The sequence below is a fragment of the Physella acuta genome, unplaced genomic scaffold (genome assembly GCF_028476545.2).
Source record: "Physella acuta isolate Inbredline_101_S28 unplaced genomic scaffold, ASM2847654v3 ptg001449l, whole genome shotgun sequence".
NCBI classification, from domain to species: domain Eukaryota; kingdom Metazoa; phylum Mollusca; class Gastropoda; family Physidae; genus Physella; species Physella acuta.
The window spans coordinates 35,365-157,802 of NW_026732964.1; the positions used below are offsets into that span (position 1 = coordinate 35,365).

At 33.4% G+C, this 122,438-nt stretch overlaps 10 protein-coding genes and 1 long non-coding RNA gene across 13 annotated transcripts; 6 read left to right on the plus strand and 5 right to left on the minus strand.

Annotated features, from left to right (window-relative positions):
• Positions 1-8,837: 8,837 nt before the first annotated feature.
• Positions 8,838-15,131, plus strand: LOC131927940 (angiopoietin-related protein 7-like). The gene is made up of 5 exons (XM_059283822.1): positions 8,838-8,945; positions 9,469-10,196; positions 13,856-13,975; positions 14,204-14,323; positions 14,760-15,131. The coding sequence occupies exons 1-5, from the start codon at positions 8,891-8,893 to the stop codon at positions 15,129-15,131; spliced, it is 1,395 nt and encodes a 464-aa protein (XP_059139805.1). The 5' UTR covers positions 8,838-8,890.
• Positions 15,132-22,177: 7,046 nt separating this feature from the next.
• On the plus strand, positions 22,178-28,668 carry LOC131927938 (angiopoietin-related protein 7-like). Its single transcript, XM_059283821.1, has 5 exons — positions 22,178-22,270; positions 24,297-25,015; positions 26,911-27,030; positions 27,273-27,392; positions 27,725-28,668. The coding sequence occupies exons 1-5, from the start codon at positions 22,216-22,218 to the stop codon at positions 28,091-28,093; spliced, it is 1,383 nt and encodes a 460-aa protein (XP_059139804.1). The 5' UTR covers positions 22,178-22,215; the 3' UTR covers positions 28,094-28,668.
• Positions 28,669-48,249: 19,581 nt separating this feature from the next.
• LOC131927941 (uncharacterized) lies at positions 48,250-49,314 on the minus strand. Its single transcript, XM_059283823.1, has one exon. It carries the CDS (start codon positions 49,312-49,314, stop codon positions 48,250-48,252), a length of 1,065 nt encoding a protein of 354 aa, XP_059139806.1.
• A 1,717-nt stretch (positions 49,315-51,031) lies between these two features.
• LOC131927942 (uncharacterized) lies at positions 51,032-52,045 on the plus strand. Its single transcript, XM_059283824.1, has one exon. It carries the CDS (start codon positions 51,032-51,034, stop codon positions 52,043-52,045), a length of 1,014 nt encoding a protein of 337 aa, XP_059139807.1.
• A 13,689-nt stretch (positions 52,046-65,734) lies between these two features.
• On the minus strand, positions 65,735-70,029 carry LOC131927936 (zinc finger protein 62 homolog). 2 transcript variants are annotated; one of them, XM_059283818.1, is made up of 2 exons: positions 69,983-70,029; positions 65,735-68,305 (listed from the first exon to the last, which is right to left on the minus strand). In XM_059283818.1, the coding sequence occupies exon 2, from the start codon at positions 68,283-68,285 to the stop codon at positions 66,837-66,839; it is 1,449 nt and encodes a 482-aa protein (XP_059139801.1). In that variant the 5' UTR covers positions 68,286-68,305; positions 69,983-70,029; the 3' UTR covers positions 65,735-66,836. The 2 variants fall into 2 exon arrangements, with proteins under 2 accessions (XP_059139801.1, XP_059139800.1); XM_059283817.1 differs by lacking the exon at positions 69,983-70,029 and adding an exon at positions 68,464-68,758.
• Positions 70,030-70,098: 69 nt separating this feature from the next.
• On the plus strand, positions 70,099-85,787 carry LOC131927945 (zinc finger protein 345). Its single transcript, XM_059283828.1, has 2 exons — positions 70,099-70,237; positions 82,775-85,787. The coding sequence occupies exon 2, from the start codon at positions 82,808-82,810 to the stop codon at positions 85,022-85,024; it is 2,217 nt and encodes a 738-aa protein (XP_059139811.1). The 5' UTR covers positions 70,099-70,237; positions 82,775-82,807; the 3' UTR covers positions 85,025-85,787.
• LOC131927946 (uncharacterized) lies at positions 71,375-73,708 on the minus strand. Its single transcript, XR_009383720.1, has 3 exons — positions 73,058-73,708; positions 72,761-72,869; positions 71,375-71,742 (listed from the first exon to the last, which is right to left on the minus strand). It is a non-coding gene; the product is annotated as an uncharacterized LOC131927946 (long non-coding RNA).
• A 280-nt stretch (positions 85,788-86,067) lies between the features above and the next one.
• Positions 86,068-95,210, minus strand: LOC131927943 (zinc finger protein 544-like). Its single transcript, XM_059283826.1, has 5 exons — positions 94,742-95,210; positions 94,031-94,207; positions 93,725-93,775; positions 93,398-93,472; positions 86,068-86,333 (listed from the first exon to the last, which is right to left on the minus strand). The coding sequence occupies exons 1-5, from the start codon at positions 95,208-95,210 to the stop codon at positions 86,068-86,070; spliced, it is 1,038 nt and encodes a 345-aa protein (XP_059139809.1).
• A 6,364-nt stretch (positions 95,211-101,574) lies between these two features.
• On the minus strand, positions 101,575-109,246 carry LOC131927937 (zinc finger protein 92). 2 transcript variants are annotated; one of them, XM_059283820.1, is made up of 2 exons: positions 109,192-109,246; positions 101,575-102,717 (listed from the first exon to the last, which is right to left on the minus strand). In XM_059283820.1, exon 2 carries the CDS (start codon positions 102,671-102,673, stop codon positions 101,582-101,584), a length of 1,092 nt encoding a protein of 363 aa, XP_059139803.1. In that variant the 5' UTR covers positions 102,674-102,717; positions 109,192-109,246; the 3' UTR covers positions 101,575-101,581. The 2 variants fall into 2 exon arrangements, with proteins under 2 accessions (XP_059139803.1, XP_059139802.1); XM_059283819.1 differs by lacking the exon at positions 109,192-109,246 and adding an exon at positions 104,182-104,262.
• On the plus strand, positions 109,080-111,041 carry LOC131927944 (zinc finger protein 84-like). The gene is made up of 2 exons (XM_059283827.1): positions 109,080-109,569; positions 110,230-111,041. Exons 1-2 carry the CDS (start codon positions 109,080-109,082, stop codon positions 111,039-111,041), a joined length of 1,302 nt encoding a protein of 433 aa, XP_059139810.1.
• A 1,421-nt stretch (positions 111,042-112,462) lies between these two features.
• LOC131927947 (uncharacterized) lies at positions 112,463-120,745 on the plus strand. Its single transcript, XM_059283830.1, has 8 exons — positions 112,463-112,551; positions 114,014-114,112; positions 115,766-115,889; positions 116,756-116,866; positions 117,506-117,909; positions 118,937-119,041; positions 119,882-119,906; positions 120,255-120,745. Exons 2-8 carry the CDS (start codon positions 114,014-114,016, stop codon positions 120,683-120,685), a joined length of 1,299 nt encoding a protein of 432 aa, XP_059139813.1. The 5' UTR covers positions 112,463-112,551; the 3' UTR covers positions 120,686-120,745.
• Positions 120,746-122,438: the final 1,693 nt, after the last annotated feature.

Consider the following 122,438-nt stretch of genomic DNA (forward strand, 5'->3'; position numbering starts at 1 on the left):
TGCCATATAGGGCAGCAGGCGTTTCAAAGTTGGCAGGCTCCTGCCTTGGGGCAATTGAACACGTGGACCAGTGCCCGTTGGCGCAAAGTCTACGATTAGGGGGTCAAAACTGACCTCGACTGACCGGCGCCTAATATGAGCTATATATCGAAAAAACATTTTCCAAACAACCCCCCTTGATATTTTGTGAGGTCGTAGAATAATGCCTAGGGGTGTCATAAAAAACTCGACATATCTGGGAAAACTTCTTAAAACCTCTTACAGAAAAATATGTATATACTATACACTATTATATTCTAAATGCGGTAGTATTTATAGAGTTGTCTTCTCCTTCTTCATTCATAATTATATTGCTATAATAACTAAATGAGTTGCTATCCCGAGCTATAGAGCTGCATCTGCCCGGCTGTTTGAACTCGTGTTTATTTGGGTTTGGTTTACCAAAAACAAGCTTTACCGACTCGACCACGCCATACCCTATTTTGTAAGTTCTAAATTGTCTTATTACCTTGTAGGCATACTTGTCAAAGATTTTTACTTGTTTTTTTTAAATTACAACAGAGCTTTGAATTAATTTTAGTTTATTTTATTTTGATATTACATTGTATTTGAATAGTTTTTTGGTTATTTTTTTTAAATTTTGATAATACCCTTTATTTGTAGTTGTTTTTTTTATTTTATCTTTATTTTGATATTACCTTGTATTTGTCGTAGTGCGTTAAAATGCGCACTTCTATCTTCCTTCCTGGCCAGAATTCATTATCTTTTAGCACATAATGTTCTAAGTAAAAATACATGTGTTCCCGTTTGCTGGTGAGCTGGATTATCTGCCTGCGTAGGTCAAAATAGATATTCAATTCTGTATTCCTGATACAGACTGTAGTGTCACACAGGTCGATAATAAACCTAAAAATGAAAATTAAACCGTGTATATCATGGGTTGCTGACGCGTGATTTCAGTACAGGACCCTTCTGAACATAATGGTATAGGTTTGACGATAGTATGTTTGACCATAGAGGTGGTTTGACCTTGTGTAGTTCGACCTCAGCGGGGTACACAAAGGCTTAGTCTAAAGAGGGTTTGACTATGTGTAGTTTTGAATAACATAATACAATTCATATAAAATGTATATTACGTTTAATTTGAGATGCTGTTAGTATAAATTAACTTGAACTAAAATGTCAATAACAGCTATTTTAGTCCCTATATCAAGGATGGTGCTGAACCTAACATAATTATTAGTATATTCGAACACAAATACTGCGACATTTTAAAAGTTTCGCAAATTTATAATAACTAGGTAAATGGCCCGATGACGGAGAAATACAACGAGCGATAGGTTGAAGGTGTTCTCTTTTTCTCTTAACCAAAAAGAAAATAACCACAACTTCAAATTTAAATGGAAACGAAAAGTTCATTAAAGACAGAATTTTATCCAGAATAGGCATTTTAACCGGATTCAGAAATTTGAATCGAAATAAAATACCTAATAACCTAAACTCAATCCTGATACAAACGATTAATTTATAATACTTTTCGGTATTTTTTTAAATTTTTGCAGAGTAACATTCACTACTAAAATTAGACAAATAAATTAGGCGTTTAATCTTTTTGTTATTATTATCAATAACGTCATTATTATTGTGTATCGTTTTCAGCATTCGATTCTTCACTCTACTTTTTTTACTCATCAATCCTTGACATCTTTCTATTTTTTGTATTGGTGCTAAATGTAGACATTTTCACAATGCTTTATTTGGTAACCCTGACCTACACGTAGCAAATTGATACTAAGTAAAGTCCTAGTCATACCCCTAAACTTTGCAACTAAGCTCAAAATTGATAAAAGTCGAATTCAGAGTTTCTTTCAGGCAACTCTTTCTAGGGATGTAGAGTGTGGCTGAGCCCAGGGAAGAACGTCTACCGCCCTTCGAACGAAATAGAATGCATATAGGATATATAGTTGTACCATTGTCTGCCATCCTCCCCCGGAAAAGTACACAATAATAATGACGTCATTGATAGAGAGACAACTGATGCCTCGAGTTCGGACCTCTGGGCAGATGAGGGTCGGCAGCTTTGGTACAGTCGAATTCACAAATTATGAACTACTGAAAAGTAGAAAATAAAACAACTAAATAGCGGCGTATGATACTTAAATAAATAAATAAACTGCTGCCTTGTAGTTTGTTCTTGGATGGACAATGGCTACGGAAGCAAATTCGAAAAGAAAAGCAGGCAGAAATCGGAGTCTATATGGCTAATATCAAGTTGAAACGTATACTTAATGGTGTAAGAGCGAATCTCTTCCAACACTAAAAATCAAGAACGCAGAGGAAGAAAAAAGAAACGCTTAATATATTTGTCTAATCTTTAAATATGTCTGCTTGCAGAGTTTCTTTATGACACCTATGTTCAAACAACCTATTGTCAAAGCACCTATTTTCACAGCACTTATGTTTATATACTGTCACAGACTGTATTATTGGGTATGTTTATTATATTGTGTTTTAATAAAGTTGCATGAATGTAGAGTACCTGGCTAACGGAAGGACTGTCTGAGCTACTCGTCATGTATTTTTCCATTCTTTTGTGAGATCGCTCATTGACGTAAGGGGAGAGAAAGTTGTGTATAAAAGGTGGAGCGCAAGGTGAACGAGGAGTGCTTGTCTGTGACTGTGTAGTAAGATGTAAGATGTCACTACGTCAGTTTGTTCTAGACTATAATGTAATAGTCATTTTTCTAATGTGGAATACTATTATTATTTCTCTTGGATCTATGTAAATAAAGTTTGAAGTTACGAAGCACTGTTGATCGTATTCTTGGATGAACTAACCCACAATAACAACAGTATCATCCTATCAACAATATTCCTGTTGTTACAAAAACCTATTGTCAACGCCCGTTTGTTAAAAGCACCTATGTTCAAAGCACAGTGGTCAAACCACGTTTGGTAAAAACACCTATAGCCGTAGAACATGCGATCATAGTTCTGCGCACCCACTGTCTAATAATTTAAGGACATTATAAAAATGAAAAATTAATCGTTTAACCGTGAAAATAGACAGTTATTGTATGGACTTATCTTTTAAGTTGGCAAAAGCAGCGAAATAGTTCATTTTGTATTCGGATATTCTATGAGATAAAAACTTACTCTGATGGATTCTCTGGAATTTCTGCTTCGATTATTATCTCTTTTCCGTCGTATATCGGATGACGTATTTCACCAACATATGGTATTGGATACTGCAGTAAAAAGACACAATTTGATTTCTTTAATTCGATAACAACAACTGAAAAATTGTGCCCTTTTTCAAATTATAGAAATTATTTTAAAAATAAACAAGTTCAGAAGTACAGTATTATTTATATAAAAATAACCGGGAGTGATCTCCCCAAAACTTTCTCGAATATTCTTATAAAACTTGGAATATAGACATGATTTTTAATTACTTAAACTTTTAAAAATAGAATAGAATCTCATAGAAAAAAGAATTGCGCACCAAGCGAACGCCAAAACAAAATGTGCATAATAGTGTGCAACATTATTAGTACTTTATAAATTTACATGCGTTTTTTTTAGAAATAGGAAATAGCGTAAATTAGTACTTCCGGTCAACGGAAATTACTCACAATTAGACAGAATGTAGAGAATTATATCTTTTACTTACATGTGAAATTTCATTATCTATCCTAAATAGTACTCAAGTTATAGGCTTTTGAAAAATTCAAAGTAGAAAACGTACCACTTCCGGTTGTCGGAAATCGCTCAAAAGTTGATACGGATCTACTATTTGATAAAATACTTATGTATGAAATTTCATCAACCTAGCTTTAACGGTACTCAAGTTATCGTGCTTACATACAGACAGACAGACACAGACACAGACACAGACACACACACAGAGAGAGATATACGGACAAGATTGCAAAATGTTTTTCCGTATCAGTGAGGTGTAAAACGAAAAAGTAAAAAACATGATTGAAGCTATTCTACAGTTTTCGTAAGCGCTGACCATTTTACTTCTTCACTTTGCCGAGGTGGCAGCAACAAATGAACTCTATTTTAATTTTCAAACAAACCGGCAGGTTAAAAGAGGAAATCGAAATTGCTTTTTTTTTCTGTTCTTAATTTTGATGTAAGCTGGGGAGGGGGGGGGGGGGTGAGGATTTCTCTAACACAATTAAGTATTAAGTGTCAAAATGGCATGCGTGATACATCCCGTTGAAATCAAAACCTATCATGGGAAGAAACCCTGTTTCTAGCTGCGGACAGTAACCTTTCTAGGGAAGAAAACTCTAAAAAATTAAAAAAAAACACTACCTTGCAGAATTATTTAGTTAAACTAAGATTATTGATGCCCAAACAAAACAAAAAAATCACAAAGGCTGAAGTCGTAATCAACATGCCATATGGCGCATATGTTTACGCGTAATTCGTTGTTATGTTAGATACAAAAAAGCCATTACATTTTTTAACGAATTCTGAAGAAATATGTTAAAATTTAACTTATGAGTATCGTAAAATATAATGGACCACGCGCACACTTCTCTCTCTCTCTCTGTCTGTCCGCAAAAAGTTTTCGCCGGACATCACATCAGAAACTGCAGCGATATATGAAGAACTTTATACGGACTTTTGTTGAAAATAATATGTTAGATGTTTTAAATGTATAACCACAATTTTATTTAAAGAAGAAAAATAAAAAATAAAGGCGTATTCGAATGTAGAAAAACAATTTTAATCATGCAACCGGAAAAGTGTTTAAACTTAGGACAAGAACGCATTTAACAATGACGTCGCTTATTGTTTACACTAAAAAAAAAGAGCACGAAACTGATGACGTCATCTTCCGAGTCTAGAATAAAAAGAAATGAACTATTTCATTCAAATATTATTTAGATCTACGTACGCTATAAAATTTATAAAATACAATTTTGCTCGGGCTAATCTTTAAAAAAAATTCTATTAGGATTCTAAATCTAGATATTCTAGATCTAGATATTCTAGATCTAGATCTAGATTATCTAGATCTACGGAAAAACTAGACTTACACAGATGTAGACCCTACCTAGAATCTATTCAATTAATACATTTCTATACTAAAGTATTTCAGGCCTTAATTACTTTATTGAAATCTATGCAATTTGCTAATCTCTATAATATATAAAGCAAAGTTGTCAGGTGCCCGATATGGCAATTCCCGGCGCCGCAGGCACTTCAAAATTTGGCAGGATCTTGCCTTGGGGCGACAGAACACGGGGGCCGGTCGGCCGAAAAGTCTACGATGAGGGGGTCAAAACTGACCTCGACTGACCGGCGCCTTATAGGAGCTATAAATCGAAAAAAAATGTCCACGTAGGAACCTCTTCATAACTCCTGAGGTCGTAGACCGACCCTCGGGCGAATTAATTAAGCATTCAAATTCTCAATGTTTTCGAATGCCTAAGCGAAGCTGGGCAGCATGCCTAGTTGTATTAAATTTTACTACATAAAAAATAACTGATGACGAAAAAATAGGTAGATACTGACTCGTGATGTTCCGACAATGTTTCGGTTAGGACTCTGAAATATACTGCCCTCTCCGTCAATCAATGTCCTGTACCAGAAGCAATTCACATGCACGAGCAAATAGCAAAATAGTTGCAGAACATTCAGCATTGTAGGAGAGTTTATTGGATCTAAATTTATGAAACATCAATAAATAATTTAGTATTTTTAATTTCAAAGTAATAAAAAAATAAATTCCCATTTCAGATTTTCAAAATGACAAAACGATGGTAATAGGGCTGGTAAGTAGGCCACCAACCATTTCGCGGCTCAATAAAACCTGCATGAGCCAAAGAACTGGTTGGTGACCTACTACCAGTCCTATTACACAAGCATTTAACAGATTTAAATTCGTCTTTGTCGCAAAGTTGAATAAAAGCATGGTGTGGTGATGTAATGTGTATGAAAGGTGAATACGTGGAACGGATCACTGCGTGACACCCTCATGGTTTGTAACAGTTACTGGACAATAAGTGTAAAACAATGAAATTGAACATGATTGCTACATTATTATAACATTATATCTAAATTTATAAAAAAATAAATGCTTAATTTATTATTTAAAATTTCAAAGTAATAAGAACGTTTTATTCTTTAGATATTTTAGTAAAAGCATTGATCGCTTACATTGTTATATTTCTTTTTATATCACAATGTTTTAATATACATATATATATGGTCTGTTAAGAAAGGCTGATGTCTGGTATGGTAACACGGGTGTGTTGAGAGAGTCTGGTATCTTGGATGGTAAGATTGGTCAGTTGAGAGATTGGTCTTTTGTATATTACGACTGGTCTGCTGAGAGAGACTGGTCTCTTGTATGATATGAATAGTCTGTTGAGAGAGGCTGGTCTGTTGAGAGGGGCTGGTCTGTTGAGAGAGGCTGGTCTGTTGAGAGAGGCTGGTCTGTTGAGAGAGGCTGGTCTGTTGAGAGAGGCTGGTCTGTTGAGAGAGGCTGGTCTGTTGAGAGAGGCTGGTCTGTTAAGTGGTAAGACGGTTGTGTTGAGAGAGGCTGGTCTGTTGAGAGAGGCTGGTCTGTTGAGAGAGGCTGGTCTGTTAAGTGGTAAGGCGGTTGTGTTGAGAGAGGCTGGTCTGTTGAGAGAGGCTGGTCTGTTGAGAGAGGCTGGTCTGTTAAGTGGTAAGGCGGTTGTGTTGAGAGAGGCTGGTCTGTTGAGAGAGGCTGGTCTGTTGAGAGAGGCTGGTCTGTTGAGATAGGCTGGTCTGTTAAGTGGTAAGACGGTTGTGTTGAGAGAGGCTGGTCTGTTGAGAGAGGCTGGTCTGTTGAGAGAGGCTGGTCTGTTGAGAGAGGCTGGTCTGTTAAGTGGTAAGACGGTTGTGTTGAGAGAGGCGGGTCTGTTGAGAGAGGCTGGTATGTCGAGAGAGGCTTATCTGTTGAGAGAGGCTGGTATGTTGAGAGAGGCTGATCTGTTGAGAGAGTCTGGTCTGTTGAGAGAGGCTGGTCTGTTAAGTGGTAAGACGGTTGTGTTGAGAGAGGCTGGTATGTCGAGAGAGGCTTATCTGTTGAGAGAGGCTGGTATGTTGAGAGAGGCTGGTATGTTGAGAGAGGCTGGTATGTTGAGGGAGGCTGGTCTGTTATGTGGTAAGACTGGTCTGTTGTGAGAGGCTGGTATGTTGAGAGAGGCTGGTTTATTGAGAGAGGCTGGTCTGTTGAGAGAGGTTGGTATGTTGAGAGGTTAGTCTATTGAGAGAGGCTAGTCTGTTGAGAGAGGCTGGTCTGTTAAGTGGTAAGACGGTTGTGTTTAGAGAGGTTGGTCTGTTGAGAGAGGCTGGTCTGTTGAGAGAGGTTGGTATGTCAAGAGAAGCTTGTCTGTTGAGAGAGGCTGGTCTGTCGAGGGAGGCTGGTCTGTTAAATGGTAGGACGGTTGTGTTGAGAGAGGCTGGTCTGTTGAGAGAGGCTGGTATATTGAGAGAGGCTGGTCTGTTGAGAGAGGCTTATCTATTGAGAGAGGCTGGTATGTTGAGAGAGGCTGGTTTATTGAGAGAGGCTGGTATGTTGAGAGAGGTTAGTTTATTGAGAGAGGCTGGTCTGTTGAGAGAGGCTGGTCTGTAAAGTGGTAAGACGGTTGTGTTTAGAGAGGCTGGTCTGTTGAGAGAGGCTGATCTGTTGAGACAGGCTGGTCTGTTGAGAGAGGCTGGTCTGTCGAGAGGGGTTGGTATGTCAAGAGAGGCTGGTCTGTTGAGAGAGGCTGATCTGTTGAAAGAGGATGTTGTCTGTTGAAAAAGTTATCATAAAATCATTTACTAAAGACAACTAATTATGTACATGTACGCCGAACAGTTTGTAACCTACCATAAAAAAACATGTCTTAACACTTAGATAAACCCTCAATCTAAAGCTAGTAGTGAATTAAATATAATTAAATTTATTGCACAATCTTGTGGAAATATTATTCGAATAATATTGTTTTGATTAATATTTAGATTCTCGAATGAAGATCTAGTTTCAAGTTTGGTTATTGAAAATCTGCAAATAAGCTATATTAAACAAATACTATTTGTTTATTATTCTTTAAAATGATAAAATGTAATAGAATAGCTGAACATAATTAATCAAATATCCTTACCTATAAATACTATGACTTCTGTGCTGTAAAATTTTGTGATTGCGGCGTGCTACTGCGTTCCCGATCAAAAGTGCACTGACAAATATAGCGATATTCGTTTTGTGCCGATATTTTTAGCGCTAGAAATAATAGGCGGTTTGTTCAAATTATTATATCTTGATAATCATTCTACAGATTTCTCTAATATTTTCAGGCATCATGGGGAATCATACTGGCTTTTGATTTATGTAAAGAAAAGAAAATCGAATTTTTTTGAGATAGACGGTTTGCGACCGAGAACATTGATATATATATATATATATATATATATATATATATATATATATATATATATATATATATTTATTTATTTATAAGTAAAATTATATGTGTGTGTGTGCCTCCATATACACATAAATAAGTGCATGTAGAATATATATATATATATATATATATATATATATATATATATATATATATATATTCTACATGCACTTATTTATGTGTATATGGAGGCACACACACACATATAATTTTACTTATAAATAAATAAATATATATATATATATATATATATATATATATATATATATATATATATATATATATATATATATATATATATATATATGCGTGTATGTGTGTGCCTCTATATAAACATGATAGGTGCATTTAGTATATATTTTTGTTTGTTAGTTTAAACGCTGAACAGCAGATGTATAAAAAGAAGCACAAAGTGTCTGAAAAGTAAGCAAAAGTAGCTATTGTTGAAAATGTTGTTAGTTACTATTTTGCTCCTTTCTGTTTTTATGCTGAATGAAGCTGAAGGTGGGTATAGTCTATTCGTCTGACATTAGAAATACAAGTTTTTAATCAGAATTTGTTACGTATAAAACTGTCGTTAATGCATATTTCAAAGTATTCATAGAATGAATTTTTGAATCTATTATATAAAACTCAAATGGACTTTTTTTAAAAGTTGATTAGTGTTCCTCTCTCATCGTTTCCTCTCGAGATAAGGGTTTCACGCGGTAAGAGCAGGCTTATAACCCCAAAAGTCTTGAGTTCAAATTTGTGTGTAAGTCAGTAGAATGACCTTGAGACAGACCCGGCATCGACGAATACTTAACTCACGTCAAGCATAGTGCTGGTTACACTTTCCCTTTATATGCCTAGGTCACGGAAAGGGGTGCATTTTCCTTCACTTGCCCCGTCAGGTTGAAAATGGATTTTTTTTTTATAAAACAACCCTAGATAACAACATCCTTAATAAACACACGTAGGTTTAATAAGTTATTCGCGTGTTTAATTTTAAATCGTCGTCATTTTAGAATTTAATCTTTAAATTTAGGTTTGAATCTTGAGATCCAGATCCCTTCAGACGATGCTGTATTTTGTGCTAAACTGCAGTGTTCGGAGAAAATCACAGAAAACACAGATGTGTCATCTTTTGTCAACATCTCGGTTTACAAAGTCGATGATCGAGAGGGAACAGTTCTGCTTGCATCCGTTCCGGATATGAGTCACACGTTATCGAACGTGAAGGTGTCTCGAATTTTAACTTCAACGGATGGAGAGCTGATTTTATTCTTCAATGAAGAGCAGGAATGTCAGACGAAAGTGTTTGTCTGTGAGATGTACTACACTAACAATGAAGGCGAGGTAGAAATGAAACAAAAAGTTGAAAATAATCCTAGAAAGATCACTAGCAAAGAATCAACAGCTGCTGTGCTGAGAAGAGAAACCGACCCATTTTCCGAACTAAATTTGGTATTAAGAGTTGGAAGTAAGCCTCCTACGTCTGAAGTAAAACTTCAACTTGGTTTAACCAGATCTAACCTAAATTATTCAGCTGATATGAAAATACAATTTCAAGGTTCAGATAATCTTGCCGTGCCAGACGAAGTAAATAAACCCTTGATCAATCTTCAAAACTCGTTCAACGAAATTATGAAAAAATACCAGGTTCTTGAAGACAAATTGAATAAATATATAGGTGATTTAAGTGAAAAGAAAACTATAAAGATGGCGTTGGTTGATGCTTATTTCGACGTTTTAGACAGTGAAGCAATAATAAAGGTAACTTATTCATTAGATTCATTTTTATTTTGAGCTACATGTTTAAAGCTGCAGACCCATTCAAAATTTAGTTTTAAAATCACACAACACAATGAATGTTGTAAATACACTGATACTACCAATCACATCCATAATTAATACTAATAGTTTCGCTGTCTGTGTATCTATCTGTGTATGTATCTGACAAGAACGCTCTAGAGAAAACACAAGCAATTTAAAAACTTTCACAGTGAGACGGAAACGAAATATGACGTCATATTGAGCATGTAGTAGAAAATAATCTCAAGCCGGAGAGTGCACACAGTAATATGACGTCATTGATTCTCGAGTAAACATTGAATAAAAAGGCAATTTTGTCTAATCTAAGTGGGTTGCGTGAAGAGTTTCATTCATACAATTCTTCGGGTAGGGGCGAAGCCCTACCCTCGAGAAACAACGTCTAAGCCGCCCCCCACCCCCCACCCCAACTAAAAAGACATTTCTTCATCGATACTTTATAATAAAAATGACCGCCTAATTAATGTGTCTAATCTAAAAAGTGGTTTGCTTGCAGTTTCTTTCGTGCCATTCTTCGGGTAGTGGCTAAGCGCGACACCAGTGTTTCTTTCAGACTTTTTCCTCCCCATCCATGTTCTTACTTTAGTTTGTATGATCTACAAATGCGACCAGTGTTTCTTTCAGATTTTTTCCTCCCCAGAGAAGGGTGGGGGTACTTGAAATTTTCGCGGTCGGGGTTAGAATTTTCTGGGAGGGGGGCGGACAGAGGAAAAAATATATATAATTATATTTTGTTGAATGGGACGGTAGACATGTTTTGGGGTGTGTGTGTGTGGGGGGGGGGGGGGAGGCGGAGCCCCCTCCTCACAAGTAGAGTTGCCTAAAAGAAACTCTAAATGCGGCTTTTGTCATGAATGAGATTAGGTGCATGGTTTAGGGATATGCCTATGACTATATTTTTTATAAATTAAAGTACCGATTCTGGATAAAAATCCGTTTTCAATGTCATTTTTCGTTTCCGGTTAAATTGTATTAACGTGGTGATTTTAGTTTTGGTTTTAGTTTAGAGAAAATAGACAGCACTATCAACCTAGCGCCCGTTGTATCCTTCCTCAACGGGCCATTTTTCTCGTAATTTATAATGACGAATCAAAATCGCGTTGCAAAACACTAGGCAAATACAAACAACAACAAAAAACAAAAAACAACAATAATAATAAAACAAATATACAAATCCATTATGGCGACAAGCTTTTAAATGCTCTGAAAATAATAAAATAAAACTAATTTGCTTTCTTTAATAAATGGTAAAATATCTCATGAGCGACCAAAGCTTTTATTTATTTTTATTTTTGTGCGCAAACACAAAGTAATTATAATAAAACAATTACATTTAGTCAAAGTTCGTGATAATGAGTTTTGTTATGCTACCATGTGCATGTAGTCACTCTCTGTTAAGTCTAAAATTGGTCATTTTAAGAATGTTTTTTTGCAATTTTCTGGTCCTCGGTTTTCAGTGACGCATTTTTCCGGTCAATGTTTTCTATATTTGACTTTTTCCAAGTTATTTACCATTGGTTAAAGTTTTCCATCACGGCTTAACCCATATTCTGCTAGCGTCCCACTTATGGGACGCTTGGTAAAAAAATTGCTAAAATTTATTAAATACTAGTTAAAACACAAATTATGTTTCATTGTATTTGAAAATGGCTAAACTATTGAATTTGTGTGTGTTTTTTGAAAAAAATTAATTTAGAAAAATGTTATAGTGCCGGATTTGCAGGACTTGTCAAAATGGCGGAAAAAAGAAAACATGCGCACAGGATAATGCATATCTTCTAAAATATTAACATTTTAAGTGCAAAATACATTTGAAACTTGTAGCAGTACCATATTTCTATATGATAAAAATTTAAAAATAACAATTTTTTTTTACTACTTCGTTATATCAAGTGTACAACAAGCATCCCATAAGTGGGACGCTAGCAACGAATGGCCCCATGTAGATTGTTACACAAACGTCACATTTATTGGACACTAGCGAGAAACAAAGATGCAAATGTTTATGTTAAATGGTTATTTATGGTGAAACAATTGTTGACTTTGTTAACTGCTGAATTTGGGGTGTTAAGTAGTATGTATAGATATTTAATTATGACCTTGACCTATATTTATGCAGATTGTTACACAAACGTCACATTTATTGGACACTAGCGTGAAACACAGATGCAAATATTTATGTTAAATGGTTATTTATGGTGAAACAATTGTTGACTTCGTTAACTGTTGACTTTGGGGTGTTAAGTAGTATTTATAGATATTTAATTATGACTTTGAGCTATATTTTCTTATATATTATTGTATTAGAAAATTGCAAATATTGAAAAAATTACATTTTATTTTTAAGTTTTCAGAATTACACTTACTGAAGTATTTAATACCATTGAATACAAACTAATTTAGTATTGCTGTAAATTTACTAGTGCGTGATATTAAAATTATAACAAACCAGAATAATAACAATTGCCACGATTTAGGTGAAATGATTCAGTCATGGGGGTTGGTTAACTCTCTTCATATAAGAGGGCTTAAGCTACATATAGCAGAAATGTGAATTAGCTGTGTACAGTTGTCATGCCCCAATAATATCCCCCTCCAAAGGTTACCGATACCAGCTTTACTTTGTTAACTTTTTAAGGAGATTCCTTGTGTTAGATTGGGAGCTGTTCACATAGTGAGGTGCATACATGGATGAGAGCCATGAACACTCAATACAAGTCCCCAGAGACGGATCCGTGCCCTAGAAATAAGATGTCTGATGTCCTAATGTACGCCTGTGGGGGGGGGGGGGGGATAGCGAGGGTAACAAAAGAGAAGATGGCTGGATGACATCTGAGACTGGACCGGAACATCTTTTGCAAATTCACTAAGGGCAGAGTTTCTTTCAGGCATCATTTCGGAGGAGGGGGGGGGGCTCTGCCCCCAGAAGAAAATGGAATTTATATACAAAACATACTTTTACCAATGTCCACCCTTCCCCTGAAATTTAAGTCCCCACCCCTGAAAATTTCAAGTACGCCCCCCAAAAAAATCAATTATTTATATTTAATTATATTACAGTTTCGATGAATAATAACAATATTTGTGATCATGTGTGTATAATTAGATGTACTAGTCACAGCTTTACTTATTTCGAAGTGTTGTTCACTTTGATGGATGCTAGATTGAAAGAAAACTAGACTTTTGAACATAATTTCTGCATTTTAGACCATGGTATGGCTAACCCAATTGATCATTATCAGTATTTTTAGCTGTCCTAAACAATTAAATCATTGGTCTAACAATACAAAATCAGTACACAGCTTAATTTTCGCGTGATTAGCCATATTTCGTGAAAAATGATTTTATTTTTCAAAAAATGTACATGGGGCCGTTCGTTGCTAGCGTCCCATTTATGGGACGTTTTTTAAAAAATCGATATTTAAAAAAGTATTGATTTTAAAAAAAAATCCATAGTCATTCCTTCATTCAGTGCCCAAAAGCTAAACCATATCAAAAAATTATAAAAATTTTAGACCTTGGGATAATATGGGTTAATCCTCGAGTTATTTTTATTATCTACATAAGCGTAATTACATTAATATCAAAACATGTGTCTGTAGATTCAGTGCTCAAAGGACGATGACCCAAGTTTACCTGAACGTTTGGAGTTTACCTTAACAAAACACAAGCAGGCTTTGTGCGACACGAAGACAGAAGGAGGGGGATGGATTTTAATTCAGGTTTTTAATTTTTTTAAAAATATTTATTGTTTATCCTCATGCTTTCTGAAAGTACTTTTCTAAACTGTAAAATAAATTAAATTAAATTGCGCCCACGCTTTATTCAAGTAATGCCAGTTTTCATTTATTTTAATATGCTTAGGTGTGCTTTATGTATTAGTGTTTGTGTATGACTCTGTGTATATCTTTTTTTTTAAAGTTAGCTTCTTCATAAAATTTTATCCACAGAGACGTATAAGAGGTACAGAAAATTTTCAACGTACATGGAATGAATACAAAAATGGATTTGGTGAATTGTCTGAAGATTTTTGGTTAGGAAATGATTGGCTTTCAAAGTTAACACTGATGGTAAGAAGAATATTTGCCCTCAAACTAGTCTTTATTTAATAAAAAAATTATTTTCAAAGTGCATCATACATCTTTATACTTTAATCTTATTCTACAATTTATAAATTAGACTATAATACTCTGTATGAGAGTACATGTTTTACCATGCTTATAATTGATTGAATAAATAGCTATTGAACTATTTTAAACTACATCCAGCTAACAATGTGCACATGGAAATTTATTGAATTTGTCTTCTCTATTTTAATGTAACACTTTTTTGCTGAGCAGCTTCAAAAATAAATATATATTTTACTGCAGCCTTTCTGAATAAACATTATAATAACAATTCTCTAAGATTATTTTATAGTAGATTTTATTAATAAAACTAAAATTCGTATATACTATTTATAATTATAAATATTTTATTAAAATGTGAATCTATTTTTTACGACAGGGCTATAATGTTTTAAGGTTCGACATGACATATCAAGGAATCAGCTACTTTGCTGAATACAGGAATCTCAAAGTTGAAAATGAAGAAAATTTTTACCGGATAAGTTTCTCCACATACAGGGGCAATGCGAGCGATCAATTCCATCACCATAACGATATGAAGTTTACAACAAAAGATAAAGATAACGATGAAGAAAGTAAACACAATTGTTCAGATGAGCGTAAAGGTGGTTGGTGGTATAAAGCCTGTCAATGGGTCAACGTGAATGCACTGTGGAGAAGTGAAGGTGAATTTACAGGCGTCTATTGGGAGACAGTTACCCCAAACGAAGGTTCTTTAGATACTATCGAGATCAAAATTCGTGCAGAATGAGTGAATACAAACATATTTTTCATGCATACTTGATATTAGTATTTGTATGTAATTACATTAAAACCTGTGAACTAGTAATATTATTATCAGCATATAATTTGAAAAGGAAAATAAAACAAAATAAAAAAGGTCTACATTTATTAATGATGGTGTAAACGATTCTTTGTTTTTATACTAAATATTTTTTTAAATTATTCAATGTGTATTTTGTCTTTTTTTAATTTCTTTATCACAGTTCTTTATTTCACAATTACTATTCAGAATACAAAAATGTATAATGAAATAGTTTGTAAATTGTTACGCTTAATAAATTACACGCTGGCTTTAAATACCATGTCCTCATCCCTTAATACACTAGTAATTTCTTGCTCAAATTCATGAACATGTTTAGAGCTTTAATCGAAAGCTTTTCAATATTAATATTTTGTGTATTCAAATCACTGCATCAATGATTTGCCCTTTTACGGCGGCTTGTCCATGAACAGCTATAAGATAGGAAAGAATAAAAATTAAGCTATTGTTAAGCTAAAATAAAACTAAACATATGTATTTAAATATCGGCTACACGTTATTTCTCGTATGCAAAAGTATGTATGTGTATATGTTTATATAATTTATATGGCACCCCGTCAAAGAGCGCACGACAAAAGAGCGCTGACATAAGAGCGCAAACTAAAGATCGAAAAACCATATTTAATAAAAACAGGAACAAAAACATTAACTCAGATGAGAGAGCATCGTTTGATGGTAAATATTTACTGTTTCATTAAAAAACTAATTGTTCAGTTTCTTTAACTAAAAAACTGATATAATCAACGTGAAGTCCAATTACTCAAAACGCAATCTAATAACACATACAAAGATTTTAAATGTTAGGCCTAAAGTGAGAATAAAAACTGAAATGAAATGTAAGAAAATGAAAATATATTTTCTCCACACACCTAACCTCAGCACATCGGTTGTTACTGCCGTGTGGATTTACGCTCTTCACCTCAAGACGGAAACCTAAAACTAAATTTTGCCTTATAGTGGATTACGTCTTTTATCAATCACATATTTTATACAATGTTCAGTAGATAAGTAAAATTTAATTTAATTTGGCGACCCCTAAAGTCGGCGCCCGGGGACATATGTCCCCCCCCCCCCCCCGCCCCCCCCCCCTCATCCCCCTCGCTACGCTACTGCAGTGTCACTTATCGTCACACAAAGAAACAGACCCCACATTCAAAAATGTTTTTTATCTTTTAAAAACACCGAAAACACTGATTTCGGCTTATCCCTTCATATACTGACGTCACATGTGACCTACTCAACTCTACTTCACCTGCCCAGTGTCCCGCCAAGTCTCAGACAACATGTTGTTATCGTTTAAAAAACGATTCCAGTCGAGCATGTCTTTGACCACACTATCCCTTCATATGCTTAGGACAAAGAAACAGATGAACTCTACTTAACCTGCCCTTTATCCCGCCATGTTCAGATAGGCAACTTTATCATTCACAGCTAAAAAATAAAATAAAAACTGAAAAAAAATTATTATCGACGTATTGGTCTAGAACCTGTTCCACCCGCATGAGAGCCGATTACACTAACAACTTAGCTATTTACTCGTGACGTCACAAGTGAATTTTTATACTATAGTTTAATACTTTGAGTCTCCTTATGCAACTTGATTTACTCGCATAGATCTAGATCTAAGTCTAGTAGTAGTAACTTTCAAATTAAATTTTATCTTAAATTAGCCAAACAAAGATTTATATAAAATAAAGAAGGTCAGAAATTATCTAGATAGCATTATCTAGATCTAGATTCTTCGACTCGTTTGTTTAAGTCTAGAATACTCTAGAATGTAGTATTTGCGTAACTCTTGCTAGATCTAGATCTAGATCTAGAATCTAGAAATTCTAGATCTAGAATCAAGATAGATAAATCACAAAGATTTATATCAAGTATTTAAGGACTAAAAATGTATTACGATTATAATATGGATTGTATTTTTTAAATTTAATCTTTGGTATGTATTTAATTAATCTTTTGTTTGACCTAGATTCTAGATCTAGATCTATAAATAACTTTCTTGGCCACATGATATTTTTAGATCTATAAATAACTTTCGTGCACAGAGTGTAGAGCTAGAGAAATTTATTGTAAAACTAAATGAAAAAGACAGTTGAAAATTTATATAAGTGTTGGAACGTAATAAAAACAGCAAACGGACATATTGTTAAAGTTATGGCCGACAGAAAATTAGATTTAGAACGCGTTAAACTTTTGAATGGGTCTATGATGGAGGCCGCCATTTTATTGTACTAAAATGTAAACTAAAAAAAAATGTGACGTCGCGGTTCCGTCGAGTCTAGTGGTTGTTCAAATCTTTTTTTTTAAAAATGTGGTTAATCTATCTATGAATAAATCAATAAATTAATTAACGTCTTTAACTAAATGTGTGATTAACAGTCTGTCTGCAATCAAAAATTGTTCTCTATCTACATACTATTTTACAGCCCCCCATATGGAGCAGTTTCCTTACAGTAAGAAATCAGACAAACAAATAAATATTCAAACATGTAAACAAAGTTGAGTTTTAGTATATATATATATATATATATATATATATATATATATATATATATATATATATATATATATATATATATATATATATATATATATATATAATGTAAACAAAGCCTGCGCTTGGATCACAAACACCGGGACACGGGTTTACCTACACTACCGCCGCGTGAAAACCTTATGTATACATTAATCACTCATCGAAATAATCAGGTTGCACACACTACGGTGACCACCCATGTATCAGGGACGTAGAGGGGAGCTCTCAGGAGCACACACCCCCCCGTCGATTACACTACCGCATAGTCGCCACGTACGGCCCCTGGCTCCCTAAAACTAACTGGCGCCATCGTGCCAAATAGCATCCTGTTAACCATGATGCAGATTGCGTCATTCGCCAAAGTGACACAAATGAACATGTTTTTTTTCTTTAGCACGTAACAAAATTATTTGACGTGTTTTAAACATCAGTGTGACTGATGCAATATTTTAGCGTTACTAATGGTCGATTATTAGAAGCTCGTTCTGAATTTCTGATTGTATTGTCTAAAAATAGATGGTAATTGCATTATTCGCAAAGTGACGAAACTGTTCGGATTTTTTTACGAACAAAAAGAAACATCCAAGTTAATAATCTAACCTTGGTTAATTTTTCTGATTATCGAAATAAAAACGTATTACATGGCCTTCAGCGGCCCAACTGAGCCTTTGGAGATGGAAACTGAATATTTTTTTTGCAGCCAAATCGCATCCTACCAGGGTGCCGGCGGACACTCCTGATTCAATTTAGTGAGCGTTTGTAACTCCCCATCCTATTCATTGTCTATCACACTGTTTAGGCCAAATAACATCCTGCCGGGGGGGCCGCCTATGCAAAATTAAATCCCCCCTCCCACCACCAATCACCCCCCCCCCCACCCTCCAACCCCAGAAAACTTATCGGGAATATTCATCAACTCCCTAAAGTGTTATGGCACTCGGATAAACTGTGTCGAAACGCAATCGTCTTTTATGTGTATATACCGTACTTATAGAAAAATCGCACACTCCCGCGGCGCCGCCCTTGCGAAATGAAAAAAAATATTTTTGCAGAACCTTTCCAGAAATTGTTCTAATCAACTCCCCAAATTCTCATGGCTATCGGATGAAGGGTGTAAAACCAAGATCGACTTTTATTTTTATATACCGTACATAGAGAAAAATTGCACCATCCCGTGGCGCCGCCCTTGCGAAATTAAATATGAACTTTTTTAAAGAACCTTTCCCCATAGTGTTCTAATGAACTCCCCAAACTTTGATGGCAATCAGATGAGCTCCATGAAACCACAATGGACTTTTATTTTTATATACCGTATATAGAGAAAATCGCACCATCCTGTGGCGCCGCCCTTGCGAAATTAAAAATGACTTTTTACGGAACCTTTCCTTGAATTGCTCTAATCAACTCCCCAAAGTTTGACGGCGATTGGATTAGCAGTGTGAATCTGCAATCGACTCTTATTTTGTATATTCCGTATTTATCAAAAAAAAAAAAAAAAAAAAAATCGCGCCCTTGGGGTGTCACAAAAAACTCGGCATATCTGGGTAAACTTCGTAAACGGGTCAAAACTGACTAGTTGTATTTCCCTATAATCTTTGTATTTTTTGGGAAAAACAGAGGGTAATTTCAACGCGGATTTTAGGGTACTTAAACTCAGTATATCTGGCTAATTTTTTGCATGCTCCTAGGTAAATGGCTTGACCTTTAGGGAAAACTGTCGGTTTGACTCAAAGCCCTCGACGAGGGCTAAAACATGACCGCGAGTGACAATCTCCTTATTTGAGCTATATAACGAAAAAAATTCTTGCAAAACGACCCCCCCCCCCTTGATATTTTGTGAGGTGGTAGGAGAACACCTAGGGATGTAAGAAAAAACTCGCGATGTCCGGGAAAAATCTGGAAATGGGTCAAAACTGACCAGTCGTTTCCCAATATAATCTTTGTATTTTATTGGAAAAAACATGGTAATTTTAACATAAATTTTAGGATACTTAACCTCTATTTATCTTCCCATATTTTTGCATGCACCTTTATAGATGACTAGGCCGTATGGATAAACTGTTGGTCAGACTCAAAGCACTCGATGAGGGCTAAAAAGTGACCGCGAGTGAAATTCTCATTATATAAGATATCTATAAATAAATTGAGGAACGATTTCCCTAATATTTTGTGAGGTCGTAGACCGACCCCGGACGATAACAAAAAACATTATTCCCGTTGAAAAAAAAAACCTTAGCGTCGTTAGATTAGTCCAGATGATGTATTTTTTTTATAATTAATTGTTTGTAAAAAAAAAAAAGTAAACACAGACATAGGTTTACTTCATTCGTTCAATTTTCAAGGGCGGTAACCTTTTATAAAATAATTATTTTCAAACAATTGAATAATATTTCAAACACAAACAGAAAATGACGAAGTATAGCATTTGTTTCAGTAAAAATTAAGTTGTTAATTAAGGTACGTATCTTAATTAAGTTAAGTAATTTGAAAAGTCAATGTAAAATAAATTATGAGATATACTGTTCATGGAACCTCTGTAGCTCTAATTCTATTTTATTCATACATTTCGAATTTTCCAATATTTTCTCTGAAAATGGACTTTAATCAACAAAGAACAACAATCACATTTTCTCTAAAATTAGCATTACTGTTTAAATTTAAGCACTTCACACCTCAGCCGTCACTAAATAATTAAGTATTCAAATTCTCAAATATTTTCGAAAACCTAAGCGAAGCTAGGCAGTATGCCTAGTATTTATATATGTGTGTGGTAGTCTTTGTGTTTCTAAAATATTGTTACATTATTGTCAATTTTTACTTTTGGTTATTTCGTTCACAAATTACTCCGTTTTCTCTTGAATTTTAAGCATTTGTGTACCTTTGCTGAGAAAATATTCAAATATTTGATTATACAATAATATATTCACTTGAAAAATAAACTATTACAGCACATTAACACTATACTTACCATTCGAGCAATTTACAATCATCAAAATCAGCATAAAAGCAATTTTTGACCACATTCTAAAAATGTTTTGGTCTTGCTTATATATTTGAACCTGACTTATATAAGTGTGTATGCACTTCTCAAAAATTAATTATATTGCTCTACTCAGACTATATTGCTTTTTACCAATCCTATTATTAATGAAATAAATGAACAGAATTATAAAAACTAAAGATTTATTACTGACATAAATTATTTTAAAATCCTAGTTTATTTACAGCTAACATAATTTGTTAGTTCCTGTTTACAAGTAGAATTAACTTAGAGAAAAATACAAGTGTCTTTTGTTTTCAATTTTGTCCTATGCTGATCCACTGATAAGCTACTTAACTAAACACGACCAAGACGTTTTTTGTGTTGATGAGTAATATTGGAATAGACAACTGTTAAGAAAAATAAATTAATAATCAAGCTTCCGGCAACACCTTCCTGCTTCCAAATGATTCATTATCCTCATACTAAACAAAATTACTCACTCTGTTGAATAGAGTGATAGAAGGTGGGGTGGGGCGGGGGGGGGGCTGACCGGGAAGAAAGTCAACCGCACCCTCGAACAAAATATAATTTTAGTAGAAAATATAAAGATAAAGAAAATATATTCTTTTACCATTGTACGCCCACCAATCCCCCCCCCCTCGGGAAAAGTTTATTATGCCCTTCCCCTTACCACTGAAAATTGTAAGTGCCCCCCCCCCACCAACGACAGAAAGAAATTTGAAAGAACTTTATTCGCGTCACATTTGTAGATTATACCATCTAAAGGTAGACACAACATCTAAAATATATAATCTAAACCAGTTTTCTACTTTTAGCCGTTAAACCTCAATGATGCAGATAGAGTTTCTTTCAAACTTTTTTTCTCCGGAGGGGGAGACATTTGAAATAAAATAACCCTATTTCGTTTGGGGAGGGGGGGAGTAGGGAGATGAAAGAAACTGTAAATGCAGATCACTTTCAAGATTAGACAAATATTACACACACACATATATATATATATATATATATATATATATATATATATATATATATATACTACATGCACTTATTTATGTTCATATGTAGGCAAACACACACACGTACTTTCACCTGTATATATATATATATATATATATATATATATATATATATATATATATATATATATATATATATATATATATATATATATATATATATATATATAAGTGAAAGTGTATGTGTGTGTGTGTGTTTATGTGTGTGTGCCTCCATATAAACATAATAAGTACATTTAGTATATATTTTTGTTTGTTTACACAAACGCTTAACAGCGAAATAAAAACCCGCTTTATCTTCCACTAACGGAAAAGAATATTTTGAATCCGTGTAATCTATTCCCGCACCAGATAAAACTAATTATGTAGCAATAACGCCCCTTTTTTGCAGATGCATAAAAAGCAGCACAAAGCGTCTGAAAAGTAAGCAAAAAATACTTATTGTTGAAAATGTTGTTAGTAACTACTTTGCTCCTTTCTGTTTTTATGCTGAATGAAGCTGAAGGTAGGTATAGTCTATTCGTCTGACAGTAGAACTATAAGTTTTTAATCAGAATTTTTTACGTATAAAATTTTCGTTAATACATATTTCAAAGTATGCATAGAATGAATGTTTAAATCTATTATATAAAACTCAAATGGACCTTTTAAAAAAGTTTACTAGTGTTCCTCTCTCATCGGCTCCCCTCGAGTAAAGGGGTTCAGGCGGTAAGAGCAGGTTTACATTAAACTTCTAACAGGAAATATTAAAACACCGTTTGCACTTTATCATTTCTCAGATTTTAGCACAACTTAATTTTAACACATCAATTAAGTTTTATAGGTGCTTAAGCGTGGGGTAGACGGCAGCATGATGTAGGGTAGATAATCCTAATCACCTAAAGTATTATTATTTAAAAAGGATGGGGGGATACATTGCTAGTTTGATCTGGAAACTTTACTTTTGCTTGGTTTGGTTCGTCTCTGAATAAAATTCTCGTATTGCCTGTTTCTTCGCCTTACCTGCTGTAGACTTCACAATGCCCTGGGTCATTGTTTAGGTGCCAGCTCTTGGGGTGAATTTTTTATCTGCATCTTTGACGTGCATACTGTGTGTATACCTTCGCAGTAGGAGCATTTGTAGGCGATGGCTTTAGGGTGGTTGTTTGCGAAGTGATCTGGCATGTCTACTGGCATACTGTCTTTGCAGATTCTGCAGTTTAAAATATCGCTGTGTGCTTAGTCTACGTTTTGTGCTTTTGTTTCCCTTAATGAGAGGTCGACTATTGCGCAGCGGTTTAGGTGTGGCTTGTTAAATGGTAATCCGGGTGGGGTCTTGATTGCTTGTATAACTTTTTCTTTGTTAGCTGCAGGTGAGTAGGTTGTTGCTGGCTTACATAGATTATCTTTATTTTTTCTGTATGTGAGCTGGTAGTTTTAATTCTAAGTTTGCTTGCTTAGTTCTGTGTAGAGTAGATATTTCTATCCGATGTGTTGATGTATTATGGGTTGTCATTGTAGTTGGCGAATTTACGGTGTTAGTTCCTGTTTACGGTGTTCCTGTTGATATGACTGTGGGTTCTTTTTTGACTATTGTTTTAAGCGCTTTACTAAAAGTAGGTGGGACTCATCTCATGGTTCCGATGACTTTGTCTTTCCTGTTGTATGGAGAATTCAAGTGTATAGGTCTCATGTTGTTTCGTGGTGTTGTCTAGATCTGCTACATTGAAGACGTCGGACGTGAAATACCAGGTATCTTCAGCATCAAAATCTGGTGCGGGGTAATTAGACTGCGTAATATGTGACCAGGAAAGTTTTGCTGGCAATTTGTTAGACGACTACAAATAAGATGGGATATTATAGTCCTTTTCTAAGTTGAATCAGGCTTGTCTATCAATTATATACTAAATTATCCAAAACCAAAAAAAAAATTAGCATTTATGTGTGTAAGAATTTCGTTTTACATTAAAAATTGTAGAAAAAAATAATTAATGTAATATAATTATTGAGCTATACTATTAGCGAATATCAAAACGAGACTCTGTAGTTATAATTACCTTGTGAGTAATAAGTCTGCTAATATTCTATCAGCGTTTTTAAAAATGAAAGTAGTTTTTACTTAAGCAGACCAAATAACATCTAATTCGCATTAAATGTATCCTTCAAATTATAAAATGTTTTTTTTTCAAAACTTAAGAATACACGTAAAGCATTGTTAAATGTTTGAAATTGTTGTTATACTAATTGTAAAAGTTATAACCCCAAAAAGTCGGATGTTAGCCAGTAGAAAGGTCGTGAGACAGACCCGGCTTTGATATTGTACTTAACTTAGGTTAAGCATAGTGCTGACTACACTTTCCCTTCATATGCCAAGGTCACGGAAACAAGTGCATTTTCCTTCATTGCCCCATGTATCGTCAGGTTGAAAATGGAACTTTTAAAAAAAGAACCCTATATAACCACATCTTTAATTGACACACGTAGGTTTAATAAGTTGTTCGCGTGTTCAATTTTAAATCGTCGTCATTTTAGAATTTAATCTTTAAATTTAGGTTTGAATCTTGAGATCCAGATCCCTTCAGACGATGCTATATTTTGTGCTAAACTGCAGTGTTCGGAGAAAATCACAGGAAACACAGATGTAACAAAATTGGTCAACATCTCGGTTTATAAAGTCGATGATCTAGAGGGAACAGTTCTGCTGGCATCCGTTCCGGATATGAGTCACACGTTATCAAGCGTGAAGGTGTCTCGAATTTTAACTTCAACTGTTGGAGAGCTGATTTTATTCTTCAATGTAGAGCAGGAATGTCAGACGAAAGTGTTTGTCTGTGAGATGTACTACATTAACAAGAAAGGCGAGGTAGAAATGAAACAAAAAGTTGAAAATAATCCCAGAAAGATCACTAACAAAGAATCAACAGCTGCTGTGCTGAGAAGAGAAACCGACCCGTTTTCCGAACTAAATTTGTTATTAAGAGTTGGAAGTAAGCCGCCTACGTCTGAAGTAAACCTTCAACTTGGTTTAACCAGATCTAACCTAAATTATTCAGCTGATATGAAAATGCAGTTTCAAGGTTCTGAGAATCTTGCCTTACCCAACGAAGAAAATAAAGATTTGGTCAATCTTCAAAACCTTTCCAACGAAATTAGGAAAAAATACAAGTTTCTTGAAGACAAATTGAATAAATATAAAGCTGAAAAGAAAATTATAAAGACGGCGCTGGTTGATGCTTATTACGACGCTGTAGACAGTGAGGCAATAATAAAGGTAATTTATAAATTTTTTAAATTTTATTTTGATCTGTATGCGTGTGATGACGCACGTTTAGGTTACAGAGGTCAAGTAGAAGATAGCAGAAACACTGCATAGCGTAGTTAGGTAAACCAATAGAATAACAGGAGATGGCCGGTCATATGAGACTGTCAGGTGGTCAGTGAAGCGTGGGTCAGCAGTCGGTGATAGGTAGCGGTAGAGAACGGTAATACGTAGTTAGGGAGCAGTTAGAGATAGGTAGCGCTAGGGGAAAGATGTAGAGAGTTAGAGGTAGATAATGTGTTAGGGATGGTCATAGGAGCGTGTAGTTAGATAGTGTTAGTAGATGTGTATATGTTAGGATGTAGTTAGGGTAGGAGACAATGTCATGTGTAAATAAAGAACTACATTTTATTGAATTGGACCTTTTGGGTTAATTCCACACTGTACCAGGCGCACGTAAGAAAAGGCGACTCACGTAGAGAGTATATGTATATAGAATACAAACTTTCTTTAATACTACACATCATTTGGTAGATCAGCGGCTTTCATACAATCACCACCCTCACAACTGGGTGTTTCTTCTACAAACCTCACCCTCACATATAGTAAAGAGGAGTATTGTGACGTTAGTTTAAAAATCACACAACTCCGTTCATATTGTGACCATACGGACACAAGTGAGGCACTCATACGTGTCCATTACCAGTAGCAACAAGTTACATACGTGTAGCATATAGTTATAACTCAAAGAGCTAAGTATTAAAATTTAAAAAAATGGCCAAACATTTCATACCGTTGCCATGCTGATGGTGGCCATCTTGAATTTTATTTACCCTTTCAAATGGGTAGGCTCCGGATTTTTTAAAAAATTAATACAAGAGAACCAACAATTTTTTTTTTCTCTAAAGCTTTTTAAAGGTACATTCGCATATGTGTTTCTATTTTTAAAAATTGGTGGGAAAATCTTGGTTACTAATACCAACGGCGGTCATCTTGAAAACAAAAAGCTCTTCGTAGCATTTCCACCATTGATAAAATTGTATATTTTAGCCCAATAAACAATAAATTCAGAATTTTCTATCTAATTTCGGGGTTCTCAGCTAAAAAGTTAAAATATAGATATACAAACTATTTTATTATGAATTTTCAAATTGTGGATCAGTTAAAAACACTAGATTTAATGCCGCACAATTCTTCAAAATGTTGTGTTTTATCTGTTTTATTGGTATAATACTTATCGGTATAGAGAAAATTTTAATTTTAATTATAATAGTAATTAAGAGAGTTATTTTAATATTAAAGTGGTTTTGAAAAATTCAAAGATAGCCGCTATCACCATGGCAACGGTAAGATATTTTCGGCTATTTTTAATTTTTAGACTAACTCTTTGGTATATATGGAATAGATGATAACGTTAGGTTTATAAATAAGAATTTAGGCTAACTGCGTATTCATCACCCGCTCATGCCCTTAATTTCTATAATATTGAAAGTGATTCCCTCCAACACAATGAAGTATTACATTTCCGATTGTTATGCGTCGATTTCAGTCTGCTTGTCTTTTTGGATTTCGTGAAAATGTCGTGAAAATGTGTTTTATAATGCTACAATGTGCATTTAGTATATCTGTTAAGTCCATAAAGTATGCTCGACTTGAGAACGTGAAAATTCACTTGCGTACGTATCTGTGCAAAGTTTTCCTTTGCGCCGTTTTCCGTTGCGCAACTTTCCGGTCATCGTTTGCTTTTTTTGTCTTTTTCCAACAATATCTTTATAAGTTATTTACAATAAGCTACACTTTTCCATCACTGCTCATTCCTCGCTTAAAGAGATTTTTTTTTCCAAAGTGGTTTATACGTTATCTACATTAAAGTTATTGCATTAATATCAAAACGTGTTTTTTTGTAGCTTCAGTGTTCTAAGGACGATGACCCAAGTTTACCTGAGCGTTTGAAGTTTATGCTAACAAAACACAAGCAGGCTTTGTGCGACACGAAGACAGAAGGAGGGGGATGGATTCTAATTCAGGTTTCTGATTATTATTTTTCCCCATACTTTATAAAAATGCTTATCTACACAGTAAATTAAATTTTATAAAAGTAAATTTGGCCCACGATTTAATCAAGTATTGACAGTTTGTATTCATTTTTTAGTGATTTGAGTTTTTCAGTGTGTTTTTATTTAGGTACACTTAAAATTATTAGTGATTGTGCATGATTGTGTGTGTATCTTATTTAAAAATTAGCGTCTTTTTTTAAATTTATCCACAGAGACGTATAAAAGGAACAGAAAGTTTTCAAAGAACCTGGAATGAATACAAAAATGGATTTGGTGAATTATCAGGAGATTTTTGGTTAGGAAATTATTGGCTTTGGAAATTAACGTTCATGGTAAGAAGTATATTACGTGCAATCAAAGTATTCTTTATTTATTATAATAATTATTTCCAATTTGCATTGTACAGCTTAATACTTTTACCTTATTCTCTAATTTATAAATTAGACGATAATACTCCGTATGGGGGTACCTATTATTTTGTTTTACCTTATTTATCTTATTGCTTTAAGCAATAATTATTTCACTGTTTTAAACTAATGCCAGCTAACAATTTACTAATATTATTTTATATTAGATTTTATAAGTAAACACAAATAAATCTAACTATCTCATATACTTTTAATACAAAATCAATTAATTTTTGTATTGATATTTTTAATTTCAGGGCTATAATGTTTTGAGGTTCGACATGACGTACCAAGGGATCAGCTACTTTGCTGAATACATGAATCTCAAAGTTGAAAATGAAGAAAATTTCTACCGGATAAGTTTCTCCACATACAGGGGCAATGCGAGCGATCAATTCTATTACCATAACGGTATGAAGTTTACAACAAAAGATAAAGATAATGATGAAGCAGAAAAGAATTGTTCACATTATCGCAAAGGTGGTTGGTGGTATAAAGCCTGTCAGAATGTCAATGTAAATGCTCTGTGGAGAAGTGAAGGCGAATTCACAGGTGTTTTTTGGGAGACGGTTACCCCAGACCATGGTTCGTTGGATACCATCGAGATCAAAATTCGTGTAGAATAAGTGAATACAAAATATATATTTAATGTATACTTTGTATTCTTATTTTTATGTAATTAATTTAAAACCTGTAAACTAGTAATATTATTTTCTGCATATAACTTGAAAAGGAAATGAAAATAAAATAAAACTGTTTACATTTGTTAGTGATGGTGTAATCGATATGGTCGTTGTTTTTAATACTAAATATATTTTTAATATTCAATGTGTATTTTGTCTAATTTTAATTTCTTTATCACAGTTCTTTATTTCACAATTAATATTCAGAATACAAAAGTGTATTATGTAAATTGTTAAGCTTAATAAATTACACGCTGGCTTTAAATACCAGGTCCTCATCCACTATAATACAATGGCAATTTCTTGCTTAAATTAATGAACATGTTTAGAACTTTAATCGACAGTTTTTCAATATTAATAGTTCGTGTATTCAAATCACTGCATCAATGATTTGCCCTTTTACGGCGGCTTGTCCATGAACAGCTATAAGATTTGGAAAGAATAAAAATTAAGCTAATTGTTAAGCTAAAATAAAACTAAACGTATGTATTTAAATATCGGCTACGCGTAATTTCTCGTATGCAAAAGTATGTATGTATATGTATATATAATTTATTTGGCACCCCGTCAAAAGAGCGCACGACAAAAGAGCGCCGACATAAGAGCGCCGACATAAGAGCGCAAACTAAAGATCGAAAAACCATATGTAATAAACAGGAACAAGAAAATTATCTCAGATCAGACGGCATCGTTTGATGTTAACTCTTTATTGTTTCATTAAAAAACTAATTGTTCAGTTTCTTTAACTAAAAAACTGGTATAATCAACGTGAAGTCCAATTATTTAAAACGCAATGTAATAACACATACAAAGATTTTAAATGTTTGGCCTAAAGTGAGAATGCAAACTGAAATGAAATGTAACAAAATGAAAATATATTTCAAATTAATAAAACGTTTCTTTATAGTTGCATTTATAATGCTAAGTTGTGGGTTATAGGCCTACCTCGTATAGTAGTCCATCATTGAATCATTAGCATAGGTTGTAGCAATCCCCTCCAATCTTCGGTTCAGCTGAACATATGTGTTCTTTGAAACTTTTGGTTGATACAGAGGCGTAGCGACCTTTCCCGGCGCCCGAGGACAAACTTTCAATTTGGCGCCTCCCTCAGGGGCAAATTTACAATGTGCACCCCCCCCCCCCCTCCAGCTTTCGATTTGCACCCCCCATCAACTTTTCGATTTGCACCCCCCTCCTCAAACTGCAAAAATGCAGCTAATATAACATTTTAATTGGTTTTACAACCCATTTGGCGCCCCCTGCCCCCCATCTCTACGCCTCTGGGTTGATTATCTAGATGAGGTTCCATTTCGATTTCGATGTGATCTTGTTCCAGACGAAACTGGTTGATCAATTTATAAACGGAAGGATGGTAGCAATCTATCGTTTGTTGGAATGCGCGATGCCATGCCTCTACAGAGTTGTTTGTACGGGGTAGATTTTCAGAGACACGATTATGGACATTCCAAATAGCAACAGTGAAGCTCGGGTCACCTCGACGGTTTCTCCTTCGCCTAACTATGTAAGTATCATCCCGAAGATGACAGAACAACATCGTTCAGCATTTTCATCCGTCCTCGGCAGCCATCTTTCTTGCAGCATCTCAAAGTCGTACTTCCATCAGCATTTGCTCTGTCCTGTCTATATCTGTAGCCTTCGACCATATAATAACCTTCCCTTTCTGTGATTCGATCTTCTCCATGTTACTTGGGTTAGAAATATTTTCAAACTGCATTCATAACATATTAAACATAATATATAAAGAAACGCATGTCGTTTTATCGTACCGCCGATTGTTTAATTAAAACAAGTGTTAACCATGTCATATTCGTTTAGCGTACAACATGTGTTTTTTTAATTGGCTGCGCTCTTATGTCGGCGCTCTTTTGTCTGCGCTCTTATGTCGGCGCTCTTATGTCGGCGCTATTATGTCTTGCGCTCTTTTGACGGGTCACCAATTTATATAAATGATATATATATATAATATAAAGTATATATATATATATATATATATATATATATATATATATATATATATATATATATATATATATATATATATATATATATATATATATATATAACTTTAGTACAATATTGTACCAATCATCCGATCGCCATAGAATCATAATTATGATGTTTCTGGTTGAAAAAAAAATTAAATATTAAATTTAGCGCCTGATTGGATGGTTGTCCTGCTCTGTGTATTACAATCAGCCAGAAAGTCCTATGATCCGGAGCGCCCCATTAGCACCATGGAACCTACATTCATTTCAATGACTGCCCTACACTTCAGATACAGTAGGCTACTACAATCGATGAATAGGCCGGCCCTCTTTATCTCATAGCATAACCAGTGGATTACTAAAGCGACCTCTCTATGCCCCTGAAAACAGGGAGTGTGCCGACAGTTCATCTTTTCCAGTGATATGGGCAATCAAGGGATATTGTGATCAGCACTATGTCCAGCCGCCTTTGTGTAGCCTAACTCGCGTGAGTCCTGCAACCATAGCAGCTGAATGGAATCTGGTGCTACTTACAGACTCGAGACTTACCGGATAGACATCAAAAGCCTTGCAATTTAAACAAGATATTTAATAATACTACTTAAATTGACGGTAAAACAGAAGTCAAATAATTTAAGTTTTTCAGATTTTGTAACAAACTGATAATTATCACATTACTAAAATTTCGGTGATATAATTAAAATAATGAAGTAATGCAACTGTAGAAATAATACTAGAGTACAAGAATAATGATAGTTACGCCCATTGTGTTCAGTAAATTGCAAACATAAATTTCGTCTTAAAAACAAAAGAGGCTTTAGAACTGTTTGTATGACTGTTCCTTATTTTAAAAAAATATATTATGCAATTAACTTGTGATTTAAATCAACATTATAAATTTTTCGAATCGAAAAAGGTTGCTAAACGGCGTCTTAAGATAAGATTATTATTATTTTTTTATTATAAAATAAAGATTCTTATTGTGTAGTTATGTTACAAATAAATGACTTTGGGCTATTGATAAACATAGAGTAAATAGCCTAATAACGATACGTACACATACTCAACACATACAAACGTATTTTGCTGTTGTTTTTTATTTTCTAGTTCACAGAGGTTAAAGAGCAATGGAATCGCGCAAAAAAAAAAATCAAAATCGAGATTTTTCAAATCTCCAGGTTTTACAACTTCTAAAAAAAAACCTCAAGAATTTCATGTCGGACTTTTTAAAGTAGCAAATTATTTTAAGAACTTTTCTCCTCTAAGTGTTTTCTGGAAAATACGCAGTTTCGTCACAAACATATTCGTTTTTTAATTCCGAATTCAATTCAAGTGTTATTCCACACCTATTTATATTGATAATATACTCACATTAAGGGAAGATCACTTCCATTTTATTTTGTTTTAAATACGGTAAGCCTTTTCTTTAACATCAACAACCCTCAAACTCACAAAATGTAGACTAACAAATCAATAAAAAAATATATTAAATGTGCAAAACATTATTTTATTTTGTTCAATCTATAAATCTTAAATAATTGTACAGGAATATTGAAAATTTTGTATGAAAATGAAAACATTTGCAAGATATTTCAATTTAGTAAAATGTTTTCATGTAAAAGTAAAAATAAATGGTAGATTTTATCTTGAATTTTGCATAACAACGGCAAACCAAATCCTTTCGTCATCTTTCTTAGAATGTTAATATTTTGTATTTTTATAATGGATCGACGGTAAATTAAATTGGCAAGTTATGGTTTTTATTTGGGTGGTTAACGTTATGTTTTAATCTCGACCATCAAGTTTTTAGTTAATCGTAATTTTACAAACGAATCTATTTTCTAATACATTTATTCGCAGTGAACTTCTTTTAACCTTGCGACAAACGCTAATGTATTTACATAAGAAGCTAAATAGTTGTGAATGAAGAAAATAAAAATTCAATTTCATAAAATAAAGAGCTGCCTATTTTTTAAGAATAAAGTGTATGACGAGTAAAATTAAAGCAATTGAAAAAAGTCTTTTTTGATTTTTCTAAGGGAATATGATGTAATTAGGACAATTATCTATTTTAACGAATAACAGCCCCTTCTTTTCGGTTCATACTTAAATAATTTAGTCAATTTATCTGCAATGTATACGATAAAATTCGGTTTATTTTCCAAAAAATTGCAAAAATTCAACTGCTTAGTTATAAACTCAGCTTGTAATAAATAGGTTACCCGTATATACCATTTTAATTAGAAATTGCAAAGCAGACTTTTTTATAAGAAATGTTTCCTTAGAACGGTGATGATCGCAGATCGTTTTTTTTTTTTACTTCTCCCTATAGCTGTTTTGACTGAATACAATAGGGGAGTTGTAAAAATATAAAAAAGTGCTCTCAGCCATATGCTTTTTTGTGACTTTTTTTTTTTGTTACTGACGTTAACTTTTATATCAACATATTATATTCATACTATTAAACTTACAAAATCTTATCTAACAAAGGAGTCGCTACTTTTAAATGTAGAAACCATTACGTTAAACTTGATATATATAGTTATATATGTCAAAACATACATTAATATTTTAAAGAGAGCATTAACAATTTTATGTATACATATTAAATAACGATTGCAAGATAATTAACCTTAGAAAATTGCTTCTATGTAAAAGAAAGAACAAATGGTGGATTATCTCCGTTATGTTTGCTAAACAGCCACAAAGTAAATCGATTTCTCATCTCACTTAGAGCTTTAATATTTTATTTATTTAGAAATGTATCGTCCGCAAGCTAAAAAGATAAGTTGCTCTCTTTAGTCTTAATGTTCAAAATGTTGATTCTAGACCTTCATGTTGTTTTTCAAAACGTAATTTTACGAGTGAATCGATTATCCAATACATGTTTTCACAATGAGCTTCCTTTAACCTTACCGCTGATGCTAGTGTTTACATAAAGTAGCTAAACAATTGTGATTGAAGAATTTAAAAAATCAATTTCATAAAATAAAGGACTATCTGTTTGGAAGAATAATGTAACAGTGTATGCTGGGTAAAATTAAAGCAATTGAATGATAACTTCTTGTGTTTTCCCGAAGCTAAATCTACTGCAGATTAGAAAAGTAAGCAACTCAGTGAATAATAACCGAGATTTAAACGATTGTGCTAGAACATTAGTCTATTTAACTACAACGTATCATTAGGTTTATTTCCAAAAATTTTTTGTCGAATTCTGCTTGTAAAACATTGATTATTATTGGATACCATTGGAATTAATAAATCCGTCCAAAACGTCTAATTTTTATTCAACTGTGTTGAACTTCGATCGTAATTTGCTTTTCTCCTATGAATGCTACGCAAACTGCTAAGGTAAAGGTAAAATTATGTCCCTTCATAACAGAAAACGAATTTGCCTGAATACAATATTGGAGTTTTAAAAATATAAAATGTTAAGAAAGGACTGGCGAATAGTCAGAAAATGCAGGGGAATAACTAAAGTCAAGTTAATAGGCTAAGAATAAGACTGAATTTTCTTTATTGATCATGGGTTTTTTACACGTTTGGATACTTTGTCCATTTTCGTATAAAGAAAATAATAACTTTAATGAGAAAAATAAAATGTATGTGTTTAAAATACCATTTTTATGACCCTATTAATCAAAAAATAATTATTTTATCCCAAATCTCTCTAGTTCTCTTCTAAAACTTTTATATATGTCATCATATTGTGATTGGCATAAATTGAAAGCTGGATTTCCCGTGTATTTGATAAGTGTATTTTCAATCATCTTGGAAACACCCGAAGCTTTCAATTGACTTTACAAATTACACAGATTTATTATTTTCGTGAACTAATTTCGGTTACTTTTTGCTATTTTTCTCGGTTTGCCGTTTTATAACACTAAAAAGCCTACTACTTTTTATTTATTAAACAATGACTACCATATTTTCAGAGATTGTTATTCATTCAAAAAATAAAACATTTGTCACGAGGTAATTGTGAACGCTTCATAAGAAAAGTTTAGGGTAACTATTATTCAAATTTTGAAACTTTTGCATACTAAAAAGGGTTCGATTTTTCAGACCTTGTAGAATTTAGACCAGTAGCTCTTTCAAAAAGCTGTAAAAACATTTTATTACATAATAAAATATAAGCAGTTTAAATTTGATTGCTATAAATGCATGAATACAAACAAAAATTAAAGTTTTTAAAAGTACCGAAAATATTAAAATGGCGGAGGTTTTTTTGGGGTTTCCATGACAACCAATATTGTTTTCAACCTTTTTTCTCTGTTTAATATTTATTTTCATGCACCAAACATGGTAAATATATTTAAAACGCTTTAGATCTTAAATTGTAGAAAATAGAAATAAACGGAGCTTATCCCCTTAAAATAGAAGTACAAATTTGCAAATGATGAAATTTTCATAGGTTTTTTTTTTAAACGCCTGAACAAAAACGCAAGGAAAGTAAATTTCCATTTTAAAAATTAGTGATCCATCAGACTGATAAAAAAAGTGTTCATATGTTTCTTGATCCCGGCATCTGAATGGATTTTGCGGTCGTTACCATGCCCAGCATTGTGTACGTTTTCTAAGGTGTGTCAGGTACTCATGAGAGCTGGGTGGTCTCAGGGACTTTACGTGTTTGTTTTACCTTAACATGTATGTAAATAAGTTTACGTACTTATGAATCGATTTTTTAAAATATATAATTGATTGTTAAATAATTGCAATTAATTACGTTGCCTTAAGTTCATAATTGTTGTTATTAATATCTATCAAACGTCATACATATTAATTATTATTAATGTATGCATTTCAGTATGCAGTTCAATATGTCTACTGAGATGACCGTAAATTTGACCCGGCATTCAAATGTCCAACCGTTATTTCAAGTCAGCGAGACTGTCAAGAGTATCATTGTGTTCGTGTCTTATGTCGTTGGCTGTACGTTTGTCAGCGTTTTCGGTACTATCTGTGGATGTATCAACGTCGCCGTGTTCTTAAAGCAGGTAAGCTAGATCTTAGAAGATGTTTTAAATGATACATGGGACCGTGTGATTGAGTTGTAGACAGGTCGGCTGCTAGCCTAAGGGTCTCTAGTTTGAATAACTGCCCGTATTCGTTTCTGTAAGATGTCCCTGGTTTGGAAATTAACTATTATAGGAGGGGATCCTTAGGGTACACAGGGGGGTGAATGACAAGTAAATATCACCATCATCATCATCTTTTCAAATACACATGGGACAGATAAATAGAAAAAACTATTCAGATAATGTGGTCAGCACTATCTCCAGCCGCTTCAGTGTTCTGAATTTGATTCAGGTACTTAATAAAGCTGGGTAGACTCGGAAGTTCTACAGATTCCAGCCCTGGATCTGAACTCGAGACTTTTGGACTAGCTGTCAAAAATCTAACCCGACAAAGCCGTCCATTGAAGTAAAGTTCTCTATAACAAACATTAATTTATAAATAATACTATTGCAGTCGGTTTAATTTAGAACTGTGTGATTATTAAACCCGTATAAACTGAGCAAAGAAATGGTTTTCTCTTGTTGTGTTTTGTTTATCTCTTACACGCCCAGTAAGTCAAACAGAAAGGCCAGGTCGGATATAATGTGATAGAAGTTCCCCAACAATCCGGTAAAGAAATACATCACGCTGTCAAAGTTAACAATCACGTAAATGAATGCTATCGGCAAGGCCGTCGTTATGAAAACTAAGTTTATAATGATCAGCATTTTAATCAACCTTACATCTCTGAGCAATGTGTTATCCGTTTGTTTGGTAGCGAGGTTATTTTGTCTCCATTTAGACATGACACGCAGATGATGGCTGATGATAACGGTGCATGCGATATCGACTAAACAGGTTAACCCTATACTGAGCACATGAATTTTTAAAGTTCGGAACTTTAATGTAATCACAAATTTTATAATCGACATATTGATAGATGCAATTAAGATTTTTCATGAAGATAGGGATCCTAAATACATTACTTAACTACTCTTCCCATCTTTATATTTCCAGCCTCTAACTTAAGATTAAAGTATAGTCTAATTTAGATCTCTCTGTTTTTTTTGGGTTTTTTAAATAAATAAGAAATCCCTTAATTCACAGGCAGTTTTTAAAAAAAACAATTTTAAATGACTAGAAAACATGGTTAGGGTTTATGTTCACAGATTAGTTTATTTCTTTAAAACATTCATTTTCATGCTCCTGCTAGAGTTTTTAGATAAATGAAAAATAAATTAATTGTTTTCGTTTTTGCTAAGATTAAAAGTTAAGTATATATATATATATATATATATATATATATATATATATATATATATATATATATATATATATATATATATATATATATATATATATTATGCTTTTGTTCTAAGAAGTAACTTAAGTAAAAATTTCACATTGTCACTCCTTGTCTGATTTAACAAAACTTTAAATATATATGTATTCTCTAGTAATCCTGCTTGGATACAAATAAGACTGTAAAGATTTCATTTTATCGTACTTTGTAGGGCTTCAAAGAGACAGTAAACATCAGCTTCTTCGCAATGTCCATAGCTGACGTTCTTTCGTTAATTCCAGTCACATGGTCGGTTGCCTTCTCTACGAACTCCTACGTGCCTTGGTACAATCCTTGGAACCATTGGCAGCTGCCTTTTACTTTCTCCAGTATGTTTTTTAGCATTATATAATTATTAGAATCTTTAATATATTTAAATGTTATTTTTTTATTTAATAATGTATAACAAGTTTAGAAATGTATAGGTAAAAAGTAAAGTTCCTTTTCCAAACCTTACGTTCTATAGGGCAAGTGAAGTAGAGTTCACTTGTTTCTGTGACCTCGACATATGAAGAGATAGTGTGGTCAGCACTATGCCCAGCCGCCCTTACTTCCGCTAACGTAAGTTAGGTACCCATCAGAGTTGGGTGGACTCAGGGAAGGTCTACCGAATTCGAACTCGAGACTTACGGGTTAGCAGTTCAGCTCACTATCTATGAATAGATAGTATAGTTAGCACAATGCCCAGCAGACTTTACATTCGCAAAAATGAGTTAGTTACCCATCGCAGCTGGTTGGGCTCAGAGACGTTCTGCTGACTTGAACCCGGTTTCGAGCTCGAGGCTTTTGAGTAAAAAGCCTAGCTCTTCTAGAAACCTAGAATTTAAGGTTTGTTTTTGGTTGCTTTTTTTTAATTGTGTGTGTGTGTTTTTTTAGGTTTTCCTAGCCAAGTTTTTTCGCGAATTTCGCACACTATCAAAGTGTTGATCAACGTTGAGCGATGCATCTGTATCGTGATGCCCCTCAAGGTAAAGAACTACTTCACCATTAGATCCACCACCGTCACCATCGTCTTCATATACCTCTGCTACATTCTCGAGATGCCGTTCTTTTATTACTGTGAAGATATCGGCTACAGGTTTTATAAACCCTGGAACGCGTCTTTTTTGGATGTTATGTTTATAGAGAATTGCTACCACGATAAGAACAATGGTACGGTGATTCATGTGCTCAGTATAGGGTTAACCTGTTTAGTCGATATCGCATGCACCGTTATCATCAGCCATCATCTGCGTGTCATGTCTAAATGGAGACAAAATAACCTCGCTACCAAACCAACGGATAACACATTGCTGAGAGATGTAAGGTTGATTAAAATGCTGATTATTATAAACTTAGTTTTTATAACGACGGCCTTGCCGATAGCATTCATTTACGTGATTGTCAACTTTGACAGCGTGATGTATTTCTTTACCGGATTGTTGGGGAACTTGTATCACATTATATCCGACCTGGCCTTTCTGTTTGACTTACTGGGAGTGTCAGTGAATATTTTCATCTACTACAACATGAGCGTAAAGTACAAGGCGGCCTTCGTCGATTTAATGTGCAAGAAAACAAGGGGAGGTAACATCAAGACGATGATATCCAACATCCAGGGGCAAATGTATTGAATTTTATCAGATGAGATCACTATGCTGAGTTTAGTAATACTTCGTTGTGTAAGAAACTCGGTTAAATAATGAAAAGTTTAATTACACCTCTAGCATTATTCATTTTTCAGCAGGAAAGACCACGATGTTGGAGTTCTTTGTTAAATACATAACACGGTTAAATGATCTTAAGTTGTATAACGCCGATTAAAATATCATGAAATTCATAGAGGTTTGACTATGTTGGCCACTTTGCCTTTTGTGTGTAAACATAAGTATATGATAAATACTATTAAATACTAAGCACAACCATATGCTTTTTTGTTACTTTTGTTTTGGTTTACTGACGTTAAGTTGTACATGAACATATTATACTCATGCTATTAAACTTAGAAAATCTGATCTAACAAAGAAGTCGCTACTTTTAAATGTAGAATCCATTACGTTAAACTTACTATATATAGTTATATATCTCAAAACATACATTAATATTTTAAAGAGAACATTAACAATTTTCTGTATAAATTTTAAATAACGGTTGCAAGATAATTAACCTTAGAAAATTGCTTCTATGTAAAAGAAAGAACAAATGGTGGATTATCACTTTAATGTTTGCTAAACAGCCACAAAGTAAATCGATTTCTCATCTCACTTAGAGATGTATTTAGAAAAGTATCGTCGTCAAGCTAAAAAGTCTTTAGTCGTTAACGTTTAATATTTTTAATCTACACCATCAAGTTTTATTTCAAAACGTAATTTTACGACTGAATCGATTATCCAGTCCATGTTTTCACAGTGAGCTTCCTTTAACATTGCTGCTGAAGCTAGTGTTTACATAAAGTATCTAAACAATTGTGAATGGGGAATTTAAAAAATCAATTTCATACAATAAAGGGCTTTCTGTTTAGAAGAATAAGGTAACTGTGTATGCCGAGCAGAATTAAAGCAAATTGAATGATAACTTCTTTTGTTTTCCCGAAGTTAAATCTACAGCAGATTAGAAACGTAAGCAACTCAGTGAATAATAACTGAGATTTGAACGCTTGTGCTAGAAAATTAGTCTATTTAACTGCAACGTATACAATACCTTATCATTAGGTTTATTTCCAAACTTATTGCCAAAAACAGTTTATTTAACTTACAAGTATGAATTCTGCTTGTAAAACATTGATTACTATTGTATACTCCTGGAATTATTAATCCGTCCAAAACTTTTAATTTTTTTTCAACTGTGTTGAACTTCGATCGTAATTTGCTTTTCTCTTATGAATGCTACGCAGACTTCTTAAGTAAAGGTAAAATACTGTCCCTTCATAACAGAAAACGAATTTGCTTGAATACAATAATGGAGTTATAAAAATATAAAATGTTAAGAAAGGACTGGCGAATAGTCAGAAAATACAGGGGAATAACTAAAGTCAAGATAATAGGCTAGGAATAAGTGTGAATTTCATTTATTAATCATGATTTTTCGTCATGGTGGGTTTCTTGCACTTTTGGATACTTTGTCCATTTTCGTATTAAGAAAATAATAACTTAAATGAGAAAAATAAAATGTATGTGTTTAAAATACCATTTTTATGACTCTATTAATTAAAAAAAATATTTATTTTATCCCAATCTCACTAGCTCTCTACGAAACGTTTTATATAGGTCTTCATATTGTGTTTGGCATCATTTGAAAGCTGGATTTCTCATTTATTTGATAATTGTATTTTCAATCATCTTGAAAACATACTGAACTTCCAATCGGCTTTACAAATTACACATATATGTTATTTTCGTGACCTAATTTCAGTTTCTTTTTGCTGTTTTTCTCAGTTTGCCGTTTGTTAACACTAAAAAGCCTACTACTTTTTTATTTATTAAACGATGCCCCCTTCCCCCCTCCCATATGCTCAGTGATTGTTATTCATGCAAAAATAAAACGTTTGTCACGGGGTAATTATGTTGGCTTCATAGAAAAAAGTTTAGGGTAACTATCATTCAAATTTTAAACATTTAGCAAACTATAAAGGGTACGATATTTCAGACCTTGTAGAATTTAGACCAGTAGCTCTATTAAAATGTTGTCGTAACAAAAATAGTAATATATAATTAAATATAAGCAGTTTAAATTGTATTGCTATCAGGGCATAAATTTAAAAAAATCCTTAGCGTTTTTAAAAGTACCGAAAAATTAAAAATGGCGGAGGTTTTTTTCGGGTTTCCATGAAAACTAATATTGTTTTCAATCTTTTTTTTTTTTTGGTGCTTATTACTTATTTTCATGCACCAAACATGGTAAAATTATTTAAAACGCTTTAGATCTTAAATTGTAAAAAAATAGAAATAAACGAAGTAAACATTTGCATATGATGAGATATTTATAGGCGTTATTGTTTTATTTAAACAAAAAAATAGGAAAGTAAATTTCCATTTTAAGAATTAGCGATCCAAGGTACTGATAAAAAAGTGTTCATATGTTTCTTGATCCCGGCATCTGAAAGGATTTTGTTGTCGTTACCATGCTCAGCATGGTTTACGTTTTCTAAGGTGTATTAGGTACTTATGAGAGCTGGGTGGTCTTAGGGACTTTGCGTGTTTGTTTTACCTTAACAAGTATGTAAATAAGTTTACGTACTTTAGAATCGATTTTTACTTTCTCGTATATACGAAGTATAGAGAAAGTATTGTAATCGTGCAAAAAAAAAAATCCAGATTTTTACAGATCTCGACGTTTTACACCTCACTGATACGGAAAAACATAATTTTGCAATCTTGTCCGTATGTCTGTGTGTGTGTGTCTGTGTGTCTGTGTGTCTGTGTGTCTGTGTGTCCGTGTGTAAACACGATAACTTGAGTACCGTTACAGCTAGGTTGATGAAATTTCACATATAAGTATTATATCAAAGTCGTAGATCCGTATCAACTTTTGAGCGATTTCCGATAACCGGAAGTGGTACTTTTCCTACTTTGAATTTTTCAAAAGCCTATAACTTGAGTACTATTTCAGATAGATAAATGAAATTTCACATGTAAGTAAAAGATCTAATTCTCTACCTTCTGTTAAATTTTGAGTAATTTCCGTTGACTGGAAGTAGTAATTTACGCTACTTCCGATTTCTCAAAAAACTAATGTAAATTTTAAAAGTACTAATAATATTGCGCACTATTATGCGCTTTTTTATTGGGCGTTCACTTGGTGTGCAATTAATTTGTCTACGAGATTTTATTCTATTTTTAAAACTTTAAGTATTTATAATGGATTAAAAATCATGTCTATAGCCCGAGTTCCCATCCCCTGTTATTTTATATAAGAATATTCGAGAAAGTTTAGGGGAGATCACTCCCGGTTTATTTAAATACATAAATGATTGTTTAATAATTGCAACTACGTTGCCTTCAGTACATAATTGTTGTAATTAATATCTAACAAACGTCATACATATTAATTATTATTAATTTATGTATTTCAGTATGCAGCTCAATATGTCTACTGAGATGACCGTAAATTTGACCCGGCATCCAAATGTCCAACCGTTATTTCAAGTCAGCGAGACTGTCAAGGAGGTCATTGTGTTCGTGTCTTATATCGTTGGATGTACGTTTGTCAGCGTGTTCGGTACTATCTGTGGATGTATCAACATCGCCGTGTTCTTAAAGCAGGTAAACAGTTCTTAGAAGATGTCTTAATAGATACATGGGCGAGGCCGCGATACCTTTAATTCGCCATCCCAAGTGGGGGGCAAAAATGTGTAACTGCCATTATCAAAAAGTAACTAATAATTGATAACTTTTATTATCTTTTATAACCTACAGATGCTGTGTACAAAGGCGTAGCGATCTATTTCGGCGTCCAGGGCGATCTATCAATTTAGCACCCCCACCGCAAAATTAGGCCTCGCGTTGCTAAGTACAGGGCCTTTTTTATGAGTCACTTTGCCTTTTTATTTTGGTTTCATATAATTAATGTAGAAAACGATTAAATAAGTCCGTAATTTAAATTTCGAACGTTTTTTTTTTAATTTTAATTTTGATTTAGTGATCGCTCCAGCGCATGACAGGGCGTTCCGAAACACGCGCAATTTTGTTTTTTTACTAACATTATTTATAGCTATACCTAAAGCACTTACCCGGAATTCTTTTTTTTAAAGGCGTCCCCTTATTTGTGTTCCAAAATTAAGAATTAAAGACGTTGCATAAGGTATATAGTTAAATGCATGTCATCAAACAGAGTTTCTTCCACCAGGTGAGTTCCATTTTGGAGCTCACCTTGGGATGTGTGCAGGAAACCCAATACCACTAAAACTGTTGTTTTTTAGTGGGTTTTTTTCCTGACTTGTTTTCTCCCGGGGAAAGGGTTGGGGGGGGGGCTCTGGAAATTTTCGGAGGAGGGTGTGTGGGGGGTGGGCTATGTCGTAAAGTAGACTCGTAGACTTAGCAACAATTTCAATATAATTTATTCCGCTTTTACGCTGTATTTGAAGGAATTAGTAGAAACATTTTCGACGAAGGAGGCAAGTAAAAATTTGATGTTCATATATTCTTACAAAGTGTATGCAGTTGATAATAAATTAATGTCACTTGTAATTATTTTTTTAAACATATGTTTTAGTAATTAATTAGTGTGAAAGTGAGCGCTTTAATCAGTTTATCTCGGCTCTAAATAACCTGGCGCGCAGCACTGTGTATGAGTGGCGTGGTCGTAGTAGCTCGACTGCTTGTTCGAAGGTCTTGAGTTCGAATCATTTATTAGACTCTAGACTGCAAGACGTCGCAGAGTCCAAACAACACTGATGGGTACCTGACTCTGTCAGGGAATGTAAACACTGCCGGGCACAACGCTGACAACGCCGTCCCTTCATATGCCGAGATCGAAAAACATGAACTCTACTTCATCTGCCGTGTCCATGTTTGGGTCTGGATAGTCGGCCTGGTCGAGGGGTAGATCTTGTTGAGTGCTTTACAAAAGTTTGTGGATCCGAAAGTCGTCGAAAGACGCTGTCTCCATCATTACGATCTCAAATACTAAAGACTAGTCTGGTTGGGAAATAAACTGTTGAGGGAAGTAAATCTTATTGTAAACTATTTGATTATAGAAAAAGTAAATATCATCATCATCGTTTCCCTTTTGTGTCCATTTAAAACTGGACAATTGAAATATAGGTCATCTGTTTCAATAACATCGACATATAGGATGATAGTATGGTCAACACTATGCCCAGCCGCCTTTGTTTCCCTGAGTTGAATCAATTGCCCATTCTCAAGCACTACCTACATACTTGGGATCCGAACTCGAGACTTCGGGGTTAGCAGTCATAACATCTACTATCCAACCAAACCATCACAGTAAGTCAATAGGACAAATAGCAATACTTATAGTCTGCTTGGCCAGACTATTATAACCGTGTTAAGTTAACAAAGTAATATTTTAGTATTTTATCATAAGTCCTTGTTGCGGTTTTAGCCAAACAATTTTTGAGCCAAAAACTTAATAAAATATACAAAACCATTACTGTACTTGTAAAATTAACATATAGCAACAGGCCCTATGCTACTTTAGGAGAAAAGAGGACTAAGTCAAGTCAAGATACTTTAATGGATATTTAAAGTAGATTATAATAAAAAGGGCATTGAATTGATGGTGATTCTGCCTACATTACTCCGTGCTTGTCCCAACTTGTAATGTGTTGCTTCTAAATGTTGGGTTATGGGATACTGTGGTTTTAACCCATTTATAAATATTATTCTTACAACTATATAGTCAATGAACATACCCAGAAAATTGTGTTTTACATTTCATTATTCGAGTAGATTTACCTTGTATATTGTATGTTTTCAGAAACAAATGAATTAAAATGATATTGTTTGTATTTCCTTCACATTGTACAAATAGCCGTTAGCGTTGTATATACTCGTTCATTGTTGGGTTTTGACTACTGTTTTAATGACACTCTAAATATTTTATGCAGCGTTTCTTTCAAACTTTTTTTCTCCGGTGGGTGTGTGGGGGGGGGAACTTGATTTTTTTTTCGGGGTGGGGGCGAACTACATTTTCAGGGGGGGGGGGTGTCGGACACTTCTAAAAGTATATATTTTTTAATATATAAATTCCATTTCGTTCGGTGGGGCGGTACTTTCAGAGTCTGATTCACGCTCTTGCAGAGGCGTAGCGAGGGGGGGGGGGGCGGGGGGGGGAACATATGTCCCCAGGCGCCGACCTTAGGGGGGTTGCCAAATTGAAAGTTTGAGGGGGGGGGTATACATGAAAAGTTTGAGGGGGGGTGCAAATCGAAAGTTTGAGGGGGGGTGGGGTGTAAATGAAAAGTTCGAGGGGGGGTGCAAATCGAAAAGTTTGTCCCTGGGCGATGGGTAGGGTCGCTACGCCTCTGTGCTCTTGTTCTTGTGCCTTTTAGAAGACACTGCACTGTCATCCGTTTGAATGACACTGTAAATATTTCATGCTCCAGTTCTTATTGACATTTTGATGACACTGCATGTATTTCTTGTACTCGTTTCTTTTAAAGGGCTTCCATGACACTGTAAACATCAGCTTCTTCGCCATGTCCATAGCTGACGTTCTCTCTTTGATCCCTGTCACCTGGTCTGTCGCCTTCACGACGAATTCCTTCATCCCATGGACCAATCCTTGGAACCATTGGCAGTTGACGTTTTCGTTTTCGAGTACGTTTATAGCTTAATTATTAATGAAAATTAAAGTTGACATTGTCGAATGGTATATTACATTACTTGACATTCTATAAAAAAATTGCAAATGTATTTCATAATAGCCAAACAATTAAATTATGATTAATAATATCGTTAATTTACTAGAATTGAAGTAATATTATTTTTTTGTAGAGAAAAGTTCAGTAGGCAGGAAATGTATTTTAGGCTTATCATTTTTTTTGTGCCCAAGACATATGGGGTCGCTACAGAAAGCTCCCTCAATGTTTGTTGGTCACCGACAATTTTCCTGGCAGCCCCCATGACAGTCCTGCCTCTGCCAGCCGCTTCCCATTTAAAAACTATATAATAATATAAAAATAAATATGTAAAATATCTTAACAACAATAGGTGATAAACCGAATGGGGCAACAGCCTACAATAATTTTTTTCTAAAAAAAAAAGGAAAAATTCCAATTACATAAAATTGGTATGTAACCCTTTTAGGGATATAGAACTCTTGTATAAAATAACATATATATCATAGTATTTGAGCTACCAATTTTTTTAGAAAACAAACCTTTGAATTTTTTTTTTCGAAATATAATTTTTTTTTTCCTTTTAGGTTTTCCGAGCCAAGTTTTTTCGCGAATCTCTCGCTGTATAAAAATGCTAATCAACGTGGAGCGATGTATCTGTATCGTGATGCCCCTCAAGGTGAAGAACTACTTCACCATCAGATCAACCACCGTCACCATCGTCTTCATATACCTCTGCTACATTCTCGAGATGCCGTTCTTTTATTACTGTGAAGATATCGGCTACAGGTTTTATAAACCCAGGAATGAATCATTTTTGGATGTTATGTTTATAGAGAATTGCTACCACGATAAGAACATAGGGACGGTGGTTCATGTGTTCAGTATTTGGATGACGTGTTTAGTGGATATCGTCTGCACAGCTATCATCAGTCATCATCTGCGTGTCATGTCTAAATGGAGACAGAACAACCTCAACGCCAGACAAGCGGACAATTCGATCATAAGGGATTTAAAGTTGATTAAAATGTTGATCATTATTAACCTCGTTTTCATAACGACCGCCTTGCCGATAGCGTTCGTCTACGTCATGCTTAACTTGGATCACGTGCTAAATTTATCTAACGGTTCGTTATCGAACTTGTATTACGTCATATCCGATCTGACCTTCTTGTTTGACTTACTAGGCGTGTCACTGAATATTTTTATCTACTACACTATGAGCGCAAAATACAAGGCGGCCTTCGTTGATTTAATGTGCAAGAAAAGAAGGGCAGGTAACGTCAAGACAATGATATCCAATGTCCAATTCTGACATGGGTGAATTTTTATCAGGGGAGATCACTATGTGCTTGGCGTATTCTTTTTATATAAAACTCGGTTAAGCAATCTAAAATTTAATATCATCGAAAGTCCTAAACAGATAATGGGTTCTTTCATCTTCATTTATTTTTATGAGGTAAAGTCACTATGTTTGAATTATGGGTGACATTGTTATATAGAAAACTCGGTTAAACAATATAAATTTAATTGCATGAAGAGAAAATGTCATAACTATGGTATATTACGTTCAATACTGACATTTTGCATTCATCGTTTTTCAAGAGGGGAGAGAACAATGTTGAAAGACATCGCCATTCAAAGAGCTTTGTTGAACGACGCAAAGTTGAACAGCAACACCTAGCAAAATATGGACATGTCTATATTAATTTAACCGGTTTTATCTTAAATTTTGTGGTACCCAGACTGGTCAGCAATAGGAATCTTTGCTCTAACATAGAGCATGGACTTAATTAAAAAAATGTATTTTTTTTCAATTTGATATCAATGTATTTTTAAAATACCAATACGTTGTTGAAAGACATTCACTTAATATTTTAAATGCATGGTTGTAAAGTATAGAAATATTTAAATATCATACGTATTGTTCAAATAAAGCCAAAAAAATTGATAAGGTATGTTTTTTGTTAGTTTTTTTTTCTTTAATTTTTTTTTTTTTTTTTGCGTTGTACCGGTTAAAACGTTTTACGACAATATCAAATTGAAAATTTGTAAATTCTCAATTAAAGATGGTCGATCTTATCTGTTCTAAACATATGTGACAACGAAATTTGAAAAAAAAAAGTTTTGTATAAATGTAAGATAAAATATGTGTTGATTAAAACAATTATCTTTTTATTTCTAAGATTAAATAAATAAATAAGAGAATTGATTCCCTTAATGTGAATACAAACCATGTTAACTGACACACTTCAACAACATCGTCTGAAAAACAATTAGTTCAAATGTCAATTTGAAGCTGTAATATGCACAAACATTTTGGCTAATCCAAGGTTGCTTCTAACCTCTTTATTAATAAAACGTTTTATTTTTAATGTTAACATTTTTATTGATGTATTTTTTTTACAATCAGTTTTGGTAGCATACAAATACATTTTTGAAACATAAATGTTTTTATATTAATCTCAACGTAGACAACATCACATTAATTATATCACAAGCGATCGTGAAAATAGGTCGATAACATAAAGAATCATGGCGATATTAAGAACATCGTTTTATAATTTATTTATTTTTTAAGTTTAACTGCAATTGACGATGACTGGGAAAACCAAACGAGGCAAGTAAAGATATGTAAAAGTGTAAAGTACTAAATAGAATATTTAAAATTTTATAGTAATCTACGCAAAATAATAATTTTCTTGGAAAAATCTATTTATAAAACGTATGCGAGAATCAAAGCTAAAGAGTAAATTTACAGAAGTTAACTTGGTAATTAACACAAAGTTTGTTGTAATAAAAAAGTGTTACGTCGACGACATAAATACAACATTGAGAGGCGTAGCGACCCTTCCCGGCGCCCGGGGACAAACTTTTCGATTTGCACCCCCCCCCCCCTCGAGATTTCCATTTGCACCCCCCCCCCTCAAACTTTCGATTTACACCACCCTCAACCTTTCAATTTATCTTTCCAACCCATTTTGGCGCCCCCTAAGTTCGGCGCCCGGGGACATATGTCTCCCCCCCCCCCCGCCCCCCCCCCCCTCTCGCTACGCTACTGACAATATTCAATAGATGTAAAGCCTTCTTTGAAAGCTGACAAAATTAAAATGAACGCAATCCGCTGCTATCATAGTTATGTCGAACTATTACACAGTTAGCACTATTTTTATAAATGTCGGGTGCGTCGTACCTTTGCATGGTAAGATCAATTTCTATATAAAATTATGGGCTAAAGTATCAGAAAATTTACAACCATAAACAAATAAAGTCGATGTTTAACATAAAGTCCGGCTTTGGAGAATTTATTATGAGGAGAAGTTGTGGATTTATGAGAACTATACTTTGGAAATAAATTTGATGGGGATTGTGGAACGTAGTTCTGGTATGAGAGGGTAGAAGCGTGTAGATTTGGAAAGAAGGTAAACTTTTGCAATGGGAAATAGTGAGTGGTTCTTTTGTTGTTGAAATGCATTTATTTCATGTGTAGTTTTTCCTTTCGACACCAAATCGATTTAAAGGTCCGCCTAAAGCTGGAGCTCATTACAAGAAATATAAACAAATGGATGGAGGCGTTTAAAAAATCTAAGATAAAGATAAAAATCACGGTGAGGAAAAACAGGTCGTTGTATTTCCTCAGCAGGTAAAACTCTGGCTCCACCATCTGGGCCAAGTAAAACACGACTCGTGGGAACAGGTTGATGATGTAGACAAAGGTCACGGACAGAAGAGTCAAGGCCACTTGTTTTTCTCTGGCTGACAACGTCGTGGTGGACGACGCGTTGTCTGATTTGTGCTTCATGAACCGTGACGATTTCTTCAGGTGAAATACGGTCAGGTAGGAACAGATACAAATGATGAAAAAACTAACGGATGGGAGAATGATACCGACGGCTTGGTAGTAGCTCATGATGATGTCAGATTTGTTCAGGTAAAGTTTAGTGAACGCGAGTTTAGCGATTGTGGCGTTAAACTCCGGGCTGAACTCGAAGACGACCTGGTATATGCCGTAGATGACGGTGTAGGAACCAAAGACAAGGATGGATATCGCCGTCACACAAAGTATTGTCACTTTACGAGTGATCATCAGCTTGGCCTTGAAGGGCAGGCTAACACTCAGACATCTCTCCACAGAAACAAAAGCCGCTAGAGCGTAAGAAACATAACCAGCGAAGATCGTCGTGTACTCGAAGTACGGGATTGTTGCATTTTCCCACGAGATCCCGAGAACGGGCGAGACTAAACCCAACGGTCCGTACAGCTGATGTATCAGACCGCAGACACACTTTAGCAGGTCCCAAACGGATAACGAGAACATCGAGATGACGGGACCTTCTTTGAAGCCTTGACGCCGAAACACTGTGATGTTCAAGGAGTTTGTAACCACGCCGATGCACGGCAGAATGGAAAGTATCCAGAGCTTGACCACGGTTTTAACGTTCTCTAGAAGTACTGGACTCAATAAGTTGTTGCCAGCCGTTGGTCTAAAGGTTGTACGGAATACAGTGGTTAGATTGTTGTTAATGTGCTCCATGCCCATTGTATTGTAGAAATACGTATCCTTATTTTAACACTGAGTTTTACAGCAACTATACTGATGCAGATTTCTAAAATGCAAATATGTTTTTAAAACAAGTACAACAAAATTATGTTTTAAAAGTAAGATCGTTTTTTTACAAACACACACACACACATATATATATATATATATATATATATATATATATATATATATATATATATATATATATATATATATATATATATATATATATATATATATATATATATATATATATATATAAAATGTAATATAATATGTAAGTTTGAGTTTTATGTCGATTTATTATTCAAGAAACAAGTGAGGTTTTACCTCTTTCGCATTGAACAAATATACAACATCATTAAGTGTGTTGGTACTCTTCTCTTGCGTTTTTTTTCTTTTGCGAAACAAAAAAAAATTAAGCCAATCTCTCGAATTATCACCGATATAACATGTTTTCTGAATGTCTGTTATACAATAATTGTTAGACTAAATACGTTGGTTTACCCATTTAGTTATCGCGTTCTTTTTTTTTAATTCAATGTATTATCAAAGAGAATCCATAGTTTAACGCTATGATACAGATGCCGAAGTAAATTTTTATTTTAAAAAAATACTCCTTTTTATATCGTTGAAATTGTATTATTAACTTGTATGAATGTATGAATTTTATCAATTTTAAAGGAAACTTTTTATATCTTTTACAAATTTACATTTTAAAATCCTTTGTTATTAAAATATTTTTTTATGCTTTTGCTTTTTTAAAAATTAATTTAATAAAATACAAATAATTACCATACGGCTTTTAACAATCAATTTTAAAATATTTAATCGCCTCATATTTTTCTAAACAGTATTTTATTTTTTTAAAGATTTTGTCCAAGATCATGGCTGCTTCATATACTTTTTCTACGAGATAATGTCTGAGATCATTCTTCGTAAATAGATCATTCATCAAAATAGATAGATATACCAACCGATTTCTGTCTCCGTCCTTGTGTACATTAGAATTTAACTGAGCGAAAACTTGTTCTATACAATGAAAACTTGCTAGATATTAATCATAAACTTATGTCAATTATTCTTCAATGCCAAAATAACTATGAACACAGAATTTGTAGTTTATGCGAAGGCAAATTCCTTTCTAGTGTAATTACATCTTTTTATGAATATTTTTTTCTGCTCCTTTTATCTTGCGACAAAGAAATGCTGTAATTTATTTTTAAAAAATCAAAGGCACCGTCTTTTTGAATTCTTTACAAAGCAGTCAGGGTTCTTCCGCAAGATAAAACAGAAATTTAAAAAAAAACGTAGACAATAAATTATATTTAATTTAACATCACGTGAAAAAAATTACAAATCGTAGGTGTTTCATACAGACGGGTATCTACTAGATGAAACATTACTGTTTATTATATAATGCGAAAAGATTAATTTAGTATTACTGTTCTTTTTATAAAATCATTTTTTTATCAAATGCTTACTAAAAAGAGATTAGAGAAAGAAAATTCATGCGAGATAAAGATTTTTCAGAACTTAAAGTTTAGTAGTTTAGAGAACTATAACCAGACTACATAAATGAGCATATTGCTACACTAAATTCTACAACAGAATTGATAACTCACGAGGCTTAAAAATTAGGCTCCATTTTTCAACAAAATTAAAAGGTGGAATGGAACACATCAAACAAAACGAGACTATTTTATTCTTAACGATGAATAAACGATCAGCAACCTACACCTTTCTGAGCCCGGGAAATCTAAGCAACATTAAAACGGTGGTCAACTTCTGGATCATTCTGTTTCTCTCCTTGCTGGGCGCAGTTAACAACTTGCTTATCATCACAGTGTTTCGGCACCAGGGCTTCAAAGAAGGCCCCGTCATATCTATGTTCTCTATATCCACCTGGGACTTAATAAGATGTATGTGTGGGTTAATCCACAGATTATACGGCCCGCTGGAATTGATTTCCCCAAGTGTAGGATTTTCGTGGAGGATTTTAACAATCCCGTACTTCGAGTACACGACGATCTTCGCTGGTTATGTTTCTTACGCTCTAGCGGCTTTTGTTTCTGTGGAGAGATGTCTGAGTGTTAGCCTGCCCTTCAAGGCCAAGCTGATGATCACTCGTAAAGTGACAATACTTTGTGTGACGGCGATATCCATCCTTGTCTTTGGTTCCTACACCGTCATCTACGGCATATACCAGATCGTCTTCGAATTCAGTCCGGAGTTTAACGCCACAATCGCTAAACTCGCATTCACTAAACTTTACCTTAATAAATCTGACATCATCATGAGCTACTACCAAGCCGTCGGTATAATCCTCCCATCCGTTAGTTTTTTCATCATTTGTATCTGTTCCTACCTGACCGTATTTCACCTGAAGAAATCGTCACGGTTCATGAAGCACAAATCAGACAACGCCTCGTCCATTCTGACGTTATCAGCCAGGGAAAAACAAGTGGCCTTGACTCTCCTGTCCGTGACCTTTGTCTACATCATCAACCTGTTCCCACGAGTCGTGTTTTACTTGGCCCAGATGGTGGAGCCAGAGTTTTACCTGCTCAGGAAATACAACGACCTGTTTTTTCTCACCGTGTCTTTTATCTTTATCTTAGATTTTCTAAACGCTTCCATCCATTTGTTTATATTTCTTGCAATGAGCTCAGGCTTTAGGCGGACCTTTAAAACAATTTGGTGTCGAAAGGAAAAAACCGCACTTTAAATAAGGATAACCATTGACCTCAATTGGCCTTGAATTTTCAGTAATAAGCTTTTGTGGAAAAACGTCTGTTGCTAAAAATAGTTTGAACAGCAAAGCAAAAATGATGTTGATATATTTAGTAAATGAATGTATAGATTAAATAACTATTTCATTTTTACTAATAATTGTACAATCATTGTTTAAATTATAATATTTAAGAAGTTTGAACAGTTAAATGTAAATTCTAAGTTTTAAAAAGCTTACTTAAACTTTTTTTTTCCAAAATGAGAAATCCTGTTTTCGCTTTACGTATTTAATATTTTCTTTGCTTTCATATTTTTTATTGAATTGTCTGGCATTAAAATATCTCAACAGCGATGATAGATAATTTATATGTCGTATGTATGTCTGAAAGATACAAATAACAGTTGAACTTTTGTTAAGAAAAGTAAAGAAAATCTGTGAAATAAACATATGCTGCTTGAAGAAATATTTGGTATTTGATGATGTATCCACGTATCATAATCTACAATCATCCAGTTAGTACATGAATCGAACTGTTGGTTGATTTCCTTTATGAAAGATATCACTAGGATAATGTAATTTCTCCACCTCAGAATATAAAAAATCATATTCATCATCATTTTTTCCCTTTCGTGCTCTAGACACATGGAGCTGATGAAGTAGAGTTCATCTTTTGCAGTGACCTCGTGATACGAAAGGATAATGTGGTCAGCAATATCCCCAGCCGCCTTTATTTCCCCTAATGTGAGTTAGGTAACCATTACAGCAGTGTGGACTCAGAGACGTTCTACTGATTTGAACTCCAAATTTTCGCCTTGGTAGTCTAGCGCTAGCCACGCCTTCCATACCAATCAAATTATTAAACTTAATTTATAGTAATTATTTGAAACCACGAAATAGTAAACATTTTAATGTATCTAGTGCTACAGAATAATTGATATTCACCAGATATACATGAAACTCAAAAATTTGGTAACAATCATGTTAATCTCTCTTATGGTCAGGAAAAATCTTAATGTGTCTGATAATATAGTATCTCATACTCAGCAAATATGTATGGTGAAAATCATCCTATTGAAATTGCATTTGTTTCCGATATCATAAATTCTTGGCTTCGTGTGTTCTGTATTTCTATTGTTGTTTGTTTTTCACTTTGAAGTTACGGACAGACTTGCACGAAATATAACACGCGATCATTACCTGCTTAGGAGACAGCACCCTCCTCTCCTAGGGCTTTGACTATGATGGAGCCTTATGACGATATGACGATATACGACTAAGCGGCGTTCTTGACATTCCCCGTCTGCTTATCATCCTTGGCTGTGATATTAAACAACATGGAATGATGATAATAACCATAGTTTAAAGCGAATCCAAATAGCATTTTCACTTGTGTAATTTCATTCTTTCAAAACGCTCGTTTCAATGCAAAAATATTGATAAGGTTGTTGTTGCTCTTGGTAGTCTTGACAGTATACTTCGCCACAGACGTGAATTTCACACGGGATTTCTCTGCGAACGCCAATGAAGTCACATTTTTAAAAATTTCTAATGCAACTTTTTTTTCTGTATGTACCCATGTCAATGTGGGTAGATGAAGTAGAATTAGTCTGTTTCAATGACCACGGCATACAGATAGATCGTGTGGTCAGCACTGAGCCCAACCGCCTAGTTTCTCTGTCAAGCTATCAAAAGTTAAATCTAAACGAGAGAGATTTTACCCTAGGGAAGTTAACCCTTCTTGTCTGTGTACATTTCGGTTTCATCCAACATCAACGCGCGCCTGTCGATCCTATGGATTGGATCAACATGAGATCCAATGTGAACGGTTTGACCTGAAAATATTAAATCCAATTAAATTATCAAAGTTGCGCTATTTAATTTAATTAATCTTCTTCTGCATCTTGTTCGCTTAGGCTAATTGTAAAAACATTTAACTTCCAACTCGCTCTGAGCTAATCACAAGTCAAAATGTTAATAAATTAAACGATTTATTTATTACTACAAACGTCTCACATTAGAGCTAATGCGAAAGTCTTCTAAAAATCTATTCTGTTTCTCAAGACAGAAATTTTATCGAGCAGTCAATTTACTAATCAATGTGTATTTTAACTGTGTCACAATTCCAGAAAAAAAGCTAACACTTTACTTATAAAATGATATAAAATATAGATCTAGATACTGCCCTGCACATTGCTACATAGAGTACATGAGCTATGATAAAGAAAGTATTTATCTATTCCTTTTTAAATTTTACAGTCCTTGTGTACGTAATACATGTTTTTATTCTAAGTATATTTAATTATAATCACTTTCGAACTCATTGGATTCAAACGTTTAATGTGTGTTTGTAATACATCTAAACATTGCTTTCAGAAAGGGTTTTAATTTGAAGTAATGTATTGAAATACACAATTCCTAAATATATTTTAAATACAAAACGCCGTAAGTTAAATGTAATTCGCGATCAACAAAACCACATTAATTTATTAAGCTATCAAGAAATCCAAACGAATGACGTATTTTTATCCTTAGAACCAACCTCTAAATTGTTTCTCAAATTTACTCTAGCATCAAAACGTGCTGTTTGCTCGTTAGATACAGAGAAATCATAGCCCCGATGTAAACGCTTCGACCTGAAATACTATATCCAATTAAACAATAAAAAAAAATTTTGTAATCCATGACAATCGTCTTGTTTACATCTTGTTCCCTTCGGCTATCTCTGACTGCAGTTTAATTTCCAGCAGGCTCCGCACCATGTAGAATGTTGAGAAATTAAACGATTTCATGATTACTTCAATCGCCCGGAGCATAAGCTCAGGTAACTAACCTATAAAATTTATTGACGAAAATTATCTCGGGCAAAACGTTTATTAACCAGGGACATTCGCCTTTTAATTTGAAAAAAAATATTCCTGAAAATCTTACATTAAATTGTTATAAAACGTAGACACGCTGTTCACATTTTGAGACAGAGTACTAGAGTTATTTATAAAGACTGTAAAGGAGACAAGTATATTGAACCCTAAATAATAGTGCTGGGTAAGAGTATACTTCTGTAGTACAAACTTATTGATTAGTCGATTTACTCGGTCTTCAGAAAATTACTAAAAAATCGCTAATACGCCAGTTGTGGGGTATAATGTAGCCCTATGACGTGTGACAGATATCAACACACTTTAACGTAGTCAGGTTGTCTATTTAATTCGGGCGCTAAAATAATAAAAATCTTGCAAGATATTTCTAGATATACGATGCATGTCTGTTTGGTGGTGGTGGTTTTGTGGTAAAATCCTCCGACTCAATTTAGACTTAAATACAATCTTTTGGATCAAACTTCAACTAATTCTCATCATTTGTTTTTTACATGCTATACCATCCGATTTTCAAAATGTTATAAAATCACTGCGGTAGAAATGACGATACGGTTATTACTCCTGAACATTAATTGTATGTTATTTGTGAGTTTTAAGTAAAGAACCATCATCATCAGTTTTTTTTTCTATTTTAATCCATTTTTGATACGTATTCGAAATTAGGTAAATAATAATAGTTTTTGTGTACGAAAAAAAGATTCTTAAACTATTAATCACTGTTGGTGGTATATAGTAGCGGATCGCTAATGTAGTTACATTCACACGAACATTTGTTATTAAATGGTTTGCAGTGTGATGCACTGTTTTTTTTTTCTAAATTGTGTAATATTTGTATTTGTAAATGCTAAAACCAATTTTAATGGTTTATCTTTTATAGAACGAAGGAGTTTCAAGAAGAAAAAAATCTGTGAAGGTAACGAAAACAAAATCAACTTAACCTTTTTAAAAATTAATGTCTGCCATAATTTATGACATGATAATGTATGTGACACAACCAACGGCTGGAATCACAGCTAACACGTCATCAACAGAACACATGAGCGCATCGTTCAAGGTCATGGCCCAGGTACACGTTGCTTTGCTGTTCATCGTAAACCCTACTATAGGTATTGTAGGTCTGATATCCAACATGTTCGGCCTTGCTGTCTTAGTGAAGGACGGACTCCACAAATCTTCAACCATATTCCTCATGTCTTTAACGATCGCAGACTCAATGACTCTGGTTTTCGCAGTCTACTTCACGAACCTAATCTCGTTTATGATAGCTGAGGATTTCACTTACACGTATACAGGCTGGCATTATTCATACATTGTAGCTTTGTTCGTGTATACTTTAGACCGGATCATGGTGTTTCTCATGATGTGGGGGTCGTACATATCTGTGACTCTTCCGCCAATAATTTCCGTGGAGCGGGTTTTCGCCGTATACTTTCCATTAAAATTTAAACAAATAATGACCACAAAAAAAGCTAAAGCTATTGTCATCATCGCTTACATTTTCTGGCTTCCTTGCAATATTTTCTTCACTGCATGCGCTTCATTCCAATACTCATCGGGTACAGCTACAATGGAAATCACAGAATTCTGTACCTCAAAGTGGGAAATTATTTCATTCTTTAAAGGCTACATATTCAACTACATGAGCAGTATATTCCCATTAGTTATCGTCTTAATCGGATCAGTGTTGGTCAGCATTAAAATTAAACTAAGCACAAAAAATAGGAGGAACATGACAACGAGTAATGGTTCCAATTCTCACCGGGCGACGCGCACTCTAATGACAATCACATCCATCTATTTTGTGGTCAATTTTACCTTTTTTCTGACCACGACTTTGCTCACAGGTGAGATAGATAAGAATTACATACAGCAAGATTTTCTCACCGTCGTTTTGACCACCCTGGTCTGTATCGGCTGTTCTAGTAATTTCTACGTTTATGTCATTTTAAATGAAAAATATAAATCTTTATTTCTGGAAATTTTTCATGTTAATAAAAAAATAACTTAGTATTTAAATTTTAACTAAGTGCCCGTATACATTTATGAAATTATGTTACTTTCTTTAAAATGTAAGGTTACTTATTACTATTTTCTAAATTTGCAATTAGAAGCTAAAACTAAACAAAAATTATAATGTTTGTAAAGAAAACATGAATAATATTTTGACAATTTTTTTAAATGTGTCAAATTTCAAATCAGTCAAGATGTAGTATTTACATCTATTTAGTCTTTGTTTCCTTTATTAAACTTGCGTTTACAAAGTATTTGAATATACAAATAGTTTTGATGCTGTATATTTCAAAAAATGACCTTTTGAATTTTTATGAAAAGTTAGGGGTTAAAAATGATAACTAAATCAAGGTTCTAAAAGAAGAGAAACGGATTAAGTTAAGTAAAAAAAGTTTCCTTTCAAACCTGTCGGTCTACGGGGGAAATGAAGTATAGTTTCTGTGACCAAACTTACCTACCCTAACGTGAGCTAAGTAACCATAAAAAAACGAACAGAAAATTCCGCACAGAATTGAAGGCGAAAATTATATTTTACCTTTACCCTTTTCGTAAGACTGGTGTTAGCACGCTCTGATGGGAGCGCGCATGTTCACTGCTAAGAATATTATTCTTTAAAAGATAAGGCTCGTTTAACATGGACAGAAACCCATCTGGGAGAGAAAAATCTTAAATCAAAGAAGAGTGGTGCTCCTTACGTGCTACGATTACAACTCTGGTTTCCCTGCGGTAACTTCAGCAACGGCAGTTGGTACCAAATGTAATGCTCAGCATCACATTGTACGATTCCAGCAAAGCTAGAAAGATGACTAAAGTGCACGGCAACCCATCACCCCTTTGTATTTTGCCAGGGTATAGTAGCGTAGCGAGGGGGGGGGGGGGGGGCAGGGGGGGACACATGTCCCCGGGCGCCGACCTTAGGGGGCGCCAAAATTGGTTGGAAAAATAAATTGAAAGTTTGAGGGGGGTGCAAATCGAAATCTCGAGGGGGGTTGCAAATCGAAAGTTTGATGGGGGGGGGGGGGGCAAATGGAAATCTCGAGGGGGGGGGGGGGTGCAAGTCGATCGAAAGTTTGAGGGGGGTGCAAATCGAAAAGTTTGTCCCCGGGCGCCGGAAGGGTCGCTACGCCTCTGCTAGGGTACTCACCCTTAGCCCACTGGGCGGGACCGATGTCTCTGGAAGCAACATACAACCATATGTTGTTAATAAGTTTAATATTATTGCTCATGTAGGTGTCATTTATTTTTTTTTTCAATCGGCTTCTCAAGGTAGTAGTTTCCTCGAAATTCAACAGAAATCCAAACACTCCAACGTGTAAAAATGAATGTATATAATATTTTTATTCAATGTATGTGCCATCAAATAATACATTTTGATTAAGTGTTCCTTATTCGTCGGAGTGTAATGGTCGGAGTGATAAAGTGGGTATAAAGTGCGCGGTTGCTAACCCGCAAGTCTAGAGTTTGAACCTCGGGCAGATAAGGTTAGTTTGGCTAGGGACAGCAACCCATCTAGGAGAGAAAAAATCAGAAATCAAACAGAAGTGAAGACCTCATGTGATAGGATCACAACTCTGGTTTCCTTACGGCAGCTCCTGCGGCAATGCTGATTCCAAATTGTATAGGTAATATGTTGCCCCTTCTGGATAGAGACGTTATATTTGTTTAACACAAGAACAAATTAGAATTCCATTTCATAATCTTGACTGGCAAATGTAGTCTGGTGCATTAGAATTCTTGTGGGCTTAATAATCAGACTATAACCACTGAGTAACGTGTTGTCTTTAAGTGTAAAGGAAACCCACACATGCTGACCACTGGTGGGCATGGCAACAGTTCCTTGTTCCCAGTAACGCTAAATACATCGCTAACCATTTGTAGGTAAGTTAAGCACCCTTTCGAACCTGAAGATTGGACAGGTGAAGTAGAGTTCACCTGTTTCAATTACCAAGGTTTTTGAAAGCATAGTGCAGTCAGCACTATACACTTTCCCTAAAGAGAGGCAGGTACTCATTAGAACTGGGTTGACTCAGAGACGTTATACTGACATGAACCCGGATTCGAACTTGTGACTTTCGGGTTAGCAGTCGTGTGATCTACCATCAAACCTCAGAGGCCAACAAAAGAATAGCTAAAAGTGACGACTAATGATCCGAGTTTATGTGGTTGGTTTGTTGTTTTTTTTTTGGTTTTTTTTTTTTACTAAACACAAATACGTCTACAGTGAAGCGCTGTTTTGTCAAAGTCTGAAAATAAATCAAAGTTTTTAAAAAATTAAAGATTTCATGTGTTTCTGTGACCTCGGATATAAAAGGATAGAGTGGTCTGTAATTCTTTTAGGCATCTATTAGAATCACTCCCCCCCTCCACACACACACACTCCCGGAAAATTTAGTCCACCCCACCCCCAGAGAAAAAAAAGTCTGAAAGAAACACTAGTGGTCAGTGCTATGCCCAGCCGCCTTTACCTTCGCTAAGGAGTCAATTACCCATCAGACTACGAGATCCCAAATCCAGAGTTCCAGGTTAGCAGTCAAATATATATAATATGTCGGTACCGTCCCCTTTTAGAATTTTGGTAGAAGTTTGTGAACGTTTTTGGTGGATTCCTCCACTTACTATAAGACAACACAGAACTATTGTGTTATTTTATTTCCCCGTTGTACATAGTGTCTTGACGGCACACCACGATCCGGCACCGTGCGTCGCATAACGGGACGTAAACGCAAATATTTTCTGTGAAAAAAAAAATCTAGGTTTTAAATTTATACGAATACGGTCTTTAAAAAAGTACTACCTATTTAATTACATACAATATCCACTAACATCCAATTTAAATGAATGCGCTCTAAAATATTTCACCTATTAGATCAAAATTAATACAATACCTACCACCATTCAATTCATATAAATGAGTTCGAAAATATTTCACTTCTTTGATTTAATACAATATCTATTTACATGAAATGTATTTAAATGCGATCAGCTCTTTTATTTAGAATTAGTATACATGTTTATATCGCAAATAACTGAAAAAAAAAGATGGCGATGGATGGGGTATACGTCCCTAGAATGAATCCGTAATGATATCGCAGGAATGGCGCTAAACTGGGCGCCTCAAGGTAAAAAGATAGCAATGAAGGCCAAGGAAGACATGGAGGCTCACGGCGGGGAAGCAAGTGGCAGAAGTAGGACTGTCTTTTGGGATTTCCAGGAAAATTGCACGGTGCCGACACAAGTTGAGGGATTCTGATATATCATTGTTAAATTGTTTTCACCTCTAGAAACCTACTCCTATTAGATAAAGTCTAAGGTTGTAGTGTTTTTTATTTCGCGTGTTATTATTAAAACGAGCAATGCCATTATATGTAATGTTGTTAGCACGCCTTTGTCAAGATTCTAGATTTCATACGAGTAAAATCAGCTAGTTTTATTATACTTTTGCATTTTTTTACTCTGTAAAACAAAATTCAACACAAAATGTTTCAATGTCAATACAACATTTCTTGTATCTTATTCTTTAGACGCTGGTTTTATTTAGTCTACAGCCCTAGCATACCAGAGAATGCGGTATAAAATGTGTGCGTAAATTGTCAGACTTTATTTTTATTTTATGTAAGCTACTTCTAAATATTGATTTTAAAATCTGTTCGATTTCTAATATAGTAATTACACTTTACGCACAGGAGACGTTTCAGCAACGGTTAACTTAACTACATTCGGAAATTATTTTCTTTTTGAATTACGTATAGCTTACAATTAATTTGATTCTAGGATGAAATTCATTCAAAGAACATAAACTACACGTTTATATAACACATAACCGTCCATCGATTTTAAAACACATCGATATGTTAAAAAATTATCAAACGTTAAATCCAAACGATAGAGTTGTATCCTGGGGAAATAAACCCTCTCGATGAAGTACATGATCAACCTTTAAATTATAATTTCGGTTTTATCTAATGCCAGCACGTGCCGATCGGCCCTAGGTACATGATCATCACGTGATCTAATTATAAATGGGTTGACCTGAAATCAAATTAAATAATTAAAGGCAGTGCTATTTTATTAACGACGTGTATTTTCTTGTGCATCTTGTTGCCTTAGGCAAATTGCCACAACATTTAACTTCCAACTCGTTCTGAACTAATCAAAAGTAAAAAGGTGAGAAATTAAACGATTTTATTACGAACGTCTCAGCTGAATGTCTTATTTGAATTAATAAATTTATTATTATCTCGTGACTGAAAATTATATTGAGCAACCAATTTGTTCATCAATATTTATTTTAATATTTGAAAAACCTTCCAGAAAACATATAGGCTTAAAAATTTAATCTGTATAAAATATAAATACGGGCCGGGTCATTTTCAGAGAGTACAAATGCTAACAAATGCTGCAAGAAAATACATCTCAGTGAATCATAGATACTATTGCTAATGGTAGGAGAAGCTCATGCGTGCGTAGTACACAACTATTGAATTTTCGATTTTCTCAGTCGTTAGAAAATGACTATAGTAGTGCCGCTAAGTGCAATAAAACTTACAGTAGTATTAGGTAGTTGTCATTAAATCTGAGAGACATACACAAAGCTGTTTTTTTTCAAAACTTTGTCGGTTTACTTTGTGAGCTTAAGTATATTACAGCATTTTATCGAAATCGGTTCTTCGTGCTGAATTTCTTTTGACTTCGTCTTTTAACTTATTTTAAAAAAATTACAGTCTTGAGTCGAAACTTGCGACCGGAATTTCGACAACTTTAGCTAGGCCGTGTTCTTTCTAACTGGACACGTAGGTCAGGAACTGATTACATACCCATGTGACATACAATTTGACTTCATTAACTGTTTAATTTTTTAAATCAATTTAAGATTCAACTATAAAATATTAACTATCTAAACTAGTATACACAGATTGTGTGAGTTGATTTGTTTTTAGCAGATTATTAGCAATGCGATTTTTATTCTATTTAAAAATTTAAAGTATGTTTTTAAACTAGTTTTTAAAAACTTTTTTTAATAATAGCTTTTACATTTACACAAAAAAAAGATAAAAGAAAATACTTTTCTAATATCTTAAAAAAAAATGCACAGCTTTTTTATTCACAATGTATAACACACCTCAGTCGCTTATACAATTTTGTTTTAGGTATTCAATACATACTGTAGCAGTCCAAACTTTTCTTTGTATTTATTAAAATAAGATTATTAGCAATGCGATTTTTATTCTATTTAAAATTTAAAGTATGTTTTTAAACTAGTTTTAAAAACTTTTTTTTTAATAATAGCTTTTTACATTTACACAAAATGAAAAAAGCAAATAATTTTCTAATATCTTTAAAAAAAATGCACAGATTTTTTAATCACAATGTATAAAACGCCTCAGTCGCTTTTACGATTTTGTTTAAGGTATTCAATACATAATGTAGCGGTTCAAACTTTTCTTTATATGTATTAAAATAACGGTGTTATATCAATCAATGTATTGAAAAACATTACGCTAAGACTGTAGGCTGAAGTAGTGACGTCATTAATTGATGCCATCCTTAAATCCAATAACTAGTGTCATTGATCTTCTAAGATTGCAGCAACACGTAAAAATACGCCTGTTAGTAATTTTAAAAATCAATAGGTAATCATCATTTTATACATTTTCTTTTCATTGTCAATATATTGATATTTTTTTCTAAAAACAAATAAATTATTACTTGTATTTACTATTCATTGATAAACTTACTTTTTTTTAAAATCTTACTTTATCGCCAATCTTGCCAGAATACTTTGTCATATGTATTTATTTTGTTTGTTGCCTCATCGGTATTTCTTCGATTTTATATCATTTACAATTTTTTTTAAAATTAAAACATTTTTTTTTCAGCATGAGATGGATCATGTTTTAGAATCTTCATTCGGACGATTTTCTGTTCTTTAGACTTTAGAGTAAACCTAGATCAAGAAAAACAAACTGAGAACGTAATGGTCTAACCCGACTCTGAGCATTATACCCATTTTTTTAAAAAAGTAAAGTTATCGACAGTTAATGACCTGACAATGTATGTGACACAACCAACGGCGGAAATCACAGCTAACACGTCATCAACAGAATACATGAGTGCCTCGTTCAAAGTCATGGCCCAGGTACACGTTGCTTTGTTGTTCATCGTAAACCCTACCATAGGTATTGTAGGCCTGATATCCAACATGTTCGGCCTTGCTGTCTTGGTGAAGGACGGACTCCACAAATCTTCAACCATATTCCTCATGTCTTTAACAATCGCAGACTCAATGACTCTGTTCAGTACAATCTACCTGACGAACTTGATTTCGTTTACCATAGCTGAAGATTTCACAAACAAGTATACAGGCTGGCATTATTCATATCATGTAGCTGTATTCGTTTATACCCTTGACAGAATCATGATCTTCTTTATCATGTGGGGGTCGTACGTATCCGTGACTCTACCGCCTATAATTTCAGTTGAACGGGTTTTAGCGGTATATTTTCCACTAAAATTTAAACAAATAATGACCCCCAAAAAGGCTAAAACAGTAGTTATTATCGCTTATGCATTTTGGGTACCGTGCAATGTATTTTTCAGTGCATGCGCTTCTTTTCATTACGTATCAGGAACAGCAACAATGGAAGTTACCGAGTTTTGTACATCAAACTGGGAAATGATTTCATTCTTTAAAGGCTACATATTCAATTACATGAGCAGTATTGTCCCCATGATTGTCGTCCTGATCGGATCGGTGTTAATCGGCATTAAAGTTAAACTTACGACCAGGAAACGGAGGAATATGTCAGCCAACAAAGGCGCAGGATCCCACCGCACGACGCGAACGCTCATGACGATCACAACAATCTACTTGGTGGTCAACTTCACCTTTTTTCTGACCTACACGTTGCTGGCTGATGAGCTAGATAAGAATTATATTCAGCAGGATTTCGTCACGATTTGTCTATCGACCATGGTCTGTATTGGATGTTCCAGCAATTTCTACGTTTACGTTTTTTTAAACGAAAAGTATAAATCGTTATTTCTAGAATTGTTTACTGTTAAAAAAAAGTAATTTAATACTTAAATTCAGTAGCTGATTATACAATAGTTTTACAATTACATCAATTCATTAAGAGAAGAGGCTGATTTTATTTCTATTTGTTAAATTAACTTATCATGATAAACAACAACGAACATGAAATTGGTAATGGTGGTCATACAAAAGTAAAAAACGTCGGGAATTTTTTTTAACTTTTCTCAAATTTTCAAATGAAAAAGTTTATTTAAACAAAACACTATAGTTAAAATGTATTGTTTATTTAGTTAACAAATATTTTTTGTGAATTATTTTAACACTGCAAAGCTTTTTTTTTTAAAATAATGTATATAACGTATGTGTCTTTAGCTTTTTTCTACACTCTCCAATCTATTAACCCAACAACCGGAGTCGGCGTAGTCGAGTCTGTAAAGCTCATGGTTGCTAAACCGAAAAGGCTCGAGTTCGAATCCTCAGGCAGATGAGGCTGGGGACAGCCACTCTTCTAGGGGAGAGGACTCCAAAATCAAACAACTGCTGCCTTGTAGTTTGTTCTTTGTTGGGCAAAGGCTATGGAAGCAAATCCAAAAAGCAAAGCAGGCTGAAATCGAAGTCAATGGCCTCAATGAAACCAGTTGTGTTCCAACACTAAAAATTTAAGAACAAAGAATTAAGAAGAAGAAGAACCCAACAAGTTGTCTACGGCCCTGGCTAAAAATTTATTTATAAATATATTATAAAAATTATAATTTATAGTGTTGACCACTCTATCACTTAGCATGCCGAGGTAAATAAAACAGATGAATTTTACTTCACATGCCTTTTTTCAGTTTAAAAATTAAAATTCCGAAAGCTTACTCAAACGCTGAATTCCTACACGACCATAATTCAAACTGGACAAAACACAATATTTGAAGAATGTGGGCCATCTAGTAAATAAAAATAAGCCAACCAGTTCCACATATGTGACAATAAATTGAATCCTGAAACCTTAAATTGAAATGTTTTAAAAATGATGTCAAATACTAGTCTTTAAGAAACGAACAATCTTAATCAAATATCGGTCAGTAATTTGATACCTGTGGCACCTATATGGGTCACACCGACCTGCAGTGAAGTCCTGCTAATCCCTTCTAATGTTATTATATACCCACTGTACTGTCCAGGTCACAATAAAAATTATTACACTTAAAGATCTTTTAAGTTTTCAATACAGACGGCCAAGCACATTACAAAAATATGTGTATTAGTATTATCTGTATGTTCTTATATTATCTAAAGATGCAGTTTTTTTATGTATCACAAAAAATGTAACTGATCTAGAATCATCAAAGGCTATATAATATATTTTATTTATATCATTGTCTAAATACCCTTACGTAAAAAAAAGAGGGGCTTTCTATTTAGATATGAATTAACAAGTCTTTAATGGTCATCAATCATTCAAATCCAAATCACTTTAAGTTGATAACACTTCAGCGTGTAGATGTGCTTGTTGAAGAGACTATAATGTAATGATCTAGGACCTGTTATCTAAAATGTGTCTTATTTTTTTCATGGCTATGTTAAGCAATTTATGTAGATATAGATTGAAATATTTTCAGTGTATAGAAATTTGCATTTACATTAAAAAAATAAAAATAAAGTCATACACCATTGTTTACAAAATGAACATTTTTAATTAAATATAACAAAAAAGGAATGATATGAATTATATCATAAAAACATAAGAAATTTACAAACTGGTAATTTTAAAAAAAAACAGTTTTAGACAGCTTAAACAACAAAAGTACAAAAAAGCTATTATTAAAACAATTGATCTAATTTCTTTTGCAAAGATTTTCAATCATACTTTAAACACTTTATTTTACTCAAATCTTGTGGATTTCGGAGGCTTTTTTCTGGAAACCCTCCTATATAAAATTTCCTTAAAGAAAAATGAAAGACATTCTAGTTAAAAATGTTTCTTTTCTTAGATCTACTTTAAATAATTTTTAAAGTATAAATGCATCAAGTAACTAAAAATAATGTGTTTAGTATTTAAACTTTAATTGTTTTGTATCAATGTTGAAAAGCATTCAACACATCAATAATGAAAACACCTAATCTAAAATAGCATGGACAAGCATTTTTAATATAAATTTTTAGTCAAACTTTTACTTGTATATGTTTTCAATTCAATAAAATAAGGAAAACTTTTTAATTAATTTAATTATATAATTTAATTTATTATCAGCTAATTTTCACCAACTCTAGCATGTAAATCTTATATCCTAGGATTCTTATCCCTGTGTCAAATGACGTACATAGTCGTCACCTGTTCAGCAATGCTAGACTCTTACATAATCCTTTAATTTATCATGCTAAAAATAATCATAATCATCTCAACCATGTTGTTTCTTTAAAAAAAAAACCAGCGTCTACGTATATCTTGAATGAACTTTTTCAACAGTATCAGTAAGAGCCTGTTTGTTTTGAAACACAAACTGATACAATCAATAATGACACTTATTATGATAAACATCACATTCATCTAGCTTATTTTCAGAATGAATAATTTTAGGGCTGAATAATAACAAGTTCTGAGCTAACTTTTTATGGCTAAAACTATGGTTAGGTAAATAAAGCTCCCTACCAAACTTTTTGTGACAAACATCACATTAACATGGTCTAAAATGAATATTTTTGTGATGATTCAGATGCCTTTTCTAATGTTTTTTTTTAAAACATCACATTCATGTGGTTTGTTACCAGAATAAATACTTTTTTGTTTGCATAAAAGACCGTTCTTACTAAACCTCTACAAACATCACATTAAAATGGTCTAGAATGAGTATTTACATGCTTAGTAAGTTCACAATTTCTAAGAAAAATCATATGGCTTTTCATGAGAATGAATTTTTTTATGTACAGATAAATTATACTTTTGACCAAATGTTTTATTACAAACATCACATTCATAAGGCTTAAGTCCACAATGAATATTTTTATGTCTAGCTAAATGACAATGCTTCCCATACTTTTTATGACAAACATCACAAGCAAATGGCTTTGAATGAGAATTCCTATGCTTATTCAGATCACAATTTCTATGAAACTTCTTATAACAGACATCACATTCATATGGCTTTAATATAGAATGAATTATTTTATGATGAGATAAATATGCACTATTATTGTACTTCTTATGACAAACATCACATTCATATGGCTTAAGTCCAGAATGAATTATTTTATGATGAGATAAATCTGAACTATTATTGTACTTTTTATGACAAACATCACATTCATATGGCCTAAGTATACAATGAATATTTTTATGTCTAGCTAAATGACAATGCTTCCCAAACTTTTTATGACAAACATCACATGCAAATGGCTTAGAATGAGAATTCCTATGCTTATTCAGATCACAATTTCTATGAAACTTCTTATAACAGACATCACATTCATATGGCTTTAATATAGAATGAATTATTTTATGATAAGATAAATATGAACTATTATTGTACTTCTTATGACAAACATCACATTCATATGGCTTAAGTCCTGAATGAATTATTTTATGATGAGATAAATATGAACTATTATTGTACTTCTTATGACAAACATCACATTCATATGGCTTAAGTCCAGAATGAATATATTTATGAGCAGATAAATTAGTCTTTTTAAGAAACTGTTTATGACAAATATCACATTTGTAAGGATTATCAACAGATTGAACTTTATTATAAAGAGAACCATCAGGCTTATTGAGTAGACATATGTATTCTGAGTTATGTTTCTTACATTGTTTAGTAGGATTTCTTTTTTGATGATGGGCATCTCTCATGTGAATTTTTAGATGATGTGTAATATGAACCATGTAAGAAAATGTTTGGCAGCACATATCACACTTGTATGTCTTCAGTTCCCTTCCAATTATCTGATCGTTTGTTGGAACATCACCCATGAATTCTGTATGCAGAAACATGAGTTCTTTTAATTCATTATTAAGTTCTGATTTAAATGTTGTAAAACTGTCAATGAAACTGAAAGCAGTTGAATCACAAGAAATATTGAGCTCATCCTCAATAAATGAAGTTGTGGTTAACACCTCTTGTTTGATATCATCAAATACTGAGGATGACATGCCAACATTTGCTTTCATATCTTCAGAATTTGAAAACAATGTTGACTCATTTGGTTCCATGTGTTCAAGTTTGTCTGATCGCATATCATTAATTGATTTAACCTCATCAGTTAATTCTAGTTTGACCACAAGAGCACTTTGAAAAGATTGACCATTAGCTTCCATCCTGTTCTGCATAGATCATAAAGAAATAAAAACTGCAAGAAAAATGAAAATACATGATTTAAATGCCTCAATAAAACAAGACCATACTAAAGAGTAGGCCTAAAATTAATATAATTGTAAAATAGCAAAAATCTAGATCATTTGTATTAAATTTTGACTTGCATGGTGAGTTATATTAAAATTCAATTACCTAGGCTTATTCTTGTAGACTAAATATTTAAAAAAAAGGAGCCAAAAAAAAACATAACGCCTAAATCCAAATATATACAAGCACAGCACACCCCTCTCTCTCTCTGTCCATCACATATTTTTCGAGGTTATGAGATCAGTACTGAACCATTTTATAAAATACTTTTCTCAAATAAGTATAACATTTTTAAAAATATAGGCCTATAAATCACGTGTTAAGGGTACCGATGGCTATTATTATTATTCCATTAATGATTATTCAGTTATCTATAATATTTGACACAAATATATCACAAATTGGTAATCTATTGTTTTAGTTGCGTAAAATCGACTGAGGCTAGTAATGTGCGAAAACATTGCCTCATTGTTAAGGCTTTAATAGAAGTATATTGTGATATATTTGTATCAAATATAATACATAACTGAATAATAAACCAAAACCAATGGCTAAATATATCAATTCAATATAGGCCAGAAATTAACTTTAAACAGCAGTATTTGCGAGCAAGATTAGCTATATAAAAAGTGACCATCTGTAAGTTAGAGTGGTTAACCCTGAATCTCTAACTATAAGTTTACAAAAAAAAACGTAAACAAGATGGCTGCTACACTAAATGAGCTTGGTTGCAGGTAATCTATCTTTTTAGGTACGTAAAATCGCCCACTACTAGTAGTGTGAAAAACAGGTGACTCCTTAAATTTTAATAATTTTTTCACATTTTGAGGAGGATTTATATTTTGAAAAATACAAAAATGTTTCATTGTTTCATTTATGTACCTGTTTTTAAACAACTGAATTAAAACTTTTCAGTAATAAATAAAGACTAGCGCTGTTTCCAACAGATGTAACCATGCTCATTTACTATAGCAGCCATCTTGTTTATTTTTTTTAATTGCAAACTTATAATGCAAGATTCAGGGGAAACCACTCTAACTTACAGATGGCCGCTTTTTATATAGCAAATCCTGCTCACAAACACTGCTGTTTAAAGTTAATTTCTTGCCTATATTGATATATATTATTATATATAGCCATTGATTTAGGTTTATTATTCATTTATCTATAATATTTGACACAAATATATCACAATATACTTCTATTAAAGCCTTGAAAATGAGGTAACTTTTTCGTACATTACTAGCCGCGGGCGATTGTATGTACCTAAAACGATAGATTACCAAACATCGCTAGTGTTTATATTTTACTGAAAGAGTTTTAATACAATTGTTTAAAAACAGGTAGAGATCTAGATCTAGATTAATGAAATTTTTGAAACATTTTTAGGCCTTGTCAGTAATTTTCAAAACATTAAATCCTACTTACTAAAAATGTCTCAATGTGAAATAGTAGGCCTCTAATTAATAAACTCTAATTAGTAAATTACTAAAATGTAGGCCTAAAACAAGTCACCTTTTTTCACATTACCTGTCTAGGCCGATTTTACGTACCTAAAACGATAGATTACCGTAGACATTTAAAATTATTTAATATTAGGGGCCTAATAATAATAATAATTTACGTATGCTATGCTAAAGAATTTAGAATTTAGATCTCGTAATTTTTAAGAGTGATCTCCCTTTACATTTAAAATATTGGAAGAGAATCTCCAACTTTTTAAAATTCTGAAACAAAATGGCTGTTTTAGGCCTACTGTAGATTTCGCTACAAAAGACCTAAAATATTTTTAGTAAAAACTAAAATGTAAAATATACAGCTCTAGTCAAGACTAGATCTAGCAGACACCTAGATCTAGATTTAGATCGGAAATCATCCGGTAATGTTTGTTGAATTTTCGAACTCATAATCACTGTAGGGGGTAGGCCCAAACTAACATGCTCATTTCCAGGATAATCCTGTCAACTAGGACTAGTGTCAACTGACGCTACCGTGAGATTACCCACAAAACAGTAAAAAAAAAAACCTCACCAGGGACTAATCCTTATCGATATTATATTCTAGATCTAGATTTAGGCCTAATTAATTAGGGCCTAGGCCTATTAATATTAAATATCTATAGTAGTAGGCTAAGTAAAATAAATAAAATAGAATATTATTAGCGTGTATTTCGAAAATTGAAAATTCGTTATTTTCGGGAGGAAAAGATACCGATCGACGCGTAATTTTTTACTGAAACTACTTTTTATACTCTGTGTGTGTCTAGCAAAAGTTTATTTAGCCTATTTCGATTTTAAAATTTTTGTGTTTATAAAAAATTTGGATTAACCTGCCACCATTATTTTTCCTCTTACATTAAAAAAAAAAGTGTCTCCGATATTGGTAGTACACAACTTGATGACGTCATACGCGTCAAATTATATTTTCGGACTTTTCGTCATTTTAATATAAATTGTTAATGTAGTATTTTATTATGAGTTAGACTTATCAAAATTATATTTACTATACACAACTAGGCCTATTAATAATTGAATAAATTATTAGGCATAGGCCTACTGAAAACTTGAATTACAACCACCATGTAGTAGACTAGTAGCAAAATATTTTTTTTATTATTAGATTTTAACATTTGTGTAAGCCAAGGCCCTACATGACCAACAATTTCATACCAATACCATTGTCTAAAATAGTGAATATGTTATAATATAGTTTATATAGGCCCTCTACAAAGGTATTCAGCTGCTTCTTATAGTTAGGCCTATAGATTATCAATATTATTAACCTTGCTTGAACACATTATAGTAAGTTATAAAAATTCATCAGTTAGGCTAGTGATACTAATTAATGGAACCATTATCTCTCTCTATGATTATTTATTCATTCTAAATATTTAATATGTAATTTGGTGTCTAATAAATATATTTATTTATTGACTGCTTACTTCCAATAATTGTTGTTGCACTGTGAATTGCGCAAGTCTAGAGAAAAAACTTCAGCTTAAGCTTATTTTATCAGAACATGTATATGAAGGCTTACTCATTGCAAGTTGTTTTTTTCTAGACATGTATAGTATTCATGTGGTAAGTGCAAACATGGTGTTACTCTGACAGATCCACCAGTATAATTTCTTATACAAGACCTGGTTTCAAATTAAAACAAAAGATAAAAATAAAAAGAACCAAAATGGTTTGCTTTCCAAAAAATATTTATTTATTAGATTTAGATGCAATTATATAAATTTCAATTATCAATGAAAAGTACAAAGTAATAATGGGTTTAAGGTGTGAGTACAACAAAGTGATTTATATAACATGTTTTAGTTGATGCAAATTAAAAAATGATCAGGTTGAATGAAAGTCATCAGTCCAGGAAAGATAAAAAAATCTGCAAAGAAAAATAAAAGTTATTTGATTTGTTTACACTATACTGTGTATCAAATTAGAATACCATAAGTAAAATATAAAAAAAAAGATTAAAAACATAATACCATGTCATTACATACCAACCTTTATTTTTTAACAAAAAATTTAGCGCACTTTTGAAAAAATAGAAATTATATACATATTGTAAAGACATAAATATTGCAATCATTGCATGTAACTGTAAACATAAAAATATATAACAAAGGAACAAAGCAAATTTAAAATGAAACATTAATTATTTTTTAAAGCTCAAATTTTTAATAATCATGCTGTCCAAGGATTAACAGCAGATTAGGATGTAAAGCAGAGATCACTACTAATCTAGTCAGCTATTAGTGACTCAGCAGGTAGGCAAAAGTCCTCAGCTTCATCCTCATCCAGTGCCCAGTAGCCTACAGTGTAGACAACAGAGTTGTTCTTTTTAGCTAGTACTCTGTTAATAATCCTCACATAATAGCGATGCACTTTCTGATCATCTAGCTCCCACTTGTCAGTCAGCTGGACACCAACCAGGTCTTTACCACCCACAATTCTTGACAAAGAGGGTTTCCGCTTCTGTCAACACCACGAAATAGGGGATGGTTTACTGAGACATTCGATCCAGACAACACATCATAGATGGAATTTTCAGTATCTCTGCGTTCCATAGCTTCCAACTTTTTCTTCATCTGCTTTATTCGAGATTGAATGTCTGTGTCTATTTTGTGCTGTAACTGGTTTGTGTTGATGACCCTGTCAAACTCCTCAATCAGTTTGAGATTCTCTGCATGAACAATGTCATTCTTTACTGAGATCTTGACCCTTTCTCCTCTTAAAGCATCATCTATCTCCTTCAATACTCTGTCATTGTCAGCAAATCCATCTCCCATTTAACACTATCAATCTTGGTTCTCAATTCTCTTGCTGAAGATGTCCAGTTGTTCTTTGAAACCTAACCTGCAATTTAGCATATTTTATGTTTGAAATCATCAATAACTTACCCTTTCATGCTGTTTCTGCACCAGCCAATACCTGCTTTGACATCTGTTGTTTTTTTTTCTTTTATGTAAAATACTTCCTCTTCCAACACTGGATCTGTGTCTGCTTTCTCTGCAATGATTTAGTATCTTTTCTTAGTTTACTTATTGTAGAAAAATATGAATTATAAAGGAAGTTCTGTGCAACTGTATTTTATAGCTGTAAGTTGATGAATCAAGTCATGACTTAGTATACTAAAATAAACAATTAGTGTTAGAAAAAAATTCTGTTACATTAGTAGTCTATTACAAATTACTTACTTAATCCTCATCACTCCCTGTGGAGTATAGGGCAGCAACAAATCCCTGCCATTCCACTCTGTCCTGGGCGAGCCACTTTAGTTCATGCCAAGTCTTGCCAGCAGCTTGCACTTCTTCTTCCATCTCTCTCCTCCATGTTCCCAGTGGTCTTCCCCTCTTTCGTTTTCCAGTGCCATGTTGGGGGAGTCATCTTTTGCTCATGCGTAGGACATGGCCCAGCCATCTCCATCTCCTCATTCGAACTTCTGAAAATGCATTTGGAAAATTTAGATATAGATATCTAGGCATAAGGTTTATTTTAAAATAAATAGACTAGGCCTACTAGGTTTATTTCACACAAAAAAAAACCATTTGTTTTTAAAATTGTGAGTCTAGTAAAAAGTTACTATTGTTTAGAGAAGAGGTAAGTTAGAACTAGATCTAGATTTAATTACTTAACACTAAATAGGTAGATCTATAATTAAAAGTAGTCTATAATTAATAATTAGGTAAATAATTAATAATTATGATCACTTTAAGTACTGTCACTTATCAGAAAGATCTAACTGTGATTCCGATGGCTGAATGATTTCTCACTCAGATTTCTATCAAAGAGCTGCAAGACCACAGACTGAAAAAAAAAAAAGTAGATTAGAGATTCTAGAGTCTATATCTAGAAAATTAGATTAATTTTTTAATAGAGATCTAGAATAATCTAGATCTTCTAAAATAATTTAGATTAGGCTTATAGTGGCTTATACTTAATTGTACTATACTATAGAATATGTATAGAATAAAGAATCTACATCATCTAGAATCTAGATCTATTATTAAATCTAGAGATTCTAGGTTTCATAATATTAAATAGATTCTAGATCTAGATCTAGATCTTCTAGATCTAGTGATCTAGCCTCTCCTAGTGATCTAGTCTAGAGTCTAGCTTGACGATCATCTGGATCTAATCTAGATTCTAGATCTAGACTCTAGAACTAATTCTAAGAATCTAGACTAGACTCTAGATCTAGATCTAGACTAGAATGATAGAATCTCTAGATCTGGATTTAGATTTCTAGAGTAGATGATGATCTAGATTCTAGGTCTAGTCTAGCTAGATCTAGAGAATCTAAATCTACCTAATGACACTATTAAACCTAATTACTTTTTTTCGTAAAATAGTTTTTTTTTAATAATGCTATTTTTAAAAAACTTATTAAATATACAATATTTTTAAAATCTTTTAAAATAATGGCGGCTACAAAGCTATCGATTCAGACTTTGCAGGTACATTTAAACGACTTGTTGGTGGGAAATTAGCCGTTTTCAGACTTAATTTAAAGAAAATTTGCAAAACTCTGTCGAACTACCAAAATTTTAAAAAGAACTGGAATCTAATTCAAATAGAAAAAAAGTGATGAAATTACCTCTATTTTTGACAGCAATATTCCGAAGAAAGAAAAACTAAATTAACAAATATCGTCCGCCAAAAAATTTTCCAATATGTCAAGTAAACCCGAAAGGCAAAGAGCGTCAACGAAATGCCGGTTGGAACAAGCCGTTAGTCTATTTTTAGACTCACGCGCGGCGGTGACGGAAGCCTGGGACAAAAAGCGAAAAGGGAAGTCAGCGCCATTTCCAAAATGGTTGCCCTTAGAAATTACGATGCCGTAATACACGCTAAATTATTATGGCCCAAATCACAAATAGTAGGCCGCCCCAATGATAATGTATTCCTAACAAGTAACAATACTCAATACAAAAGTTCTAGATCTAGATTATCCAGATTCTAGAATCTATCTGACCATTTACCTAGAATCTACTAGATCTATTAGCTAGGCCCTTGGGCCTAAAAGCTAAATAAAATTTAAAAATAGGCCCTAGATTCCAATTTCAAGACGTATCTAATCAAATTCTAATCTAATCTAGATCACGTGTTCATTATTAGTCCTAAAAGTTTTCTCTGGTTTTTAGTTTCAAAAAAATACACAAGGGCAATAGCATAGGACTCATAATAAATTAATAGGCTATGGACCTACAGCAGCGATTGTAGGAAAAAAAGTCACAGGAAAAGAAATCACAGAAAAAAAAAAACAGAAAAAAAGTCACAGGAAAAAAAGTCACAAATAGGATTGAAATTTGTTAATACTTTTATGAATTTTATATTCAGAGAGTGCAAATTAACTTAGGATCCCTAATTAAATGTAATATAATGTGTGTAGGTTGTATACGCATGGTAATTGTTATAATTCATCTAAAATATTTAGTATGAAGTATGTAGATTGTAATTATGTAAAACATAATATTGTTAGCATTCTATAGAATGTTCCAGCGTCCTCGGTTTTCATTGTGTTTTTTAAAATACTAACATTAAATTACAGTGAAATGGTAAGTTCATCTGACTTGCTGCCCTCAACTCATCGCAACAATAGTTATGATTAGTTCGACCACCTTTACTGCCCACGTTTATCACGCTCATTACATAACAAAGTATATGATCAAAACAGAAAGCCGACAAGCCTCAAAGGCTGTCATTGCCGCAAAAGGTCCACAACACACAATATGTTCAGACAAGGCCGACTGAGGAAAGGCCAACCAGAGAATACCCTACTGCAAAACATAATGAAGTGGCTAAATTTCTTTAATAACTAAATACTAACAAAAGTTGAGATTGTTGTGTAAATTATCTTAGAGTATTTTACTTACAAATGTTTTGAACCATAGGCCTAATGCTTTTAAAGTCTATAAATAATACATGCTATCAAAAAACACAACCCACAACAATAAACATACAAAATTTTATAATTTTCAACAAATAATTAAAAATATTTCTGAAAAGATTTTTGTGACTTTTTTTCTGTGACTTTATTTCTGTCACTTTTTTTCCAATAACATTTTTCCATTTTGACTTTTTCTGTGACTTTTTCCTAGCAAAAACTGGCTTTTTTTCTGTGTTTTTTTTTTTCCTGTTACTTTTTTCCGTTCACCACGGCAGGAAACAGATTTGTACCTCTAAAATGCATATTTGATCTTCGCCATTGATAGTCTTCTTAACCCTACATTGTTTGGTGATTTTATTAATATTGATAGGTAAAACATAATTTTTGGAAGCTTTAAGAGCAATATTTTTGACGATTTTGTTTTTGACAATATTTTATGCCTTGGCGAAGCATACAAAGTACACAAATCACGGCAGAAGGCGTCTACTTGGGTTTACATGTACTTTAAAAATAAACTAAGGAACAATTTTTTCTTTACTTTGATAACTTTAATTAGATTTTTTTAAAGATATGAATAGGGCCTACTGTAGGCTAATTGATAAATGTAAGAAAAAGTCATTTTTTTCAATATTTTAACTTTTAAATGAAAAAAAAAAACGCTTAGAATTACATTACCTCAGCAACGTGGATAATGCAGATTTAACGTGGAAAATGCTGATTTTTTGTTGGGAATAAATATTGTAGGTTTCAACAGGTATTTTTATATCAGTTTTGTGAAATCTATTTAAATTTGTAAAAGAAATGTTTTATTTTGCAGTAGTTATATTTTTTTATTTTTAGCATTTTTCTGTCGTAAAGAATTGATATTCGCTTTATGCCAGCAAACCATACTTATCATTAAAACAAGAGAACTTTGAGTACACTGCGAATAACAAAGTTTTAAAATTTAAGTTTACTTTCGACTTTCAGACATTTGTGTTAAATCGAAATTAATTGATAATGTAATTATTTTAAAATAAAAAATTTCTGTCGGTTTTAATTTTCACCCACTGAACCAGCCTTCGGGGGAGTCTGTTTCCTCACATTAGTGTCGAGGGCTAATTCTAAAAATAATCTAGTCCTAACTAATCTAATGTTTACTCTTAGATAACATTAGGCACAATTGTTGGAATGCATGAGAAATAACATAAATATTTCTTTAAATCTATAGCCAATAGAAAGTATAACTTTATAACTCTTTAAACTATTAATCGAGTGTCGGCTGTTGTGGAAACGGGTGCCATTTTACTTATTTTTTTAGGGTGACCTACTTTTATTATATATGTTAAAAATTCGTAGATTTGGTATGCAGCCGAGTAGCTGACTATGCTTGCAATATGGCTGGCATGTTTAGTTATGGGGTTCAAGTACAACGTAGAATTATTGTTTTCTTTAGAAACACGTGTATTTTTTTTAAACGTTAAATCAAACTATACTTACATATTAGTTGTGCAGGGTTCGTACGCAGCCTGGAAAGGCTGGAAAAAGTCTTGAATTTAGAAAAGTGAATTTCAGACTTTAAAAAGTCTTGAAAATTGCTAGTTTTTGGGCTGGATTTTTTAAAAGTCTGGAAAAAGTCTAGAATTCAGTTTTAGAAACAAAACTTCTCCACGAAGTCCACATTTTCCAACTGCTATTTTTAAGTGAATTTACTCCAATTTTTTCCCCGCGCCTTTGCGCAGGTCTACACTGTGTTGTGGTGTTTTTTGCTGGTTCGCAGAAAAAACGGATGTTCAGATGCTACGACAAAGGGAGGGGAAGGGGAGGGAAGAGATATTTTGTGGCGCGACTGACCGTGTGAATCTGTTACGAGTATTTTAAAAATTGTCATTTAATGAAAGAATGATCGCCCTCAGAATTGTTAGGCTCTCAATTTTAGCCGCTATTTTTAATTGTTTGAGTTTGCATGCAAGCAGTCATAACAAAAAATTATGTGGGAGGTGTTGGAGTGGTAGCTCAGATATAATTTATCTGTCTGTAGTTGTAAGGGGTTATTCATTTATGACGTCCAAAAAAGTTTCGGATTTTAACCCCCCACCCCCTCTCGCCACCTGTCCACACGCGTTCATTTCGTTGGATGTAATAATTAATATTAGCATTTATAAGATTAATAAGTCGCAAGGCCTCCTGTATTTCTGTTTGCTTCAGCCGGTCGCTTACCAAAGAGGTACTATTTTTATTTAGGAGTCGCCCATAAATGACGTCACACTCCGAAATGTCGGGAGGAGGGTTTCAGAAAGTGTGACGACACGCTCTTGCAATAATGTTAGGGTAGATATAAATACCATGCACTGCGATGTTAAGTGTAACTTGTGGACGTTGGCACAGACCCAAACACCCCAGTCCACAAAAGTCCATTTTTTTTTACCCCTCCCCCCTCCATTAAAGTTAGACTACCCCGCCCCTTCTTGTAACTACGGTCACTAGTGTGAACTCACCGTGACCCTAAGTGCGTAGTTGGTACTGTATGGTAAGGAGGGTGGGGGGGGTATAAGTCACATCACAGTTCATGCTATGACATATTAAACAGGCACACTGAAGTCTAGACTTCTATGACCTTAACAGTGACCTCTTCACCGTGTCTTGTGGTGGGGGGGGGATGAAGGATACCGGCATTTTTTTTTTATTGCTGACCCGTTTCTGAGCTATAGGCATAAACAGTGAATGATGTGGTTGCAGCCTGCAGATTTTTTTTTTAAATTTATTTTTTGCTCCAAATTTTTCTTTACAAGTAGCCTATATTAGGCTACTCAACAAAAGCAGACCTAAATTAATACATTACATTATTATAATTCTTTAAATTAATTAACTCTCACTATTATGCAATACCATTTTAATAATGGTTTGATTGAAAACATAGGCAATTAGATCATGTACAGATTATATAAGTCTAATGTTGGAAACGAAATAGTTGCATAATTTTAATTATTAAAATTTTAGGTGGAGTAGGAAAAGTTATTTTCTGTCAATTTGGCTAGAGAAATATAGCTTAATTGCCTAAAATAAATGTCAATTTAGTATAAGTAATTATAATGAGAGTTTGAATGTTGCATCATTTTATAAATTATTCGCTAACACATTATCTGTATAAAGTCTGGAATTTCTCCAAAAATTTCTGGGAAAAGTCGGGAATTTCATTTTCAAAAAGTAGTACGAACTCTGGTTGTGGATTTCAATTTCATTATAGATCTAATTACTAACTTCAGTTTTTAACAGTGCTTTTGCTTCTAGATCTAGCATATTTTTAAAATTACGTAGATCTAGATCAGGGGTCTCCAAACTTTTCAGTCCGAGGGCCGCATTAACTATCAAATTTCACTTCGGGGGCCAGTTTCTTCCAGGCATGTCTTTGATTTTTCTGGGCAAAAATTCCTCAGCCATCACCAACAAACGTTTTTTTCTGTGGACAAAAAGATCTCCGCGGGCCGGATGAGAGGACCTCGCGGGCCGCATCTGGCCCGCAGGCCGTAGTTTGGAGACCCCTGATCTAGATCTATTTGACAACCGTGTCAGTAAAATGAGGTCACCGCTCCCAGATTCTTAGGTTTTAATTTATGATTGTCATTTGATCTATTATAAGTAGCATTAAAAAGACTGCATCTATTATCAACATTGTTTTATGGGCCAGTTTTAATTATACTAAATTATACAATCTGTTCATTACCAATTCTAATGAAAACGTGTCAGGCCCTAACACCCAGTTCACCCACACTACACTATTTGAATTAGGCCTCAGATAGTCGTAACTTTTAATTAATGTTTAAAGTACTAAACAATTATAATTGGCTTAATGAAATATTTTACTAATAATGTTTTATATATATTATTATATATTTAACTCTGTTATTTTTCGTTCCCATAGTGTTTCTAAAAGCCAAAATTTTGAACATTTTTAAAAATAGTTATAGAAATAAGCTATAAAGTGGTATATTTTGTCAAGTTTGACATAATTACAAATAAGTTTATGATTTGGTGACATTTCTCAGAAATTTCTGTGTAATTCTGTGTGTTGATATTGTGAATTTTATGGATTTTCAGACCTCACTAGATCTACATTGAGATGTAAAAAAAAATGTTATCAGCTGAATGAGTGTGGTTAATGTGATGTAAATGCCTAGTGCTATTAATTTTTATATTTTTGAATTCCTCGATTGTTAAGCAACAAAATTGATATACAATATGTCAATATTTGTTACTTTGAAAATTGACAAAAATTGACCCTAAAAATAGACATTTGAGGATTGGATCTGTTTCCTGCCATAAAATATTTAGACCTATCACACTCAGCAATTAGATCTAGACTAGATTCTAGACTCTGTTTCTTTTTCTGTTCAGACCTGAGTAATCTATTAGAATTAAATATTTGCATCCAACATTTATTTCGGTTCAGTAATATAAGTTTAATTAGCCTACACATTGACTACATAGAGAAATTAGGCCTACTAGATTTAATCTATATTAAATTAAAATGTATAATAGTAAGTACCATTACAATTTAAGAATTTAGCCCTAAAGAGTATTAACCTACATTTTTAATGCATTATTTATTGTTCTTCTGACATTTTTCTTGAAATAGATCCCTAATTCTAAAGATCACAAAAGTAATATATTGTTCAACAACACATTGGGCAGCATAGCTAAGGGGAACCCATGTCAGTTATCCCGTAAAGTCATAACTTACAGGTTATTAACTGAAAGTCTGTCCTTGCAAACAATATTTGGGCTCGCAGAGTCAGAAAATAGTGAGGGAGAGACTATTCGGACCTGTGTTTTAATATCTGATTTATCCCTCTGAAGTATTTATGATACTTTTTCCTAAACATCTTTGCTCTATCCGTGGTAAAGATTACAATAATTGAAATACTGGCATCCAAATTTGCTTTACAGTTGAATGAAACTGTTCTGCAACAACCAGTGCCGGTGCCAGGTTATTTAGTGCCCTAGGCAAAACTTATTAAAACGACCACACACCCTACCCCACCCCCCCAGAAAGTCTACCGCCCGAGCGAAATGGAATTTATATAGAAAATATATATATATATACGGAAAATTTTAAGTGCCCCCTCCTGGAGAACAAATTCTGGAAGAAACACTGGATAAAAATGCCCCAACCTTTTCAATCTAGGGAGGTGGGGGTGCATTTTCTCCAACGCAAATACTTTTATATAGGTCTAATTTGAAGATGGGGCGCAAAATTGATAGTTTGCCCCTGGGTACCTAAATAGATCGCTACGCCTTTATATATAGTTAATGTAATCTAGTCAAAGTTATAAATTATTAGGTACTTTTTAATAATTGCAATTTCACATTTTGGGGGCAACTGGGTGAATTCATCCAGTGAAGCTATATTTTTGCTCAAATCTCATGTTTCATTTTATTAATTTTTCTCAATTTCATCTATAAGGTAGTTGGAATAAACACATTGGAGGGTACTAATTTAAATAACATGCAGAAATATTTTTTTATAGGGGTTTGAAATTTTTCATACAGTCCCTGTCAACTGGGTGTTACACACATTTTGAATGGAAATTTTTTTATAATTCATGTATGGGCTTCTAAAAATTAGTAGTTTTTGCTCGTTTGCATAGGTATTGTGATTCTTATTCAGAGGTTAACTATAAATTAACAATCTGTAGTTACTAGGGTAACAAAAAATAATCATTTATAAAAATAAAAATTGATCACCTTTTTGAAAATGTACAGTTCAGAGAGCAAAGTTAAAATAAAAATAACTGCATATTTTGTTTGCTGATAGGGAACTTTTTTTTATTTACCAAAATATGGACATTCTAGCAGTGGAGTTATATGTGCCACATGCACAAAATATCTTTCCATACTTATCAACATTGCTTGGTATATATTGGATAAATCTATTTCTGCCTCAAAAATCAACCAGTTGTTCAATTACACCTATGACATCTCAAGAAACATAATTATAATACCTTCATATGTTTCTAAGAAATTTCTAAGGAATATCTCCCATATATTTCTTACGGGGACAAATATACCAAGAGCCTAATAGGCTGACCTAGTGCCATTGTTGTCAAATTGAATATGATTCAGAAGGCTGCTGAGTTTCTTCATAGAAAATGCTGCCTTAAAAAAACACCATGAACAGAACTGAATTGATATTCAACTAAATGCTTTTCTGCTGAGCGCCAGGGTCTCTCTGCTTTCTCTCCCATCCTGCTATTGGTTGTATAATTTTTTAATTTATGTGCAGAAAATATATCTTAATGAGAGAGACCACAGGACAACCTGTACTATCATGTTATATCTCTCCCATTGACAATAACATGCCTGGGTTTTCCATGGCCACTATACCCTTAATACTTGAACAGTGTTGTTACCCAATTTACTCTGAGATTGATTATGGGCGTGATCCATCCAATTGCCAGGGACAGGGTACCAAATATGTTGCACAGGCAAGGGTTAAAATAATTTACTTGGAACATTTGTTTTTCAATATATAATTGTAAATCAATGATTAAAAAAAGTTAGTCTCACATTACTATAATATATATTTCTTCATGGGGACCATGCGAGACACCACGTAAACCCACGCCGTTACTCCCCAGCTCTCTAGGTATATAGCTCCCACCAATCTGGTGAGCTAAGGTTCACCCCGAATGTTTACAATCGTAGAGCCTGGTTGAATTAGTAACAGCTATTAGAAGCAGATAATTAAGCTTTTAAACTATTTGAAACTGAGGAGATGTAAGAAGTTCTGCTTGATCTTTTCATTGTCATCTGTAAACTGTCATCACGGACGGCTGCTTTCAGGGGGGGGGGGGGGGGGAGGTGGAAGGGAGGGTAGTGTCGAATTCACTAACTATGAAGTACAGAATAGTAGAAATTAAAATAAACTAAATATCGGCGTATGATACGCCGGGTCAACTTGTTACTATAATTCCTTTTTGTACTGTGATAAATCTATTAGTGTTTTATTTTCAATAGTTATTAATAATTTTAAAAATATCTTCAGATTAAACCATCAAAGAATTCTTTACGAATTAAGATGGAGGATGAAGAGCTTCTTATCAAGTTAGAACCAATGGATAATGTGCTTCCTGATGCAACAACAATACATCAACCCAAAACTTCAGATGAGTCTGGTATTTTTGAAGTCTTATCTGAAATTAAGTCAGAGTTTCACAAGGATTTTACAGATATTCAAAGATCAACTAGGTCAGCATCTGTGGGTTCAGATGTAATAAAAGAAGAACTGTGTGGAAGTTTTAACAGTTGTGAAACTTACAATGAGCAGCATAAAATTTCATTAAATGAGACAAGTCACCTTGAAGAATTATGCAAAATAAAGTCTGATTTGACTGATGAACAGAGACTAACTACTGCAACAGCTCTCACTTCAGGTTTATTGAAAGAAGAATTGGATGAAAGTTTAGAAAACAGTTTCAAAAAACAGGAGTGTATCTCAGAACTTGTTGAACAAGTTGGAAGTAAAACAAAAAAATTTCACTGTCATGTTTGTAATGATACCTTTCTATTAGTATCTCAGCTAGATAAACACATAGAAAACCATTTGGCTAAAAACGCATTTCAGTGTGTTGATTGTAACAAAAATTTTGATCATATTGTTACGTTAAAAGCACATGTTCGTAGACATGTACTTAAAAGGTATTTATATAGTAGAATTAGTTATGCTTCAGTAAAATACAATTTTATTTGCTGTATGTGCAATAGAAAATTCCAGAATTTAGCTAAAATGAAATCACATGTGTTGTTGCACACTTTGGAAGAAACTGCTATTTCTCATAAGTGTGATGTGTGCCAAAAAGTATTTTCTAGCAAAGGCCATCTTAATCGCCACAAATCTATTCACACAAGGCAAACGTTATCAGAGCTTGACACTCGCCTAGAGACATTTTCTTGTGATGTATGCCTTAAAATGTTTTGCCAGCAAAGTACTTTATATCATCACAAAAAATTACACACATGCAAAAGTACTTTTCAGTGTCAAATTTGTAAAAAAATACTTGCCAGTCAAGAAAATTTAAATAAACACCAGAGAATTCATACAGAAGAGAAGCCTTTTGAGTGTAGTTTGTGTTCTATAAAGTTCTCTACTAAAAGTACCTTTAATAATCACAAAAAAATTCACGCTGGTGTGAAGTCATTTGTATGTGATGTATGCAATAAAGGCTTTACCCTTAATACTCATTTAATTCAACACAAAAGGATTCATACTGGCGAGAAACCATTTGAGTGTGATATTTGTTCTAAAAAGTTTAGATTAAGTTGGAATTTAAATAGTCACAAAAGATTACATGCAGACGAGAATGCATATCAGTGCAAAGTTTGTCTTAAAAAATTAACAAGTTCATCTTATTTGAAAAATCACGAAAAAATACATTCCAGTTCTAGAGAAAGGCCGTTTGAATGCAATGCTTGCTTTAAAAAGTTCATCGATAAGGGAAGCTTAGTTAAACACAAACTAATTCACTCTGGTGTAAAATCATTTGAATGTGACATATGCAATAAAAGTTTTTACCGTAACAGTCATTTAAAATTGCATAAAAGGAGTCATACAGAACAGTTTCTGTTTGAGTGTCTCTTGTGCCCTAAGAAATTTCGTCATAAAAGCGCACTCAATCAGCACGCAAGGCTGCACGCAGATAGTAATGCATATCAGTGTGAAATTTGTCAAAAAATACTTTCAAGTCAAGCTAGTTTAAATAATCATAAACTAATACATTCTCGTAATGAGCTGTTTGAATGTGACATTTGTTTTAAAAAAATTTCTGATAAAAATACTTTAAAAAAACATAAAAATTTACACACTGGATTGAAGCCATTTTTATGTGATGTATGTAGTAAAGCTTTTATTCGCCTGACTCATTTAAAACAGCACCAAAGGATTCATACAGGAGAAAAGCCGTATGAGTGTGATGTATGTTTCAAAAAGTTTTCTCTTAAGAATACACTAAAAAACCACAGTAGAATACACACAGGCGAGAAGCAATTTGAATGTGAAGTGTGCAAAAAGAAATTTACTCAACAAAGTCAACTCGTCCTTCACTTAAAATCTCATACAGGGGAAAAGAAATATGAATGCAATATTTGTAATAAAAGATTTGTTGTAAGAAAAGCCCTGAACAAACATAAGCAAGTTCATACAGGAGAGAAGCCATACGATTGTGATGTATGCCTCCAAAAATTTTGTTCAAAGGCTGCTTTAAACAAACACAAAACTAAACATACTAGTTTGACATAGCTAATTGTTATTGTTAAACCTCTCTAAAGTAATGTGTGTACATTCAAGAAGGTACCTTTTTTGGGAGATTTACTTAAAAAATGTGTATTCCAATTAATAGATATTAAGTTTTCTTAAAAACCAAATTCAATCTATATGCTAATACAACTCAATGGGTATTCTGTGTGTATGCATGGAGAAGTGTGTATAGGCTATGTATATTTCTTATTAGGAAGCTAAAAAACATCATATTTTGTACACAAAATCTGGATGTACTTAACAGCACACGATGGGGGTAAAATATTATTGTACACACTTAAAATGGTATTATTAGACTTAATTATTTCATGCATTCTTTTTATAATTTTATTTTTCAAATCTAATTTGTTAAAATGGGTATATTTTTTTCTTTCTGTAAAATGAATTTAAAAAAAAATAATGTCTACAACTTTACCTGTTTTAAAATACCATTTTACCTGTTATAAAACAAACTAATTATGGTAATTGTATTTCCTTTCATTTACAAAGTCTGCAGAATTAGACATTTTAACTGTATACTCCTGGCTTTTGTTTTAATATTTTTTACTAGTGCAGTATCAATTTGTGTGTCTGGAAGCCTATCTTATATATGTAGGATATTAAGCATTGTTGCTATTTGTAAACATTTGCTTGTTGCTATGTTACATACAAAAAAATCATTAAAGAAAATATGGCCTTTATAAATAACTTTGTTGCTGTAATTAAACATGTTGTTATGTAATATACAAAAAATGATTAAAGAAAATATGGCCTTTATAAATAACTTTGTTGCTGTAATTAAACATGTTGTTATGTAACATACAAAAAAAATCATTAAAGAAAACATGGCCTTTGTAAATAATTTTGTTGCTGTAATTAAACATGTTGCTATGTTATATACATAAAATCATAAAAGAAAATATGGCCTTAAGAAAGAACCTTTTAATAATTTTTTTTACGATATTGGTTTGTTATAAGTTGTGAATGAGGTGCCCTCATGGGACATAGGCTGCTGATAAGAGCTTTCCAAGGATCTCTGTGCTGGGCTAGTCTCTCCAACTGTCACCAGGTGTATCTAATCTTCTTTGTGTCATCTTACAGGCCACGTCTCCAGGTCTTCTTTGTTTTTCTTTTGCCCTTTGAATTCCAGGTGAGGGCCTGTCTTGCTTGCTGTGCCAGATGCAGGCTTCCTGTGTGGCCATTGCATCTCCATTGTCTCTGGATGATTTCTTCTTCAGCTGGCAGTTGGTTTGTCCATTGCAATAGTACATTACTTTAGATGGTACTAAGCTAGCAAATTCAAACGATCTTTCTGAGGAATGAGTTTATAAATGACTAAATTTTCTAATTTTTGGCAGTTATTCGCCATGTCTCAAATCCATAGATGTTACGGGTCAGTTGTAGGTTAGATTAGAATAGGTTAGAATAGTCTAGAATTAGGGGAGAGTGCGTGTGTGAGTGGAGTTCACCCTACTGTGTAGTTAACCTTGTGTGTTTATGTCTTGTAATCCCAAGGTCGAATGCGGGTATAAAAGGGCAAGTAAACGATTGTGGGCAGTCAGCGGGTTAGTAGCGGTTAGGACGAGGGCTGTTCTGGTACGCTTGAATGCATTGAGACGAATAAAAGTAGTAAAGTCATACACGAAGTGTTGTTGTTGATTTGAAACGAACCCTGAACGTAACAACTGGTGGCCAGTATGAAATAAGTAAAAGCAAAGACTTGATGCTGTCCTGTCGTTTGCCTGATGCTGTCCTGACGTTTGCCGCATGTTGTCCTGACGTTTGCCGCATGCTGTCCTGACGTTTGCCTGATGCTGTCCTGACGTTTGCCTGATGCTGTCCTGACGTTTGCCTGATGCTGTCCTGACGTTTGCCTGATGCTGTCCTGACGTTTGCCTGATGCTGTCCTGACGTTTGCCTGATGCTGTCCTGACGTTTGCCTGATGCTGTCCGGACGTTTGCCTGATGCTGTCCTGACGTTTGCCTGATGCTGTCCTGACGTTTGCCTGATGCTGTCCTGACGTTTGCCTGATGCTGTCCTGACGTTTGCCTGATGCTGTCCTGACGTTTGCCTGATGCTGTCCTGACGTTTGCCTGATGCTGTCCTGACGTTTGCCTGATGCTGTCCTGACGTTTGCCTGATGCTGTCCTGACGTTTGCCGGTTGCTGTCCTGACGTTTGCCTGATGCTGTCCTGACGTTTGCCGGTTGCTGTCCTGACGTTTGCTGGATGCTGTGGGGATGCCGTTAGCCCGACGCTATAGCTGTTTGACAGAGTATGTAACAACATCGACTGAGTTGAACATTTTGTGATGTAGAATGTTTGAGATATAGGGTATGAGTCATAAACCAGTGTAGCCATAGAGCGCAGGTTGACTCAAATTTTTGTGATGTAGAATGTTTGAGATATAGGGTATGAGTCATAAACCAGTGTAGCCATAGAGCGCAGGTTGACTCAAATTTGTGTGATGTAGAATGGTTGAGATGTAGGTAGGAGTCATAAACCAGTGCAGCCAGAGAGCGCACAGGGTAGACTCAAATTTTTGTAGAGTGGTTGAGATATAGGTAGGAGTCATAAACCAGTGTAGCCCTAGAGCGCACAGGGTAGACTCAAATTTTTTGTGATGTGGAATGGTTGAGATATGGGTAGGAGTCATAAACCAGTGTAGCCAGAGAGCGCACAGGGTAGACTGAACAATTTTGGTGTGGAAAGTTCTTAGATTCGGTACAATGCAACTGGGTGTGTATGATTGTTTTTGTTTGTTACTTACACGAATGATTTGTGCTAGCTCGAAATTGTAGCAGTTCTGTATATTGTCATTATGTATTTCATTGTATATACAATCTGACATATACATTCTTCGGAATGTATATTTTTAACTTGTGTACTAGTGTATGTGTATGAAAGGCTTTGTGTTATTTTATTTAGCTAGGTTTTGTTAGTCAGTATTTGTAGTTATTACTACAATTACTTAGGTGGGGGGTAGTGTTACGGGTCAGTTGTAGGTTAGATTAGAATAGGTTAGAATAGTCTAGAATTAGGGGAGAGTGCGTGTGTGAGTGGAGTTCACCCTACTGTGTAGTTAACCTTGTGTGTTTATGTCTTGTAATCCCAAGGTCGAATGCGGGTATAAAAGGGCAAGTAAACGATTGTGGGCAGTCAGCGGGTTAGTAGCGGTTAGGACGAGGGCTGTTCTGGTACGCTTGAATGCATTGAGACGAATAAAAGTAGTAAAGTTATACACGAAGTGTTGTTGTTGATTTGAAACGAACCCTGAACGTAACAATAGAGTAAAACAAGTTTTACTATTGTGTTGAAGACAAGTATTTTTATTCCAAGAGAAAAATCACATTAGTTTGTGAAAAAGCTGCTTTTGCCTAATTTTATGTATTTCTGTCTCATCTTGCTTTCCACTTTTTCTAAGGCATTCTCTGCCAATATTATAGGAGTTGTGCTTGAAGTCTTGACTTTAATTAAGAACTTTAATTTTCACTCCATGGAGGCAGTAGTGAAATAGCATCACAGTTGGTGTTATCTTGCAATCACTATTGTGTGTGAGAAGAGGGCCAGATAATCAGAAAAGTCTAGATAATCCAGCTGATTCCAGAGTGTGCACCCATTCAATGGTTTGTTAATCTTAATAATAATTCTAAGATAACTGTCCACTTAAAACGGGTACTATAAAAAATAATGTTGGGAAGACAAATGAATGGAACAAAATTAAACCATTACATTCCCCTTTCAGACCTAATGATCCTCAGTGCAGATGAAGTAGAGTTTCTTGACCTCTGCAAATGAAGGGATGGTGTGGTCAGCTTGGGGAGGGTGGGTAGGGCGCAGACACTGAGGGGGCGCCAACACTGAAGCGCGCCAACAGGGATTTTAAAAAAAAAGCTTTGGCTGCAATTCTGTATTATACAGTCAAAATAAAGAAAATAGACTGCTACACAACTTAATACACTGGTTTAGCTGTTGTCTTTGTTGTTTGCAAAACTGATAGTAGCCTACACTGGATTTTAGGCCTTAATATTTTGTTTTGGATATTTTGTATTGTTTGCAGATTTTTAAAAAGCATTAGCAACAATACGATAAGAGCATTCTATGGATGTATTTTTGTGTGGCTGCCAGTCACGTGATCAGTATGTTTATAATTTGCTGTCCCTGCACTGCTGATTAAGACTTGGTCTGAACGGATCAGTACTGTTCAGCTTTCAAAAAATTCAAAAAATGTATCTTTTCATTGTTTTTATGTCTGTGGTCTGAACTTTCTCTGACCCTGTGTATGATCTAAATGTGAATGGACATTTTCTCATTTCAATTTTTTTTTTACAATTTTTAAAATTTTTTTTTTACAAAATACCAGTATAAAAAGGTCAACATGTTTACTATTTTAACTTTAAAAAAAATAAAATAGTTTAGTTTCTTTAATTATTAATACCTTCTTTTACAAATACTGCAATTTTTAATGTGTAGTTGTTTTTTTTTCAGTTAGTATTCATGGCTTTGTTACGGTATTGTGAAAGTAAAACAAGTGTAACTATATTTATCTGTATGAATCATCTTAAATGTGTATAAGGAGTGAGTCATTTAACTTTATTGATATATATAGATCCAGACATTTTGGGAAGAATATAGTTAGTAAAAAAAAACTTCCATCATTTTTTTCAATATTAGGAAAGGCTTAATGTAAAGGATAAGTTCTTTTTCTTACAAGCTAATTAGCATTTGAATGTCCTTCTTCTTCTTCTTTGTTCTTAATTATTAGTGTTGAAGGGGATCGAGATTTATCTGCCAGTGGGTTTGAACTCGAGACTTTGTTCGAATTTATCAACCATGAGCTTTTTGCCGACTCGACCACGCCTCCAACACAATTAAGCGTTACGTGTCAACTGGTTATGCGCCATTGAGGCCATTGACTCCGATTTCAGCCTGCTTTTCTTTTTGGATTTGCTTCCATAGCCTTTGTCCAACCAAGAACAAACTACAAGGCAGCAGTTGTTTAATTTTGGAGTTGTCTCTCCTAGAAGAGTGGCTGTCCCCAGCTAACGAGCCTCATCTGCCCGAGGGTTCGAACTCGAGACTTTTCGGTTTAGCAACCATGAGCTTTACCGACTCGACCACGCCGAACCCCTTTGAATGTCCAAAATGACTATCACACTGAAAAGGGGGGGGGGGGGGGGGGGGGTTTAAGTTACGTAGGACCATACATTTTACTTTCTTAATTAATTTTTTTTTTAATTAACATTACAAAAAAAAGTTTTTATAAAACTAATATTCCACAAAAGTGTATCTAGCTTTATTAAAGTTATGTGTAGCAACATTTTTTTTATTACGCAAATGTAACAAGAAAAAGGAAATGCTTCAATTGCACGACCTTTGAAACTAGTGTCAGACTGCAGAAACATTTTAATATTTGATAGAAATTTGTATGCATTGTGTATAACAACATTTTATTAGCAACCATTTCAACTAATTAAACATCACATGTTATATGCACCAAAGAATACACAGGAATGGTGTTTTTAAAATTAATGAAAGCAACACCCGGATTTTTAAAATAATCTTTTTATTCAAGAAACCAAACAAGAACATAAAGTTGATTAGATTAATATGTTGCAGTCAGTTCAACATTGCTTTTGATGAACTTTGCCAGAAACTAAAATTTAACACACACAAAATTTGATATTTTATTTTAAAATTTTGGTTTTTGTAATTTAACGATTTAAGAAACAAACTGCCTTAGAAAATTACAATTGGTTTTATTTTGCAGTTGCTTGTTTTACATTTAAAAAAAAATAAAATGAAGCTAACAATGACAGAACCAAATGCCTTATTCCTCAAGTTGAAAATTGTGTGTGCTATGAGCTAACCTGTTTCTTTTAACTGTTGCTCATTTTCCAAAATCAAGTTCTAAAAAAATTGAATTTAAATTTAAAAAAAAAAACATTTTTTTATGGAATAACTATTTTAATAAAACTTTTTGTAAAATATGTGCACTAGAAGTTGTTCAAAAGTGGATACAGAACTACATATTTGATACCTACATATATATAAATTCCGTCAACATAACTAAAACGGTACTCCAGTTATCATATTTCAAAATGAAAGACGCACAGACAAAATTGCTAAACTAAGTTTTTTTGACTCAATGAGATGTAAAATGTCAGGATTTATGAAAATCTCAATTTTTTGCACATTATAAAACTTCCTCTATACTTCATATACTTCATAAGTAAAAAAGCATTTTATTATAATTGATGAAAAAGTATAATAATATATATTACATGATTCTAAATTCATTATAAAATTTTAAATACATTACAAAATTTTCTATTTTAAACAGAAGTTCAAAGAAAATAATTATATTTAGTCAAATTAAATATAGAACATATTATTAAAAAAAATAATTAGAGTTATTGACTCCAAGAGTTATTGACTCCAAGAGTTATTGACTTCAAGAGTTATTGAACGCTCCAAGAAAAAAGTTGCATTTTAGTTATGACAGTAGTTAACAAAAGAAATTCTAATTTTTCAAAAATTATCTAATAAGATTAATTTTTTTTAAAAATACAACTACCATACATCAATTAGTCAAATGGCCAGTCAAAACAACACTTGAAAACTTAAAATATAAATGAAAACAATTTTCTTCAATACTGAGAGTAAGTACACAATATAGTTAAATTGGAAAGCTATAATGCAATAACAGCATTTCATGGTTATTATGTATGCTAATTTTAGACCTATCCTTTTTTTGGTAAATTTTAGAGCAAAAAAAAAATATGGTTATTTTTACATAAAAAATATATTTGTAATATTTTGCATGATACATTTTGTTTTTTTAATAGTTATTTATATTTGTTAAAAAATTATAAAAAGTATATGAATAAATTTGCAGTAAATGTTTGTTATTAAATTTTTTTGTAATTTTAAAAAAAATCAACATATCACAAATAAATTACACATTTTGACAAGATGGTACATGAAGTAGAATTGTTCTGTTTCTTTGACCTTAGCATGTAAAAGGTCATAGTAAAAGATCAGCAATATGTCCAGGTGATTTATGGAGCAGGTGAAGTAGAATCTATTTTTCTGATCTGATTATACAAAGGGATAGTGTAATCAGCATTTTGTCTAGCCCCTCTTACATTAATTAATTAATTCATAAATTAACTATTTCAGCTGATTGCATAAGATCGTGAACTGAGCTCAAGACTTGTATGTTAGTGATCATATGTTCTATTGCTTGATCTAGCCATTGATTAGCTCAAGTTTAACCTACTGTAAATATTTATAAATATATATGAAAATTATTGATGAGATTTACCACTAAGAAAATCTAAAACCAATTATAAAAAAATAAAAAATATAGGATCTACAAATAGTACAAAATCATTTTACACATTTCTTTTATAAGTCAAAAAGGATTTATAAAACATATAGTAATAATACTAATAATACGTATTTAGAATATGATTTTTATCTAGGTTTACTTGGTATACAAAATGATGGTGCACCAGTTCTAAAATGTACCAAACTCTGGTAAAAGTTATTGTTAAAACCAAACATTTATCAAATATTTGAAATGAATGTGAAAAGAAAATATTATGAAAAGAAAATATTTCTAGCATCCTTTGAAATCCTTTAATATTTTCCTTGTACATTTAATTACATTTAATTATCAACAGGAATATTTTCTGCCAATAAGTAATAATTAAGCTACTGGGCTAAAAAGACCAGACAATTTGGTCATAAGTATACATCAAAATACAAGTGAAAGAAAAAACTGGTCATTGAGTTTAAATCAAAATACATGTGAAATAAAAATTAAAAAATATAATGAAGATAAGACTGTGAATTGCAATTTTAAAAAAGAATTGATTCCACACTTTATAAAATGAAGCTTTAAAGATTAGCCCCAAGGATAATATGTTTTAATCTGATTTCAGAAGCTTAGCCAGTAATTAGTTCATTTATACAGGTTATATTATGGCTATTTTTCTGATAAAAATTTACAATGACAGATATTGTTTAACACATGACTACTGAAAATTTTGTTCTGTTTATGGCACAAGCTTAAATTCTAAATAACTTTCTTCAACTTAGCTTTGAAATATAATGACTTGATAGTTTATTGGATAGATGAAGTAGAGTTTGTGTCCTTGACCTCTGAATAATAAAGATATGTGTGGTCATCACTATGTCCAGTCTCAATAAGGTACCCAACAGCTTGACCTCCTGAACCAAACTCAATACAATTAGGTCTGTGATTAAGTGTTCTACTGCTCAACCATGCCATCTAAAGTTAGTTTTTTCCTTCCTTTACACACACTAAGGCAGACATTTTTCTATGTTTCCTATAATGAGCATTCAAACTTCTTTCTTTTTTAAAATGCCTCTGACACAAAGTGCACACCAATCCTGAAAACTCTCGTTGATGCTCAATAAAATCTGTTTCACAGAAAAAAATTTTAAAGCATGATGGACATTTAAAAATAGTCTTATTGGTGGTTAATTGATGTTTAACTAAACTAGACTTATTAAGAAATTTCTTTTGACACTGACCACATTCAAATGGCTTTTCTCCAATATGGCCATGTTGATGCCTTACTAAAAGGTACTTGCTTTTAAAACCTTTATTACAAAGATCACACATGAACCGTTTCTGTCCAGTATGTTCTTGTTTATGCTTTTTTAACTTACTTTCATAATGAAATTTCTGTAGACAAATATCACACTCAAGTGCTTTTCTTTCTGAATGAAATTTTATATGCTTAATCAAATCAGTTTTAAATACATACTTTTTAGGACAAATGTCACACTTATACAGTGCTTCAGTTGTATGCACTTTTTTATGATGCTTTAAGTCGTCAGGCCGAGTATACTTTCTAGGACACAGATCACAATGGAAAGTCTTTTTTCTCTCAGCATGCTTGAATTTATGACGAACTAAAGAAATATTTCTTAGAAAATCTTTAGGACACATATCACACTTAAAAGGATTTTTACCTGTATGGCGAATTTTATGAAGCCTCAAATCACTTTTTCGAGTGAATTCTTCAGAACACAAATCACATTTAAATGGTTTTTCCCCTGTATGCAATCTTTCATGCTGAATCATATCATATCTTCGAGTAAAACCTCTAGAACAAAATTCACATTTGAATGGCCTCTCACCTGTATGCACTGTTTGATGTTTGATTAATTCATTATTTTGGTAAAATAGTTTTGGGCATAATTCACATAAAAATTTTCTCATATCAGTCCGTACTATTTTAATCTTCTTACATTTGATTGGTTTATTCTTATGAATTTTCTTATGCCAGCTTAAATAGCACTTGTTGGCAAACTTTCGAGTACACAAATCACATGCAAATATTTTTTCAGCAGTGTGCAACATTTTATGCTTTACTAATGTATATTTAGCTTCAAACCTTTTGAAACACACAGGACACTTGAAAGGTTTATGTAAATTATGTTTCTTCTTATGATGCATTAATTGACATTTCCAAGTAAATCTTTCACAACAATTTTTACACTCAAATGGTTTTACACCAGTATGCATTTTTTTATGAAAAAGTAAGAGATATGTATTCTTGAACAATTTAGAACACACATCACATTTTAATAAATGCTTTCTAGTATGAAGTTTTCTGTGCTTAACTAAGAGAGATTTACTTATGAACATTTCGGGACACTTATCACACAGAAATGTCCTACCTCCAGCATGATTTGATTTGTGCTGATTGTAGTCTTTTTCAAAACAAAATCTTTTAAGAGTATCACACTCAATCAGCTTCTCTGCTGAATGCTCCTGAACACAGTTTAACTCTGTAGGCTGCAATACTTCACTGTGTACTTCGTTAACTACATGATTTTCTGATGACAGTCCATTCTTACAAACACAACAGATTAATCCATTACTGGTAGATGGTGACAATGTTAAACTCAACAGGTCATTAAATGTTTGCATGCAAACATCACATCTGAATGGCTTTTCATTATCTGTCTCTACTGAGTGCAAATATAAATGGTGTTTATAACTAGCGAAGGTTGGAAGCTTCTCACCACACCTGCAACTGAAGTTGAAGAGAGGTAATTCTCTCCTTACTTTGTTTTTCATGATATTGCTTGTTGGTACAGTTGGTGGAGAATTTTTTGTTTCTTTTTTCCCTACTGTATTTTCCATTCCTTCAGAGATACTAAACTATTGCTAAATTGAAAATTATGTCTGAAAGTAAAAAAAAAATATGGAAATAATTTATTTTATTTATTAAAAACAAAAAAAGCATGTTCTTTTATGTATAAACAAAAAAAACTTAAGCTTGGCATTGAGACATTCAGGTTGGCATTTTATATATTTTTTACACCTATTGATTATTTTTAACATTCATTGACTTTTTCTTAACTTTAAGGTAGTCTGATTATTTTAATAAGTTGAAATAAGTTAATTTAAGATAACTAACATCCATTTTTTCCTTTAGACACATAAAGTACAACCAAGTGGTGCAAAATTCTTTGTCACTTTGTTAGAATGGTTGAGAGTACTTGATATTGTGCTTTAAAATATAATGTAATAATTAGGCCTACTTAATTGCTTTTGATTTTAAGTTCATTAAAATAAATGACCTAAAATATGGTAGACATTTTAATTTTCAATACATGTATTGTGTTCATTTGTTAAGTTTTTTCTTAAGTATTTCTGCATATATATGGAAACATGCAGCTTCAGTTTTGTTACTGATCGTCAATCTCCAGCAAGATCACAATTTTGGCTTTTGTTCCTAGTTTTGTGACTTAATGTGATTGTCACAGACATGAGTATAACCCACAGTTAAAATTTATTATAAGTCCAAATTGATAAAACTAAATAGTAAATACAGTTTAATAAGCAATAGCCTCAGATTTGATGTCCTAAGACATAAAAAGAAAGATAGAAAAATGAATTTATTCTATTTGAATCAATAAATTATTCAGTTAAAAATTTAGTGAGTATCTCTCCTAATGTTAGTTTATTAATATTTAATAAATAATAATTATAGTCTAGAAGTAGGTCATTTGGTTTATAACTTTTGGGTTCATTAAAATTTGTTCATATCCACCTAACCAGCACATTACTATGTTGATGGCCAATTTCACACATTTTGCTTACATCTAATGAACTTTTAATGCAAGGGGGCTAAAGTTAATGATTTTCTGGTAATTGGTTAAATTTTAGTTTACAGATCTTCTTTCTTCTTCTTCGTTCTTATTTTTTGTGTTGGAAGGGATCCCCTCCAACACAATTAAGTAATTAAGTTTAATAAAGTTTAAGTATACGGAACGGCCTACTATCAATGTGAAATAATAACTAAAACTGAATGAATCACCTTTTTTCACATTACTAAACTAATCTCAGACGATTTTATTTTTACGTAGATCTACCTTAAAGTAAAAACGATACTGATGATAGCTTACCCAGTTACAGTATCAGTCTAGTCTACAGTCTACACACTCTACTACTAAAGTACTACCTACACAGTAAAAAGTACACAGTTGTCAGTAGTCTGCGAACACACAAAAAAGTAAGCCTATGAATACTAGCCTATGATAGTCGATACTTTATTACTTATGATGATAGAATAGAAACTATCTTACTAAGTTAACCGAATTCAAATTAGAAAAAAAAAACAATTCAACTAGGGCTTTAAAATCTAGATCTTATGGGATCTTATTAGTTCTCAGATGTGTCAATGACCAAATCCTTGAGAAGTTGAGACTGTGACTGTAAGTTAAGCATGTGTAAGAAATATCCGAAATCTGGCAACATCCTGCTTTTTTCACTTTTTTTAACAATTTACTTCCGGGTTAGTTAGTTTACTAATGAATAGGCTAAGCAATTTGGTCTTTTTAGAAAAAATTATAATTAGTTAGCCGGATCAGTGTTGTGTGGAGTGTTTGGAAAGGGGTTGGAGGAGTAGTCCCAAGTCCAGTTCTCAGTAACAAGCGGGTTGGTAGCGCTCGCTTTAGCTTTAGATTTCAAATTAGCATATCTACAAGTTACAACGTTCAAAATTGTAGCCAGAGGCGTAGCAAGGGGGGGGGGGGGACGACGTGGCGTGCGGACCGCACCGGGTGACACCATTTAGGGGGGTGACACCAAGGCAAAAAAAATTGGGGGGGGGGTGCAAATCGAAAGTTTGAGGGGGGGGGGATGCAAGTAGAAAGTTTGAAAGTTTGTCCGCGGGAAGGGTCGCTACGCCTCTCGGGGGGTGACACCATTAAGTGCCGCACCGGTTGACACCCGACCTCGCTACGCCACTGATCGTAGCTACTTAAAAAAAAACTATTAATAATATTACAACTTTATTACAATGTAATAGGTAAAAAGTATTTTTTTTTAAATCACCACGTTTAGCCGTACACAAATATAGGCTAGTTACTGGAAGGACTTCGGTTTTACAAAATATCACGAAAGAAATGTATACTGTAATTAAAACATTCGGTGGCGTCGCTAGGTCGGGTGTCACTGTGAGAAAATAGTCTGCAAGAAACACTGGATGACAGGGTGAGTCGGAACGCATGCGAATCAGTGGCGTTGGCAGGGGGGGGGGGGGGGGGTTAGGGGGGTCATAACCCCCCATAGACCCCTCAGTATATAGAAAAAGTATGAGGGGGGTGTGAAAATCGAAAGTTTGAGGGGGGGTTGCAAATCGAAAGTTTGATGGGGGGGGTGCAAATTGAAAGTTTGTCCCCGGGTAAAAATTGGAACCCCCCCCCACTCCCCCTTGAGACGATCCTGGCTACGCCACTGATGCGAATGGTTCTAATTAATTCTAATTATTTTGTCATTATTTTGTATTCTTCTAAAATAATAAAAGATAAGTGACATCTTTGGTAAACGCGTAGGGGCAGAGGCGTAGCGACCCTTCCCAGCGCCCGGTGACAAACTTTCAATTTGGCGCCCCCCTCGGGAGCAAATTTTCAATTTGTACCCCCACTCAACTATTCGATTTGCACCCCCCCCCCCAAATTTTCGATTTGATCCCCCGTCAAACTGAAAACATGCAGCTAAACTGACATTTTAATTCGATTTTACAACCCATATGTTCCCCCCCCCCCCCCCCATCGCTACGCCTCTGCGTAGGGGAACACCCAACCTTGTGACGCCACTATCACATTAAAAAAAAAAACAACTCGTGATTTATTTAGATCTTTCTTCTCATGCTTTTAATTTTGTAAAATAAACAATAAGTTCTTGAGATCTATTTTAGCTGCTTCTATATGTTAGAAACTTAAAATGGCTTAGTTACTAACCCAATGGGCATATCTACAATTGTTTTTCATGGCATGTTACACTAGACGGATGTTACCCCTGGTTCGGTTTAATCATCGAACGTAGAGGTGCTCCTGTGCTTTAATCTTTGAATTAGTAGTACCCCTGCATGACGCGCAATCACTGGATATCCTGGGACGCCCCGCCTATACTACTGCTGAATGCCAATGCCTGTACAGTAAAGAAGGGATTGAGAGCTAGTAGAAAAGATTTGATTTCCTTTTTGTTTTTAACATTGTTTACATAAAACCAATGTTAAGATTCCAAGTTTTATTTTTTTAAAGAAGGAAACGGGTCCTTATGTGCCTAGGGCCCCTATGTCTTGCTGTCGCTAGCTTTACGCCACTGTCGTAAGCTCTACCATCTGACCACCAATTATTGTTTTACTTATTCCTATTCTCAACACACCTAACCTGTGTACAAGACAGACAAGTCAAAGGGCACTACTGTATAATTATTTAATGAACAGTACGGACAGAGTTCATTCCCTTATTTATTTACAACACACGACTATCGATCAGCAACCCATCTTTCAAATCAAACAGGTGTTCAGCTCCTATGGGCGATACTATAACGCCTTTCAGCATCTCATGTCTTCTTTTTCTTCTTCGTTCTTAATTTTATTGTTGGAAGAGATCGAGCCTTAGGGGTCATCCATAAATGACGTCACGCTTTTTTGGACGATTTTTACCTCCCCCCCCCCCCGTCACACGTCGTCACAAAAAGCCAGACCCCCCCCCCCCCACCTCAACCTACAACCCCCCTCAAAATTGCAGTTGAATTTTTTTTTTAAACATCGGTATTTTTCTAAAATCGTGTGTGAACTCTGTCAAAATAGAGTATTTTAATCAATTCCTATTACAATTTATTAAAACAGTTTTCTAAAACGCTAAATATCGTCTAAAATTCGTTTTCTAACATTGCTTTTCAATCACACACTGTCACAAAATTACGGACCCCCCTCCCCCCCCCCCCCGTGTGACGTCATTTATGGACGACCCCCTTATCTGCCAGAGGGTTTGAACTCTAGACTTTTTTCGAATTTATCAACCATGCTTTTGCCGACTCGACCACGCCTCCATTGACTACATCAGGGGTCTCCAAACTTTTCAGTCCGAGGGCCGCATTAACTATCGAATTTCAGTTCGGGGGCCGGTTTCTTCCATGCATGTCTTTGGTTTTTCTGGGCAAAGTTCCTCAGCCATCGCCAACAAACGTTTTTTTCCATGGACAAAAAGATATCTGCGGGCCGGATGAGAGGACCTCGCGGGCCACATTCGGCCCGCGGGCCGTAGTTTGGAGACCCCTGGACTACATGGTTATGCGCCATTGACTACAGCCTGCTTTTCTTTTTTGGATTTCCTTCCATAGCCTTTGAAGAACAAACTACAAGGCAGCTGTTGGTTAATTTTTGGAGTTGAGTGGAGAGCCTCATCTGCCCGGGGGTTCGAACTCGAAACTTTTCGGTTTAGCAACCATGAGCTTTACCGACTCGACCACGCCGACCCCTAGCATCTCATGTGATGCTGCTGATTCCGATTTATTGGGAAGCAAACAGAGCGACACATTTTTTCAGCATAATAACAACAAAATAGAAAATTATTAAAACAATTTATTTACAAGAATGAGTTAAAAATTTGACAACTTTTAAGAAGCATTTCAGTTTCCAAAGGTATTTGAAAATAATGGACTAGAAATCAATTGAAGATTAAATAATGGTAACATTTTGAAGTTTAAATTGTAGGCTAATTGTGAAATTTGAAACTGTGCTTATTTAGTTTGAAGGCATTATAATATCTTAGTTGTTTGCTCATATATAATATTATACATAGATTTTAGTTGAATTTTAAAAGCGGAAGTTAAGCCTATTACGATAAACACAACAATTCTACTTTAGTTGTTAACATTAATTAGCCAATGTCCAATGAGATAAAAGTCCACAGTGCACAATATTATCACTGATGTAAATAAAGTTTATTATTATTAATTTTGCCAACACTACTTTAAAAAAAAAGATTAACAAAATATAACTTTCTCTTATGTGTACATAGAATTATTATTTTGAAATTGTAATGTTTTGTCTCAGTTACAGACAGTTAAAAAAATAATGTATACAAAAACTTTAATGAAGTACACTTATATATTTGCTAAAGCAAATGTTTTTTAATAAATATCCTACATTCATTTTTAATAAATATCCTACATTCATTTTTAAATTTTACAACCGCATTAAACATGTTATGCCAAACTATCAATATACATTATACTGGTGATAGAAAATAATGTTGGTACGCAATGATAAAAAAGAATAAATATTTATTTAAGTTAAGGAAACTATTTGCTTCAAGTAGCTTTATTTTAGATTTACCATGCAAGATAATATAAAACAGTAGTAATAAATAGAATTAACATACATTGAATAATTTATGGCCAGCTAATAGCTAAAGATAGGTTTCAATAAAACAGTTAAGAAAAATTAACGAGTGAAAAAAGCTGAAAATTGCCAAAAATTATTGGAGATTTTCAAATGTTTAACAAAAATTGAACTATCACAAATGAAAGACAATACTGCCAAATAATATAGAACAGTGGTAATAAATAGAAAACAACATTAATAGAGGAACATCTAGCTGTCAATAATACTGTTAAGTAAAAATAAAGCATTGCTCAAGCAGAATTTTGTCATAAATTACAAAAATGTCTTTTTTAAATTTTAAAAATGATAATTTAAGTAAATATTTTTGTGATAAACGTTGGTAGTTGTGATTATAACAAATAATGTAAGGACATAAATACAACATTATGTTATAGGCTATAAAGTCATGTACTCTTATAACTTCTTCATATAAAATAGAAAAATATTTTCTATATAATAAAAACTTTTGCAAAATATTATTTTATACTTTGGTATTTAAATAAGTTCATTTTGAGAACTTTATATGACATGAGGATGAAAATATTTTTATGTAATAAGACAGTAAATCTTGTGCTAAGTTAAAGAGCAACATCTGGAAAGGAACATTTTAAAACTTAAACATTGCAAACTTATAAATGAATAGAGAATCTGAGAAAAATTAAAAAATCAAATAAAAAAGAACTAGATCTAGAAAAAAAGAATTCAACTTAATTAAGAAATCTTTCTTTTCATTAATGTTTGAAAATTTTTTTTTTGATATCACAAAAATTATTTATCAGCAAATCAAATTTTTTGTTGAGTTAGATTTAAACTGGGATGCAATATACTTTTAATTAATATGGATCAAAAGATGCAATTCTAAAAGTTCCTTGTGAATATAACTTTTATTACAAAATTCACATCTATAAAAGGGAATTTTAGTATGAGTATGTTTGTGTTCTTCTAACTTGTATTTACACATAAATGTCTCAAAACATTCATTACACTCAAATGGTTTTACTTTATAGTGAGAGTTTTTTTCGTGACTTGTCAAACGATATTTATAATAAAAACTTTTAGAACATATATCACATTTAAAAGACTTTTCACCTGTATGCAGTATTTTGTGCCGAGTTAAGTAACGCCTCTGCTTAAAAAATTTAGAACACACATCACATTTAAATTCAAGCACACTTTTACTTTTATGCAGTGCACTATGCTTATTATAGGACCTTTTTTGAGTAAAGCGTTTAGGACACAAATCACATGCATATTGTCCCTTTACTGTTTTCTTTTGTAAGACTGGGTTCTGGGCAGAATTTTCTATTTGTACTTGATCATCACCTTGATTATGTGATGACAATACTTCCCTGCAGAGACAACAAATTAAGCTCCTTCCTGAACTTGGTGACAATGTTAAACTTGACATATCAGTCAATATTTCCTTGCAAACATCACATTTAAATTGCCCTTCTTCCGTGTGCACCTTTTCAAACAAAGTCAGATCATGTTCAGAAGAATTAGCTTTATGGAATACATCAGTTTTAAAAGTTTTTTCTTCAATAAATGACGAAGTGTGCAAAGATTCATGACGCCTTAAAGAAAAGCTGTCCATACAATTCTTACTGCAAACTTTGCAAGTAAAATTTTCTTCTATTGTGTGAGAATTCAAATGCAGTTTATAACTGGCAAAACTTGCAAGTTTCTCACCACACAGTGTGCAACTGAAATGAAATAAAGGTAACTCTCTAGCTGAGGGGTGCTTGAAATTAGTCAGAAATAAAATTTCAGGGTCCACAGACTTAACAGGATCAGCATCATCTGTATCATCAATTGTTAAATCAATGGTTATTTCTGTTGAACTTGTAAAAAAATCATTTGTTTTTCTGTTTTTCATATCTTCACTTGTTGGTATTAAATAAAAGTCCTGTTTCTTTTCCATCCTAGACTGTAAAATTTACTTATTCTTAGCTTTAAATTTCTAGTCTGAAAAAAAAAAAAATATATATATATATATATATATAGGCCTATATATATATATATATATATATATATATATATATATATATATATATATATATATATATATATATATATATATATATATATATAAATATATATATATAAATATATATATATATATATATATATATATATATATATATATAAAACAGAAGTTTAAAAAAAAGAGACAGAACATAGCACACAGGTTTACATAGAAAGATCACCTGTTACCCCATTGTCTAGCATTTGAAAATTAAATAGGACCTATTAAGAATTTTTATAGATGAGGTAAGGTTTTTCTAAAATCTCAGATCTTCTCTTTTTCTCAGTATACATTATACTAATGCAACACAATATGTCAAAAAATGGGCATATTATTTAGATTATATAATATAAGCCTACATAGCTATCATAAAGTAAGTAAGTATTGAGACAAATGTACACAAGAAGCCCTGTTTATACATGCGATTATTATTATAAAGTGTTAGAAGACGAGATGAGCAAGCTTAATATGAATATTTTGATAATTTTATTGGGCGGACAAGATACAACAAAACGAAGTTACCCATCCGATTCAGAGTGAGGTCAACTAAGGAAAGTGCTATGACATGACTTAAGCCTAACCACTTGACCACACTGTGATGGGGGGTTTATATATAACTTCTATATTCTGATCTACTACTATTCATACGGCTATTATACTCGTGAGGAGGACGGGAAACACTCTTATGTTCCTCAGACACTAACTAACAATGCCAACAACTTCGTTTATGAACTAACATTAACTTTATTAACACACTTATAGATCATTTGCACAACATCAAACAATACGTCTGTCTTCTAGTTTATCTAACCCTCAACTAACTTCACTGATGCGGTCTACGTCATTGGTACATTGTTGCGTCATGCTCACGTCACACTTGGGCCACAAATATTTTATTGAACACGCGCACAATACTCTTGCACCAAATCATCTACTGTCAAGTTCTCACCGTCCTTCGTAACCTCTACTAGTCTAGTTTAATTCTATATATCTACGCTATGACACACACCATCTGACTACATGTAAATCCCTTTTTAGGACCATAAAATAAAATTATTTGAGTTCATTATTTTTATAAAGATTTCTAGATCTAACCATTTTCAACACATACTCAAGATTCAGATGATTTTAGATACCAATTTCTGATAAAATAGGTGTGTTGGGTTAGTTGTAAGTAGTCTCGTAATCTCGACTGATTTTATTATCGGACCCTGGTATAAAAATTCCCCCAAAAAGTTAATTAAAAAAAAATTAAACTTTTAAAATTAAGTCTCTGAGTAGTATCAGAATCAGACAATCAGTCTAGATGTTCTACTTAATTCAGTAATTACTTCAGTTTTTCACTTTTAACATGCACACATTTTAAAAGACTATAGGCCTACACTACACACATTTAACATTACCCAGCTAGATATGAGATAAGGAAAATATCACAGTGAGCGCTTGCTCAATTTGTATAAAAAAGCGTAAACATACTTTTCGACAGTTACTATGCTTATGTCCCTTAAGTATACTCTAAATATCGGTAGAAATTTTGTTCTCCGAAAAGTATTGAAAATCTAAGTCAAATTTGGTTTTTAAAACGTTTTGAAGTATTGAATATTTAAATAAAATGTTGAGTGCTAAAGAATCATGATGTCACAAAAAAAAGAAAAAATGGAAATAAATTACAGAGTTGAGATTCTTATCACAAAATTATTTAGGTTCAAAAGCAGAATAAGCTTGAGGATGTTATTTTGGCTAATTATAATTTTAAAGTATTTTTGTTATTGTTGAATTCACTCTAAATTTGTAATAATTTTCACAGTAAACGACAGATCCTACAGTCGAATGAGATGGTCCTGAACACTCTGAATTTTTTTTTATCATTAAAATAATAAAAACATAGATCTCTACTTATATTTGGTGTAACTGCAAAATCGCCCACCCAACATATTAAACCTCTTTACCTTAAGTTTTATAACCCGGCAGTTGTAATCCTGGATAATATATCCCTGTGACTTTTCTTTTGCGGCTGCAGAATATGGCATATGGTAATGGTTAACTTAGTGTGCTGATCATTGCTTTACTTGGTGTATGATCAATCCATAGTTATTTTGATTTGCGAGTTTTATCGTCATCGGGAAATTTGTTTGAGATTGCCAGTGAGCTTGTGTGACAGGTAGAATTGCTGTATTTGACTGAGTGACGACATTGACCATTTTAAATAGCTTTATCGTGTGCTCTTTGTATTGAATGACACGCTTTTCTTAAATCATAAAATCAAAACGAAATCTAGATATTGGTTATTAGTATTTACCCGGATGCTTTTGAGAGTAATAGAAACAGGATGTTGCCAGATTTAGAGTGCCGCATAAAAGTAGACAGACGACAAACTTATTATACTTAATACTAAGTTAAATTAATACTAGATATACAAGTGTATGCTGTTGTATTTTGTCTAAATCTAGATCTAGTTTGAATTCTGGTAATCTTTTTATTATTTTAAGCACTTGTATATTTTTAAAATAACCCTTGCATAAACGTTCTGATGAGTTGATGAAGATTGAAGTTCACTGTTCTTCAGTTCACATTCTTTTGCTCCTGATCCTAAGAGTAGGCATATTGGGAAATTTTCTCTAATTATCATAGAATGACAAAATGGACACAGATTAATCCTATAATATACCTCATTGATAAAAATACCAAATTTATCATTCTAGGCCTAATAGTTTTTTGGTAAAACCTTAGTTTAGCGTCGGTTATTATTCTGGAATCGTATAGCAGTACAAAACAGTAAAACAATGCCAAAGTCTGTCACACACTTCCAGAATTCACCGGAAGTACTGTAAACCATACTTTATTTGGCGTCATCTTTTATTTTTATACAGAATGTTTAAAATTTTGATAGATTTATTTTTGTAATAATTTTTACATTTTGTAATCATTTTTACTATTTTCGTAATCTAGATTTTTTTACTTGGCCTAGCAGCTAGATATCTAGCTAGATTTAGATCTAATTAATTATTGGTCTCAAATCCGCTGCAATCCGACTTCATTATTTATTCTTATGTTAATATATGTTTTTTTTTTTTAATTTTTAGATCTACTAATTTAAATCTACTATTATATTTATTCTTGTTCCCTTTTGTCGATTAAACTTAAAAAATTAAAACATGAATTTACTACAATCGACTTTCAATTTATTTAATAATATATATTTATATTTCAGTGTAGTCAAATAAACCATGGTTTACCGTAACGACAGTTACCGAAACTCAATAAACATTACCCGATAATTTCCGATGCTAAACTAAGGTTTTACCAGTTTTTTTTATATGAATTTTTAAAGTTATGTATTAAACTTCAAAAACGTGTTATAGAATCTATATCACTGTAAACTGTAAGGTCAGATTTAATTGTGTGATTGGCTTTAGGCTTGCATACCACTGCTGCTATTTGAGATATAATAATAAAACGTTGCACATTAGTGCTAGAGAGTGCGGGCAATAGAAATATGAAAGTAAAATCAAAATTTCATGAAGGATAATTAGAACTAATAAAGTTAAATTAAAGTGAGGGGTGCTGTTCTATATAGGTCAATATGCAGACTGAAAGTCTAAGTTTTTTTTTTTAATATTAAAATTGCTAGAGGGTGGGGGGAATAGAAATATAGAAAAAAATTAGACTAAGTATGACTGCATATAATTAAAAAGTCCTACGAAAAGGGTGTTGCACCCTTTTCTAGTAATTATAGTGACTGCAACAGACATATGTCCAGAATTTTACTATAATAGATAGGATAAATTTTGGTGATTTTTGATACTGAAGCATGTAATAAGAAGAATGCTGAAAAATAAATTTAGGGATGATGTGGTAGAGCACTCAACTACTAACATGCGAGTCTTAAGCTCAGATCGTAGACGAGTCTGTCCGTGCAGTAAGCAGCATCCACCAAGCTCAGATGAGTACCTGACCCATGTAAGGGAAAGTAAAGATAGCTGGGCAGAGAGCTAACCACACCATCACTTCATGTGCAGTGGTCAAGAAACAGATAAACTCTACTTCAGCTGTTTTATGGATGATGGATTGACAGGTCCAAAAGGGAAACTACTTTAATATACTAGGGTCTTTATTAGGCCCTATTGATATTTTGGTACAACTAATCAATAGAAAATTCATGTAAAAGTTTATTAAGCTAAGTGTTAAGTTCTACCACATCAGAAGGAGGTACAGCTTCTCTGTCTATCTGCTTATATGAACATATTGGCAATATGCTGTGATTTAAATCCGTATTGTTTGTTGTTATTTGTTTTTTGTTACTTTTTATTATTAAATGTAAAAATTTTATCCTAAAATTATAAATAATAATTTTCATGCCTTTTTCGTGTCATTCTAAATTCACTGCCTTATTAATTAGTATCGCCCTAAACGCCTCCCCCCCCCCCCCCCAATGCCCTACATGTCTATTGCTGCGCCTTTTGTTTATTATTTACTAATGTCATAGGCATAATTATTACAAATAAGTAAATAAGCTTCTTTACTTATTATAACCAATAATAGGCCCCAACTTACTTTATCACTCGATACTTATAGCATTAGTTATACTAAGAAATAGGCCTATAACTTATTTATTTATAGTATAAAGTATAAGCCTTAAATCTAAGTAGATATGTGTGAAATGCTTGACACTAGTTAATGTAAACCTAAGCTTCTTGCTTATTGTTTTTAATAGATAACGATCAATGTATTTCATCTAATTTTAACAGTGCCACCCACAATTAAATTCTTTCCACCTTCGAAAAGTATGCCATTATCATTAGTGCGCATATTTTATCTATAATAGGTAATGCGGTGTTAAACCGACGCCATAGCGTTGTCAAGGCCGAAGAGCTAGCTCTGGGATTCGACATGTGTGATAACTCGTAAACAGATGTAGTAAATGCCATAAAACCGTTATTATAATAATATTTGTTTATTTAATGGAGACTTAAAGCTAATGGCAAGACCCTTAGAATGTGTTTAATACGTAAACTTATTTAAAGTGTGACAGCACCGTACGCGACATGTTCGCAAGATAAACTAATTAGAATCGTGCAATCGATTTCGGCTTTAAGAATGTCTTAATGGCGATAATTTTCTAATTGAAACATATAATACGACTACACTAGAATATCTGTATCGAATATTTCTAAAAACTCGATTCCATTCTTCGAAAAATGGCGAGTTTTTATAAAGACTGCATCAAAAAGTCCGGATGTGGAATACCGAATCGAAACAGCGGATGTTGAAATGCCAACCTAGGAGTCTTAGGCTAAGACATATAACTTATATGATATAAGACTAAATTGAGACTCATTTTAAGAGTAAGACAGAGGAAACATTGATTATTACCAGTTATTATCATATTGTTTATAGCAATCATAATGATAATATTTATGTACATTTTTAAGTTTCTTTTACTCCATCATCAACAGGTGTTTTCCATCCAAAACTTCTTGAATTTTAACTGCCGTTCAATGGCCCATTAACTCATAATATTTAAATGCAATGTAAATGTGTTGTTGTTCGCTTAGTTATAGATAGATATAGTATACTGGATAGATGGCAGATGCCATACCAATACTGAATATGGCAAGTCAAATAATATGTTGAGGACAGAAATTTAAAAATGACATGGGTGGATTATATCCATGTTGCACTGTGGGTTGCAAGATTTATTTAGAAAATAAAAATGTTTACTAAAAGAAATTCAATAAGTTTTAGGAAAAAAGCACTAAGCAAACACAGTATTAATTAACTTCATGTAAAATGCTATATCACAATCCCATAAATACCTAATGAAGGATGTAAACATATTTGTATCATTTTCAAATCACAAAATTATGTTAAGCTTGAATATATGAATATGTCTTTTTGTTTCTTAAATTCTCGTCTCAAAATTTACACATATTACCATGCACAGTAAAGTGAATAGCAATAGTTAAAATACATTTCAACAAAATATAATTATTATAGGCCTATATATAAATAAAATTATATAATAATAATTATAAAATGTAATATAATTATTTCAACATCAAGATTAAGATAATAAGTAAACTAAACCATGTCTTTAAGCAAAATAGATCCATTGTCATTAAATATTCCTCTCTGGTTTTAATCTATCATAAATTCTCATATATTTTGTATTAACCAGATTCACTTAGCTACACTTAAATAACTATTTCTGTAATTTCTCTTTTAGACTTCATTCCGAAAACATAGGCAGTGAAGTATTTCTCAAAACTGAAAGAAATAGAAAATTACTATTCCTGTAAGGATGGAAATGAAGAAGGAGGTTAAAGAGGAAGTTGATAAGAAGCAATCTTCAATTTCAACAGAAAGAAATATTATAGAAAACAAACTTAAAAGTTGGACAGTTAGAGAGTTACCTTTGTTTAACTTCAATTGCAGCAGCTGTGGTGAAAAGCTTCCAACTTTTGCTAGTTATAAATGCCATTTACAATTGCACACAGACGAGACTGAGAGAAAAAAGTCATTTCAATGTGATATTTGCAAGGAAACATTTAATGACCTGTTGAGTTTAACATTGTCACCATCTACCGGTGTTGGATTAATCTGTTGTGTTTGTAAGAATGGACTGTCATCAGAAAATCATGTAGTTAATGAAGTACACAGTGAAGTATTGCAGCCTACAGAGTTAAACTGTGTTCAGGAGCATTCAGCAGAGAAGCTGATTGAGTGTGATACTCTTAAAAGATTTTGTTTTGAAAAAGACTACAATCTGCACAAATCAAATCATGCTGGAGGTAGGACATTTCTGTGTGATAAGTGTCCTGAAATATTCATTAGTAACTCTCTCTTAGTTAAGCACAGAAAACTTCATACTAGAAAGCATTTATTTAAATGTGATGTGTGTTCTAAATTGTTCAAGAATGCATATCTTTTACTTTTTCATAAAAAAGTGCATACTGGTGTAAAACCATTTGAGTGTAAAAACTGTTTTGAAAGATTTACTTGGAAATGTCAATTAATGCATCACAAGAAGAAACATAATTTACATAAACCATTCAAGTGTCCTGTGTGTTTCAAAAGGTTTGAAGCTAAATATACATTAGTCAAGCATAAATTGTTGCACACTGTTGAAAAAATATTTGCATGTGATTTGTGTCCTAGAAGGTCTGCCATTAAGTGCTATTTAAATTGGCATAAGAAGCTCCATATTAGGGAACCAACCAAATGTCCTAAGGTACATGTAAGAAAGCCAGTAAAAAAATATTCATGTTATGAATGTGACAAATCTTTCTGTCGAAACTATGATTTAGCTCAGCATAAAAGTCTGCATACAGGTCAAATACCATATAAATGTAATTTTTGTGATAAACACTATTCTCGAAAATCTGAATTAAATCTGCATAAACTACTTCATACAAATGAAAATCCTTTTAAATGTGATATGTGCTTTTTAGAGTTTACTCGCAAATCTAGTTTAAAACGGCATAAGAAACTGCATACAGTTTCAAAACCTTTTCAATGTGACTTGTGTCCAAAAAAATTCTCTGAAAACCTTGCACTAACCCAGCATAAAGAACGGCATACAGGTTTTCCTTTGAAATTAATGTCAGACCAGCATAAAGGTGAAAAGCCTTTTAAATGTGAAAAGTGCACCAGGAGTTATTTTCATAAAGGTGATTTAAGAAAGCATGAAAAAAAAAATCATTCTGAAAATAATTCATATGAGTGTGATGCGTGTCCTGAGAAATTTGCTGCACGGTATTTGTTACAACAGCATAAATTAAAGCATGCTAATGTAAAGCCTTTTAAGTGTGAAAAGTGCACTAAAAGTTATTTTCGCAAATTCGATTTAAAAAGGCATCTAAATAAAGTACATTCTGGTAATATACCTTCACAGGGTAATGTATGCCTGGAAACATTGGATACCAAAAATATTCATTCTGGAAATGTTCAGTTTAAATGCGATGTCTGTAATAAAAGTTTTAAGGATAAATCTCATTTAGCACGGCATCAGGTAGCTCACCTAAATGAAAAGATATTTTCATGTGACCTGTGTAACAAAACTTTTCGTCATAAGAAAAGTTTAATTAGACATCAGCTGCTCACTAAGGAGATTACTTATGGTTGTCCGTCATGCTCAAAAATATTTTTGAGTGAAAAAGATCTCACTGAACATCAACAAAAGTATTCAGCTTTTGAGTGTGCTGTGTGTAAAAGGCATTTTAAATGTAAAATTTTATTAACCAAGCATGAAAAGTTTCATTAAAAAAATTATTCCTTCCAAGGCTTTTAAATTTAAAAAGTTTATATTTATTTTATTTATAACTTGTAAATAAATTTTTGTATAATCAACAACTGTCATTTGTTAACACATTTTTTATTATCAGATTTCTGCTCAATTCACTTCTTATTAATTGTCAACAGTAGAATATATATAGGCTTTTCTTTAATTCAATGAATGTACGGTTCAGTGCTATAAAAGTTTTTAAAAGAACCCTAATTATCGAATTTATTTGAACTATTGACTTTTTATTTAATGTAATAGATTAGTAGTATTGTATATTTTATTTATATATATATTGTTAATTAATTTTAACCACATTTTTTCTTTCACCTTGTTGTGTGAATCATCATTATAAAGACAAATGTGCATCATAGACATAGGTATTTTTAGTTTGTTGGTTGATTTTTACTTATCATAATTCTAAAGAATAACATATGGCCTCAATTATTTTAGCTGTCCTCTGAGTTGTTTTTTTCTTACCCACTATTGTTGAACTGCTAGCTTTTTGTTTTATCTGATAGATTTTATTATGTATGGTGCAGATAATCATGTGTATATTTGTAAACACGATCCTTGATTTTATTCTGCTCACACTAGCTAGATGTATTGCTAGAAAAAAAATGTGGGGTTGTCCAGCAAATTACATAAAATGTGAACAACTTTTTAGTTTTGTTGAATTCCCTTAATTTTTGTTTAATATATTACTTTTGCTTGTGTTTATATTCAACTGTTTCAGTTTTAACTGTTTATTAATTTATTGTTTCACATATTTAGTCCAACTTAAAGCCTACAGTGTATAAATGTACTGTCTGGCAACTTTGTTTATAGAATTCATGGCAATCACGCCTATATCTATATTGTATCTGTTATAATTATTTATACAAAATTTTATCTGTTGTCAGCTAATTGAAATTATGTTTTTATTTTGAGGATTGTTATGGTAGTGTCAACCTTCATAATGCCTCACATTACACGTTCTTCTATATTTTAACACAAACATAAAAAAATGTTTTTAAAAAATGAATTTTTGTTACTGCTTAAACATCTTTTAAAGTAAATCAAATTTCCTTTAATTTATGGACATTTTATCAATTCATTTATTTAAATATTTAAACTAAAAAAAAAGTTGGTATTGAAATAACAATGTTAATTACATTGAATTAGAAAATTTGTTTTATTTTTGTAACATTAATAATAAAAGTTCTGCAATAAAACTGATTACATGTTTTGTTTTTATCTATTTTGTAATATTTTTTTTTAAAGTTTTATCTCAGATATCAAACAACCTTTATAAAATGTGTGCATGCCTAGGCCCCTTTATTTAATGATTCTAAAAGTTTAGGAGATTCCCAATATTGTTTGTTAAAATTTACTTAAATACATTTTCCTCAATATAGACAAACATCAACCTCAGATAACTTTTAATGTTGAGGGGATTCCCAATATTATGTATTTTAAAACACATACTTTCAGTCAATAAACATTTGCAAAAGTAAGTTAACTTATTTAATTTAATTATTTTAAGTTTAAACTCAGAGGTGGCTGTTGTATTTGTTTTGTTTATTCAAGCTTGCTTGAATACTATGGTCAGCACTATGCCCAGCATTATTTATTACTTTCTGTGTCTCAAATCTTGTATGTATCTGAGTTGGATTAAATGGTATGGTCAGCATTATGTCCAGCTGACTTTCTGACCATCAAATCATTTGCAAATCTGATCTGAGTTACATGGGGTGGTCAGCATTATGTCCAGCTTAATTCTTGTCTCAAGCCTTTCTGCACCCTTCTTAGCTGGGTGGACCAATGGTTTTCCTATAGACTATAGACTCAAAAACACTGTGAACCAAGCTTAAGACTTTCAGGCTTATAATACTATGCCCTGCCACTAAACTACATGTTCTTATTGGAAACTATTCTTGTGCTCTTAATAACCTACTATTTTAAATCAACACAATAAATAACCTATAATGTCAATTTATTGAGTCATAACAACACAGTAGAGTCACATCTAATGTAGGCTACTAACATGGGTCAGACAGTTATAAAAGCTGTTCTTTCATTTAATGGTAAGTGAAGTTACCCTTTCAACCTGGTCCATGATGATGAAGTAGAGTTCACCTGTTTCAGCTGCCTTTACTTCACTAGTGTCATGTACTCATCAGAGCTGGGGGGACTCAGGGATGTCTTACAGACTCTGGCCCAAAATCTGAACTCGACACTTTCGAGTCAGCAAATATATGATCTAAATTCTGACCATGCTGTCCCACTATTTGTATGCTACCTTATGGCATAATTGGAGACATGACCTGGAAGAAGACACCAAGAAGATTGGATACTCCTAGGGACAGTTCCACGTTAGGGAAAGTAAAGGCGGCTGGGCATAGTGCTGACCACACTATCTCTTCATATGCCGAGGTCACAGAAACAAGTGAACTCTACTTCACTTGCCCCATAGACCGTCAGGTTTGAAAGGGAAACTTTTACTTAGGGACAGTTCGAGAGACTAGCCAAGGACAAATGTAGCCTGGAAAGCTCTTTTAAGTGGCCTATGTACCAGGACAAACAAACCTTACCATGGTATAATACAATAGAAAATAAATAAGCCCATTCTTTTTCCTTAATAATTTATTAATATAATTTTTTGCAGTAATATGGGCCTGTAATCTAACCTTTTTTTTTATTGATAAACCTATGTTTATACCTGGTTTTAAGAACTGCACCTTAGGGGTATATTGTAAAACACTTGTGACAAGATATGGGGTAGTTTTCATACAATTCCACTAAATATGAAATGTTTAAATAAATTTCATCGGAAAATATGTATGGGTTACAAGTATTCCTATGTTTTGGAATAATATTCGCCAATTATAAATTTTATATGAGAATAGAATTTTTCAAAATTTCATGGAATCTATATCAGTAACAGAGAAAAACTGAATGTTTCCTTGCCTTAGATGATTCAAGTTATGTACAAGCAAGCCATCACAATATTTTTAAAGAATTTAGAAAATCAAAGACAAGTGTTAACTCCATTGCTGACTTCAATTAATGAAGTAAGTAAACAAATAATACTAAAATAAAGATGTTTTCTCATATCTAACACATTATAATTTTAGCTTTTGAAATAGTAAAACTTAAAATGTCTAATGCCATGGGTCATTAAATAAATATTGTCTTTAATTAACAATTTTTCCCAAAATTATAAGCATATAGGCCTTAGGGGGAGATTTTTCACACATTTGAATAGCCTTAAATATATATATTGGGAAGGGGAGGAGAGCACAAAATTGATACTTTGCTCCAGGCATGGGATGCTATGCTGCTGTTACTATATAAAATAAATAAGGTAAGAGGTCACCTATAAATGGTATCAGACTGTTTTTGAGCAATGTCTTACCTCCCTGCACATTACCACACATCATCACAAATTGTTGGAATCACCCAAAATTACAAAAATAATTTATTTCATACTATACAATGGATACTATGCAATTCCAACTGATCCATATTGTTGAAATATTTATTTTCATTGCAATACAATTCCCAGCTTGAAACGTTTTGTTACTCAATATAATATAAATCCCATCTTGAAATGGTTTATAATTCAATATAATTTAAATGCCATCTTGAATCTTGATAGTGTTTTATATCTTAATACAATATAAATACCATCTTGAAATGTTTTATAACTCAATATAATATAAATACCATCTTGAAATTTTTTTTTATAATTTAATATAACTCAGTTAAATTTAGCAAATTATTAGGTTTTAAAAATTGTTTTAGGTTACTGTCTATAGACTTATAATAAATAAAGTCTGTTTATAATGATGGTTTTTAATGGTGACATGACACTTCAGTCTAACAACACTTCCTGATTGCACATTTTTAGAATGATGTTTTCTTTCTAAAAATAGTGTCCGAGCTGGTTCAAAATTAATGGTATTTATTAACTTTTATTACAACACACAGTAACTAATACAAAATACAAATACCTTAAAAATTATGTTTTAAATGCAAATGTCTGGCTTCACACTTTCTGCGACATCCCACCCCTGCTCACACAAGTCTGCCTTGGAGTGTGATGTGATTAATGGATTAATTGATGGCTTCTAAGTATACAGGCCTAAACAGTTTATAACAAACAGGTTCATTTAATATTCAAGTGCTATGAGTATTATAATCAGTGTTTCTTTCAGGCATCCCCCTCCAGAGGTGTAGCGATGGGGGAGGGGGGGGGCAGGGGGAGGACATATGTCCCTGGGCGCCGACTTTAGGGGGCTTCAAAATGGGTTGTAAAAACAAATTAAAATATCATTTTAGCTGTATTTTTGCAGCTTGAGGGGGGGGGGGGGGGGTGCAAAAATCGAAAGTTTGAGAAGGGGGGTTGCAAATCGAAAAGTTGAGGGGAGGGGGGGGGGGTGCAAATTGAAAATTAAAAATGAAAGTTTGTCCCCGGGCGCTGGGAAGGGTCGCTATGCCTCTGTGTCCCCCCCCCCTCCCACTCCAAGCACTTCTACCTCCCCAAACAAATTATATTTTATATTTACTTTACCAGTGTCTACCCCCACCTCTGGAAAATTTAGTTAGCCCCCTTCCCCCCACCCTTTAGAAAAATGTTTCCCCCCACCCCTCGTACCCTTGAGAAAAATGTCTGAAAGAGACAACAAAACCTTTGTTATAATTAAAAAAATAAAATTCAACAGGCTGTGGAGGAGTGCAAGTCTTGGATGACAGAGAATGTTTCAAGGAAAAAAACTTTTGCAGAGATGATGCAACTACTAGAACAAACTAGTGGAGCTGCTTTATATACATTTTCTAAGTTGCTAGGTACAAAACTAATTTATTTAATGTACGCCTATACTTCTCATTCCTGATGGATTTAAATTGTCTAAAGAAATATTTTTAAATAAATCCCATCTTGAAATGTTTGATAATTGAAATACTTTAGTTCAATTTAGCTTATTATTATGTTAAAAAAATGAACCTAAACTTAAAATACTATAGGCTTATAATAAGTTTTATCTAATGCCTCTTTATAATAATGGTGAACCTCTATGCACAACATTAAATAAATCAACATAAATATCTAACTAGTAAATTAAGATATTAAAAAAGAAGATATGTATTGTAGGGCCTATTTTGTGTTTAGCTCCTTATATCACAAATATATTCCAACCAGTATTACAAGATGCGCATGATTTTATTTAATTGGTATTAGCAGAATAGTAGGCTTATGTTTTTTTATTAGTTTATGGCCCTTGGGGAGCAACACCTCTCCAATGGACTCATTTCTTAGAAGCTCTTTTTATCTGTGCTGCTTTTACCATGTATTAGCATGCATACTTTACTAATTTTAGATACAAATAGAGGCGTAGAGGGGGGGGGGGTGCCGACCGCACCAGGTGACACCATTTAGGGGGGGGGGACACCAAGGCAAAAAATAGCAAAATATATAGAGAAAATTGATAATTCCACTTAATTAAGTGATTAATTCGAGTGTTAAATCGTGTTTTAAGAGGTGCAAATCGAAAGTTTGAGGGGGGGGGGGGGGTGGGGGTGCAAATCGAAAGTTTAAAATTTGTCCCCGGGAAGGGTCGCTACGCATCTGGGGGGTGGCACCATTAAGTGCCGCACCGGGTGACACCTGACTACGCTACGCCATTGGTTACAAATAAACATTATTTTCTCCTTAGATAATATTGAGTTTGAAAACACGTCAGGTGCTTCTGCAATGTCTACACCTGATACAAGTGTGACATCCACTGACTTACAACATAAGGATACATTGAACACAATCCAATTTGGTAAACGATTTTATGTATAGATTGTTTTCTTCATTGTTTCTTCACTAAAAGCTAACTTGCCTGTGTTAGTTATGTGTAGGTTCTGACAGAGTTTCTTCCAGGCATCTCTTCGAAGCCCCCCCCCCCCCCCCCCGAAAATTTATTACCGCCCCCCCCCCCCCCCGAACGAAATGAAATTTATATAATTTATATAGAAAATATATACTTTTAACAGTGTCCGCCGCCCCCCCCCCCCCGAAGAAAGTCTACCGCCCCCCCCCCCCGAAAATTTCAAGTGCCCCCCCCCCCGGAGAAAAAAGTCTGGAAGAAATACTGGGTTCTGATCTGTTGCAGGATTTCTTTCAGACATCTGTTTGGGGGGAGGTGGGGGGCGGGGGAGTGCGTTTCATTTTTCCAAGGAGCACGTCCTCCCCTCATGGCAAAGAAAAAAATAGTAGGCCTAAATTTATATAGACAAAGTATTCTTTAACAAACTTTTCTCTGACTGAAGAAATATGTCTAGGGAACCCTGATCTTTTGTAGATCTAGTAGTATTTCCAAAAGTAAAACAATTATTAAAAGACAAAAGTAGACCAGTTAATACATTAATATATCAATACACTTTAACATTTTATCTCTGTTTTTTTTTTTTTTTTTTAGTTACTAAGGAGGAACTCCAGTCCGTCCTCAGCACACTAAAAGAGCAACTAAAAAATTTGGAAGCGAAGCGAAACTCTCAAACAAAGAAAACAAAACAAAATAAAAAACGCATAGATAATTTGGAGATGAATGTGGAAAGTTTAACAGAAAGAATCGAATATCAAACTGAGTCTGCGAATAAACATACTGATAGCACAAAACAAATTAAATCTTCAATAAAAGAGATAAGCGAGTCTCTACTCGACACACAGAAACGACTAGAGGAATTAGATACGGCTACTAAAGATATGGTGATGAAATCGAAAGAACTTGAAACTTCTGTCAAAGAAATGACAGAAGAGCAGTTAATACTGACCACCCGTTTACAAGCTGTTGATAGCAAATGTAGCGGTGCGGAAATAAAGGTGCCTACATGTCAATTTAATTAAATGATTGTATTCTTTCAACTTGACCATAAATGACGTCAAACTCGTAGGGGGAGGGGGGGGGGTCCGTAATTTTGGGACGGTGTATGATGAGAGAGAGGGGGGGGGGGTTAGGCGGTGTGACGTCACACTTTTGCATTATAAAAAAAAACAATGTTAGAAAACGAATTTTAGTCTATTAGCGTTTTAGAAAACTATTTTAATAAATTGTAAAAAGAATTGATTAAAATACTCTATGTTTGACAGAGTTCAGAAGAGATTTAGGAAAAATATCGTATTTAAAGAACAATTAAACTGCAATTTTGAAGGGGGTGGGTAGGTGTAGGTTGAGGTGTGACGTCATTTTAAGGGGTGGGTCTGGCTGTAGTGAGACGATGTGTGGGGGAGGGGGGAGGTAAAAATCGTAAAAAAAAAAGCGTGACGTTATTTATGAATGGTCCCTTTATTAAACACAAATTAATCCACTGCAAGTAATTGCTCAAAACTACAATAGTAGTAAAGTTTCCCTTTCAAACCTGACGGTCTATGGGGCAAGTGAAGTAGAGTTCACTTGTTCCTGTGACCTCGGCATATGAAGAGATAGTGTGGTCAGCACTACAATAGCTTACTATTAAAGAAAGTAAAGTAAAAGGCCTATTCCCTTTCGAACATAACGGTCCGTGGAGTAGGTGAAATAGAGTTCACTTGTTTCAGCGACCTCTGCATATGAAGAGAAATAGTGTGATTAATATTATTATCATCCGGCAGTACTTTCCCTATCGTGAGTCAGCTACCTTCTAGAGCGGGATGAGCTCAAGGAAGTCGTATGGACTTGAACCCGGGATTCGAACTCGAGGCTTTCGGGTTAAGAGTTGAATGCTCCATCATTCAACTACACCGTTCCATACTTTAAAAGATGTTGCTACTTTTGTTTATAAAAAAATGTTTGAATATGCAAATTTTATTACTCGAGCAGTTAAAGAAAAACACACGACATTTTTATAAATTCTGTTTTCTTTGATACCAGTCTGGAACTATTTGTCAAGTGCTTAGCCAAAGGTGCACTAAAATAGACACTTTGCAAGATGTGTTGAATAAACGTCTTAAATCTAGAGATGGAATAGTCGCTCAGGTAAGTGAAGTCATTCTTTGGGTCTTTTAATGTGTATTTGTAAAGTTAAAGATTTGTGAGTGATCACAATAGTACGTTGGCACATGGCAACAGTATGTAATATGGGGTTAAATTGGCGGTAGCCTAACATACTGTTATTAGATTTATGATCTGTGCAACAATTATGTAAATACAGTAGATCTTGGTGATCGGAGTTTAAAAAGACATTTTTATTAATATTTACAAAGAAAGCCGTCTCAGCTGTTTGCTCTGATGTACAATGTAAGAAAATAAAAGTGTAAGAAATATGCTACTATGAGGAGAGTATAGTTACATTTTCAGTTTCTTTTTTTAAAGATGTGGATCTGATGACAAAAAAGATGCGTAACGTAAAGCCGCACGACGGAAAAACTGCGCATTACATGTGCACAAAGAAATGTAGTGTCTTCAAATTGATTAATTAGCATATTTAGGCCCAGCGTTTCTTACAGACTTTTTTCTCCGGGGGGGGGGGGGGGGGGCACATGTTTTCGGGGGGGGGGGGCGGTCGACATTTTTCGGGGGGAGGGGGGTGCGGACACTAGTAAAAGTGTATGTTTACTAAATAAAATCCATCTCGTTCGGGGGGGGGGGGGCGGAGTCATAAGCCGAGCCCTCCCCCCCTGAAGAGATGCCTGGAAGAAACTCTGTTTAGGCCTATATGTCAAATGTAAAACAGTAAAACATTTCTCTACGAAATATGAAAAAAAAATAATTTGTATTTATTTTGTATACAGTTTGGTTCTATTTGCGCAATTTTTCTGTTCGTATTGCCTTTGCGTAGACACTTTTATTACACATATTGTCATATTTTTGTTTCAGTCAAGAAATGCATTATGCACTGTAGGTAAGTTTATGATTTCTTACAATAAAAAATATATCGTATAACAATTTTAAGTGTGAAATAATAAATAAAATAAAGTACCTTTTTGGTATAGTATAATCGAAATGTAATGTATAAATTTTTTTTAATGTAATAGAATTCAACATCCGTTACTAAAATCTCTCTCTCAGACACACACACACACACACACACTTACATATATATATATATATAAATATAAATATATATATATATATATATATATATATATATATATATATATATATATATTATATATCGGTAATTTAAATATACATGCGTGTGTATATGTAGTCGTGGATTCTGAATTCCTAAAATATTTCATCTCTACAGAAGAAAAATACCGCCCAACGAGTTTGGGCTTCTGTGCTGGTATCCTAGATGAACTGACAGTCTGTGCTGGTGATATCGTGACAGACTTTGACGACATATCCTGTAACGTCGGCGGCCATTTTAATCCCGATACTGGGATGTTTACCATACCCGTTGCTGGACTCTACTGTGTTGGTCTAACTGTGTGCGTGTATGCTGGGGAGAATGTCGGCGTGGGAGTTGTGCGTCGACGCGCGTCAGATTTGATGGAGGAGAATGTGACCGATAATGACATCTGTGTGGTTGGGGTTTTTGTGGACGCCGCCAAAACCAACGCGGGCAGTGTAGGTGTAGTAGAGTTGGACGCCGGAGATGTGCTGTTTGTGCAAGTGTGCAAAGGACACGATGTGGTGCTGGCGGGGGCGTCGGTGTTTACCTGTTTTAAAATCTGAAATGTAAACATAGAGATAGGGGAGGACGGTTGGTGTTTCTTTCAGGATTATCTCTGATGTAGTGCGGGGCTTAAATTTCCAACATTTTTTTTTTTTTTTATTTTCTTCTTTAATACACACGAGCCGACCAGCGGCGTATCATACGCCGCTATTTAGTTGTTTTATTTTCTACTTTTCAGAAATTCATAATTTGTGAATTCGACAGTACCACTGAATATATTTGCTTTAAAACACTATCAGTAGGTCGTTAAGGACGATAAACCCCCCACCCTCTTTTCCCCCAACCCCTACGCTACACCCCACCCCCACGTGAAAGCAGCCTCCTCTTAGTTACCTCCCCTAAGTTTAAAATCGTTTCAAACAAAATTATCTGCCCCACTAAACCCGGCTCTACGATTGTAAACATTTAGCGTGAACCACAGCTCACCAAACCTTGTGGGGGTGGGGGTGGTAGGGATATGCCTAGAGAGGAAGAGAGGGGGCTGATAGTCGCGCGCATACAGCATGATGTTTTCTAGGCTATCCAAGAAGAGAATTATATAGATAGATAGATAGCTTAATTGTAATAAAAGTGTAACTATCAAAATTTGTCATGCCTTGTTTTGTCAGAAATTCTATTTAAATGTGAATGAATTAACTATGTATGTTTAGTGATGTTAATTTATTTCTTTTTGTTAATCATTTCAAATTTTTATTTGTTTCTAAACTAGTTTCTTTAGTTTACGTGACTCAACCAAACAATACCATGGAAATAAACCTCAGGTTTGTTGAGTGAACGGTTACACAAAAGTTAGGCTACATACCATTTGAAATAAAAAAAATACTATGTTTATTCATATATATATATATATATATATATATATATATATATATATATATATATATATATATATATATATATATATATATATATATATATATATATATATATATATATATATATATATATATATATATATATATATATATATATATATATATATATATATATATATATATATATATATATATATATATATATATATATATATATATATATATATATATATATATATATATATATATATATAACGCATATACTTTCTTCCATAAAATTGTTTACTTTTATTATGGATAGGCTGGGTAAAGCTCAAGGTTGCTAAACCGATAAGTCCCGAGTTCGAATCCTCGGGCTTGTTAGCTGGGGACAGCCACTCTTCTAGGAGAGACAATTCCAAAACCAAACAACTGCTGCCTTGTAGTTTGTTCTTGGTTGGACAAAGGCCAAGGAAGCAAATCCAAAAATAAAGGCAGGCTGAAATCGAAGTCAACGGCCTATATGGCGCATAACAAGTTCACACGTAACATTTTATTGTGTTGGAGGGAATCTCTTCCAACATTAAAAATTAAGAACTAAGAAGAAAAATTTTTCTTTTGAATTTAAGATTGTTGAAAATGTTGTAGCGCAAATTATAAGACAAACCCATCGTAATCCTAAGTGTATTCATAACAATGTGTTTTTGAGAGTTAATGTGTTTCTACCACTAAAATAGCCATTCAGTGACTCAACATTTAGATCTATATTTTTAAGCAAAGATCTTTTTACTAGAAATTCGTTTATAAATGTTCTGCTCTATGCAGGGCCGGCGCTACTTATAAGGCGCATTAGGCGGTCGCCTAGGCGGCCATCCCTAAGGGGGCGCAAAATGTTTAATCGCTATTATCAAAAAGTACATAATAATTAATAACTTTTATAAAGGAGTAGCGATCAATT

Excerpts from the sequence above, each read along its gene's own strand:
- LOC131927940 (XM_059283822.1), top strand. The coding sequence starts at position 8,891 with ATGTTGTTAGTTACTATTTTGCTCCTTTCTGTTTTTATGCTGAATGAA. Across the intron at positions 10,197-13,855 it reads ACAGTGAAGCAATAATAAAG|ATTCAGTGCTCAAAGGACGA; the intron begins GTAACTTATTCA and ends ATGTGTCTGTAG. Across the intron at positions 13,976-14,203 it reads GGGGATGGATTTTAATTCAG|AGACGTATAAGAGGTACAGA; the intron begins GTTTTTAATTTT and ends TTTTATCCACAG.
- LOC131927938 (XM_059283821.1), top strand. The coding sequence starts at position 22,216 with ATGTTGTTAGTAACTACTTTGCTCCTTTCTGTTTTTATGCTGAATGAA. Across the intron at positions 25,016-26,910 it reads ACAGTGAGGCAATAATAAAG|CTTCAGTGTTCTAAGGACGA; the intron begins GTAATTTATAAA and ends GTTTTTTTGTAG. Across the intron at positions 27,393-27,724 it reads TTTGGAAATTAACGTTCATG|GGCTATAATGTTTTGAGGTT; the intron begins GTAAGAAGTATA and ends TTTTAATTTCAG.
- LOC131927947 (XM_059283830.1), top strand. The coding sequence starts at position 114,014 with ATGATTCAAGTTATGTACAAGCAAGCCATCACAATATTTTTAAAGAAT. Across the intron at positions 115,890-116,755 it reads TACATTTTCTAAGTTGCTAG|ATAATATTGAGTTTGAAAAC; the intron begins GTACAAAACTAA and ends TTTTCTCCTTAG. Across the intron at positions 119,907-120,254 it reads AAATGCATTATGCACTGTAG|AAGAAAAATACCGCCCAACG; the intron begins GTAAGTTTATGA and ends TCATCTCTACAG.
- LOC131927936 (XM_059283818.1), bottom strand. The coding sequence starts at position 68,285 with ATGCAGAACAGGATGGAAGCTAATGGTCAATCTTTTCAAAGTGCTCTT.
- LOC131927944 (XM_059283827.1), top strand. The coding sequence starts at position 109,080 with ATGGAAATGAAGAAGGAGGTTAAAGAGGAAGTTGATAAGAAGCAATCT. Across the intron at positions 109,570-110,229 it reads CAAATCAAATCATGCTGGAG|AGTTTACTCGCAAATCTAGT; the intron begins GTAGGACATTTC and ends TGTGCTTTTTAG.
- LOC131927941 (XM_059283823.1), bottom strand. The coding sequence starts at position 49,314 with ATGGGCATGGAGCACATTAACAACAATCTAACCACTGTATTCCGTACA.
- LOC131927943 (XM_059283826.1), bottom strand. The coding sequence starts at position 95,210 with ATGGAAAATACAGTAGGGAAAAAAGAAACAAAAAATTCTCCACCAACT. Across the intron at positions 93,776-94,030 it reads TCATAAAATTCGCCATACAG|AAAGAAAAGCACTTGAGTGT; the intron begins GTAAAAATCCTT and ends AATTTCATTCAG. Across the intron at positions 86,334-93,397 it reads GCATTTTAAAAAAGAAAGAA|AAAGATCGTTTGAATTTGCT; the intron begins GTTTGAATGCTC and ends CTCATTCCTCAG.
- LOC131927937 (XM_059283820.1), bottom strand. The coding sequence starts at position 102,673 with ATGGAAAAGAAACAGGACTTTTATTTAATACCAACAAGTGAAGATATG.
- LOC131927942 (XM_059283824.1), top strand. The coding sequence starts at position 51,032 with ATGAATAAACGATCAGCAACCTACACCTTTCTGAGCCCGGGAAATCTA.
- LOC131927945 (XM_059283828.1), top strand. The coding sequence starts at position 82,808 with ATGGAGGATGAAGAGCTTCTTATCAAGTTAGAACCAATGGATAATGTG.